Source organism: Pelecanus crispus, chromosome 14, assembly GCF_030463565.1.
Source record: "Pelecanus crispus isolate bPelCri1 chromosome 14, bPelCri1.pri, whole genome shotgun sequence".
Classification (NCBI taxonomy): Eukaryota; Metazoa; Chordata; class Aves; order Pelecaniformes; family Pelecanidae; genus Pelecanus; species Pelecanus crispus.
Genome location: NC_134656.1, coordinates 11920635 through 12059255, shown reverse-complemented (window position 1 = coordinate 12059255; position 138621 = coordinate 11920635). Strand labels below are relative to the sequence as shown.

At 52.7% G+C, this 138621-nt stretch overlaps 7 protein-coding genes across 14 annotated transcripts in view; 4 read left to right on the top strand and 3 right to left on the bottom strand.

Annotated features, from left to right (window-relative positions):
- Positions 1–21547: 21547 nt before the first annotated feature.
- Positions 21548–37475, top strand: DBNDD2 (dysbindin domain containing 2). Its single transcript, XM_075721362.1, has 6 exons — positions 21548–21697; positions 23375–23465; positions 26876–27037; positions 35695–35838; positions 36308–36451; positions 37219–37475. The coding sequence occupies exons 1-6, from the start codon at positions 21548–21550 to the stop codon at positions 37425–37427; spliced, it is 900 nt and encodes a 299-aa protein (XP_075577477.1). The 3' UTR covers positions 37428–37475.
- A 1840-nt stretch (positions 37476–39315) lies between these two features.
- On the top strand, positions 39316–44829 carry PIGT (phosphatidylinositol glycan anchor biosynthesis class T). 4 transcript variants are annotated; one of them, XM_075720985.1, is made up of 12 exons: positions 39316–39484; positions 39924–40101; positions 40958–41085; positions 41593–41693; positions 41851–41937; positions 42190–42277; positions 42366–42463; positions 42765–42930; positions 43038–43238; positions 43771–43936; positions 44072–44155; positions 44280–44829. In XM_075720985.1, the coding sequence occupies exons 1-12, from the start codon at positions 39316–39318 to the stop codon at positions 44530–44532; spliced, it is 1719 nt and encodes a 572-aa protein (XP_075577100.1). In that variant the 3' UTR covers positions 44533–44829. The 4 variants fall into 4 exon arrangements, with proteins under 4 accessions (XP_075577100.1, XP_075577101.1, XP_075577102.1 ...); XM_075720986.1 differs by lacking the exon at positions 40958–41085 and having other exon boundaries at positions 39924–40061; XM_075720987.1 differs by lacking the exon at positions 43038–43238.
- A 6654-nt stretch (positions 44830–51483) lies between these two features.
- Positions 51484–59450, top strand: BLCAP (BLCAP apoptosis inducing factor). Of its 5 annotated transcripts, none has more exons than XM_075721181.1 (2): positions 51484–51494; positions 57766–59450. In XM_075721181.1, the coding sequence occupies exon 2, from the start codon at positions 57862–57864 to the stop codon at positions 58123–58125; it is 264 nt and encodes an 87-aa protein (XP_075577296.1). In that variant the 5' UTR covers positions 51484–51494; positions 57766–57861; the 3' UTR covers positions 58126–59450. The 5 variants fall into 5 exon arrangements, 4 of the variants coding, with proteins under 4 accessions (XP_075577296.1, XP_075577295.1, XP_075577292.1 ...); XM_075721180.1 differs by lacking the exon at positions 51484–51494 and adding an exon at positions 51586–51669; XR_012831632.1 differs by lacking the exons at positions 51484–51494; positions 57766–59450 and adding exons at positions 51761–52639; positions 53699–53802.
- Positions 59451–67422: 7972 nt separating this feature from the next.
- Positions 67423–77459, bottom strand: SRC (SRC proto-oncogene, non-receptor tyrosine kinase). The gene is made up of 11 exons (XM_075721382.1): positions 77189–77459; positions 76815–76914; positions 72688–72786; positions 71829–71932; positions 69884–70033; positions 69484–69639; positions 69143–69322; positions 68986–69062; positions 68442–68595; positions 68102–68233; positions 67423–67641 (listed from the first exon to the last, which is right to left on the bottom strand). Exons 1-11 carry the CDS (start codon positions 77457–77459, stop codon positions 67433–67435), a joined length of 1632 nt encoding a protein of 543 aa, XP_075577497.1. The 3' UTR covers positions 67423–67432.
- A 28227-nt stretch (positions 77460–105686) lies between these two features.
- On the bottom strand, positions 105687–110981 carry MANBAL (mannosidase beta like). The gene is made up of 3 exons (XM_009489034.2): positions 110943–110981; positions 108970–109164; positions 105687–106375 (listed from the first exon to the last, which is right to left on the bottom strand). The coding sequence occupies exons 2-3, from the start codon at positions 109117–109119 to the stop codon at positions 106268–106270; spliced, it is 258 nt and encodes an 85-aa protein (XP_009487309.1). The 5' UTR covers positions 109120–109164; positions 110943–110981; the 3' UTR covers positions 105687–106267.
- Positions 110982–120601: 9620 nt separating this feature from the next.
- On the top strand, positions 120602–127174 carry GHRH (growth hormone releasing hormone). Its single transcript, XM_009482718.2, has 6 exons — positions 120602–120676; positions 123961–124060; positions 124882–125016; positions 125910–126014; positions 126632–126769; positions 127111–127174. Exons 2-6 carry the CDS (start codon positions 123981–123983, stop codon positions 127172–127174), a joined length of 522 nt encoding a protein of 173 aa, XP_009480993.1. The 5' UTR covers positions 120602–120676; positions 123961–123980.
- A 6660-nt stretch (positions 127175–133834) lies between these two features.
- The window catches only part of RPN2 (ribophorin II), an 18191-nt gene continuing 13404 nt past the window's right edge, over positions 133835–138621 (bottom strand). The window contains exons 14-17 of the mRNA XM_075720967.1: positions 137981–138076; positions 136733–136808; positions 135716–135845; positions 133835–133886 (exon numbers count right to left, since the gene is read on the bottom strand). Coding sequence (XP_075577082.1) covers positions 133835–133886; positions 135716–135845; positions 136733–136808; positions 137981–138076 — 354 coding nt within the window. The remainder of the gene's footprint in view (positions 133887–135715; positions 135846–136732; positions 136809–137980; positions 138077–138621) is intronic.

The following is a 138621-nucleotide window of genomic DNA, read 5'->3' as shown; positions in this document are numbered from 1 at the left end:
GCAGCGTAGCGCACAGTGGTGAACCGCACTCGCCTTTCCTCCAGGCCCTTCGAATACGCGTTCTCGAGCTCCCTCTCACTCTCGGCAGAGAGCAGCTCCCGAAGCGCAAGAGGCCAGCGATTTCTCCGCACAATAGGTCTAAGGGCTTAGTGCTGTTGCTGGGCCTCACCTTCGCTTTGCCAGCGCTTTCACAGCTAAACACGCACCGAGGATCTGCCCTTGTCTTGCCTCCCGGCACTTGCCAATACACTTTCTCAAGCTCCCCCTCACTCTCGGCAGAGACCAGCTCCCAAAGTGCACACGTCCGGCAATTTCTCCCAGCCCGTAATTCTAAGGCCTTGGTGCTGCGAAAGCGCTGGCACGGGAAGGCGAGGAGCAGCATGAGCTTTCAGTGCTGGCCCCTTGGGTGTGGGAGAAAGCGCCGGATGTTTGCAGTGTTGGAGCAGGGCTCTGCCGATCGTGAGACAGAGGGTGGGCAGTATTAGGAGCCGGGCAAGCCCGGAGCCCCGTGTGCGCTTGGCTGTGAAAGCGCTCGCAAGGGAAGGTGAGGAGCAGCCACAGCTCTAAGCCCTGAGAGCTACCGTGTGGGAGAAATCGCCTGACGTTTGTGCTTGGGGAGCTCCTCCGTGCCCAGAGCGAGCCCGAGACTGTGTGTATTCAGAGTGCGCGGAGGGAAGGCAAGCGCAGGTCACCGTTGTGCGCTACGCTGCGAAAGCGCTGGCAAGGGAAGGTGAGGAGGAGCGAGAGCTTTCCGCGCTGGTACCTTTGCCGTGGGAGAAATCGCCGGACGTTTGCAGTGTCGGAGGCGGGCTCTGCCGATGGTGAGAGCGAGAGCGAGCGTCGGCAGGGTTCAGAGTCAAGCAAGGACGGAGCGCCGCTGTGCGCGATCGGCAGAGCCCTGCTCCGACACTGCGAACGTCCGGCGATTTCTCCCACGGCAACAGCGCCAGCACTGAAAGTTCCTGCCGCTCCCCACCTTGCCTTGCCAGCGCTTTCGCAGCGTAGCGCACAGTGGTGAACCGCACTCGCCTTTCCTCCAGGCCCTTCGAATACGCGTTCTCGAGCGCCCTCTCACTCTCGGCAGAGAGCAGCTCCCGAAGCGCAAGAGGCCAGCGATTTCTCCGCACAATAGGTCTAAGGGCTTAGTGCTGTTGCTGGCCCTCACCTTCGCTTTGCCAGCGCTTTCACAGCTAAACACGCACCGAGGATCTGCCCTTGTCTTGCCTCCCGGCACTTGCCAATACACTTTCTCAAGCTCCCCCTCACTCTCGGCAGAGACCAGCTCCCAAAGTGCACACGTCCGGCAATTTCTCCCAGCCCGTAATTCTAAGGCCTTGGTGCTGCGAAAGCGCTGGCACGGGAAGGCGAGGAGCAGCATGAGCTTTCAGTGCTGGCCCCTTGGGTGCGGGAGAAAGCGCCGGATGTTTGCAGTGCTGGAGCAGGGCTCTGCCGATCGTGAGACAGAGGGTGGGCAGTATTAGGAGCCGGGCAAGCCCGGAGCCCCGTGTGCGCTTGGCTGTGAAAGCGCTCGCAAGGGAAGGTGAGGAGCAGCCACAGCTCTAAGCCCTGAGAGCGACAGTGTGGGAGAAATCGCCTGACGTTTGCGCTTGGGGAGCTCCTCCGTGCCCAGAGCGAGCCCGAGACTGTGTGTATTCAGAGTGCGCGGAGGGAAGGCAAGCGCAGGTCACCGTTGTGCGCTACGCTGCGAAAGCGCTGGCAAGGGAAGGTGAGGAGGAGCGAGAGCTTTCCGCGCTGGTACCTTTGCCGTGGGAGAAATCGCTGGACGTTTGCAGTGTCGGAGGCGGGCTCTGCCGATGGTGAGAGCGAGAGCGAGCGTCGGCAGGGTTCAGAGTCAAGCAAGGACGGAGCGCCGCTGTGCGCGATCGGCAGAGCCCTGCTCCGACACTGCGAACGTCCGGCGATTTCTCCCACGGCAACAGCGCCAGCACTGAAAGTTCCTGCCGCTCCCCACCTTGCCTTGCCAGCGCTTTCGCAGCGTAGCGCACAGTGGTGAACCGCACTCGCCTTTCCTCCAGGCCCTTCGAATACGCGTTCTCGAGCTCCCTCTCACTCTCGGCAGAGAGCAGCTCCCGAAGCGCAAGAGGCCAGCGATTTCTCCGCACAATAGGTCTAAGGGCTTAGTGCTGTTGCTGGGCCTCACCTTCGCTTTGCCAGCGCTTTCACAGCTAAACACGCACCGAGGATCTGCCCTTGTCTTGCCTCCCGGCACTTGCCAATACACTTTCTCAAGCTCCCCCTCACTCTCGGCAGAGACCAGCTCCCAAAGTGCACACGTCCGGCAATTTCTCCCAGCCCGTAATTCTAAGGCCTTGGTGCTGCGAAAGCGCTGGCACGGGAAGGCGAGGAGCAGCATGAGCTTTCAGTGCTGGCCCCTTGGGTGTGGGAGAAAGCGCCGGATGTTTGCAGTGTTGGAGCAGGGCTCTGCCGATCGTGAGACAGAGGGTGGGCAGTATTAGGAGCCGGGCAAGCCCGGAGCCCCGTGTGCGCTTGGCTGTGAAAGCGCTCGCAAGGGAAGGTGAGGAGCAGCCACAGCTCTAAGCCCTGAGAGCTACCGTGTGGGAGAAATCGCCTGACGTTTGTGCTTGGGGAGCTCCTCCGTGCCCAGAGCGAGCCCGAGACTGTGTGTATTCAGAGTGCGCGGAGGGAAGGCAAGCGCAGGTCACCGTTGTGCGCTACGCTGCGAAAGCGCTGGCAAGGGAAGGTGAGGAGGAGCGAGAGCTTTCCGCGCTGGTACCTTTGCCGTGGGAGAAATCGCCGGACGTTTGCAGTGTCGGAGGCGGGCTCTGCCGATGGTGAGAGCGAGAGCGAGCGTCGGCAGGGTTCAGAGTCAAGCAAGGACGGAGCGCCGCTGTGCGCGATCGGCAGAGCCCTGCTCCGACACTGCGAACGTCCGGCGATTTCTCCCACGGCAACAGCGCCAGCACTGAAAGTTCCTGCCGCTCCCCACCTTGCCTTGCCAGCGCTTTCGCAGCGTAGCGCACAGTGGTGAACCGCACTCGCCTTGCCTCCAGGCCCTTCGAATACGCGTTCTCGAGCGCCCTCTCACTCTCGGCAGAGAGCAGCTCCCGAAGCGCAAGAGGCCAGCGATTTCTCCGCACAATAGGTCTAAGGGCTTAGTGCTGTTGCTGGGCCTCACCTTCGCTTTGCCAGCGCTTTCACAGCTAAACACGCACCGAGGATCTGCCCTTGTCTTGCCTCCCGGCACTTGCCAATACACTTTCTCAAGCTCCCCCTCACTCTCGGCAGAGACCAGCTCCCAAAGTGCACACGTCCGGCAATTTCTCCCAGCCCGTAATTCTAAGGCCTTGGTGCTGCGAAAGCGCTGGCACGGGAAGGCGAGGAGCAGCATGAGCTTTCAGTGCTGGCCCCTTGGGTGCGGGAGAAAGCGCCGGATGTTTGCAGTGCTGGAGCAGGGCTCTGCCGATCGTGAGACAGAGGGTGGGCAGTATTAGGAGCCGGGCAAGCCCGGAGCCCCGTGTGCGCTTGGCTGTGAAAGCGCTCGCAAGGGAAGGTGAGGAGCAGCCACAGCTCTAAGCCCTGAGAGCTACCGTGTGGGAGAAATCGCCTGACGTTTGCGCTTGGGGAGCTCCTCCGTGCCCAGAGCGAGCCCGAGACTGTGTGTATTCAGAGTGCGCGGAGGGAAGGCAAGCGCAGGTCACCGTTGTGCGCTACGCTGCGAAAGCGCTGGCAAGGGAAGGTGAGGAGGAGCGAGAGCTTTCCGCGCTGGTACCTTTGCCGTGGGAGAAATCGCTGGACGTTTGCAGTGTCGGAGGCGGGCTCTGCCGATGGTGAGAGCGAGAGCGAGCGTCGGCAGGGTTCAGAGTCAAGCAAGGACGGAGCGCCGCTGTGCGCGATCGGCAGAGCCCTGCTCCGACACTGCGAACGTCCGGCGATTTCTCCCACGGCAACAGCGCCAGCACTGAAAGTTCCTGCCGCTCCCCACCTTGCCTTGCCAGCGCTTTCGCAGCGTAGCGCACAGTGGTGAACCGCACTCGCCTTTCCTCCAGGCCCTTCGAATACGCGTTCTCGAGCTCCCTCTCACTCTCGGCAGAGAGCAGCTCCCGAAGCGCAAGAGGCCAGCGATTTCTCCGCACAATAGGTCTAAGGGCTTAGTGCTGTTGCTGGCCCTCACCTTCGCTTTGCCAGCGCTTTCACAGCTAAACACGCACCGAGGATCTGCCCTTGTCTTGCCTCCCGGCACTTGCCAATACACTTTCTCAAGCTCCCCCTCACTCTCGGCAGAGACCAGCTCCCAAAGTGCACACGTCCGGCAATTTCTCCCAGCCCGTAATTCTAAGGCCTTGGTGCTGCGAAAGCGCTGGCACGGGAAGGCGAGGAGCAGCATGAGCTTTCAGTGCTGGCCCCTTGGGTGCGGGAGAAAGCGCCGGATGTTTGCAGTGCTGGAGCAGGGCTCTGCCGATCGTGAGACAGAGGGTGGGCAGTATTAGGAGCCGGGCAAGCCCGGAGCCCCGTGTGCGCTTGGCTGTGAAAGCGCTCGCAAGGGAAGGTGAGGAGCAGCCACAGCTCTAAGCCCTGAGAGCTACCGTGTGGGAGAAATCGCCTGACGTTTGCGCTTGGGGAGCTCCTCCGTGCCCAGAGCGAGCCCGAGACTGTGTGTATTCAGAGTGCGCGGAGGGAAGGCAAGCGCAGGTCACCGTTGTGCGCTACGCTGCGAAAGCGCTGGCAAGGGAAGGTGAGGAGGAGCGAGAGCTTTCCGCGCTGGTACCTTTGCCGTGGGAGAAATCGCCGGACGTTTGCAGTGTCGGAGGCGGGCTCTGCAGATGGTGAGAGCGAGAGCGAGTGTCGGCAGGGTTCAGAGTCAAGCAAGGACGGAGCGCCGCTGTGCGCGATCGGCAGAGCCCTGCTCCGACACTGCGAACGTCCGGCGATTTCTCCCACGGCAACAGCGCCAGCACTGAAAGTTCCTGCCGCTCCCCACCTTGCCTTGCCAGCGCTTTCGCAGCGTAGCGCACAGTGGTGAACCGCACTCGCCTTTCCTCCAGGCCCTTCGAATACGCGTTCTCGAGCTCCCTCTCACTCTCGGCAGAGAGCAGCTCCCGAAGCGCAAGAGGCCAGCGATTTCTCCGCACAATAGGTCTAAGGGCTTAGTGCTGTTGCTGGCCCTCACCTTCGCTTTGCCAGCGCTTTCACAGCTAAACACGCACCGAGGATCTGCCCTTGTCTTGCCTCCCGGCACTTGCCAATACACTTTCTCAAGCTCCCCCTCACTCTCGGCAGAGACCAGCTCCCAAAGTGCACACGTCCGGCAATTTCTCCCAGCCCGTAATTCTAAGGCCTTGGTGCTGCGAAAGCGCTGGCACGGGAAGGCGAGGAGCAGCATGAGCTTTCAGTGCTGGCCCCTTGGGTGCGGGAGAAAGCGCCGGATGTTTGCAGTGCTGGAGCAGGGCTCTGCCGATCGTGAGACAGAGGGTGGGCAGTATTAGGAGCCGGGCAAGCCCGGAGCCCCGTGTGCGCTTGGCTGTGAAAGCGCTCGCAAGGGAAGGTGAGGAGCAGCCACAGCTCTAAGCCCTGAGAGCTACCGTGTGGGAGAAATCGCCTGACGTTTGCGCTTGGGGAGCTCCTCCGTGCCCAGAGCGAGCCCGAGACTGTGTGTATTCAGAGTGCGCGGAGGGAAGGCAAGCGCAGGTCACCGTTGTGCGCTACGCTGCGAAAGCGCTGGCAAGGGAAGGTGAGGAGGAGCGAGAGCTTTCCGCGCTGGTACCTTTGCCGTGGGAGAAATCGCTGGACGATTGCAGTGTTGGAGCAGTACTGTGCCGATCGTGGGAGTGAGTCAGAGTGTTGGTAGTTTTAGGCGCTGGGCAAGCTTGGAGCCCCAGTGTGTATTTGGCTCTCAATGAAGTGGCAAGCAATTCTGACGATCAGCAAGAGCTCTTAGGGTTTTCGCCTTTGCTTTGGGAGAGCTTCCTGGACGTTTGCATTGTCGGAGCAGGGCTATGCCGATCTTGAGAGTGAACAGAGTGTGGGTAGTGTTAGGAGGTGGGCATGCACGCAGCTTCAGTGTGCCCTTGGCTGTGAAAGTGGCGACTCGGGAAGGTGAGGAGCATCAGCAGCTCTTCGTTCCGTCCCCTTTGCTGTGGTCGAAACGGCTGGACTTTTGCACTTTGGGAGCTGGTCTGTGCCGAGAGTTAGAGTGAGCTTCAGAATATGTATTTAGCGTGCTGGGAGGCAAGGCAAGTGCAGTTCACCATTGCGTTTGGCTGTGAAAGCGCTTGCAGGGGATGAGGAGGAATGAGACCATTTCGTGCTGCCACCACAGCGAGACAGATTTTGGTTACTGTTAGGAAATAAGCAAGCACGGAGGGCCACTGTGTTGTTTGGCTGTGAAACAATACGCAAGAGAAATCGAGGAGCAGCAAGTGCTTTCTGTGCCGGCACCTTTGCTGTGGGACAAATGGCTGGACTTTTGCAGTGCCGGAGCAGGGCTCCGCCGATTGCACACAGTGGCGCTCCGTCCTTGTTTAACTCCGAACACTGACAGCACTCTCTCTCACTGTCGCAATCAGCAGAGACCATCTCCGACACTGCAAACGTCCAGCGATTTCTCCCACACCAATAGCTCCAGCACTGAGCGATAGGCTCCCCTATCGGTCTCTATCTCTCTCCCCTGCTGTCGCTTCGAGCAGCAGTTACTTATTATAGAAATGTTGCAAACGTTGAGGGAGTTCTCCCACAGCACAGCTTTAAGGGCTTAATGCTGTTGCAGGTCCACACCTTCCTTTGGCTAAGCTTTCACATCCCCAGAAACACTGGCGCTACAGCCATTGCATTACCTCATATAGGGTCACAACACTTCCATCTGTATTTCTCTCAGGATCAGCACAGGCCTTTTGAAATATTGCAAAGGTTGAGGGATTCCTCAATGCTTGTGGGAGAAAGCGCTGGATGTTTGCAACTTCAAAACATGGCTGTGCCGAGTGTGAGCTTGAGAGCCAGAATATGAGGAGGCTTAGGAGCGTAGGCAAGTGCAGAGCTGCTGTGTTTTTGGGGCTGTGAAAGCACAGCGAAGGGTATGTGAGGAGCAGTGAGTACTTTAAGAACTAAGACCTGCGGTGTGGGAGAAATGGCTGGACGTTTGCAGTTTTGTCACAGGGCTGTGCCAACTGTGAGAGACACTGTTCCACTCCGCGCAGCGAAGCGCAGAGCAGTAATTTGTGCTGTGAAAGCACAAGTAAGGACCGCTGCAGACTGGCAAGAACAATAAGCGCTAGCAGCTACATTTTGGGAGAAATGGGTGGATGTTTGCAATTTTCTGGCAGGGCTCTGCCAAGTGTGATCCCAAGGTATCACTGCAGCAGAGAGAGGCAAGGCAATAGGAGAGAGCCCGTGTTGGCGGGGCAATGAATGTGCAGCGAAGGCAATGTGAGGAGCAGCGAGAGCATGAAGCCCTCACAGCTATGGTGTGGGAGAAAGCGCTGGACATTTGCAATTTGGAAGCAGGGCTGTGCCGAGTGTGAGCTCGAGAGAGGCGGTATAAGGAGGCTTAGGAGCACAGGCAAGTGCAGAGCTGCAGTGTTTTGGAGGCTGTGAAGCGCAGGAAGGGAATGTGAGGATTTTGTGGTTTAGCCCCATCCAGCAAGTAAGCACCATGCAGCCACCTGCTCCCTCCCCCTGCCCCGGTGCAATGGGGGAGAGAATCGGAGGAATAAGAGTAAGAAACACTCCTGGGTTGAGATAAGAACAGTTTAAGAGTTGAAATGAAGTAAAATAGTGATGATGATAATAACAATATAATAATAATAATATACAAAGCAAGTGATGCACAATGCACTTGCTCACCACACGCTGACCGATACCCAGACAGTTCCCAAGCAATGATCACTGCTCCCTGGCCAACCTCTCCCAGTGTATCTACTGAGCATGACGCCATAAGTTATGGAATAACCCTTTGGTCACTTTGGATCAACTATTCTGGCTGTGCCCCCTCCCAGTTTCTTGTGCATCTGGCAGAGCATGGGAAGCTGAAAAGTGCTTGACTAGCATAAGCAGTACTTAGCAACAACTAAAAACGTCAGTGTGTTATCAACATTGTTCTCATACTACATCCAAAACACAGCATAATGCCCGCTACTAGGAAGAAAATTAACTCTATCCAGCCGAAACCAAGACTGATGGGAGATGTGGTGGTTGGAGGCCATGTTGGGCTTAACGACCATTTCAGGGGATCCTGCATCACCATCCCACATGGGTACCCCACATACCAGCCTGGGGAGTGGCCTATCTGCAGCCCAGATACCCCAAACTCCTGCTGGCCACCCCAAATGCCATCCCAGGCACCCAAACCCCAGCCTAGGCAGCATCCCACAGCCATGCTCAGACATGCAGGGGGTCCTGGTGCAGGGCCATACTCACCCACAAACTCAGTGCAACCCTGCAGTTCGATGCCATCTGCCTCCTCCTACGTGGCCATGTTTTCCCCCAGCTTGAGGATGCAGTCCGAGAAGCCTGTGAAAGGATCATTATTATTATGGGCATGGTGGTGTTGGATTGATGGTTGGACTTACGATCTTAGAGATCCTTTCCAACCTTAATGATTCCTAGTTTTTACTTTCATTAAAAAATAATCCAGCCACCAGGCCAGGAAACATGAAATTATTACTCTACCCTAAACTGGTTTAGTGGTGGACTTGGTAGTGTTAGGTTAATGGTTGGACTGGATGATCTTAAAGAGCTTTTCCAAAGCAAACAATTCTATGATTCTAAGCATTGAGTCCTTACATGTATAGTGTGGGAGAAATTGCTGGATGGTTGCAATCCAGAGCATGGCTCTGCTGAGAGTGAGCATGAAGAGACAGTGTTGGGACTGTTAGGAGGCAAGGCAATGGCATATCCCCAGTGCTTGTGGGGCTGTGAAGGCTCAGCCAAGGTAAGCTGAGGACCAGCAAGAGCATTAAGCCCTTACACCTCTGGTGTGGTAGAAATCGCTGGAAATTTGCAATATTGGACCAGGGCTCTTCTGAGATTGAGGGCAGGGGTGGGGGGGAAGTGTTGATACTGTTAGGAGGCATAGCAAGAGCAGAGCCCCAGTGTTTGTGGGGCTGTGAAGGCACAGCCAAGGGAAGGTGAGGAGCATCAACAGCAGCCCTTACACCTATGGTGTGGGAGAATCGTAGAATCATGGAATGCTTTGGCTTGGAAGGGACCTTTAGAGATCATCCAGCCCAACCCCCCTGCAGTGAGCAGGGACAGCTTTAACCAGATCAGGTTGCTCAGAGCCCCATCCAACCTGACCTTGAATGTTTCTAGGGATGGGGCCTCCACTACCTCTCTGGGCAACCTGTTCCAGTGCTTCACCACCCTCACTGTAAAAAATTTCTTCCTTATGTCCAGTTGAAATCTATCCTCCTTTAGTTTAAAACCACTACTCCTTGTCCTGTCACAACAGGCTTTACTAAAAAGATAGCCCCCATTCTTCCTATAAGGCCCCCTTTAAGTACTGAAAGGCCACAATAAGGTCTCCCTGCAGCCTTCTTTTCTCCAGGCTGAACAACCCCAACTCTCTCAGCCTGTCCTCGTAGGAGAGGTGCTCCAGCCCTCGGATCATTTTGGTGGCCCTCCTCTGGACCCGCTCCAACAGCTCCATGTCCTTCTTGTGCTGAGGGCTCCAGAGCTGGACGCAGTACTCCAGGTTAGGTCTCACCAGAGCAGAGTAGAGAGGCAGAATCATAGAATCATAGAATCATAGAATCATCTAGGTTGGAAAAGACCTTTAAGATCATCCAGTCCAACCATTAACCTACACTACCAAGCCCACTCTAGACTAATCAAGGGTAGACCAGACTAAACCATATCCCGAAGTGCCACATCTACCCGTTTTTTAAACGCCTCCAGGGATGGTGACTCCACCACCTCTCTGGGCAGCCTGTTCCAATGCCTGACCACCCTTTCCGTAAAGAAATTTTTCCTAATTTCCAGTCTAAACCTCCCCTGGCGCAGCTTAAGCCCATTTCCTCTTGTCCTATCGCTAGCTACTTGGGAGAAGAGACCAACACCCACCTCACCACAACCTCCTTTCAGGTAGTTGTAGAGAGCGATAAGGTCTCCCCTCAGCCTCCTCTTTTCCACACTAAACAACCCCAGTTCCCTCAGCCGCTCCTCATAAGACTTGTTCTCCAGACCCTTCACCAGCTTCGTTGCCCTTCTCTGAACACGCTCCAGCACCTCAATGTCTTTCTTGTAGTGAGGGGCCCAAAACTGGACACAGTATTCCAGGTGCGGCCTCACCAGCGCCGAGTACAGGGGGACAATCACCTCCCTGCTCCTGCTGGCCACAGCATTCCTGATACAAGCCAGGATGCTGTTGGCCTTCTTGGCCACCTGGGCACACTGCTGGCTCATGTTCAGCCGGCTATCTACTAACACCCCCAGGTCCTTTTCGGCCAGGCAGCTTTCCAGCCACTCCTCCCCAAGCCTGTAGCGTTGCATGGGGTTGTTGTGACCGAAGTGCAGGACCCGGCACTTGGCCTTGTTGAACCTCATACAGTTGGCCACGGCCCATCGATCCAGTCTGTCCAGGTCCCTCTGCAGGGCCATCCTACCCTCGAGCAGATCGACACTCCCACCCAATTTGGTGTCGTCTGCAAACTTACTGAGGGTGCACTCGATCCCCTCATCCAGATCATTGATAAAGATATTGAACAAGACTGGCCCTAAAACAGAGCCCTGGGGAACACCGCTCGTGACCGGCCGCCAACTGGACTTAACACCATTTATCACTACTCTCTGGGCTCGGCCACCCAACCAGTTCTTTACCCAGCGAAGAGTATGCCTGTCTAAGCCGTGAGCTGCCAGCTTCCCGAGGAGGATATTATGCGAGACGGTGTCAAAAGCTTTGCTAAAGTCGAGGTAGATGACATCCACAGCCTTTCCATCATCTACCAGGCGGGTCACCAGGTCATAGAAGGAGATCAGGTTGGTCAAGCAGGACCTGCCTTTTGTGAACCCATGCTGGCTGGGCCTGATCCCCTGGTTGACCTGTACTTGCCTGTGGAGTTCGCTCAAGATGAACCTCTCCATAATCTTCCCCGGCACTGAGGTCAGGCTGACAGGCCTGTAGTTCCCCGGGTCCTCCTTCCGGCCCTTCTTGTAGATGGGCGTCACATTGGCAAGCCTCCAGTCATCAGGGACCTCCCCTGTTAACCAGCACTGTTGATAGATGATGGAAAGTGGCTTGGCAAGCTCCTCTGCCAGCTCCCTCAGTACTCTTGGGTGGATCCCATCCGGCCCCATAGACTTGTGAGCGTCCAGGTGGCATAGCAGGTCATTAACTGCTTCCTCCTGGACTATGAGGGCTCCATTCTGGTCCCTATCCCTATCCTCTAGCTCAGGGGCCTGAGTACCCTGGGGATGACCGGTCTGGCTGTTGAACACAGAGGCAAAGAAGGCGTTAAGTACTTCAGCCTTTTCCTTGTCCTCGGTGACAATGTTCCCCCCCACATCCAGCAAAGAATGGAGATCCTCCTTGGCTCTCCTTTTATTGCTGATGTACTTATAAAAGCATTTTTTATTGTCTTTTACAGCACTGGCCAGATTGAGTTCTAGCTGGGCTTTTGCCTTTCTAATTTCCTCCCTGCAGGACCTAACAAGATCCCTGTACTCCTCCTGAGCTGCCCGCCCCTTCTGCCAAAGGCGGTAGACTCTCCTTTTTTCCCTGAGTCCCCGCAAAAGCTCCCTATTTAGCCAGGCCGGTCGATTTCCCCTCCGGTTGGTCTTACGACACATGGGGACAGCCCGCTCCTGCGCCCTTAAGACTTCCTTCTTGAAGAGGGCCCAGCCTTCCTGGACCCCTTTGCCCTTCAGGACCGCCTCCCAAGGGACTTTCCCAACCAGGGTCCTGAAGAGGGCAAAGTCTGCCCTCCGGAAGTCCATGGTAATAGTTTTGGTGCCCCTCCGCTTAGCATCACCCAAAATTGAGAACTTTATCATGTCGTGGTCGCTAAGCCCGAGACAGCCTCCGACCTCGACATTTCCCACAAGCCCTTCTCTGTTGGTAAACAGCAGGTCAAGCGGGGCACCTCCCCTGGTAGGCTCGCTTACCAGCTGCATTAGAAAGTTATCCCCCACATGCTCTAGGAACTTCCAAGACTGCTGCCTCTCTGCTGTGTGGTATTTCCAGCAGATGTCTGGCAAGTTGAAGTCCCCCATGAGAACAAGGGCTAGCGATTGCGACACTTCTGCCAGCCGCTTATAGAATGCCTCATCTACCTCTACCTCCTGGTTGGGTGGTCTATAGCAGACTCCCAACAGGACATCCGCCTTTCCAGCCTTCCCCCTCATCCTTACCCATAAGCATTCCACCTTGTCATCACCACTGTCAAGCTCTATGCAGTCGAAACACTCCCTAACATACAGAGCCACCCCACCGCCTTTCCTACCCTGCCTATCCCTTCTGAAGAGCTTATAGCCCTCCAGTGCAGCACTCCAGTCATGAGAGTCGTCCCACCACGTTTCCGTGATGGCGACTATGTCATAGCCATCCTGCTGCACAAGGGCCTCCAGCTCCTCCTGTTTGTTGCCCATGCTACGTGCATTGCTGTACATGCACTTAAGCTGGGCTGTCGATTTTGCCCCCAATGTTGCCATGCCGCCCCTGGGCTCCTTACTAGCGGGCCCGTTTATATCCCCTTCCCCCTTCAAACCTAGTTTAAAGCCCTCTCAATGAGTCCCGCCAACTCTTGGGCGAGAATCCTTTTCCCCCTTGGAGACAGCCAATCTCCATCAGCCGCCAGCAGGCCCAGTGCCGTGTAGACCTCCCTGTGATCGAAGAACCCAAAATTCCAGCGATGGCACCAGCCTCTGAGCCACCTGTTAATCAGGTGAGTTTTCCCATTCCTTTCAGTGTTCCTTGCTGCCACTGACGGGATAGAGGAAAACACAACCTGTGCTCCCGATCCTGCGAGCAATCGCCCCAGTGCCCTGAAGTCCCTCTTCATTGGCCTAGGACTTCTCTCTGCAATCTCGTCACTGCCCACCTGTATAACCAGCAGTGGGTAATAATCGGAGGGCCTCACGAGGTCAGGCAGTTTCCTCGTAATGTCCCTAACCCGGGCCCCAGGGAGGCAGCAGACTTCCCTGTGGGATGGGTCCGGGCGGCAGATCGGGCCCTCAGTTCCCCGCAGGAGGGAATCCCCCACCACAATCACCCTCCTTTTTTTCTTAACAGGGGCAGTCGTAATCCGTGGGGGTGACTGACTGACCCTCGGCAACCCCCTGGCTGGACCTTCCCCTTCACCTCCCTCCCCGCTTGCCTGGCCCTCAACCTCCAGAGCCCCGTATCTGTTGTGTAGGGGCAGCTGGGGAGGTGAGGGAGGCCGGGAGGGGATTCGCCTGCCTCCCCGGGCAGGGACCTGTTTCCATTCCCCCCCGTCTCCTGGATCCCCTCCTTCTGCTTGCCGGCAAGAGGGTAGGGGATCCTCTGCTCCTTGTGGGGCCTCCACCTGCTGCCCTGGCCCCAGGGACGGCAGGGTGCGGCTCCACCAGTCTATCTCCTGCTCGCACTCCCTGATGCTCCTCAGCCTTTCCACCTCCTCCTTCAGCTCTGCCACCAGGCTGAGCAGATCATCCACCTGCTCACACCGAAGACATTTGCCGTCCCCGCTGCCGTCTGGCACAAGCGACAGGCCCAGGCACTCCCTGCAGCCAGTGACCTGGACGGCCGCGTGTCTGTGCGGGAGCTCCGTCTGGGTCGCCGCATTCCTTTTGGCGGCGGCTTTCGGGCGGGTGGTGACCATGGCTGCCAGGTGTTCTCCTGGGAGGACGGTGACCACTGCCTGGGTTCCCCTTTGGAACTTGGAGGGGGGGACACTCAGCCTTTCCTGCGCGCCCTGACTGCGCGAACTGACGCGCAAACTGACGCGCCACGCCCTCCTGACGCGCCACGCCCTGTTTGCCCGTCCTGGTCGCCGCGCTCCTGGTCGCTCGCGCTCCCTGGGGGCTGCTTTTATAGGTGGGGGGGGTTTGCCCGCCGTCACTCCTGGCCCCGCCCACGCCGCGTCAGAGCTGCCGCACGTCAGCAGCTCGCCCTTTCCCGCTCTTTCCCGCTCTGGGAGGGGGGTGGGCTGCCCGCTCCTGCCCTTCGCGCTTTGTTTTTGCCGCCTCAGCAAGGGTGCCCCGGCACGAGCATCCGCTCCGGAGCCCTTCGCCTCGGTGACTGCGCCCAAGTGGCAGTTACACCGGGTTTTAAACTGCCGCCGTCACTCCTGGCCCCGCCCACGCCGCGTCAGAGCTGCCGCACGTCAGCAGCTTGCCCTTTCCCGCTCTTTCCCGCTCTGGGAGGGGGGCTGGGCTGCCCGCTCCTGCCCTTCGCGCTTTGTTTTTGCCGCCTCAGCAAGGGTGCCCCGGCACGAGCGTCCACTCCGGAGCCCTTCGCCTCGGTGACTGCGCCCAAGTGGCAGTTACACCGGGTTTTAAACTGCCGCCGTCACTCCTGGCCCCGCCCACGCCGCGTCAGAGCTGCCGCACGTCAGCAGCTTGCCCTTTCCCGCTCTTTCCCGCTCTGGGAGGGGGGTGGGCTGCCCGCTCCTGCCCTTCGCGCTTTGTTTTTGCCGCCTCAGCAAGGGTGCCCCGGCACGAGCGTCCGCTCCGGAGCCCTTCGCCTCGGTGACTGCGCCCAAGTGGCAGTTACACCGGGTTTTAAACTGCCGCCGTCACTCCTGGCCCCGCCCACGCCGCGTCAGAGCTGCCGCACGTCAGCAGCTTGCCCTTTCCCGCTCTTTCCCGCTCTGGGAGGGGGGCTGGGCTGCCCGCTCCTGCCCTTCGCGCTTTGTTTTTGCCGCCTCAGCAAGGGTGCCCCGGCACGAGCGTCCGCTCCGGAGCCCTTCGCCTCGGTCACCTCCCTTGACCTGCTGGCCATGCTTCTTTTGATCCAGCCCAGGATTTGGTTGGCTTTCTGGGCTGCAAGCACACATTGTTGGCTCATGTCCAGCTTTTCATGCACCAGTACCCCCAAGTCCTTCTCTACAGGGCTGCTCTCAATCCTTTCATCCCCCCCAGCCTGTACTGATATCGGGGGTTGCCCTGTCCCAGGTGCAGGACCTTGCACTTGGCCTTGTTGAACCTCATGAGGTTCACAGAGGCCCACCTCTCCAGCTTGTCCAGGTCCCTTTGGATGACATCTCATCCTTCTGGCGTGTCAACAGCACCACTTAGCTTGGTGTCATCTGCAAACTTGCTGAGGGCACACTCAATCCCACTGTCCATGTCATTGATGAAGATATTAAACAGCACTGGTCCCAGCATGGACCCCTGAGGGACACCACTTGTCACTGGTCTCCATGTGGACATTGAGCTGTTGACCACGACCCTCTGGATGCGACCATCCAACCAACTCCTTATCCAGCAAACAGTCCACCCATCAAACCCGTAGCTCCCCAATTTAGAGTGAAGGATGTTGTGGGGAACTGTGTCAAACGCTTTATAGAATTCCAAATAGATGACATCCATTGCTTTTCCATTGTCCACTGATGCAGTCACTCCTTCATAGAAAGCCACTAGGTTAGTGTCACGACCCGAGCTGGACTGTCCAGAGAGGATCGTGGAGGTTCTATGATTCCCTTGGGCTAAATTAATGTGAAATGACACCAAGTGACCAATTAAACACTTTATTGACAGTAAACAACCTGAACTTGGAAAGCACCATGCTATGCAGGGGATAAGGGAGACCCTCCTGTTGAGTTATGAGGTTCAGAATAGACCCCCTTGCTTTCTAAACTCCTTTCCAGAGAGGAGTCTAGGTGCAGCTAGGTCTAACCTTAGTCTCAGACTTATTCAATTATTTATGTGAATAACGAGGCAACCTGAACCAGGAAAGCACCACAATAAGCTATGTGGGTTCTAATCCAAATACTTAGGAAAGGAAAGGAAAAGGAAGAAAGAGGAGAGAGAGAGAGATATCACCACCCTTGGATCCCGTGATGTCAATGATAAATGCAGCAGTCGTCCAGTGGCGGGCGCACTGCTCCCAGGGTGCAGGGCCTCTGGCTGCGCCCGCAGCAGGTGGGGGAGGCTGGTCTGGAGCAGGGGTGGCAGCAGCGTGGGGTCCTCCAGTGGTGGAGGTGCGCCACATGGTTCCTTGAAGTTGTGTCTTTTATAAGCCAGTTCCTGCCTCTAGTTTCACCCTCCTTGAGACTTATTCCAGAATTTTCTCCATCTTCTGTGCAGGCACCACTGTGCGGGGGGTCGTCGTGAGGGGTCTCTCAGGTGGGCGTGAGCCCCTTCCTCAAATGAACTCTGTATAACCTTTGGCCATCAGACGGTGCAACTGCGAGTCCTCCAACATGCCTTACAGCTCCCTGCCAACTCCTCACCAAGTGGCTTCTCACCTGTGGTGCTATGCAGACTCCAATTTATCACTATGGAGACCTTAGCTTGTCTCTTTGCAGACCTTAACTTGCCTCACCACAATGTTTGAGGCATTAACTCTTTCAGTCCCTGACAGTCAGGCAGGACTTGCCCTCGGTGAATCTGTGCTGGCTGTCTCGAATCACCTCCCTGTCTTCCATGTGCTTGAGCATAGCTTCTAGGAGGATCTGTTCCATGACCTTCCCAGGCACAGAGGTGAGGCTGACAGGTTGGTAGTTCCCAGGGTCCTCCTTTCTTCTCTTTTTAAAAATGGGCACAACATTCCCCTTCTTCCAGTCACCAGGGACTTCACCTGACTGCCATGACTTTTCAAATATCATGGAGAGTGGCTTGGCAACTACATCAGCCAATTCCTTCAGGACTCTGGGATGCATCTCATCAGGTCACATAGACTTATGTACATTCAGGTTCCTCAGGTGGTCTCGAACCTGATCTTCCCTTACAGTGGAAAGGGCTTTATCCGCCTGGTCCCCATCTTGCAGTCCATTGACTCGGGAGGGGTGAGGAGAGAGGCTGCTGGTGAAGACTGAGGCAAAAAAGTTGTTGAATACCTCAGCCTTCTCCTCGTCTGTTGATACTAGGTCAGCATTTTTGTTCTTTGGGGCGGGGGGGGGTATGCTTTCCTTAACCTTCCTTTTGTGGTTGACATACCTGTAGAAGCCCTTCTTGTTATTCTTTACATCCCTTGCCAAATTCAGCTCCAGCTGTGCCTTGGCCTTCCTCACCCCATCCCTCCACAAATGGGCAGCTTCCCAGGATACCTGTCCCTGCTTCCACTGCCTGTGCAGTTCCATCTTGGTCTTTAGTTTGACCAGCATGTCTTGACTCAGCCATGCTGGTCTCTTCCCTTCCTTGCCTGATTTCTTACACCTGGGGACTGAGAGGTCTTGCGCTCTCTGGAAGGTGTCCTTAAAAGATCTGCCAGCTCTGTTCTGTTCCCCTGCCCCTGAGGACTGTTTCCCAGGGGGTCTTTCTGACTAACTCCTTGAAGAGCTGGAAGTTTACTTTTCTAAAATTTCAGGTCCTGACTATACTCCTCACTTTTCCCATATCCCTCAGGGGTGTGAACTCCACCAATGCATGATCACTGCAGCCCAGGCTGTCTCCAGTGTTGACATCACAGATGAGCTCACTTGCACTGGTGACCATCAGGTCCAGCATTGCATCCCTTCGGGTAGGGGTGTCTATTACCTGGCTTAGGAAGTTATCTTCAATGCATTCTAGGAATCTCCTGGATTGCCTACAGCTTGCCGTGCTGCTTTTCCAGCAAATGTCAGGGTGGTTGAAGTCCGCCAGTAGGGTAAGAGTCTGCAAGCACGAAGCCTCCCAGAGCTGGAGGAAGAAGGCTTTGTCAGTAGGCTCCCCTTGATCATGCAGCCTGTAGTAAACACCAACCACAAGGCTCCCTTTGTTGCCTCTGTCTCTGATTCTTACCCATAAGCTTTCGACCTGCTCGTGGCTATTCTTCAGGAACAGCTCTTCACACTGTATCGATTTCTTTATGTAGAGGGCAACGCCTCTGCCCCTCCTTCCTTGCCTGTCCCTTCTGAACAGCGTGTAGCCATCGATAGCCACATTCCAGTCATGGGATTCATCCCACCAAGTTTCAGTTATGGCAATGAGGTCATAGCTTTCTAGTAGCACAGTAGCTTCTAACTCCTCCTGTTTGTTCCCCATCTTGTGTGCATTCATGTAGAGGCATTTCATCTGGGCTGTTGGCTGTTGGAAGGTGAGGACCAGCAACAGCTTTCAGTGCTGGCACTTTTGGTGTGGGAGAAATAGCTGGACATTTGCAATTTCAGAGGTGGGTGAGAGTGAAAATGAAGGAGTGTGTTGGGAGCGATAGGAGGCAAGGGAAGAACAGAGCCCCAGTGTTTTGTGGCTGTGAAAGGGTTGCCAAGGCAAAGTGAGGACCATCAACATGTTTTGGCCCTGGCAGCTTTGGTGTAGTAGAAATCGCTGGACATTTTAAATTCATCGATAGGCTCTGGCGATAGGGAGAGAGAGTGCCGGCAGCATTAGGAGGCAAGGGAAGTGCAGACCCCCATTGTTTGTGGGACTGTGAAAATACTGTCAAGAGAAGTCTAAAACCCGCACCATCTATTGGTCCTAGTGCCCTCAGTGTTGCAGAAATCACTGTTTGTTTTTGAATTTTGGATCTGGGCTCTGGCTAGATTGTGAGAAACTTTTGGCACTGCTGGATTATTTCATAAAGCAACCACAAAAATTACTCCATTTTTTAGTTTGCCCCTTTTTCTTGTTCTTTTAAACCAGTGATACCAATCTTGAATTATTCAGAAAATATGTTAGGCTTGTGAATGCATATTTTAAATATATGAAACATAATACATGTGGTTAATCCACGTTATTGTGAGGGTAAATTGCTAGCGATTTATTAAAAATTCATTTACTATATTTATTAGCCAGCAACAATCTGAACACTTCTTAAAAGTTTTGGGGGACGAAACAGAAATTAATAAATTTCTCTTACAGATGCTGTAAAAAACCCACTGACTTGCTTTGCCTCATATTAATATTGTATTATAGACAATCATTTACTGAGGCAAAAACTGTGTGTGTTTGCTTTCATAGACTAAATAATGTATTTTAGCGGATCTTGCCGCAAAAGCTCACAGTGAACACAAACACTGGCAATCAGACTGGCTGACCCTGGGCTGTCCTGTCCAGCCACCTCTGTTTTACAAGCAGGATGGTGTGTGCTTGTGCAGGGAGAGTTGCATTTCCACCAGGACCGTTATCAGCAGGGTTCAGTGATGTTGGTTCCCCTATTATTCACCCATTTCCCCTGTAACAACACTCGGTGCCACTACTGGGCTCCGTCAGGCTTAAATCTCTGTAAGATGAGGCTGTTCCTTTGCAACTGTGTATTTCCCTTTTCTACCTGATTCTGCAGAAATTTGGATCCTCTCGGGCCCCCTCCCCCTTTCAGCAAATATCATTATCCATTCCGTAGGTGGAAGGGCTTGTTACTTACAGGAGCTCTCCTATCTCCTTTGGTGAACCTCTCTTCTCGTCTCCCAAACTATAAACCCCAGTCCCCAGACCTGCAGTCTGAGCCATTCTCACCTCCTGGTGACCTCCTAATGCTCTGGAAGCATCTTGTAGATCCAACTGATCATGCCTCCAACCACGGGAACACACAGCAAGTGGAAACCACAACTCTGCAAATGCCACATATGACCAAAGCAAACACAACACTAAGACAGAGAGCTCAGGTCTGAACAAAGCATAAACAAATGTATTTACCGACAAAAAACCAACTCAATATAACATCCTAAAAATCTTCCCCTCACAAGGTCCCCTGAAGCTCCACCAAGCCCCGCACCTCTGTCAGCCCTGGAAGAAAAGCAAGCGGCACGGCCCTTTGGCTAACGAGCAGTGCCTCTGCCAAGCAGAGCTGGGGGGTCCCGAGCTGGCTCAGTGGCAGCAGCTACTTCGGGCTGGGGTTTGTCCTGATGGGCATTAGATTTGCCACAGCCCCAGCACATGCTGGGGAGAGCGGGACGCTGCTGCCAGCTCTAAGCCCTGGCTGGGCTTAGGCTTAGGCTTGGGTTGCCTGGCCCTAAGAAATCCCTCCCTTGCCAAAGTGGACAGGTGCTCAGGGCAGCGTGGTGGTGGTGGTTGTGCTGCCAGGACAAGGGGACCAGGTGCCGTGTCCCTGCAGCGGGGCCCACCTGCTCCAGCCCAGCCGTGGCCCCAGCCTCGGCCCCAGCCTGGTGGCCGGCGACCTGGGGGCACGTGCCTGTCCTGCTGTTGGTAGGTCCGTCTCCATTTTAATCTCCAACTCCACGTCCACCTCTATCTCCTGCTCCATCTCCAGATCCAGGTCCACCCCCATCTCCTCCTCCATCTCCCCCTCCATCTCTGCCTCCATTCCCACTTCCACGCTGCTGGCAGACACCTCTGCAGCCTCCAGCACGAGGTAGCACATCCTAAGCCAAAAGCCAAGGAGAAAAGTGCATTGGTCCTGCCTCGGCCAGCCGAGCAGAGCTGTGGGAGGCGGGTCTCAGTACCCCTGCCCCCTCTCGCTGCCCGGGGAGAGCCGTGGGGATGGAGACCCTGGGCACATCCCCAGCGGGAGCAGGCTGGAGGCCAGGCGGCTCCTTCTCCACCAGCACCTGCTAGCCCAATGGGAATTCAACTGCACATTTCTTTTTTCTACCCAATTGTGCAGAAATTTGGAAATTCAATTTGCAGAGAGTTCAGTTGTCGCATGATTCTCCCTGGTTCCCCCCTGCTTTACAGCCAATACCAGTGCTGATTTGGTAGCTGGAAGGGCTTTGTTACTTACAGGAGCTCTCTTACATGCTTTCGTGAACCTCTCTTCTCATCTCCCAAGGTATTAACCCCAGTCCCCAGCCCTACAGTCTGAACCATTCAAACCTCTAGTGACCTCCTAATGCTCTGGAAACACTTCAGATCCAACTGTCTCCATTAACATAAGGATTTACTGGCACAGTTTCCCTGTGTCTCTATTTATTTTCTTCAAGGCAATGGCGAATAGAAGTTCATTTGTCCAGGTCAAAGGCTCCCTTGTGGAAATTGCCATTCTGGTGGCACAAGGACAGTCCTGCCACTGCTGGGCAAGATGGACCGACCGCCTGCCCCCATTTTCCCCAGTTGTGCACCATAACTGTGGCACATGGAGCCCAACAGGCTTTTGGGGTCCAGAGAGGAGGCACTGTGACCCATTTCCCATCAGTTTTTGACTTTTCTCAGTGAGGGAGCACTGAGGCTAAGGCCTTTGCACAGCAAAGGGACAGGAAGGGAGGTTTGGGCGTCCCCCAGAAGACAGAGCTTTGACTTTATCCCCCTAAAACCTGGGCCCACACACGAGGTGCCTCATCATCACCCTGACCTGCATTGCTGAAGGAGCCAGCAGATGTTTGGGCAAGACTCCTCTCATCACCCACCTTGGCAGTCTTGAGAGGGAGGTCCTGCTGATGGGAAGCTGACCAGCATTATCCCAACCCACAAGAAGGGGCTGAGGAAACCACAGACATTAGTCTGACCTCAGCACCTGGAGAAGATCACACTGGGTGCTGTTTAAAGGCATTTAATGAGCAATGGAATGATCAGACACAGTCAGCACAGGTTCGCAAAAGGAAAGTCTTGTCTAACTAATTTGATGATCTTCTACAAGGTCTGTCTCATGGATGAAGTGAAGGTGGTGGATGTCAGTTTTCTGGAATTTAGTCAGGCTTTTGATACTGGCCCCCACAGCATCTTCCTGGGCAAGGTGTCCAACCGTGGGATGAGCCAGTTCACAGTGCACTGGGTGAGAAACGAGCTGGATGGCAGGGCTCAAAGAGTTGTAGGCAAGGGGGCTACATCTGGCTGGGAACTGGTCACCAGCGGTGCTCCTCAGGGCTCAATCCTAGGACAAGCTCTGTTCAATATGTTTATCAATGACCTGGATGTAGGTGTTGAAGGCACCATTAGCAAGTTTGCTGACAATACCAAACTGGGAGGTGCTGTTGACTCTCTTGAGGGATGATAGGCCTTGCAGAGGGATCTGGATAGATTGGAGCACTGGGTAATGATTAATGGGATGACACTGAACAAGACCAAATACCAGATTCTGCACCTGGGAAGGGGTAAGGCTGGGCACAAGTCTAAATGGGGAGAGGAGTGCCTGGAGAGCAGTATTGCAGAAAGGGATCTGGGGTTGCTGGGTGGCAGCAGGCTCAATAGGAGTCAGCTGTGTTCCCTGGCAGCCAAGAGGGTAAACCACACCCCGGGGGGGGGGGGGGGTGGGGAGGAGCATCAAACACAGCACGATGGTCAAGAGAGGGTATTATGCCACTGGGTATTATGCCCTAGGTTGGTGTGGCCTCACCTTGAGTACTGCGTGCAGTTCTGGGCCCCCAACATTTAAGAAGGATGTGAGAGTCCTTGAATGCATCCAGAGAGCAACAAAGCTGGTGAAGGGGCTGGAAGGCATGGTAACTTTAGGTCAGGCCTGAAACGGTCAGGCAGTTGGACTAGGTGATCACGTAGGTCTCTTCGAACTGAACTATTCTATTCTGCTCACCCACGGAGATGTCTCCAGAGCATTATCCCAACTTTCAGAAGTCTCCAACTCAGCCTACTCTCATTGGGCTAAACACAGACCTTTTAGATCTGATTCTCCTTAATTTTCCCCTTAATTTTCCCCTTTTTAATAGTCTAAACCAAAACTAAAATAACACAGGGTTTGCTTACCACTGATGTGACGGCCAGCCAGGAGACACAGTAGGGGAGAAGACCACTGTCATCGTCCGTTTGGATCTCTCAAATTTATAGGACAACCTACTCTGTGATTCAGATTTTATTTCAGGAACTCATTAAGAAGTACAACAAACAAACATGACAAACAGAGGCTCAATCCCCTTTTGCCCAGACTAGTCTATCATGTGAATTCACTTTTTCACTATTCAAGTCATAAGGTTTCATAACTTGTAACTCATAATTCTTAATTCGTGCACCTATGAGCAAAAATTAAAAACCAATTTACCTAGCCAATGGTGAGAGTGCTCATGCTTCCTCCTCCATCACGGTGTGGGTGTCCCCCATATTGGACTGGAAAGCACGAAAGCCTCAGCAGTCCAGCTGCTGCTGGATCTGCTTCAAAAGCTTTTTAGGTAAGCTGATGTTTTAGGCTTTCCAGCTGGGAGGTTTGGTCTATACCATTTCCATAAGTTAGCAGATTTTGATGAAACTGCCAAAGCTGCTGGCTGCAGGAGGCAGCAATTTGCAGGTGATAATGGCTGCATCATGGCCTGCTGGCTCTTTCAGCACCTGGCAGAGCTCTACATCAGCCTGGACCTCCCTGTGACACCACTGCTCCATCCCCCTCCCATGGCTGTGGGGACCAGCCATGGTCTCACCTCTCCTCTCTGTGGTCCCCCCCCCCTCGCTGGACCCCTGTACATGGGGGTTTGACCACTTGTCCCTGTGTCTGTTTTGCCTCCAGGTGCTCCTGCTTGACCTGGCCATGGGTCACATCTACCACAACCCGGCTGAAGGCTTGGTTTCAGGGGATCCTGCATCACCATCCCACATGGGTACCCCACATACCAGCCTGGGGAGTGGCCTATCTGCAGCCCAGATACCCCAAACTCCTGCTGGCCACCCCAAATGCCATCCCAGGCACCCAAACCCCAGCCTAGGCAGCATCCCACAGCCATGCTCAGACATGCAGGGGGTCCTGGTGCAGGGCCATACTCACCCACAAACTCAGTGCAACCCTGCAGTTCGATGCCATCTGCCTCCTCCTACGTGGCCATGTTTTCCCCCAGCTTGAGGATGCAGTCCGAGAAGCCTGTGAAAGGATCATTATTATTATGGGCATGGTGGTGTTGGATTGATGGTTGGACTTACGATCTTAGAGATCCTTTCCAACCTTAATGATTCCTAGTTTTTACTTTCATTAAAAAATAATCCAGCCACCAGGCCAGGAAACATGAAATTATTACTCTACCCTAAACTGGTTTAGTGGTGGACTTGGTAGTGTTAGATTAATGGTTGGACTTGATGATCTTAAAGGTCTTTTTCAACCTAAACAATTCTATGATTCTAAGGCTTGGTAAATGATGGCACAGGTGGTGCCCAATGCCAGCAGCCCAGTCAGCTGCCCTTTCAGCCACCAAGGGGGTCAGACCTTCAGGGATGGAGCCCACCTCCCTCCTGGGGTGGCCTGGGCAGCCCTGGGCTGCCACAGTGCAGGTGCCACCCAAGCACTGCGAGCTTCCCCTTCCACACAGGACGCGCACAAACCTCGTCTCATCCCTCGACCATGCCCAGCCCTGCTTGCATTTGCAGAGAGCTCAAAAGAGCTGCTCTGCCAGGGCAAGGAGGCCATGAGGGGGGCAGTTGGGATGCCTCACTCCCAGCCTGCCCTGGCTGTTCATCTGCAGCCAGCACCAGCACCCCTGGCCCAGGACAGAGGGCAAGGACAGGCGGCGGGGCACAGCCAGCTCAGCACAGGCAGCTAGGACCCACTGGGGAGAGATGCATGGCACTGACCCAGGGAGGAGGGAGGGGACCCCGCATTGCCCCTGCCTGGATACCCCAGAGGCCACCTGGGAAGTGGCCTCTCCCCAGCCCGGGGTCCCCAAACCCCAGCCCCGGGACCCCCACTCCGACCCCCTCCTGAGCAGCCTTACCCAGGGTGAGAAGCAGCACAGTCATGCCCTGCTGCTGCCCCAATCCCACCACCAGCCCCTGCATCCCAAACCCCTTGGCCCCATTGCATCCCACGACTCCCTGGACCCTGCACCCCGGACTTCACAGCACTGCATCCCCTCAGGACTCTCTGTGAGCACCCATGGCTCCCCACACCCTGCACCCACATCCTGGGACCCTGCACCCACAGGCCCCATGGCACCCCTTCACCAGCACCCTCTCCCAAAAGACCCCTGTAACCTCAGCTCCACAGGCTGAGCTGCCCACTCCACATGTCACCCCAAGTGGGGAACAGCGCCCAGTGCTGCTGCCAGCAGCAAGAACCCAGACAGGGCAAGGCTTTGGGTTTAGTCTCTTGTAATGGCACAGAGTAAAGCAATGCAGGATGTGAAGCAAAGCCCTGGGTGTGTGTAGGTTCAAGTGTGTGTGTGCATGCACTTGCTGCACACAGCAGCACCCCTCTACCCCCACTGGCTTTTTCTATTGAAAGGTCCCTCTCCCTCCCCACCTGCCCCAGCTACCCCAGCCACCTCTCACCCTGGGAGGTGGTCTCAGTGACTCATGCCATCAGCCGATGGCTCTTGGGGTGGTGGGAGGAAAGGCCAGCAAGTGTGTTCACTGCAGAGGCAGAGTGGGGAAATGCTGCCAGCTGCCTCCCTGGGGAACCAATCCTAGGAGCCAGCCACCTCACTCCCACCACCAGGGTCCCCAGGGAAGGGGAGTGAAGGGTGCTCCGGATGGCAGCACCTTCCTGCTGCTCTTGGAGAGGACGAAAACCAAGCTGGCCCTGCTGCAGGGCTAACAGCCTGGCAAGAAGCAGTGTGGCAGAAGCCAGCGGTTGTCCCTACCTTGCATGGTGGGTCAGCACCTCCTCTCCTCCTCCATGGTGCTTCTGGCCCTGGGCATCTCTCACAGCCCTGTCTTGTCCTCAGCACTGTGTTGCGCATCTCTTGGTGCCTTCAGGCTGGGGCTGTAGGACCTCACCAGGGTGCTCACTGCCAGCCACACTTTCCCCCAGTCCGGCAGCCTGTCCCACATCACTGTCTCCATGTACTTTCCCAACACCAGCAGTGTTTAACCACAACACAGAGGCAGAGCAGGTGCCTTAAATGTCAGGGGCTGGAGGAGGTGGTTTCAGCTCTGTTCCTCCTCCCACCTCCCCTGCAGGTGAGCAGGGCCCAGGGGGGTCTCTGAACACTAGGCTGCTGAGACAGTCATGGGGCTGAGGCCATGCCAGGATGCCCAGTGCTTGTGCGGCACTGGCTCCATGGGCAACTTCCCAGGGCCACCCTCTGTCCCACTGGATCCCCACATGGCGGTGCTGGTGGGGCCACCTTGGCGAGGGCTGCAGCCCACCAGTCCATGTCCCCAGCCACCTCTGCCCCAGACCCTATCCCCATGCCACAGGCTCGGTTTCCCAGGGCATGGGGCTGCAGTATGTACCTGGGTGGGCTCCTCCCTCCTCTCCTGCGGCTGCTTTGAAGGGCAGCAGCGAGAGCGGGAGCCCATGTGCAAGCACTATCCCATGCTGTCCCATGGGGTGACCTTCTCTGCCAGTGCTCAGTGTCTGCAGTGCAGCGCGAGAGATGGGGTAAGCTCCTGCACCCTCCAGTTCAGCCCGGCAGAGGAGGTAAGGGCTGCACCATCCCCTTGCCCAGGTGGGAAGGGTCTGGCCATGCTGGCAAGCGGCCCCAGGTGTGGGGTAGGGTGTAGGGAGCACACAGCTCAGCTCCTTGCTCACCAAGTTGGGAGGCGATGGGGTGCCCATCCTGCAGGAGGGAATAATGCACGTTTGGGGAAAGCTTGGCAGGACCACATCAGGGGTGAGTGGGAGGGATAGGCAATGCCCCAGCCTCTGTAGCAGGCTTGGGCATGTGGCTTTGCACTGATTTGAGTGCACAGGGTGGCCCCAGCTTGGCAGTGGGTACAAAGGAGCTGGGCAGGGAGGGGGCCAGCCTGCAGCATGCTGGGGCTGCCCCTGCCACACTGCCTGGGCCCTGTTTGGCAGCCAGGGATCCCCCCTTCAGCTCCTCGGAGTCCCCCAGCCCCTCATCTCTGTCTTTAGCCAGTGCTACCCCTCTGCAGCCACCTCTTGAGGCTGCTTCTCCACATAGGAAGGGCAAGGAAAAGCCATCTGCCGACACAAGACACATCCCCACGATGCCCACACCTGTCTGTCTCCACCTACCTTTCTCCCTCTGTCATGCTGTCTCCCACAGGATCTCCCACAGGACCATCCTATGTGTTGGCCTATTCCCAGATGCTCTGCCCCACGGTCGTGTACTGGCAGCACCGAGCTCCATCTTGCGCTCTGTCTGGTCCCTGCTGCCGCTGATGGTGAGCATGGCCTTCGCACTGCCCTACTTCCAGCAGGGCTCCCTGACAGCGCTGCCTGGGGGCCAGCAGAAGAGGGTGGAGGAGCTGCAGGCAGATTTCCTGAGGTTCATGGCAAGTGCGGAGCTGTACCTCAGCCTGTCTGGTGCAGGGCATCTGGAGGAGCCCATGTGCCAGCTTTGCCTGCCTGCAGGTCTACCTTGGGGACCAGGACAGGCAGGTGTGTAAGGTACCATCCTATGGAGAAAAGGGAACATCAGGGGAGCTGGGGACCCCCTGACCAAACATGCAGGGTATGTGGCAGTCACCAACACAAGCAACCGTCCTTTGCACTCCCACAGCTCTTGTTACCCAAAGCAACTCCATGGGCCCTGGAAATGTTCGTGCAGAACAGGGCCAGCTAGCCCTGAGCGGATCCTGGCCTCCTGATGGCTGGATTGGTGCTGTTTCTCAAGGCCAGAGTGGCCCAGTCCCTTCAGTGGAGGGTCTCAGTGGCCAGAGAGGGCTGGAGTGGGCGAACCCCAGCTCTGCCACTGATGTGCTGCACAGCCTCAGTCATCTTTCTTGATGTGGGAGGATAAAAAGGAGCTGCAGGGTCTGGTGGGGCTGGTGGGTTTACCAAAGGCAAACACACCATGGCTGAGCATGGCTGCTGGCATGGCTTGGAAGGAGCCAACCTGCCCAAATTGCTGGGCAAGCAGGCAAAAGCGGACAGCTGGCGCACTGCCCCCACCCCAGCCTGATGCAGGACCTCTCCTCGCTCTGCCCAGGTGCCGGCTGAGATGCTCCAGGAATACCCCTTCTTTGCCTGGGGCCAGGGCTGGGTGCTGCCTGCACACAACCTCCCAGCTCTACCAGCTCCCATGCCAGCAGCTGGCCATCAGGGACATCTGCATGCTGTGGACCCTGAGGGCGTGGGGACACGACACCCCCAGGGCTTGGCAGGAGCCTCCACCAGCACCGTGCAGGGACTGCTAGTGCTGGGACCAGGCTCCCCTCCCGCAGGACAGGACATGGCCAAGGAGCTCGCCAGCTCCTGGCATGGAGCAGTGCTGTGAACCCTGGCCAGGCGGCACCTCGGCACAGCCTGGCTCCCCCCACCTCGCCTTGCCTCACCTTGCCTTGCTGGCTCTGCAGAGATACTCATTTCTCAGCAACCACATTCCTTCAGCGGTGTTTATGACTCTTCTGTCTCCCCGCTGTCCCAAGCTAAAGTCACCCCTTTTAAGGGAGCTGCAGGACCACCGGTCACTGGAGCTTTGCTGGCAAAGGCTGCTCCCTTGCAATGTGTTGCCTTGTTTACTGGGAAAGCAGCCTTGCATTGTTTTTCTCTTGACTCCACAATTTACTGATCAAGCCAATCTGCAGCTCACTCACAGCCCTGTCCACGCGCGCCTCCTAGAGAATAAAATCTATTTTCACCAGCGAATGATTCACCTGCCTGGCACTGGTTCACCTTTCCCTTAGCAGCTGACTCCTCCCCAGCTCCATCCACGGCCGCTGCTCCCTGACTCACCTCCCAGACCACTAATAGATAGGAAAAACTTGAGCGGGAAGGGCAGGAGGAACAAGTCACTTTACATTTTCTCCTGATGACGGGTGCACTTTGATGCTGGGTCCCCTGGGGACTTTTGGCAGGAGCTAAGCTCTGTGTCATGGAGAAGAGAAGAGGCATCATTCCTACCTGAGCTTGTGACCCGGATCTCCAGGGGACACCTCCCAAGGACCTGGGCATTTGCAGTTAGGGTGAAGGCTGTTGACACAAGACAGTGCTGTCAGCCTGCGCTGGAGGCACAAGGGAGGCAGTGGATGCTGCAGCAGCTGAGGCAGACCCTTCAGGTATCTGACAAGACTTATTCTTATGGCTCCCTACCAGAAGTGGAGACTCTCCACCGACTTCAGTGTCACCTCTGTCTCCTCTCACCTTTTGGCCAGGGGCAGGCACACTCGGCCATAAGCAAAAAAACCCCATTATGTGGAGCTGGCTTGCCTGCATTTTTTTAATTGGAATAAAATGGGTGCCCCGCTGAGCGGCATGGCTTGTGCTGAAGAGCCGGGATGAGTCAGGCTCCATGCAGATGATATCACTGCTTTTCCAATCCCCTCCCAGCAAGGCAGGATGGAGGGACCGCAGCAGCAGGAGGTCTGGGTGCATGTCACTCTGCATAAGCAGCACCCACACATGCCATCCCTGCAGTAGGGACTTGGGCTGCAGTGAGCCCTAGGGAACCCAGGGCGCTCTGGGGGACTCATGCACAGAAACAGTCTCCATGCCTTGCAGTAGTAACTGGTGTCGATTGACACAGATGTGTCACATAGCAGAGACCTGAGCTAATTTCCCGGCCCTGCCTCCTCGCCTCCCGGCTGGCAGAGCAAGGCAGGGCAGAAGGTCGGCAGGGATGGTGGTGAATGGCTAATGCTGCCCAGAGGCCATGCCAGACCACACGGAGCCATGAGCAAGCCAGAGCTGGCTTGTACTCAGCAGAGATTTGCTCCCACAGCTCCTGAGAAGCCATGAGCCCCCACTCCTGCTAGACCAGCCTGGCCCCCCAGCCCTCCAGGGACAAGCTACACTGCTGGCATCCTACGCTCAGGTGGAAACTGTCAGGCAGGACTGAGGGTGCTTTTTTGATAAGGATAAACATTCACATGGGCAAAGCTCATCCCTCAGAACCACTGTGTGTGAGCGGAAGCCAGCAGCTACGGGCAAGTGCACAGTGTACAGGCACCAGGTCCCCAGCACAAAGCCAGTTTTGGCAGCAGGAGCTCCCAGGAGACAAGGAGGGGACAGCAAAGCATTAGTAGCCAAACCAGAGCTGGGACACAAACAATACCCATGTATCTTTAGTCATCCAGACAGTGAGAGAAACACACTGAGAACAGGGCAGGCGGGACATGCCACAGACACTGGAAACTCCCTTTCAGACAGAGAAAAGCGCAAAGTGGATGCTCCCCCCCTCCCGGCTCGGCAGTGACCAGGCTGCAGGCAGAGCTGGCACTGGGCACAGCGAGTCACTGACTCACCCTGCTGAGATACAGGAAGGGGCAGGTGGCCAAGTCCACTTTCTCTGCCAAGGAGCAGCTCTGATGTGCAGGGCTGAATGTGGGAGAAAACACACCCGAGTGGGATCTGCTGGAGGATGAGGGTCTCAGAAGGCCAGGGGTGAGCTGGGGAGGGAGCCCACGGCCCATCCCCGCAGCGTGCTGTCATCTCTCCCACGTGATCACGTGAGCTGGTCATTTAGAGAAGAAAAGCCAAAAAAAAAACCCAAACCCCACCAAAAAAACAAAACCCAACAAAAGCAAGCATGAATGGTAACTGCTGTGCTCCCTGCCCAGGCACAGAGACCCCTGCCTCCAGCCCTGCCCACCCCCTGCCACGCGTGGCAGAGCTCCTGCCGGAGCAGAGCACCTGCAGCCAGGCACTGCGGGGCACAGAGCTCTGCCCGGGGCAGCTGTGGATGGGGGGGGGACCCTCTGCAGGGAATCTCCTTGGGGACCAGGGACCCCGCATGGGGACTCTGTGGGTCCCGGGAACGCAGAGACCCTCCGTGAGGACGGGGAACCGTGCCCGGGGACCCTGCTCTCCCTGGGAACCAGGGACTCTGCGCGGGGACCCTCTGCCATGACCCTCCCTGTGGACCAGGCACCCTGCGCGGGGACCACCTCCCCGCGCCCATCCCCGCCGCAGGACTCCCGCAGCCCGGCCCGCCGCCCGGCGACCCCAGTAGCGGCGGGCAGCCGTGGGCCGGGACCCCGGCAGGGCAGCAGCCGGTAAGCGCCGCCGCGATGCCGCGGGGCTGAACGCGCTGGCACCGCCCCGCGCAGCGCCGAGCACCGCCCCGCAGCGCGCAGCATGGGCGAGCGGCGGCCGGCGGCGGGGGGGGGCGCCCGCCCCGCGCTGAGCCCAGCCGCCCCGGCCCGGCCCGACCCCATCCCGACCCGGTCGCAGCAGCCGCCCGCCGCATGTCGGGGCCCGGGGCGCAGAGCCGCAGCCGGCGGCTGCCCGGTAAGTGCCGGCCGCGGGGTGTGCTTGGCGGGAGGGGAGCGGGCCCTGCAACACTCGCCCGATGCCCATTGCCAAGCAGCCATGCCCCCCGCTTCGACCCCCGGGCCCCCAGTCCCAGGAGCCCTCGAGTCCCCGCTGCACCAACCTGCTGCGCCGGCACCGCTCCCCGGGCTGCTTTGGGCAGGGGCTGCCCAGGAAGCTCTGTACCTGGGATGGGGATGTTCGGCGGGTGGGGGGCACCTGCCTGGGAAGCGTCTCAGCTCGGGGACCTGTTGGGCCACGGGCTTGTTGCAGAGTGACATCAGCATCCCTCGGAGCCCCGAGGCCCCCGGGAGGAGTGGATCCCCTGGCACCCACGGGCTTTAGGGGACCAGGAGACTGAGCAGAGCAAACGCATCGGCGAGCATGGCAGGGTGAGCCAGGGTGACAGGGGTCTTGCAGGGGGACAGCCTGCCACGGATCTGTGCCCAGGGCTTGCACGCTGTGCCTCAGGCATTGCACTGCCCTCCTGGCTTTCTTGTCCTCATGCTTCTTTCTGCATGAATCGAAGCAGGGCCCCGTAAATAGCAGGGTCTTATGACACAGCCTCTGCTGGGGAAGGAGCTCTGGGCGTCAGGGATATTTTTAGTGCTGAGAGGCAGGGGATTTGGAGAACGCTTGGAGGAGTGCAGGCGATGAAACCACAGCACAGACAGGTTACAAGGTGCCATGTCCTCTTTCTCTAGTGTCATTCCCCCCCCCCCGCCCCCGGCTTTTCCCAGCAAGCAGCTCTGCCAAAACCACCGCCACCTTGCTTTTCCTCTCACCAGGTCTATGGTTATTTTTTGCCATGCTGCAACACAAGGTCAGACATGCCGGTTGAGAAAAGACTGTGCAGGGAATTCACGCTTAGGTGGCTGGCATGTCCAGGCATCCCATCTCTGCATGGCCTGACCCTGCACGATTCTCTGGGGCATTCCTAGCTCTCCACACCAGCTGCTTCTCCCAAGGCTAAAGGAGCCGAAAGCCCTTGGGATTTACCCTTGTCCCGCAGCAGTTTTGCTGGGGCAGGGTGATAGGGAAAGCCTTGCAACCTCTGCAAGGACTTCCTGGAAGATGCTGTGGCAGCTGAGGACCTGCATCTTCTGCCCACCCGATCTCCTCGCAGCACTGGACACAGGGACTGGGAGCACAAGGCACAGTCCAGGAAGCCAGGCAGTGGTGGGGTGCCCCAGGCCTCTCTAGAGGAGCAGGTCAGGGGACTGGGCTCTGGGAAAGTACAGGGAGAAGGGCAAAAGCTGGCTGGGCCAGCCTGCCCCAGCTCTTTCATTCACCAGGGAACCGGCCCATGCTTGGAGTGACCCTTTGCTTAACCTCTGCTCACCTCCCCATCACCTCCTGTCCCTTTCCACAGCCCAGATCATTCTTCAGGACCTTTAAAATCCCTCAAAATCTCTGCAAGGTATTGCACAGCTGTGGACTCAAGAAAAGGCCAGGCCCATCCTCTCTTGGCCTTGTGCCTCCACTAACAAGCCTTCTCCCACCCCCAAATACACTTCTCCTATTCACCGGTGCAGAGAGGGGGTTGTACCGGGATCCCATGGGCCAAGGAGGGATGAAAAACGCATCCCCTCCCAGCAGAAATGCAGCCAGACAATTGAACCATGCTCTGCTCCCAGCCCAGATGCTGGGTCGGAGAGCACCCTAGTCTGGTGCTGCCAGCACCCTCAAGCCCCATCTGGCCCTCACCCCATGCTAACTGCACCCCAGGAATTGCTCCTCTCCCAGCCTGCTTCGGCAAGGCTGTGGATGGGAGAACTCGCAGTGGTTTGCTTCGCAGCCAGCCCTCCTGTGCCTTTCCCCACCATGGCAGTGGCCATGAGCCTACACCATGCGAGGGCTGGCTCCTCGGCATTCCCTGGCAGGGCAGAAGGACCAGTGGGGCCAGCATCCTTGCCCACAGCCCACCCTGTGGGCACTTGCCTGGGAGCAGGCCAGAAGGAACTCCCTGCCTGCACCTCCTGGGGGGATCCTGCCCTGCCCTGCCTGCCCAACCTCCGCATCAGCGTTTGGCTCCATTTCCTCTCTGAGCTGTGCTGGCTAATAAACCGTGAGAGCCGGAAGAATTTGAAGGCAGCAGGGTGCTCGGTGCGGTCACAGCCACGCTGGGCAGTTCAGCCAGTGGGGAAGAGCCTAGCTCTGAATGCAGATAAGCCTCCTGCCCCTTGGCTGAGCAGGCTATGGTAATAACCATGACAATAGTAATAAAAGCCAGGCCACCAGCAGGTACCGACAGATCCCCCATGGTGCACAGGGGCCGCATTGTGTGTGCAAATGTGTCCTGCGGTGGGAACATTCCAGCCTGGATGAGACAATCCCCACGACTGACAGCTGGGGAGTGTGACCGGCTGTCACATAGGGAAGGGCCGCAGTAGGGAATGCCGCTCTCCTTTATTTCCCCAGTGAGGGTTGCTGAGGAGCAGCTACACTAGCAGGCCTGTTCGCTCCCCCTGGGCCCGGAAGAGCCCTGGGAGGCGGGGAAGGCTCCATCCCTGACTCCCACTGCGGTCATGGGTCAGGCAGGGCCAAGCACAGCCCAGCTGCTGTCTCCTGCTGCTGGCATTCTGTACATAATGGGATCTCAGTGCTCGTGCCCAACTTCCTGTTGAGAGCTCAAAAACAAGTTCATAAACAGGTCCTGCTAATTTCTCCTGCAAGAGAAATCCTGGCGCCCACAGGAATGCTGCCACCAGTACCTGTCCTGACGCTCCCCAAGCACCCTTACCCACATACCTGGCACGTGCTGGGGCAGAGTTGGGCAGTGAGAACATTAATGACGTGGATCAGCTATGCTCAACAGCACTCAAGGCAGCGCCCACTAGCATTTTGGTTTATTTTGTGTTTGCACTGCAGGAGGATTTAGAGACCCTCCTCCTTACCTCCACACTGCGATCCCTTTGGCAAGATGCCACACAGAGAGCTGGTCTGTTGCCCTGAATCTGGGAGCTAGCACAGCCTCTGCCTTGAGCCCAGCTTCCCTATGGCTGGAGCCTGATGGGTTCTCCTCAGTGTGGTGAACCATGGCAGTTTGCCATGGATTTGGCACAGCTGGGCTGAGGGGCAGAGCTGTGCCTGGGACAGACAGGACAGGGCTGGCTCCAGCTGCTGAAGGGAGCCAGCTCCATAATTAGTGCCCCAGTCACCCCCTCCTTGTCCCTGGCTCCATTCTTTTTTGCAAATAGCACAGGGGAAGCAGGAGGTTTTTGCCTTACCCCAGCAGCACTGGGCTGCAGCTGCCGGTCAGCCTCATGAGGAAACCTTCACCAATACGGTGCATATGCCACTGCAGCTGTTAGCCCGGGCACTGCACAGCACACCAAGCCTCTGCACCAGAGCAGGCGCCCCATGCTTAGGTCAGACATACCAAGGCAAAGGCCCTTTCAGGCAGACAGGATTGCTGCCCTGGGCACCACAGGAAGGCACTGAGCAGCTGGAAGAGGACCAGAGCCTCTTCCAGAAAGTGCATGGTGACTGGCCCTGTGGCATGTTGCGTACCTGCACTATGCTGCAGGCAGAACCCAGGCTCCCTGGGCAGGCACCTGCAGATGATGGGGTTTAGCTGAAGGATGCCCCAGAAATGGGGTGCAGAGGAGCCCTGGAAGGGCTCTCAGGAAGGTACGACATTTTTCTCCAGGACATCTCACCAGGCCCACTGCCTCTCTCCCATTTGGGTCCTATGCTGCTCTGTGTTGCTGACAGCCAGCCCCCGTGCTGTCCTCGCCCCCACTCCTGCCAGACAGGGTGGGGATGCTGCTTGCTCTGTTCCCTCCTCCCCAGCCCAGAGGACTGGAGGGTTTGGGCCTGCTCAGGCAGAGAAGAGGATGTTTGTTTGGTTTCCTTGGTTACTGCACTGCCTGCTCCAGTAATCACATTTTCCTTGTGCTGGCTGGGCCAAGAGCAGCAGAGAGGAAATCTGGAATGGCTGAGGTCAAACAACCAGCCTGGGAACAATCCGGGACCACCAGCCACAGCCCCTCTATGCCATTTGGGTCCTTGCCATTGCGGGTACCCAACCTGAAAGGGAGGTACCAGGCCCAGGGATGAAGCAACAAGCTCCTTCAGCAACAGCCTGAAGGCTCCCATTACTCCCTCCCGTGCAAGTCAGGGACACAGGCACCAGCATTGAACTGGGAGAGGAATTACAGGAATGAAAATGTTTGTGCAGGCGGAAGCCAAGCTGGCTGTGCAAGCTGGGGATGTGAACCCCCAAGCCTGCGAGCGTGGGTGCGACTGTATTTATTATAGCGATGGTGATGGCAAGGGTGCGCGTGTGCAGGGGTGACAGGGTTGCTGATGCCTTTTATTCCTTATGCATCCCTCAGCCCAGAAAGCCTGGAGCACTAATGCCAGTTCTTGTTCCTGGGAGTTTCCCCTGCTTGTTAGTGTTCACAGGCAACCCTCTGTTTTGTAGCAAGGAAACTGAAACTTGAACATGTGCAAACCATGGCTGATCTCATAGCACCACCCTTTTACCCCTTGATAATTCACTTCAGCAGCCATGAACATAGCATATAAGCTCCCAACTCCTGGCTGCCCTGCATCTCAGAAGCGAGATCTGAGGCTCCAACACAGCAAGTGCTGGTGACGCTGCCATTCCGGCGTGTAACATCTATTCACAATGACTAAATCAATGTGCACTGGTAAAGCACGGCCGTACTACGAGCTGGGACAGGCAGAAGGAGTCAAACAGCCCTGCCTGGTCTGACCCTCCTCACCTTTCTCCCCAGCTGACATGGAGCAGTCACAGCGGAGCCTGGATACAGAGCAGCAGCTGAAAGTACGGGACCGGCAGAAGTTCTTTGAGGAGGTTTTCCAGCATGACGTGGATTTCTTCTTTCCTATGTCTCACCTGCAGATAGAGCATCGGAGACGTAAGTGCTGCAGGCACCGGCACAGGGCTGGAGGTGTTTTAGGGAATAACGACATGGGCATTAGATCAGTGGGACATCCCCAGTCTAAAGGCGGCTGGGGACACACATATCCTGCACTGAGACAGGACCACACAGGCTGCGTGTGGGTGTGCTGTGGATTATTCACACCACTTAACTGAAGTCACTGCACATGGGTACCCAGGCTGGCACCCTGCATAGTCACTGGCTTCAGACAGGCTCCTCCAGACAGCAGTTTGGAGCAGGAACAAGGACTGCAGTGAGGCAGCAGGGGCTTCCAGAGGCACGTTTTAAGGAAACATGATTTTCCTGGGGGACTCTTACCAGCAAGTGGAATTCAGTTCCCCACAGCAAGGCTGGCCCCCTCCTCAGAGTCCTGCCTGCGCAGGGCTCATTTACGCCCTTTGCCTGGCACTAGCATTCACCTTTTCAGTGGCCTCTGTCTCTGCAGCCCCCTTAGGCAGTATTTCCTCCATGGAGGTGAATGTGGACATGCTGGAGCAGATGGACATGATGGACCTGTCAGACCAGGACACCGTGGATGTGTTTCTGGGCTGTGGGACAGAGGAGAGCAGCATTACTGGGCCCCTGCCAGGTACGTGCAGTCCAAGCCTTTTGTGGGCCAGGCTGGGAGCCCTTCCTGGCCCCAGTGCCCACACTGCCTTGTTCCTCAGCCCTGGCCACCCTGCCGGCAGATCCACACACACCCATACAAAGACAGACACTTGGTGCTGGGGTGTGTGAGGTTGGAGGGACCACGCCAGTATCCACCTCCACAGCCCAGAGGTACAGGCCCTTTATATACACTGCAGAAGACAGGAGAGCCCAGGCACTTTCCAGAGTCTGTGGGGCAAATTCTCTTATCCTGAAGCCCCTCTGGAGCAGCCAGAGTCTTGTCACAATTTCCCAGGTCCCCACCGCACTGCAGAGCTGACTGCACTGAGTGGGAAGGCTGCAGGACCCCTCCACCTCCCAGCCAGACCCCAGGGAGCTGGGCTTGGGTCCTGCAGGGGCACTGCCAGCACCTTCTTCCCCACACACATGTGCTGCGGTGGTTCACCGAGGCCAAGCTGAACATCTTGCCTGCTTCAGCCAATGGCCTCATGCAGCATGGCTCTGAGCCGTGTTTCACACAAGAGAAGAGGTTCCACTGCCAAAAATGGGGAAGGAATGAGCGGTGTTGCCCAGAGCCAAGCTGGGGGTATGAGGTGGGGAACAGCCATGGCAGCCGCATGGGGAGCAGCCAGGAAAGCATAGCCTGCTGAGGAGTAAGACACGTATGTTGGAGGGGCTATCCATGAAGCTTAGGGAGCAATAAACCTGCAGAAGCCTTTTTCTTTCTCTTACTGCTCTCTCCTCCAGGGGCAGATGCTGGCCAGTGCACAGAGGAAATCACCCTGCAAGTGCCCAACACAGCTGAGAGCAAATCACGCATTTCCTCCACGTCCTCTGTCTCCACGGATCTGAACAGCCTGGACACCAGCGAGGAGGGGGCCGAGACCCCTGTGGTGCAGTCGGATGAGGAGGACCTGCAGGAGGACAGTCCCAAAGAGCAGGAGGCAAGAAGCTAGCAGCCAGCTTTGCCCCACTCCCAGCCTCCTCTATATGGACCTGCCAGCCCAGAGGAAGGAAAGCTGCTGGTACTCGGTAAACCCCATCCTGGACTGCTGCCTTGCAGGAGGGGAGAGAAGATTTTTCCCTCCTGTCCCTCTGCAGGTTCTCCTGGCACCCAGGGGAGAAGGAAAGGGGTATTGTAGGCTCCCAAAATTAACTCTTCAGGCTTTGCCGCTAACACTCCCTGCTTCTCTCCCCTGAAATGCTCAACATCCCACAGCCCCACCGTTCCCAGAAAGCCATCCCTTGGGATCCCAGCTCCCCCCATCCTACTGACAAGGGTCCTCTCCAGACAAGCGTTTAACGGTGTCATACAAAGAAATAACACTCCAATCTAAACCGGCAGTGGGTGTGTGTGTTATTGGGAGAAAACAGCACTGGGGATCAGGGCTCAGTGGGGATTTCAGGAGGGAGAGTGGTGTAAAGCCAGTATGCTAAGGGTGCCACACAGGAGCAAATGAAGCCTCCTGTTGCACAGCCCAGCTCCAGCACAGGGGCAGTTCCTGTGCTCAGGGTGGGAGCAGACAGCATGGACCTCGGCAGAAAAGGGTAGCTCTTAGTGGAGCAGGCCACCATACTGAACAGCTCAGGTGCTGCCTCCAGGAGGGAGAGAGACAGCAGCTGCAGTGTGGACACAGTTAATCACAGCGGACCTAAGCAGTGCTGCTGGTGACCTGTAACTACCCACCATAGGTACACTGGGGGATTTCCCATGCAAATGGGCTGAGTGGAGAACCTCAGCACATACAGCACCAGCAGCCACTGCTCCCCCAGCACAGCGTGATGGCAGCAACCCTGGCGGAAGGCTGTTTTAGAAGCGCAAAGGAAGAGCCATCCAAATGAAGCCACTCTGCAGCCCACTACACTTGCTGCCTGCAGAACAGGTCAAGAGGAGTCAAGCACAAAGCTGGCCAGAGCTCTGCTGCCTCTATCAGTGTCTGCGGGCCAGGAAAGCGCTGTCCCTGCTCACGCTGCATCAGCACAACCACAGTCACTCCCACAAGGAAAGGAGCCTGGGAGATAAGCAACAGGAGCCAGGGAATGCTCTGCATCCCAGCTGCTTCCCAGGGGGTATTCAGACTTTGCTACATTCCCTCCTGCGTCAGCCAGCCCTTCATGAGACTGGCTGGATGGCCCCAGTTATCCAAGAATGACTGGCCAGAGTGGGAGGCACTGTGGGCCCCATCAGACTCCCACTCCCAGCACTGCCTTGGTGTGGTGGCAGTTTGCTTTCTCCTGGGGTGGCCCCAGGCTGGCCAGGGCTGGCAGCCGGTGGAAGCAGGATGCTTCCAGATGGCTCTGTGCCTGGAGATAGATGCTGCCTTCCGGAAAGGAGATGTCAAGGAGCGAGGGAGAGCAGACAACAGCAGAAAAGCTGAGAAGAGGAAGTCACCCCGGGGATGGGCACAGTCCTTGCAGAGTCCTCATGCACGGCAAAGCCTTGCAGCGAACCACCCAAGCTCAGGCCGCACAAGAGCTTCCCCAATTTTAAAAGCCGGGGGAGAGAGCCCGCGGGGAGCACCCCACAAAATGGACGCCCTCGCTCCTAGGCTGGGAGCAGCCGCTGCCGGGCGCCCTCCCTCGGCCCGGTGCAGGCACAGCGACGCAGGCGCTGCCCCCGCCCCGGGCCGGGGCAGGCTCCAGGCTTGCTCCTTGCGGCAGCTCCCCGGCCAGCTCCAGGGCCCATGGGCCCCGGGCCGGCTCTCTCCGCGAGGGAGGGGAGGAGAGGAGGCGAGGCGAGGCCAGGCCGGGACAGCAGCGCCGCGTCTCCATGGCGACCCCGGAAGTGGCTGCCATTGGCCGGCGGGGCCGGAAGCGGAAGTCGGCGGAGGGCGGGGCGGCGGGATGCTGGCGGCGGCGGCGCTGCTGCTGCTGCTGCTGGCGGCGGGGCCTGGGCGGGCGCGACGGGACGCGCTGAGGGAAGAGCTGCTGCTGAGCCCGCTGCCCGCCGGCGAAGTGGCCGCCACCTTCCAGTTCCGCACGCGATGGGACGCCGACCTGCAGCGGGGCGCAGGTAGGGCGGGGCGGAGCCGGGGGCAGGATGGGCCGCTATTGGCTGGGGCGCGGCGCAGGGGGCGGGGAAGGGGGTGGAGCTATTTCGTGGACTGACGACGCGACGTGACGGATTGCATTGGGGTGATGACGTTGCCGCGTTAGGGCATGACGTCAGCGGGCGCAAGTGACATCAGAGGCGGGGTAGGGTTGCTGCATTGGGGGTTGCTGAGCTGAGCAGGAACAGGGCAGAGCGAGGCTACAGGGGCTGCAGTGACATCAGCACAAGGGGGCTCGATGTGGTGATGCAAGCGGGCTGCATGTGATGACATGAGCAGGGGTAGCACCAGGGGAGTGACATCATGTTTGGCCAGGCCCTGGTGTGATGTCAGGGGAAGGGGCCAGCAGGATGAGATGGGCAGGGCAGGGCAGGGCAGGGCAGGGGCTAATGCTGCCCACAGTCTCTCACTACAGGCTCTTCCCGAAGGCACTGGGGCGGCTGGTGGCAGCACTGGGCGTGCGGGAGCTCCACCTCGCCCTCACCCAGGGCTTCTGGCGTACCCAGGCCTGGGGGCAGCCACCCCTCCAGGCACCTGCTGGCGCTGAGCTCTGGGTCTGGTTCCAGCCCACTGTCACCAAGTAGGTACCCCGGCTGCGGGTCTGTCCCTCCAGGTCCCCTCCACAGCCACTGCTCCCAGGAGCTGTCACCCTTCTCACATGAAGCAGCCATGGTGTGTGCGGGGGCCTCCTGGGTTGGAAAATGTCCACTGGAATAAAGAGCCTGCAACCTCAGCAGCAGCTCTAACGAAAAGCAGAATGTAGCCCCGCTCAGTGTGCGTGGCAGGTCATGGTGCTGAGGGCAAACCCTTGTTTACTAAAGGAACAAGTAATTCCCTTATGGGCTCTGTGATGACAAACCCCTCACTGCACTAATATGATGGGCTTATATCTTGATCTCTCATCTGTGACTCACTTCCTTTGACTCCCATCCAATACCTGTCACCATCTCCATTAGCACACAGCCCCTGTTCAAGCCGCAGCAGCTCTGCGTGGGCTCACAGAGCTCTCTCTCTTCCCTACAAGTGGCCCATTCCAGATCTGCTGGTTGGGTCAGCCTTCAGAGCTGCACCAAGGTGTTGCTTTAGGTCTCACAGCCCCTTCCCCATGCACTGCATGTCACCTCCCACATGCTCCCTGCTCCCCCAGCCTCTCTCCTCACATACCAGCTGCACCCACCACCAGGTTCCTGGCTGTGTGAAGCCCTGCCAGCCCAGGGGCTGCCTCTGCAGTGAATGTCCCCCAGATCTCATGTGTTAGAATAAAATACCAAGAGAGCTAGAGAGTGCATGACTAGCAGCCTCTGCCTGCACGCTCCTTGCAGCTTCTGAAAGCCAGCATGGTCATCCCGGTGTATTTATTGAATGTTATTGATTTAACACTTGTTGTTCCGAGGATTCGAGCTGCTGAGTAATCTCTGGTATCTGTTCTCACACAGCGTTGACAAAGCCTGGAAAGAACTGAGTAACGTCCTCTCAGGAATATTCTGTGCTTCTCTCAACTTCATTGACTCGACCAACACAGTCACCCCAACGGCATCCTTCAAACCCCTGGGCTTAGCCAATGGTGAGACCAGCCTGTGCTTGGCTGCCCAGCTCTGCCCTCTCACTCTTGCCTCTAGCTTTATTTCTGCCCCATGCCACTGCAGGGAGTCTGGGCACAGGTCCTGCAACGACTCTGGGTCTGGGTGTGTACAACAGGGTCTGTTAACCTCCTCTGGAAGCATTTCCTCTCCCTACGAATGAGGCTTGGATTTGAACAGAGGAAGCCCACAAGCAGTATGTGGCAGATACTCCCAGGCCCTCGTCCGTCTCTCTGAAAAGTATTTTACAAAACTGTGAGGACTAGAGGATTTAAGGCACTCATGAAAAAAATCTGCTAGAATATACCCTTACCTATTCTTTCCAAATCACTCTGAACAGAGTAGGATCTATTCCTTGATTGAGCTTGTGGCATTTTGAGCATATTGAGAGGGTGGTGGGCTGTGGGGTACACTGCGGGGTGGAACAGGTCTGCTTCTGCTCTCATGCCTGTAGCAGTACCGACCTGTTGACCCTCCACCTCCCTGCCCAGGGACAGATCACCATCTCCTGCGATATGCTGTCCTGCCCCGGGAGGTTGTCTGCACAGAGAACCTCACGCCTTGGAAGAAGCTGCTCCCATGCGGCTCCAAGGTAATGGCAAGTCCTGCTGCCTTGTTGGGCCCCTCCCAATGGAGCTGGGTTCCCGACAGCAATCCAGGAGCATGCACTGGGAAATCTCATCAGGGCCTTTCTCTCAGTGGGAGCAGAGAACAGACCTGGGGCTGAGTTTCTCCTTTTCTCCCTGCAGGCTGGGCTTGCTGTGCTGCTCAAGGCCGAGCGCTTGTTCCATAGCAGCTACCACTCACAGGCAGTGCACATCCGCCCTGTCTGCAGGGTAAGCATGAGGCTCAGGGCTCCCTCCTTTAACACCCCCAAGACAAAATCAGAAGCCTTCTTGTGACATTGCAAGGTGACAGACTAGCCCCTGTGGTGGGTTCACTGTGTCTAACAAAGCTGCCATCCTGCTTCTCTGGTCTCACCTGCATCCCAATGGGATTCTTGCAGTCCTGGTGGAGTTCCAGCTCTGTCCTGGTGTAGTGCCACTCCAGAAAGTGTGATCAGAGCCACCTGTCTCTCTCTTGTCCAGGATGCCTCCTGCCTGGCTGTGTCCTGGGAGCTCAGGCAGACCCTCACTGTGGTCTTTGACACCTTTTCCAGCGGCCAAGGAAAAAAAGGTAAGCTCAGTGGCCATGCACTGTGGTCCTTGAGTGCCCCCAGCCTGTAGCACTTCACTCTGCCTGCCACTGACTTTGCTTCCCACAGACTGGTCCCTCTTTAAGATGTTCTCTCGCACACTTACTGACACGTGTCCTTTGGCATCGCAGAGCAAAGTCTACGTTGATATCTCCCCTAAGAACAAGGTAATGCTCACGGACCAGAAAGCACCCCCTGCTCCCTCAGTTCATCCACTTCGTGTGGCTCTGAAACATCCTCGCTTCCATCCCCTGCATGGCCAGGGCCCCCAAGAGCCCTCTGAGGCTAACAAAGGGAGGTGGTTTCCTTCCTCTGAGCAGGGCCACAGAGATGAGCGTGGTGGTGCTAGTAAGAGGCCCAAGCTGGTCACTGGGTGGAAAGCTTAGGGCCAGCCAGAGGGGCTTTGCCCAGCACCGCCAGTTACTTCAAGGGGCACTTTTTCCTTTCACGGTCCCTTCCCTTTTTCAGGAAAAGGAGTTACTGGAAGTGACTCCCACTCCAGCATCTGTACACGAAGCTATTGTCCAGGGAGACAAGAGAACCTATGCTGTCTACGACCTGCTGAGCCCCTCACTCTTCAATACCTCTCGCAGCCTCAACGTACAGCTGAAGTGGAAGCGGCCCCAAGACAGCTGTGAGTGACCAGAACCATTTCCTTCCACCTGCACCACTGGTCAGGGCTCCATGCCTAAAAATCACCTGGCATTGCCCCCCATTCCTGTGTCCTTTTCTCTTTTGCAGCGGAACTGCCGACACCCGTGCTCCATGCTCAGCGCTACGTGAGTGGATACGGGCTACAGACCGGAGAGATCAGCACTCTCATCTACAACACTCACCCATATCGGGCCTTCCCCGTGATCCTGCTGGAGACTGTGCCGTGGTATCTGCGACTTTATGTGCACACGCTGACTATCATCACGAAGGGGAAAGAAAACAAGCCAAGTAAGTAAAGCCAGGAGCACATGCCACCTGGTTCCCTTGGCACAAGCAGCTCATTCCAGAGATGGTTTAGTCCCTCCCTTGGGCCCCAGTGATCACTGGGAAACTGGACTGGGAAACAAAACAGGCTAGGATGTTTTCCTAGCCTTCAGTTCAGCACTCACAGCAGATGAGACTTTATTAAGTCTGTTTTATAAGAGGCACATGGACAGTGTTTCATAATCCAATAAGGGTCTCAACTGAAGTTAATTGATTTTTGTGGTAAAGGAAGCTCGATTTAAAACTGATGACTGGGTCTTATTTTGCATTTGTACCTTTTCTTATGAACAGCTGACTTTCATGGGTCATCAGCTCTAAAGACCAGCCAGATTTAGCTTTAACACATGCTTTTTGCTTACCTGTGCATCTTCACTTGCCCAGAAAACCTCTCCCAGGACAGTGGAAGCAGGACCACCCACCCCATGAGAGATGTCCAGGCAATGTGAGATTGGACAAGGTCCCCCCCGGTGCCACTGACACGTCTCTTTGATGTTAGGTTATATCCACTACCAGCCAGCCCAGGACCGGAGACGGCCTCACCTCTTGGAAATGCTGATCCAGCTGCCAGCCAACTCTGTCACCAAGATCACAATCCAGTTTGAGAGGGCCTTATTGAAGTGGACAGAGTACCCGCCTGACCCCAATCATGGCTTTTATGTCAGGTAATGACATACCTCAGCTCCTCATCCCCTTCTGGGCCCTTGTAGGACTTGCTGTCCAGGTCTCTGGGGACAGGAAAAACTCTTGCCATCTCTTTGCTGGCAGGACCAACACTAGCATGTCCTTTGTCTCCTTAGTTCATCTGTGCTTAGTGCCCTGGTGCCCAGCATCTCTGCAATGAAGAACATGGATGTGGAGCAGAGCCCTCTCTTTACCTCGCTGTGAGTGTGCCTGTGCTGGGGAGTGGGGCCGTACCACAGTGCCTGCAGGCTGCCGGCTGTTGTCATCCCATCTGGTAAGTACGAAACAGCAGCTGACACTCCCTTTCTTGCCTCTACTCTCCAGGTTTCCTTCCTCTGATGGCTCCAGCTATTTTGTACGCCTGTACACGGAGCCGCTGCTGGTGAACTTGCCGACACCAGACTTCAGCATGCCCTATAATGTCATCTGCCTGACTTGCACCGTGGTGGCAGTGTGCTACGGTTCCTTCTACAACCTGCTGACCAGAACATTTCACGTGGAAGAGCCAAGCCGGGGCGGGCTAGCCAAGAGGCTGGCTAACGTCATCCGCAAATTCAGGGGGGTGCCCCCCCTCTGAGAGAAACCAGGGCAGCCAGTGCTGGCTGCAGGGCTCCGTGGGGGGACCCAGGGAGCAGAGTGCTGCTGCCTCTTGTCTTTGCTGGAAGCAGCCTGCTCCATTTTGCTGCCTTGGTCTCTCTTTGAGGTCCAACAAGCTGTGAGATTGCTTCCATCATTAGGATGTGAAATGGCTGTAAGCCCATTGACTACTGAACTGCACTGCTATGGGATTGGGAAAGGTGTAAGACTTCTGTTTGGGAGAGGGGTAACTTATGTGCTGGGAACGATGCTGGAAGTAAACTTGAGCTGTTTTGTACATTTGTGCTGCTCCTGGTTGGTTTCACTTTCTCAACCCCACAGGCAGAATTGACCCTGTAAGACTCTGTGAGCTGCTAAGTCTTTAGCATGCTACCTGAGTCAGCCGGAAGGAGATGCAGACATGGTAAGGAGAAGGGGTGTGATCTGCAGTGAAGAGATGGGTTCATCTGCTTTACCATCTCACCTTCCACAACTGCCACATTTCACAGCTCCCTCCTGCCACACTTCACCACATTTGAGCCAGTTTGCAAATTAACTGTTGGCCATGGTGTATGTCTGTCTGTCCCCTCAGCCAGGGCAAGGGTTTATTTTCTTTCTCAGAAAAAAGGTTTTCTTGCTCCCAGCTTCTATTTGCAGCATTTTGAAACCCCTCTACCTGCTCACCCCTCTGCTGCAGCTCAAGATCCTCCTCTGCCTCCTCAGTATCATTTCTGCACGTCTGCCTGACGGCTCCCCTGCATCCATGGCGTCCCCAAAGCTTCGGGGAGCCTCTGGGGTCAGCAGACCCCAAGTGCTGAGCTGCACCCAGCTGGGCTCTGCTGGTGGGTGGCAGCCTCAGCCCTCCCAGAGCCCTGGGCTGGGAACAAAGGAACACCAGCACCACTGCGTTCTTCAGTTATTTTCATAAAATACAAGGTGCCACCTTGCTGCGGTTCACACAGATCAGTGAAAGGACACTGGTGGTGCTGCTCGGCCTCCAATGGTGCTATTTTCAGGGGTATATCCTTTGCATCTCAGATGTGGCTTTTGTGATGGGAACAGACAACTGCCTACAAGCAGCTAAACAAAGCACAAGGAAATCATTAGAAGAAATATTCCCCAGAATCAAAGCAAAGCACAGCCAGAAGTTTTTTAAAAGCTTCTGCTTGAACAGAAAGACCATAAAAATCCCATTGCCTCCTGTCCTGCACAGCACAGTATGTTCCCGCTGGCCTGGGATTACCTTTCCCTTCCCTACTGGAGCTGCCCTTTGCAGCTCCTTATGGATCCACTCCACTGGATGGCTCCATGCAGCCTGCAGAGCTTCTGAAATACATGAGTTTGGGATGATCCCTCTCTGTCCCTGCTTGCTGAGAAGGATGCTGTGGGGCTGGGAGCTCATGCTGCTTCCAGCCACAGGACTGCTGCTGCAGCTCTGCCAGCCAGGCTTCAAGTACAAAACTGAGTTTCTTTACAGAAAACTAGAACTACAACCAAATAAAACCTGAGCAAGCGCACAGCTCCCACAGCAGCGCAGGGGTTGGGGGGACATGGTAAGGAGTCTTGGGCATGAGGGTCCACATTGCAATTTGCGAAAGGTTTTGGAGACTTCAAGTTGTTTCAGGTTGGGTCCAGGATAAATCCTGCAAACTGCAACCATCAGCATGTGCCAGAGCAGCTCAGAGTGCCCAAGGTCCCCCCAGCTCAGCTCCCTGGGCAAAGCCTGCATGCTGCAGGTATTAGGTGGGATCCCATACAGCCCCATGAGCGCCGAGACCAGCACCCATGGGTGCAGCTGGCACCACAAGCCAAACCAGCCAAAAAAAGTGCAAGAAACATGGCACTTCTGCAAACACGGCCATCGCTTCTGCAGGAAAAAACGTCCCTCGGCTGAGGATCATGAAGTCAGCCTGGGCCAGGGCCAGCCAGGAGCCGCCACAGGCAAAGGGTGCCGGAGCTGGCATCAGCCAAAGGCTTCAGGGCCATTCCCATGCGGTGGCATAAACCAGGAATTTAAACAGCCCATAAAGAGGTTAGCCTGGAACATTGGCAGTGCAGGAGGGACACCATCCCAGGCTGGATTACAGAATCATAGAATCATTTAGGTTGGAAAAGACCTTTAAGATCATCCAGTCCAACCATTAACCTAACACTACCAAGTCCACCACTAAACCAATTGAGGGTAGAGTAGTAATTTTAGGGTAGAGTAGTAATAATCCAGTAGTAGCTGGATTATTTTTTAATGAAAGCAAAAACTAGGAATCATTAAGGTTGGAAAGGATCTCTAAGATCATCAGTCCAACCATCAACCCAACACCACCGTGCCCACTAAACCATGTCCCAAAGTGCCACTTATACCCACTTTTTAAACACTTCCAGGGATGGTGACTCCACCACCTCTCTGGGCAGCCTGTTCCAATGCTTGACTACTCTTTCAGTAAAGAAATTTTTCGTAATATCCAATATAAATCTCCCCAGCTTGAGGCCATTTCCTCTTGTCCTATCGCTAACTACTTGGGAGACCGAGACCCACCTCACTACACCTTCCTTTCAGGTAGTTGTAGAGAGCGATAAAGTCTCCCCTCAGCCTCCTCTTCTCTAGGCTAAACAATCCCAGTTCCCTCAGCTGCTCCTCATAAGGCCTGTGCTCCAGACCCTTCACCAGCTTCGTTGCCCTTCTCTGAACATGCTCCAGCACCTCAAAATCTTTCTTGGACTGAGGGGCCCAAAACTGGACACAGTATTCCAGGTGCAGCCTCACCAGTGCTGAGTACAGGGGGACGATCACTGCCCTGCTCCGGCTGGCCACACTATTCCTGATACAAGCCAGGATGCTGTTGGCCTTCTTGGCCACCTGGGCACACTGATGGCTCATGTTCAGCCGGCTGTCGACCAACAGCCCCAGGTCCTTTTCCACCAGGCAGCTTTCCAGCCACTCTACCCCAAGCCTGTAGCATTGCATGGGATTGTTGTGACCAAAGTGCAGGACCCGGCACTTGGCCTTACTGAGCCTCATACAGTTGGCCTCGGCCCACCAGTCCAGCCTGTCCAGATCCTTATGCAGGGCCATCCTACCCTCCAGCAGATCAACACTCCCACCAAATTTGGTGTCATCTGCAAACTTACTGAGGGTGCACTCAATCCCCTCATCCAGATCGCTGACAAAGATATTAAACAAGACTGGCCCCAAAACTGAGCCCTGGGGAACACTGCTTGTGACCCCTCGCCAACTGGATTTAACTCTATTCACCACAACTCCTTGGGCTCGGCCGCCCAGCCAGTATTTTATCCAGCGAAGAGTACACCCATCCAAGCCATGACCTGCCAGCTTCTTTAGGAGAATGCTGTGTGAGACAGTGTCAAAGGCTTTACTGAAGTCCAGGTAGATGACATCCACAGCCTTTCCTTCATCCACCAGGCAGGTCACCAGGTCATAGAAGGAGATCAGGTTGGTCAAGCAGGACCTGCCTTTCATGCTGGTTGGGCCCGATCCCTTGGTTGACCTGCACGTGCCTGTTGAGTGCACTCAAGATGAACCGCTCCATAATCTTCCCCAGCACCAAGGTCAGGCTGACAGGCCTGTAGTTCCCTGGATCCTCTTTCCGGCCCTTCTTGTAGATGGGCGTCACATTGTCAAGCCTCCAGTCATCAGGGACCTCCCCTGTTAGCGAGGACTGCTGATAGATGATGGAAAGTGGCTTCATAAGCTCCTCTGCCAGCTCCCTCAGTACTCTCGGGTGGATCCCATCTGGCCCCATAGACTTGTGAGCGTCCAAGTGGCGTAGCAGGTCATTAACTGCTTCCTCCTGCATTATGGGGGCTTCATTCTGCTCCCCGTCCCTGTCTTCCAGCTCAGGGGGCTGAATAGAATCACCCTGGGGATAACTGGCCTGGCTATTAAAGACAGAGGCAAAGAAGGCATTAAGTACCTCAGCCTTTTCCGGATCCTTGATGACAATGTTCCCCCCCCGCATCCAACAAAGGATGGAGATTCTCCTTAGCTTTTTGTTGTGAATGTATTTGTAAAAACATTGAACTCTATACAATCAAAACACTCCCTAACATACAGAGCCACCCCACCGCTTCTCCTTCCTTGCCTATCCCTTCTGAAGAGCTTATAGCCATCCAGTGCAGCACTCCAGTCATGAGAGCTATCCCACCATGTTTCTGTGATGGCAACTAAGTTGTAGCTAACTTGCTGCACAATGGCTTCCAGCTCCTCCTGTTTGTTGCCCATGCTACGTGCATTGGTGTAGATGCACTTGAGCCAGGCTATCGATTTCACACCCAATGTTGCCATGCCACCCTCGGGTTCCTCTCTAGTGAGCCTGGTTATATCCCCTTCCCCCTTTGAACCTAGTTTAAAGCCCTCTCGATGAGTCCCGTCAACTCATGAGCGAGAATCCTTTTCCCCTTTGGAGACAGCAGAACTCTGTCTGCAGCCAGCAGGCCTGGTGCCATGTAAACCTCCCCATGATCAAAAAAACCAAAATTCCACCAATGCCACCAGCCTCTGAGCCACTTGTTAATCAGGTGAGCTTTCCTGTTCCTTTCAGCATGCTTCCCTGCCACTGACAGGATAGAGGAAAACACTACCTGTGCTTCCAATCCTGCAACCAATCGTCCCAGTGCTCTGAAGTACCTTTGGATCGCTTTAGGACTTCTCTCTGCAACCTCATCACTGCCAACCTGCATAACCAGCAGTGGGTAATAATCAGAGGGCTGTACCAGATTGGGGAGTTTCTTACTAACATCCCTAACCCGGGCCCCAGGGAGACAGCAGACTTCCCTGTGGGATGGGTCTGGACGGCATATTGGGCCCTCTGTTCCCCACAGGAGGGAATCACCTACAACAGTTACCCTCCTTTTTTTCTTAACAGGGGCAGTCGTAATGCGTGGGGCTGACTGACTTGCCCTCAGCAACCCCCTAGCTGGACCTTCATCTACCTCTTCATTTGCCTGGCCCTCAAGTTCCAGAGCCCTGTATCTGTTGTGTAGGGGCAACTGGGAAGATGAGGGAGGCCGGGAGGGGATTCGCCTGCTGCCCTGCGCAGGGACCTGTTTCCATTCCCCGCCGCCTCTTAGATCCCCTCCTTCTGCTTGCTGGCAAGAGGGTAGGGGATCCTCTGCTCCTTGTGGGGCCTCCATCTGCTGCCTTGGCCCCAGGGATGGTAGGGTGTTGCTCCACCAATCTACCTCCCTCTCACACTCCCTGATACTCCTTAGCCTTTCCACTTCCTCCTTCAGCTCTGCCACCAGGCTGAGCAGATTCACCTGGTCACAGCCCTGTTGGGTCATGGAGGGAGGTGGTCTTCTCACATCTATCAAATGCATGGGCCAGCAAATCAGAAAACCCTGCAGGAAATGCAGGCAGCCCTGCAACCACGGCTGGTGGGTTTTAAACAGCTGGGAAAACCCCAAATCTTAAGTGTTTGGGTTTTTTTCCCTGGGCTGTTTCTCTCCCTTCCCTGCATAGCCTCCTTGGGAATCCAGTCAGAGCTAGGCATAGCTCAGCTGTGCTTGGTAACCTGCTGCTGGGTGTCTGCAGAGAGAAGGGCTGGAGCTGGAGTGCTCGCAGCAGCCTGGGCTTTGCTGCCAGCCCAGTGACACTCAGCTGGAGGGCTGCCAGCAAGTGACACCAAAAATAAGTGAGTTTAGCGGAGAGGCCATGGAGCCATCTCTGCTCTATGTCTGAGAGGTAGTGCCAGGAAGGGACAGGGCAATGGGTGGTGCACAGGGCTGCAGATGCCCACCCTACTGGAAAACTGAGGCCCCTTGCACCTCGATAGGGCTAAGTCAGCAACAAAAGTGCACTGCAATGTGTGACAAGGAAGCAGAATGCAAGCAAGCCTAAAAATAGTATGGAACGGAACACAAGAAAGCATGGACTCGGCGTGCCACACAGTGCAAACACTGTGTGTGAATAGTGTGCAATGGTGTGCAAGGACACATGCTAACTACATGTAAAGAAAAGCCTGCAAACGCACAAGAAAACATACAAAAAGCAGTCACTCTGCAGAGAATCATGCAAGCTGCACGCAAAAATGCAGTGCCCTGCAACATGCAAGAAAGCTGGCAAACAGCATGCCACACAGTGCAAAGCAGCACGCAAACAGCATGCAAAAATCTATGTGAACAGCGTGCCACGTAGCAAAGCGTGCCAGAGGCACACCGCACCGCAGAATCAGCCCGCAACGGCATGCAAGCAAGCGCGCCGCAAAACGTGCTAGCTGCATGCAAGCCCCGTGCAATGCCACGCAAAATAAGCCTGCAAGAAGCATGCCACGCAGTGCTAACAAGCGTGCAAACAGTACTTGAAATTAAAAAAACCCACATAAATACATGTAATTTCTTAAAAAGCAAGGAAGCACTCAAAAATCACCAGGAGAGGTCCGCAGCGCCTGACACCACGCCCCCCGCGCAGGCGCGCTGCCCCCCGTCCCCCCTCCCCCCGCGCGCAGGCGCGCTGCCCCCTCCGTTCCGTTCCCCCTCCCCGCGCAGGCGCGCTGCCCCCTCCGCCCCCCCGCGCAGGTGCACTGCCCCCTCCGCCCCACCGCGCAGGCGCGCTGCCCCCTCCGTCCCCGTCCCCGTCGCCCCCCCCACCCCCCCCGCGCAGGCGCGCTGCCCGTGCCCCGGGGCTGCCTGCGGCGCTGCCTGACGGAGCGGCGCCCCCCGCCCCACCCCCGGCCGCCTCCGGAGAGCGGGCCCACGGCGGAGCTGCTGCGCGCCGGGGCCGGGCCGGGCCGGGCCGGGCCGGGCCGGGCCGGGCCGGGCCTGGGACAGGCGGGCGGCGGGCAGCCGCGGCAGGGTCCTGGTGGGACGGCGGCGCCCTGCGGGCCGCGTCCCCCGGGCGGCGCGGCCGGCTCCGAGGGCGGCCTTTCCCTTCTCTCCTCAGGGCGCAGCGCGGACGGGCCCGCGGCGGAGGCGGCCTGGGCTGGCGGCGTGAGGCGGCGGCACCGCGCCGTGAGTACGGGCCGCGGGCGGGGAGGGGAGCGGGCCGGGCAGCCGCCGGGGCCCAGGCTGCCTCCGGGGCCCAGGCTGCCTCCGGGTCCGCGGCGCGGGGAAGAGGAGTCCTCTTAAAGTCAGCCGCATCCCTCTCGGCCTCAGCGCGGCAAGCGGAAGTCTGCCGGAGCTGGAGGTGACAATTCGCTCACTTTGGGGACCGGGAGGAAGCGCTCGGGGGGCTTTCGCATTGCGGTGACGGCGGGAGAGCCGTGCTCTCATAGCCAAGCGTGCGTGGGTTACAGTAGAGTTGGGTTCAGCCTGCCGCGAGCATGCTTAGATTATTGCCAAGCTACCGTGGAAATAACAACGCTGTAACTCCTGTACTGAAACATTACAGTTGATCTCTCAAATTCTGTCATAGTGGAGCAACTTTTGCCTTTCTAATCTCTATGTTATAACTCCCCAGAACCCCTTACTGATACTGCATTTTTATCTCTCTTTACCCGAGACACAGAAAACTGGCCTTTATCAGGCTGTATTCAGACTTCAGAAGCCTGCGGAAGGCACAAAAGGTAGAGAAGAGATCCAAATTAAAACTAAAAATAATTATGTTTTTCAGGGAACTTGGAATGGGCCTGGAATTCATGATCTTTGGCAGTTAAAGGCAGAAAGCAGGAATGAGGACCACTGAGAATTAATAAATTAGTACAAATGAAAGTAGCGATACTTCAGATGACAACTGTCGATGCTGCCATCTCTTCCCACCACAGAGCTGACTGACTAGGTTCTGCTCATGTAATTTACTGTGCAGAGAAACACAGATCATACTGCTGCCTTCCTGCTCACAGGTGGAGGTTTATTGTCCCTGGTGCTGTGAGTGCACTGCACTATCTCTGGATACAGCCTAATCAATTCCCCAGTCAGTAACGAAGCTCACAGAGCAGCTATGGAAATGGTGAAAAGAGTGGCTCAACAGAGAGCCTCCGCTTTTCATGAAATGAGTTGCTTTGGCTTGTTTCTACCTTGAGAATTCAGAACACATCGTAATTCTGAGGCTTGGTCAGTCAAGGATTTGCTGCTCTTTTGGAAACTGTTTCCAATTACATTGCAGCATTTCTGAGTCTACATCAAGTATTCAAAGCATGAACTTATCAAAGACTGAGGTAAGGCCTTTGCCAAAAATTGAAGACTCACTTTTTCCAGCTGAGTCATACCAGCAGACAAAGCTTTAAAAAAAAAAAAAAAAAAAAAAATAGCAGCAAGGCCAAAAAAAAAACCCCAAAGAAGTTAAATCCCTGATACTGCAAATAGGTCTTAAAGTTTGAACAGTTATGGGTTTTGGTTTTTTTAAGAGAGAGGGTTGGCATCTAGAAAGCTGGTTTGCTGTTGCTCGTCCCTTGATAGCTGTTTCACCTCTTCCCCCCCCCCCCCCCCCCCAATGCTTTGGATATTGTGTATTTTTAGCAGCCGTTTTGGGTGCTACGTAGTATTTTGAGAGTTGGTTTTGAACACATGCTGGCAGCATGAAGTGCTGCCCACACACATCAGTTCAAGTTACATGGCTGTGACAGGGTTTTTGATTTAAACAGTTTTAAGCAAACTGTACTACAGGTGAGCCTTATAGGTAAGAAACTCAGTGCAAGTCCCTGAGGCTTACTCTAACTTTATGTGCACTGTGTAACTTGAGAGCCTTTTATGTGGACAATGTGGCTTTTCATTCCCAAGCAGAAACTTTGGCTTCTGGGAAGGGGGGAGATTGCCCCTCCCCCCCCCCCCCAATAAAAAGGTTACTCAGTCTTTTATTGCAGACCTTTCGGCTGCCAGCCTGGGTGACTGTTTCTGTAGCATCTGCTGGCAAAGTTCCTTGTGGACAGTACTGGCTTGATAGCTGCCTTAGTAAGGTCTGAACAAGCTTAGCTTTTAAGTGCTTAGTGAAAGCCAGATAATTATTCTCCCCTGTCAGGGTAAATGGATTGTTAAGAATTAAGACATTATTGAGAAAGGTACAGACTTGGTGTTAGTATACTGATGCATAAAACCTATGGTGTAGGAACACCTCTCGGCCTCTTAATTGCTGAATTAGCTTATAGAATATCAAGGAACAGCTTCATAGCTCTTCAAATGGATTTGTTCTAAAATGTGACTGATCAATTGCAGAGCACTACAGACTTGCACTGTGCTACTCACTTTTGACTTATAATTAAAGTTTTGTTTCTGGCCAGGAAAGGTATGCCGCTACCCTTGCACTGGAATCAAAATCCTCCCCACAGACGTGTGCTAGTCAGACCTGCTGGTTTTGAATGGTCTTGGGAGGGAAGATGGCAGAGGGAAGATGGCAGAGGGAAGGGCTGTGAACATGATGGAAGGTGATTAATAAGCATGTGGAAAAGTATTGGTGTTTGTTTACTAATGAGGTGTGCAGGGAACCTCCCCAGGCTGCTCCCCTGCCTGCAGGAACTGGCAGGGAGGAGGCTCTGGCAGCACATGGAGATCAGAATTGCCAAGCCCTGACTGTGGGGAGAGCAGTGGGAGCACTGCCTGCTTGCTGCTGCTGAGGTGTCTGAAGCAAGTTCAAGTGGCTCTAAGAGCTGCGGAGGAGCAAGAGGAGGCAGTGGTGGTGCTTTGAAAACGAGCCGTCTGGTAAACATGAGTGGCCGCCAGGTCAGCTGACTTGACCAGGAGCACGAGAGCAGTCTTGAGGATAGCAGGACATCAGGCTGGCTAAGGAAAGAGATGAATCAGGCAGGGGAGAACAAGAGCAACTAATTGAGGAAAAGCAGGATGCGGTTGTGAAACAAGCAGCTGGTAGAAATACCATTGGGTGAGAGGTTCTTATTTGCTCAGGGACATGGTAATCTTTAGCTTGGATCACGAGGAAGGGACAAAGACAATGAGATAGGAATTTTTCATTTGCAAGTTTCACCCTGCTTGAGAATCTAGGCAAAACTGAATATTGTTATGGCTTCAAGAAAGGACTGCCTATCCTGGGCACCAAGGAGAGTGATAGTTCCCTGCTCAGTAAAGAGTTGATAGCAGGAGATGCTGTTTCTCTTTGATCAATAGTGTGGAAAGAGAACTGAGTCTCATTGTCAGCTGTATAAGGGAATGTCCAGTGAAGAGCTAGGAAGAGATCTATCTTACTAGTGGAAAGTCCCTTGAGGAAGATAGAGCTGCAGAAGTCTCTAGTAGTAGGTACCTTATCTAGGATCAGCTGTGGGATACAGCAAAGGGTCTTCCACCTTTAACTGGTGGATAGCGAAGAGGCACATGAAAATACAATCAAGCTGACTACAGACACAAGACTAAGTGTTCAAACGTCTGCATTTTTTAGAAGTCCAGGAGGCTTGCAGATTGAAGGGCATTGGCATTGAAACTTCATAGTAAAAATAACCACTATTAAATGGTTCTTTATTCTGCAGAATGGTTGCATTGATTACTACAGGCAACTGGCTCTTCCAGGAAATACCAATATTTAAAAACAGGTAGCTTGTTCCGAGATGGATTTGTGTTTGTAGGAGGTGTTTAAGTAATGCTTACATGCTCAGAATCAACTCACTGTTCGAGCATTATCACTTAAGTCTTGGCCATGGTGAGGAGGCCAGACCATGGAGTTAAATGCAGCTATGTCACTATACTCTTAATCTGTAGTCAGTTGTAAAGTTTGGGGGCTAAAGGCTCAATAGCAACATGTGGCCTTGAAAGATTTATGACATCAGTCCTGAAAGATTCTAGAGCTTTGTTCCAGCCTTGTGCTCTTCTGACAGATACATTGTCTTAGGTTGGTTTTTATCCATTTCTTTACTCTAGTGACAGAAAGCCCAAAGCAGTTGTCTGTAGGTGCTTGAAAGCTGCAAGAAGGGGTGACCCAAAGACTGCAGCATGTGTCCAGCTGCAGAAGTCAAACTGATGTGATTTCAGGGCTGGATCTAGCAAAAGTGTGACATGATGTTTATGCAGTGATTTGTACTGCTCAGTGTTGGGAGCATTTGGTAGCGAAAGACTATAGGAAGCTTCAAGGAAGGAACATTGCAGGAGGATTAAAGTGGCTGCAGATCATTGATTTAGTAAAACTTTGTTATATTAAATGCAATCTGAACTAAAAAGTTGGGTGGTGGGATTAATAACCTTTCTGTTCAAGTAGTTGTTAAATCTTTTCTTTCCAGTCTTCCCCTTGGAAGAAAGTCATCAAATACTTCTGCAGTACTTTTACTCCAGAAGCATCTAAGCAATTCACAAAGGCTAGCAGACAGCATGTTTTGTTATGAAATAAATAATCCTTAGTTCCAGTTTATAGATGGGGGAAACAGGCTTGGGACTAGATTTGCCTTTAAAGATAAGAGTGAGTGACTTGCATAAAACAGGACTAACACCGGGAGTGTTATTCCTTTCACTTGACTTTATCCATTTTGCAATGTAAAATAACTTCTTCCTTATGCTTTGGCTGCCTAACTGCAGCTTAGTTTTACTAACTGAATACTCTTAACCTGTTTGCCCTCATGGAGATTTTGGCCTGCATTCTCTCTCACCAACACTAAAATAGATCCTGCTACTAAGAACAGTGAATGGCAGCATGCTTCTTGCTTCTGACAACAGAGCTGGTTGGTACCTATGAGCTTACAGAGCTGTAAGACAAGTCTGACCTCAGTCTGGGGTTTGGTTGGTTGGTTTTTTTTTTTTTTTTTTTTTTGAAGAGAACCACGTGTGGTTTTCTCTTTGCCTTTCTGTGCAATCCCTCATTCTCCCTCCCTTCACCAGGAAATCCCTTCTCCTGCCAACAGGAGCCAGAGGAATGTGCTGTTTGTTTATCTTCTCACTCCTTCATCCTACTAACCTTCCCACCCCCCAGTTGTAATCTTAACAGGCTTGGCTCAGCCTTTCATCCTTCTGACAGAGCACTACTCAGTTGAGTATTTTCAGATAAAAGGATTGCTGCAAGAAGCTGTTCTTACCAGGGTCTGCTTAGTGGGGGTGAGGCCATGGCATTCTGCAAGGCTGTCCTCTCACCTGTCTTTCTGTGCCCTGGCTGGCAGCTTCTTTGTTCAATGTCACTGCGTGTCATCATGATGTGCTACAGGATAGCAGGGAAGAGCATGCTTCCCAAGCTCTTCCCTTTTCCATCATTCTCCTGCATGGTTTTGCCTGTTGGGATAATAAATTAGGAGCCTTGATGTACCCCCTTCTCATAGTTTCCCTACTGCATGAACTGAAGGAAATGTTGCAGTTACTCCCTCCCAACAGTATTGATACCTTCTAACCTGACCTGCTATTGCTATCCCAGACTGCTAAACTCCATTATTCTGTCCCCTTTCAATAGTTCCAGCTCTGTAAAAACACCTGTAAGGCATTTATTATTTTTAAAGCCATGTGGAATTCTTGGATGAAGATATTTGAACTGCTTAGAAAGAAAAAAAAACAACCCCCACACACTTAGTGTAGATGATGTGGTTGCTAAAGGTAGAAGCTTGTTTTGTGGACTTGTAGCGTGCTGCCGTCCCTGGTTAGAGAAGCCCTTAAAGGTCACTGTTTCCACAGGGTTTTGTAATAATCCTGTAAAGAAGAAATCCTGCGTTTACAGCACTTATGAAAATTGCCATTTTGAGACTGTCCCCTCTTTGATCTATTCACATACTTTGTCTTATCTGACTTTAGCTGATTGGCAAGGATTATAAATCCCTTAAGCAGGGACCGTCCTCCCCTTTGTTTTGTAGCCTGGACACTGTCAGGGCTTTCCTGTGTAGCTACACACATAGCTTGAATTTTACGTTGTCCTGTTGTAAGACTTTATAATGGGTCTGTGCCTGTGGAGGAAGCAGTTTGTGCGCTTAAGGCTTCCTAGACACTTCTTGCACTAACAGTTCCTTAAGACTTCTTCGTAGCACCTAAGTTTACCCCTCAGTTGCATTTCTTTATACCATCACTCAAGTCTTTGGATAGTCTTGGATGTAGGGAAGGCTGCGGCAGCTTGTTTTCCTTTCTGTTTTCTGCTCTCCCTTTCCATTCCTGCACTGTGCTAAAGAAAAGGGTCTCGCAAATGTTAGCCTGGTAAAAGCCTGAGAAAAAGAGCACACAAGGGATATGCTTCTACACCAGCAACAGATAAATCACGTCCTCAGCTAAGTGGTTCAGAAAGCAGGAGTTTCCACCAGCTCTGAGACGCACCACAATTTAGTATTAGGAGTTCTAGCATCAGCATACAATGCTTGGGAGTAAATGAAGTTCTATGGGAGGAATGTCTGTTATCTTTTTGCTGTGTTTCTCTGACAGTCTGACATTTTACCCCTCCCTGCAGAACAGCCTGACCACCTGCCTGCCAGAAGAGTTCCTGGAGACTGTTCTGGAACACATCTGACTGCTTGCTGCCACAAGGCCCAGCCAGCCAGCCACAATGTACTGCCTTCAGTGGTTGCTACCTGTCCTGCTCATACCCAAGCCCCTCAACCCAGCATTGTGGTTCAGTCACTCAATGTTCATGGGCTTCTACCTGCTCAGTTTCCTCCTGGAACGGAAACCTTGCACAATTTGTGCCTTGGTCTTCCTGGCAGCTCTATTCCTCATCTGCTACAGCTGCTGGGGGAACTGCTTCTTGTATCACTGCACAGGATCTCAGTTGCCGGAATCAGCTCACGATCCCAGCGTAGTGGGCACCTAGAAAACAATAATCTTCCAGCCTGCTGAGGGCTCTTTTTTTGCTTTTAAAAAGGGGGTGGGCTAGGGAGGAGGGAGGGGGTGTTAGGCATGTGACTCAAGTAAAAACAGCCTGTTTCCTGTAACTTTGTGTGGACTAGAGTGGTTAAGTTCCTGCCACTCTGCCTGTGAAATTTGACTTGTTTACTGTGTGAACTCTGGCAGCGCCACCTGCTTTTTTAGAAGCAGAAATCTTTTTTTTTTTTTCCTTCCCGTATCACCGGGAAGGGACACCAGCCCTCCTAAATGAGGACCGAGCTGCTGGCCTCTGCCCAGCTGTTGCGCGGTGGTGGAGTTGTGTGTCACTCACTTGTCTGCGTTAGCCTTGGGGCTCTCGGCCCACTGATTCTGCTTGAGTAGCTTGAAGATCCTCTCCATCTTTCTCTTTGTGGGGAGCCACCCTTCCCGCCTTGCTGATCAAAGGCAAGCTCAACAGCTCGGATGCAGTTGGCCAAAAGCAGCTGGAGCCAGAGGCAGTTGAGTCATCTCCTCCTGCTCAGCCTGCCAAAGAGATGCGTGCACTGCTGAAGTGCTTTCTGAACGATTTATGCTCTGAGATAATAGCCTGAAAGCCTCAGTTATGCTGCTGCTTTTATAAAGCCTCACGGGTAGTAGCGACTGTCTCTTCCCTTCCTCCTAGATTTCCAGGGTTTACCAAGGTATTGACTGTTGGGATAAAGAACTGGTATGCTGCAAGATGTGGGGTTTTGAAAGCCACTGTGAACCTCACCCTATAAAACTCATGCTAGCCCAAAAAGCCAGGTGTGGGCAGGGCAGGAGAGGATCCCGAGGTGGAGGCATGGCTTGAAGCAGTAGATGCTTCAGCCATTTTCAGTGACAGTGTTTTTGAGCCAGGGGTGACAGAAGGTGCTGATGCTACTGACTGAAGAAGAGAGGAGGCTAGAGGAGCTCCTGGTGTTTCCATCTGCCCTGGCAGAAGGATGTCAGGAAGCCTAGGTGGTGGTGGGTCAGTCCTACAGCCACAGCTTTGCAGAGCTCCACACTGCATATATTACTCTGTACAGCTGTGGCTCTTGGGCAGCCCAACCTGAGGCAGAGGTTGGTTTGCAAGACACCTTAGAGGTTAACAGAAAACACCGTCTCTAAACTTTAAAGGGTTCCCTCCCTTTTGCCATTTGTTTGTCTTTACTTCAGTCTCATGGTGGAGAGTAGCAGAAGTGGCTGTTGCTGTCCCAAGGAAGTTCAAGCTATGAGGTTGTGAAACTTCCAGAGTATTGTTTGTTCATTGCACAGCTGTTCAAAGTGTTTAATAAAGCTTTATAAACTTTGGTCTATGGCTTCCTGCCCAGCATGATACACCGGCTGTTCATTGCAGATGCCTTAGCCCAGCAGTCATGTGTCTCTGTATTGTTCTGTTCCCAGCACAGTAACCACAGTGACTCTCCAGCAAGAGGCAGAGCCTGTTTGCCCTGCAGCTCTCAGTACTGACTTTTCTCATTAACCTGACCGTGGGCAGACTGAGAACCATATTGGCAATTCCTAAACAGACTGATTTTACACACAACACAGGAGGTGGCTTCTGGTTGTCTGCACTTATATGACAGATTCCCCCTTTCCCTGCTGCTTACAAAATTAAACCAGAGCCATGCCCTGAAAGCCACTAATCCCCAGCGCCGGGCAGTAAAAGTGTTACCTGCCCAGCGCCTAGGCGGTGTAAGCCCATCCTACAACACCACGCCTTCCTGACCTGTCCCCACTGCTGTGGGCAGAGACCAGGCTGCAACCCAACTGCCATGAGCCATCCAGGGGGAGATTTGGTTGTGTCAGACCTTCCCCAGCTTTGGCCATTACCCCGTGTAGTACTGGGAAGAGAAGGGGGACGCATGCTGCAGCCAGACAGGACTATTGGATCCAAAGGCACCCAGGAGCACCTCAGGGAGTTAAAGGACATAGGAGCTGTGCTGCTGGAGCTGAAACCAGCTTCCTCTACCCTGTTCTGAAGCCCTGAAGACCAAGTTCAAGCTGGAAAGTGTTCAGCGCATATCAGTGTTTACATGTTTTAAAAAAAAAAAGTGTGTGTCACATCGCCAAGAATAGATATGACATCTCTGTCACCTGTCAGGCTGAGGGAAATCCCAGTAGCTGTCATATCAGCTACAGCATAAAAAACAAATAGGAGAGAGGAAGGCCTCTTCTTTGCAAGCTATAGCAAGACTGTTGTCTGCACTGAGCAACTTTTAAGTTTAAATTTATTTAAGCTAATGCAGTCAGTTCTTTTAAGTGTACATTTTTGTTGCTAAGTAGCCAAGTTGCACTCTACAGCAATTTAAATAAATCCTAGCCATGAAGCCAGACAGTCCTTTGGATGAGAGCAAGCCCTGGCTTTGTACATGGGGTTCAAGACAAGACACAGCTGCAGGCTTTCCCTTCTATGAGACCCAACTTGGAGAAAAAAGCACTTCAAAAGAGGGAGGCTGATGCAGTAACAGGAGAGATCTTGGCAAACCGATGTGTAGAAACCTACTTTTCACAGCCTTCCCACCCTAACCGTAGTTAAAGAGCACTCTTTGATATGCATGCAGCCCTCACCAGCACACTGTCTTACCCTCTTTAGGGCACTGAGATACCATCTTCATTTTAAAGATAGAAAATTAAAGCAACTTCATCATGGTCAGACAGAAAGCCTCAGGCAGAGCGGGAAACCCAACCAGGTCTCGCATTCCGTGCTAACGCACTGCTTGTCCTTCTCTTTATAGAGACCATGAAAAAAACCAGACTGTGATTGCAGAACAGATCTCAAACCCGATGGCTTTTGAAAAGTGTCATCACAGCTTCCCTGCTTGTGCACCGCAAATTGGACTGAGCCCGTACAGACACAGCACCTATGCTCTTGGGCAGGCGCTTGCTGGCTATGTGGAAGAAAAATCAGAGATGTTTTGCCCTGGTCTCAAAGAGCTGCTCTGCCAGAAGAGCAGTGGGGTGGCTCTGTCCCCTGGTATCCTGGAGGCACTAAGGGGTCTCTGTGTGGGGACTGCACCAGTGGGCAGGCACTCCAGGGGGTAGCTACACTAGTGACTCTGAAAGCAGTGGGGTTTAAAACACAATTGCTGTGTTGTGCCAGGTCTCACTGAGCCTGGATACTGCCTGCAAGTCCTTTGGCACAGAGCGCGTCTCACCACCTTGGTGTATTACACAGTGTCCATCTGCCTGGTGCTCCCTAGATAGAGGGAGCAGGAGCCTTAAGCTGTTCCTTTGTCTTTCCATTTGAAGGAGATAATTTTATTTTCTAGGTCACATAACAGATCATTGATGCAGCAGGGTCAAGAAAAGAAAAAAGCCACAAAACCACCCCAAAACCAGGCTCAGATCCCTAGAACAGAGATGCAGCATAGCTCTGGTAGACCTTGGGCTCCTCACTGCAGCCTTGGGGTCTGGAGGTTTCTCACTCCCCTCCTCACCACTTGTCAGGGAAAAAGGCAGTATCTCCAAGATGAGCAACTGGGACACCACAAGACTTCCTGTGAAGAAAGTTTGGCCATGACTGCCAGGCTGGTATGGCTTTTTAAACCCTAGATCTGCTGGACATCAATGTTGGTGCATCTCATCGTAGGGGATGATGTTTGGCAGTTGAGCAACCTGGCACTGCTTGGGGTGCAGGTAGGGAACCAGCCGTCTGGGGCCACCACAGCCACTAGCCTGCTCTCCCAGCATCTGCCCGCCCATCCCCAGATCTTGCTGGGCAATTAGTGCCTCCTGCCTGGATGCTCTCCCTGCTTACCCTGAAACAAGCCCAAAACATGGCCTTGTTAACTTAGCAGCAGACAGAGGAGAGAGGTTGATCCCACTGAGGACTGGGCTAGAAACACCCACCAGCCAGCTTAGAGGCAGCTACATCCAGAGGTGCAGCCCTGCTGCCAATAGCACTGGGCTCCCATGGCCCCCAACCTTGTCCCCTCGTGCTGTTACCCTGGGGCTGGTCAAGCCAAACCCCTTCAAGCCAGGGAAGACGCAAACATCACTCTGGGCCACCAGGAGCCCTGCCTTGCCAGTGCCCTTTGGTCTTGCCTATCTCTTGCTCCTTGCACTAGAGCTGTTTCCTAGCCCTCAGCCACCGTGGGAGGTAAGCTACACGTCAGGTAAGGACTTTAGCCATTCCCTTAGGAGTTTGGAGATTAACCCTTGGCAAGAGGCTTTTGCTACTCCTCCAAGCAAAGGCAAATCCTCTGGTAGCAGGGCAAAGGAGGACAGATGGCTCCTGTGCCACCCTGACCTGCTGCTGGAGGGGGGGAGATCGGAGTGGCACAGTCTGCAGGGGACAGAGACAAGCTTTGTCCTCTGAGACGACATGTGCCAGCAGCCTCCTGCTGACCCCTTGCTACCAGTGAGCACAGCAGGGGCTGGAGCGGCATGGCCAGTGAGACCTGGCACTGGCACTGGGACACAGCGCTGCTGTGAGCCAGCCCTTTAATGAATGCCAACCAGCTCCTGCCCCAAGAGCCCTTCTGCTGAGTCTGAGCTGTGGGAGACACCAGACCCACAGCACCACCCAGGATTTTTTCCAGGGGATCCTCAGCACACGGAGCAGTTCAGGGCCGCCCCCCCCCCCCCCGCCCCCCATACTCACAAGCATTTTCCCCCTTTGTCCCCCTGGGAGCCTGGGTCAAGAGCCAGGACCCAATGCGCTTTGGGGGTGCTACCACTGAGCTTTGGGGAAAGGAAAGGTGATGTTCAGGCCAAACAACAACTCATCCTTGCCATTTTAGAAACCCACGGCCAGCACAAACTGCCCAGTGCAGGACCTCCACCTCCTCACCAGACCTGCCACAGCTGCAGCCCCCACCCTAACACCCAAATCCTCTCCCAGGCTTACAGGGTGCAACACGAGTGTGAAGCAAACAGCAAGATTAAGTCCATTAAAGGAGGCACGTGGTGTAATCCCCAGGCACATCTGCCTGGGTGAGGCTGGGGATGCCTGGCAAGAGTGGACCCCGGTGGTAATTCCCATCTCACACCTCCCAGCCCAGCAAGCCTCTGCCCCCTCCAGGCTAACATCACCCTCTTCCCACCCCATTTCACAGGGCTGGCCTCTACAAAGGACTTGGGAGTCGAGAGGGGTGTCACTGAGGGGGGTGACTCCATGGCAGAACAGCCACTGAGCATGGCCAGGTGGGCTGCAGGTCCTGCCAACTGCCCCAACCATGTTTTTAAGATGCTTCAGCTGCCACCAATACTGACGACAGGACACAGAGCAAAGGGGACAGAGAGAGGAGGAAGCGAGCAGTGCCACAGGCAGGACTTGGAAGTATCAGATCAGTATCACCACCAAGATCAGTATCAGGTGGTGGTGGTGGTGGTGGTGGTGGTGGTGGTGGTGGTGGTGGTGGTGGTGGTGGTGGTGGTGGAGCAGCAGCAGCAGCAGCCCTGCTTTTAGAGGGCCTGCTCCCTGCAACACCATGCTGTATATCAATTACTTAATCACTGAGTGAGGGATCCCAGTCAGCACCCACTAATTATCCTAACAAAGCAGGCCTGCTTCTTGTAGTTGCTGATGAATCAGATTCTGCTGAAGGGAGGGCTGCCCCCTATCCTGTCCCCCCCAGCCCAGCTGATGGGGGCTGGCAGTCAGGTCTCCTGCCTGCTGGGCTTGGGGCACCTCCGCTGGCCCTGGCTTTGGTCAGATCAATGTGCACACCAGGGTCACTGTGTCACTCACAGCCCCACAGGGGCCAGTGCAACCTGTGTGTGGGCAGGGACCCGGGTGTCCCACCATGGAGAGGCTGGGAAGCAGCAACACACGGGAGGAGCCTGTGTGCTAACGCCATGTGCCAGCAGCATGTGCCACAGTCCCCTGCCTGGCCTTGATGGCTGCAGCTGGGATCCTACCAGCGATGCAGGCTGCATCCCAGCTCAGCTCAGAGCATGTTGGCCTGATTCTGCGCCCACCATGGCAGTGCTTCCCTGTCAGAGTGGTCCAGGCATGGGGAGCTCGCCCACCACTGCCAGCTAGCTGCCCCTGGCCCTCGGAGCAGGACGTACATGACAGATGAAGCTCCTCTTGCAGGAGCAGGCGCTGGGGCTGCGCTGGACCACAAGCCCACGGGAATGGCTCCAGCAGCGCAAAAGTGGTAGCAGATCCCACAAACATCAGGCAGAAAATGCCCCTGAAGCACCAGGAGCCACACATGGGCGTTGCACGTGCTCCAGAAACCACCAACTGCTATAATAGGGATGCTAAGAAGTCTTCTCATAGATGAGCTACACTTTTTTTTTTGTGAGGTCTGTTTGTATTTAATTATCAAATTGCAAAGTATTTACATCAACGTTAGAGTTTCAAAGCATCTCCATGCCCCACCACCCAAAAGCTGGACCTGTTCAGGTTTTTTTCCAAAGTTTTATTATTATCCAAAAAAAAAAAAAGCTGAATATTTTACTTTGACACTGAAAAAGGCAGGTGGGGGGAGAAGGGAACTGGGGGGAGAGACACAGAGCCACATGTTCTCTGCCGTCGGTTGGAGATCTTACAAAACACTGTTTAAAAAAATGGTAACAGCAAAGGAGCGTAATTTGTAGGGCATTACTGGCCCTGGGAAGCCAAAGAGCATCCTTAAGTGGGGGTTCCCCTCTAGAGTTTATTGGCTTGAAAAATAAATTGGCAGATGACAATGGTGATAGAGGAGAGGCTCTCAAGCCGTGGGGCCTCTGGGTTGTGCCGGCTGCAGTGGCAAGTCTGGAGATGCTGGGTCCCACTGAAACTGCTGCATGGACACACGGACGTGTGTGTGCAGGGGAGCTCCTTCAGTATTGCTTTACTGTCTTTGTCAGAGCTTGCCATTCTCTTTGTCAGACAATTAAGCCAGCTCAGGGTGTTCCTTGTACCAAGGGTGTGTTCCTGCTCTGCCACTTGCTGGAAAGAGCCAGAAAATAAAACCGCCGGGTTAAGCCTGTTCCTCTCCCGCTGTGCTCGTGCAAGACCTTGTGCATGCTGCAGACAACCAAAGGCCAAACCTTAACATGTGCTCCTGCCTTCTCTCTCCCCAGCTTTCAGATCAAATCTGGCTTCTGCACATTACAGTTTTAAGAGGTTTCTCCTGGGGATGGGGATTTTGTATAATTTAGGCAGAGCTATGGCACAGGCCACCCCTTGGACTGGCTGCCATGGGACGGGGCTTCTCTGGCAGCACTAATAGGGACTGCAAACATGGAAAGACCCATAACACAGAGGTTTGAAGGATGCCTGCCCAAACTTAGCAATGCAGTCACAGCAAATCTGCTAGGAAGGGGGGGAGAAAAGGCTCAGAGTCCCAAAACCATTTAAAAAAAATCCATTAAACCAGTCACTGTTCTCCAAACCAGCAGGATCTCTCCATACTGCTGAAGAGCCTGTTCAAGCCGATTTTGAATGTTTTGCTCATTAAAAAGGAACCACTAACCAACCAAGCAAGCACTTGGTTCATAAGTAAGTGGCTGGGGAGCCGTGGGAGGCAGCAGCATGCCCAGGCCCTGTTCCAGCAGAAATTTGGGGAAGGGGTTTTTGCCACTCCCCTGCCCACGCTCGGCTCCCACGCAGCTTTCATGGGACACCAGCACCACAGCAGGGGCTGGTGAGAGGCAGTTTGGGTCTGCTGCCTGCAAGGAGGCTGTGCTAGAGGGAAATCCCATCCCACAAGCAACAGGGAAGCAAAGAAAGCCCAAGGACCGAGAGGTGGGTGAAGCTGCTGGCTCCCCTCTCCAGGTCTTTCCCACTGATGCATGCCAGCACCCACAGCACCCTCTCGAGCCCCCATCCCACCCCTGGTCCAGGAGAGCACCCAAAGGGCCCCAGGTCTTTCTGAGCGAGGGTGCCCGGGTCCTGAGAGGTGAGGGAACGAAGCCTTGCAAGCTACCATGGCAAAGGGTTTCCAGCTGGGTACAGCCACAGGAGGGGGAAAAAACCAACACATGCGACTAGGTCAATGTTTGGGAGGGCGCGGGGACTGCTTGAGGGCTATGTACAAGCAGGGGCTGGGTGCTACCCCATGAGCCCCGGGGTTCAGCCCCACAGGATGTGTGCAGGGGCAAAACGGGGCATGGATCGCCACCCACTGCTGAAACACAGCTGAGGCCTTTGGAAGCGAGCAGCAGGGAGATGAGGATGGAAATGTCTCCCATGCAGCACAGTGCTTCCCAGGACTCTCCTCCAGGATGGTGGCCCATGGCTGGGGATGCTCCCACTGCATGAGGACTGGAGCTTGGCAGTTGAGATGTGAGGGATGGGGGAAAGGCAGGTAAAAACATACCGGGTGGACAAAACCATCTGTGAAAGATTAGTATTTCCCCCCAAACACTCCCATACCCTGAACAGCCACATGTGCCATGCACCCAAGCCCTGCAGTGGCACTGGATTTGGTAGCAGGGCTATCCTGGGGGACTGTGCTGGTGGGAGAGCTGGTGGCAGAGCTGGGGCGGGTGGCTGGGGTGGGGCTGTGGTGCACTTCCCAGGGGGCTGGCTGGAAGACCAAGAGTGCTCAGTGGGAGAAAGGGCAGCCAGGGTGGTGGGGCTGGCTGCGGGCAGGGCCAGGGCTCTCCCAGGACAGACAAGACGGGTCCCTTGGGGGACAGATGCAACTGGAAGACTTGAATGTGCACCCCAGTGCTCCCACGGGATGCTGTCGGTCACCAGAGCCATAAGCAGCCACATTTCATGCTCCTGGCGCCCACTAGCCACTGAGGCCAGAGGGAGGCCTGAGGAAGGGGGAGCACCAGCGTTCCACTGCCACCCCATGTCGGCACCATTGCCTTGACACATCGCCCCATCCGAACCAGACAGGGACTGTGCCTTCCCCATGGAGAAACATCTCTGCCAGCACCCTTGGGAGAACTGGAGCCAAGGTGGGGATCGCAGGGAGGGTGAAGGGGCAGGGAAATTTGTGCTGATTTAGAAAGGGGGCGCAGGAGACTGGGGGCTGTGTGTCCGAGGTGGAGTGATGCTGTCCCTCAATTCCTCCAGGCTCACGCCAGAGCTGCTGGGGGGCAAAGGTCTCCCAAAAGCCAAGTCTCTCCGTGGGAGATGCTCCGCCTGCCCTCCTGAGCTGGCTCCGCGGGCGCTCAGAGGCTCCTCTTGCCAGTAGGATGGCGCCACTTCATTAAACACGGGCCAGAAGTCTTAATGAGCGACAGGGGAACCCAGCACTTCCCCTGGCTGCATCCGGGGACAATGCCCCATCCAGCTCTGGGGCTGCTCCACAAAAAAAAGGCCCCTCTGCGGGGAGGCCAGCCCTTGGTGCCCCGCGATGAGGATGGCAGTGTCCCTGGTGCCAGGAGGAGCTCCAGGTCTATAGGTTCTCGCCAGGCTGGTACTGGGGCTCTGTCGAGGTGAAGTAGTCCTCCAGGAAAGCCTGCAGGTACTCGAAGGTGGGTCGCTCTTCCGGGTCCTTCCGCCAGCACTGGCACATGAGGTCATGCAGGGACTCGGGGCACTCGGGGGGGCAGGGCATGCGGTACCCCCGCTCCACCTGGTCCAGCACCTCCCGGTTCACCATCCCTGCATGCGGCCAGAGATACGGCACTGAGTGATGGGTCAGATCCTGCACCACACCTTTCCCAGAGGGGACACCAAGAGCATCATGCTCGGACAAGCCTTACAGGCAGCTGCAGTGACTTGACCCAGGGAAAGAGGGACCCCTGGCCCAACAGTGCTCATGACCGCCAGCCTGGCACCTTGCTCAGAGACCAGAGCAGGACGGGGCAGCTGTGACCCTGCATCCTGGCTGGGCTCTGCTCACCCTGCCCCAGCAGGGCAGGGTCCAACCTGGGCAGAGACAGCTCACCCCCAAGCCCAACCTCCCTGCCCAAATCACAGGAGAAACTTTGCATCAGTTTGCTCCTCCACAAAGATGGCTCTGGGGGCCACGGAGTGCCAGGGGCGAGCGCTGGGCAAGGGTGGCTGGCATCAGGGCACCACGATGGGAATGGGGTTTCTGCCAGCGTGTGCCAGCCCTCACCTGGGTATGGCACTCTGCCCTTGGTGGTAAGCTCGGTCAAGAGGATGCCGAAGGACCAGACATCCGACTTGATGGTAAACCTTCCGTACAGAGCAGCTTCAGGGGCCGTCCACTTGATGGGGAACTTTGCGCCTGGATGGAGAGGCAGGGTGAGGGGCTGTTCCTGGCCCCATGGTGCCCGAGGGCACATGGGCTGTGAGTACTTCCAGGACCCCTGTGCAGCCAGAGCCATGTGTTGGCTCAAGATGCAACGTATACCCCTGGGGACTGGGAACCATGGAGCGGCCACTGCTATAGTGCCACCTGCCTGGGCACGGTGCCAGCAGCCCCAGGCACACACCTTGCCGAGCGGTGTACTCGTTGTCCTCGATGAGGCGCGCCAAGCCAAAGTCAGCCACTTTGCACACCAGGTTCTCCCCCACGAGGATATTGGCTGCCCGGAGGTCCCGGTGGACGTAGTTCATCCTCTCCACATAGGCCATGCCAGATGCTATCTGCGGGGACCAGGACATTGGGGCACTGAGGCTGGTGGGGTGACATGAGGGTCCCCAAGGAGCGCCTGGCACCACCGAGAAGAACGGCTCCACAGTGGGACCCAACCCACGGTGCGGGAGCTGCCAGTTGCTCAAGAAAACCCACAAAGACACAGGTTTGCTGGCCAGGGAGAGCTGGCAGCAATGAGAACGGGCAAAATGATGATCCCTGACTGCAACCCAGCTCTGGCCTGAGCACCCAGTGGGGATGGCGGCACCCAACGCAAGCTGAGCGAGGCTGTGGAGCACTCCACCACCCGACAGGCAACAGCCACAACAGCCCAGCAAGGTGCTTGGGCAGCCACTGCCCTTGGAGGGAGATGCAGGAGGCCTGGGGAGGAATAAACCCACCTGAGCCGCCATATCCACGAGCTGGGGCAGCCGCAGGTACTTGCCCATCTCACCCTTCAGGAAGTCCAGGAGGCTCCCTGCGAGGAAGACCACAGTCATGGCAACCTGGAGGAGCAGAGCCCCTTGGCCGCCCCGCTGGCATCCCTCCCACACTCACCCTTGCTCATGTACTCAGTGACGATGTAAATGGGCTCCTCTGAAACCACAGCGTAGAGCTGAACCAGCTTCTCATGACGGAGCTTCTTCATGACCTGGGCTTCCTGCAGGAAGGCCTCCGGGGACATGGTGCCAGGCTTCAGTGTCTTGATCGCCACCCGGGTGGTGCCATTCCAGGTCCCTGCAGCACAGGACACACTGCTCAGGACACATTTACAGGGCAGGGGGCCGTGTCCCTTGCCTGCTCCCCCACCCCACTGCAGGCTCTGGGCACCTGCAGATGGCTGGGGAGTGGATGCAGGTGGTGACACGGGGGGACAGCTGGTCAGGAGTGGTCCTTACCCATCCACACCTCTCCAAAGCAGCCCTGCCCCAGCTTCACCTCCAGCCGCAGCGATTCCCGGGGGATTTCCCAGGCATCTTTGGCAAGGCCTTGGGTCTGGGGCTTGGAAGTGGGGCAGACATTCGTGAGACGGTGGCACAAGCCGTCAGCGTGTTCTAGCAGAGGAGGGCACAACACCAGGGTGACACTTGGGCATTTAGGCACATGATGTCTTTACCGCACATCTTCCCCGCAAAACACCTCAGGGACCTGTAGCCCTCACCCTCTTCCCTAAAACCCAAGCAGCTTTTCACCAGGGCCCCCCCCCGCAACTGGTCTGGGGTACCCCAGCCCCATGAGGACAGGCACAGCACCCAGGGTGTCACCCAGACCCCAAGGGGACCCCAAGTGGCTACCCACTGGAGTAATAGGCCACCAACTGCTGCAGGCTGTTGAACTGTGTACGGGAGGTGATGTAGAAGCCGCCACTGTCCAGCTTGCGGATCTTGTAGTGCTTCACGTTGAGTCCCTTGGCGTTGTCGAAGTCAGAGACAGAGAGGCAGTAGGCACCTGTGGGCAGGACCACAGGGCTGGGGGGGAGATGCACCGCAAAGTGGTGCTCCCCATGGGGTCTTGCTGGGGGGGTGGGTGTGGAGCAGAAGGATTGGGCATGCAGGCTGCTGCTTTCACCCAAAAGCAGAGGATGGGGAGCAGCTCCTGGCTGCATGAGCTGGCACTTTGTGCCAGGGAGGGATGGCCTGTACCCCCAGCTACAGCCATGCCACGTAATCATAACATCCAGCTGCCCCCACTTGCATGGCAGCTCTGCCAAGCCTTGTCACCAGCTGGGCCAGCATGGAGGTGGAGGGTCTCTGGGAGACCCCCTACTGAGGAAGGAGGCAGCTGTCAGGTCAGTCATCTGGGCACAGGTGATCCCCACTGCTCCTCCAGCCCCAGCAGCCGAGAGCCAGCTCAGCATCCCCACGGGATGTGCTAACAAGGGGCATCATCCCCTCCAGCCCCACACAGACCTGCCAGGTCCTTCTCTCTGGCAACACATGGTGCACAGCACCACTACTGCTTCCTCCACAACGAACTGCTGCTCTTGGCCGGGACACACAGGGGCCACCATGTCTCAGAGGAGCCAGCACCACAGGGATGGACTGTGCACCCCAGGCTGGCACTGAGGAATAGACCCCACTGGGTTTGGGGGGGTCCAGTGGGTGGGAGGGTGAGCAGTCCCCAGGGCACAGGGATGAGCATGGTTCTGATGGCAAAGAGGGGACACCAAAGCAGGGGAGAGGACCAGACAGGAGGCAGGCTGCAGGGAGCTGCTAACCCACAACCCCAACATCTCGGCATCTCAGAGGGGAGCCAAGGGGCTGGTGGGCCCGATTCCCTCCTCCACAAATCTCACTGTGGGCATCACTTTGGGAGCTTGTCTCTGCTCTGCCCACACAAGAGCAACACCGTGCTGCTGGGGCCACAAATAACAGAAAGGATGATTTATGCCACTGCTTGAATGAGCTGTTTCTACCAGAATAAAATAAATAGTGGCAAGTTCAAGGCATCACAACAGAAAGGAACACAAGGATCTTTTCCCAAAGGTATATTTGAAGCCAAACTAAACCACATTTCCAGGTAGGAAACAGCATCCTCAGGCAGCCAAACCGTGAAGATCACAACTTGCACTTTCGGGAGATAAAAAACAAGTATAAGGAGCACTTTTGGGAGGTAAAAAACAAGTATAAGGAGTTGCTAGACTTGGAAGAAGGACCTAAAGATTCATCACTACCTCTGCCTGGTTGCCCAGGAAGCATATGTTCTAGACTTTGCCACCATATAGGGACCAGGAAAAAACAAAAACCACCTACTTGGGAGTGTAAGGAAAAAAACCCAAAACCCAGGGAGAAAGAGCATCCTGCCTGATGGTCCTGCCAGAGCTGGTGGGACACCTGACTCCCAACCTGCCATGAGCTGAACCGTCTCTTTGAACGGCGACCACTGGGCAGGCAGCACCGGAGAGAAGTGGCCACATCCCTCCACAGGGTGGGGAGGCTTGTTGTTGTAACGGTGTGTTCAGCATAGAGATGTCACTGGTGATTTAATGGGTGCGTCAGCACCTGCTCCCTGGGGACCAGCGAGACCCCAGGAGACTTCCCATGCTGAGGAGCATCACTCAGTGACCCTGAACATTGGCTCCTGTCTACAAGGTACGACTCTTTTCTCCTTCTCCCTCCCCATGCACCTAAGCTGGGGGAACCAGGACTGTGCAGTGACCAAGGGGACCAGGGTTCCCGTGCGGATGCCTGCCCACTCCCTGGAGTGGGGCTCCCCCAGGCTGTCCCCCCCCCAGCCCCCTCACCTTTTGTGGTCTCGCTCTCCCGGACCAGGAAGGTCCCTCGGGGGTTTTCGGGGTTGAGCAGCAGCCGCTCGGACTCCCGGCGAGTGATCTTCCCAAAATACCACCTGCAAGAGCAAGGCAGCAGCTCAGCACCCAGCACTCGCCCACCCCCTCCATTGCCTGTTCAAGCAGCAGGCTCAGCCCTGGCCCCCCACGCTGCAGGTTTCAGAGACCATGGGCTGTGCCTCCAGGCTTGGGCACCCTGGGGCGTGGGTGTGCCATGCCCCCATACAGCCCAGGCTGGGCATCAGCTGAGGAGCAACCCTGCACCACAGACTGTGAAATGCCTTTGCTCCAAAAGCCTCCTCAAATGAGGGGCTCCAGGGACCCCTGAAGCCCCCTGACCTCTTGCTGGGGGGGATGCTGTGCCACTGGCTGGGGACGGGCTGCAGGGACGTAGCTGTGACCTCCTGCTCTGGGACTTACAGCCGGCTTTGCCTCTGCCTGCTCTCCCTATGTGACAGTCAACTCTGAGCTCAGCCTGATCCACACAGGTGGTGCCAGAAGCATCCTCGCACATGGATGCATGTCCATGCGGAAGAGTAAAAACCAGATCAAAAGCATCAGGTCCACCATGGCCCCTGCTATGCCACTGCTCATCCCTCCACCACGCAAGCATGCCACACCTCCACACTTTATGGGCCTTAAAGAAGGCTGGAAAACATTTAAGGGGTGTATGAATTCAAAGGGGAAAAATAACAAAAAGGAAAAACCCAGAGGCCTTGCAGGCTTTGCCCAGGAGACGGGCAGGAGGAGGGAGGAGTGCTCAGGGTGCATTTGCTGTCGCTCGTCTTTAAATTGTCTAAAAGATGGCAATTACTCTTCAGCCTGGATGGAGTCTGAGGGCGCAACATAGTTACTGGGGATGTAGCCCGTCTGTCCTGTAGTGAGGGAATGAGCCAGCCACCAGTCACCTTCCCTGCAAGAGAACCAAAACACACTCAGTGTGAAGCCAGGAACCCCCCCCCAGCTGGCCCCTCTCCTGCCTGCAGATGCTGGGGTTGGGGGGAAGGTGAGCCAGCACAGAGCCCCACCGGGAAGAGGTGCAGCCCCCACAGCCCCCAGCCCTGCAGCTGGACCCGAGCCAGGAGGGCTCCTGCTACCAGCCCCTGCCTGTGGCTCCATTTGGGCAAGCTCTTGGTATTGGGGCCACCCATCCACATACTAGATGCTTTAAACTTAAATCGGGCAGGGCAGCCAGCAAGCCAAAATAACTTCAGAGCCACCTGAATGCAAACAGGGTCTGGCTGGAGGTTGAGGGGCATTGGGGATCAAAGGCAGCAGGGAGTGACAGGCAAGGGGGAAGAAGGGCATATGGGAAAAAAGTGACAGAATGATGGCAGTGATTAAAAAAGCACCAGGAAAAACCAAGAGAGTCTGTTAAACACAGGCTGCAGAAAAGCAACAGGGTGGGGCTGAAGTTTGGGCGGTGGGGGTGAGGCCTGCCCCGCACTGATGCCCAGCCTGGATGCAGTGGGCTCTGTCCAGCTCGGGTGCCCCACTTGCAGCCCCAGGATGGGCAGGCTGCATGGCTGCAGCCCCCAACCACGAGCTTCCCCACAGCCCCACCAAGGGCTGCGCCTGCATGACCATGAGTGCGGCTTGCACAGAGCCACGCACACCCACTGTGCTGGCCCCGTGACCTGAGCATGGCTCTGCCCTGTGGGAGTCCCTGTGCCATCCCCAAAAACCCAGGGCTGACCCATCATCCCTCCTGCCCTGGGCATGGCAACCCCAAGCACGTTCCCAGGAGCTGGCAAGGGTGTGGGAGCCTTCTCAATGCTCTGCCCTCCTCCCTGCAGGCTTCTGCATGGGACAGGGCAGGAAAGCACAATAAATAGAGAAGAACAGGATGGCAGGAGGCAGCTTCCCCTTCCCCACAGACAGCAGGGCTTCCTCCCACCACCTGCATCTTCTCACCCATCAAAGATGGAGTCACCTAATTTATCCTGACCACAAGGGAGACGAGGCTACGGGAAAACTGCAGATTTGTGGGAACAGCACCACAAGGATGCAAGAACTTGGCAGGACAACCTCCACAAACACTTTACAGAAAAACCATAATAACCTCAATCACCACTAAAAGACCCTTCAGACCACATCCAGACCCATCCCTGACCCCTGCAGACATGTAAACCTCCATCCTTGCTCCAGACACACCAGCAGCTTGTGACTTTTGCTTGTCCTAGCTAAACCAGCAATGCTTCAAAGCGGCTGGGAGAAGCCAGACATGGCCCCTGGCTCCCCGTGCTGGTGCAAGCAGGGCCGGGGAAAGCGGGGACACTCAGGGCATCTCCTCCCAACCACACAGCCAGGCTCTGCTGCCCACCTGGAGCCCTTCCCCAGCCTCCCAGCAGCCCCGGCCGGTATTTTAACTTCTCCCAGTCCCAGCGCATCTTGTGGAAGGTAGCTTGGGATCCCCAGCCAGAGCTGCTGCCCCAGTCACCTTTACTGGGAGGACTCCGAAGGGGACAGGAGGCTGGTTAGACTCCTCTCCCACAGGACCGGAGAAAACATCTGCTTGAGAAATGCCCAGCTTTTGACTTGTGGCTTTATTCCAGCTTGGGCTGCAAGGCTGTAAGCTGGGAATTTGGCAAAAACAAGCTATTCCAAAAATGTCTCAGTGGGGAAAAAATAATAATCATCATCATCATCAAATCAAAGCATTTCAACAATTCCCTGCACAATCTTACCCAAAATACCCCACCAGATCCCTGCTGGCTGCCCGCTCGCTGTGAGGAGACCTCCTCCTGCTGGAAATGGTACCACAAGAGCGTTTCCACACTGGAATGGATGGATTTGGCCCATCCAGGAGGCCAAGGGTCACCGCAGACAGCCTGGGCTTTGCTGGGATGCAGGAGCAGGGAGGTGAGCGATGTGGAGGCTTCTTCTCTTGCCCTACACAACCCCAGCCTGCTAGAGCAGCAAAAACCCGCAGCCACCCTGCAAAGCTGCTGGTGGCCGGTTGGCACCATGGCCATGGGCTCCCACTGCACCCAGGACCTGCCAGCCCTTCCCGGGCTGACCCCAAACACCCTCCCCAAAGCCCTAGGGCACCGACTGTGCCCTCCCAGGGAGCCCAGAGGAAGGGGACATCATATGCCTGCCTTTTGCTGTCCCCAAAATGCAGCAGCCCAAGCTTCTCCCGGACCATCCAAGCATCTCTGGGCACTCAGCAAGAAGAGAGATTTACCGCCCTGCCCAAGCAGTGCACAAACTGCACAGCTTTCTCCACTGCCTCTCTCCCTGTGGACATCCCACCCATGCAGCCACTGCAGACACTGAGAAGGTCGGCAGCTAGATCCTGCACCCTGCACTGATGGGCTGCATCCTTTGGTCCCCAGGATGCTGCAGAGCCCATCACCATGGACCCTTCCCTCTGACCAAGCCTTTGACAAACAGCAGCAGAGGGAAAAAAGTATGGAAACCCCAGAAGTGATCTAAGACACAAAGAAAAAAAACGCCACATATGGGCCCGATCTGGACACCCAACAGGCAGAGCTCACTTCATAACAGCCCAAACCAGAAGCCAAGCCTGGGGCTAATATGCTGCTGAGGCTGTGAAAGCAAGAAGCACCAAACTGCACAAATTCAGGCTTTTCCTGCAGCATTGAAGCCCTGCACATCCTGCACTTCATGGATTAAATGAATCACCATTACTAAACAGCATCGGAACAAGGAGAACAAGGATCAGATTGAAAATGCGTTTGTGCAAGTCTGCCTGACCACTGCAGGAGAAATATTGGCCCTGGGACGTTCCCTCGTCTTTCCACCCTTTGACTTTGCAAAGCTGTTTTGGGTGCCCAGGTTGGAAAGCAGAAGTGGAGGGGCCAGCAGGAGCTGCAGACCCCAGGGACCCCATGGCAGTGCTAGGGACAGCAGCTCTGCCAGCCAGGCCTCCAGCAGTGCAGCCGAAGGATGCTGCAGACCATGCATGCTGTGTGTTAGGACAGACCAGATGTGGGTTTAATACAGGATCATGTTTAGGAGCATCTTCCAGCTTGTCACGCTGCCCTGCTCCATGTGGCAAGCAATGGGTGCGCTGCTATGACCAGGATGGAGAGCAAACAAGTAGGAGCCGGACCTCTAAGGAACTGCTTGAGTCCCCTGAGCCACACACAAAAAATAAAATTACAAAATGCAAGTACAATGCAAAAAAGGCCAGGAGGGAGCAAGAGAGCCAACTGAAAAGGGACTGCAGAGGGGTGCCAGGCGCAGACAAGGAAAACAGGCCAGATTCAGAGCTCCTGGGTGCAGACACATCTCTGGATGGAGCCGTTCCTTGGCATGGAACGGCCTCCCTGCTCTGCCCCAGTTGCTCAGGGAGGACAAACCCAGCCAACTGCAAAACCATTGGGCAACCCTCTCCTCCCAGCCCTGCTCTACCCAACCTTGCCCTAACATGGGCAGCAGACAGGCTTTTATCTTTTAAGATAATTAATAGTAATAATAGTAATAATCTGCAATACACACCTGATGTCCACTTTTCTCCTAAATGACAGCATGGCACAGAGGAGATAAAAAAGAGTCAAGAGAGAAGTTGAGATCAGAGGCACCATGCAAGCACAGGGAGAGCACCCATAAAGGTGAGGAGATATGTCCAGGCAAACGAGAGGGAGCTGAGCGCTGATGGGGACAGGGGACCAGTGGGGGATGCGGCCCCATGTTGGAGGGCACAGACTGGCCACCAAGCAGAGGAAGTGGCTTGGTGACAAGGCTGCAAGGCAATGGTGACCAGCAACAGGGCTGGGAGGATGTGGGAGCAGGCAAATGATTGCCTCCAGTGCTGGTGTCCTCAGACAAGTCACCACATCTATGAGTGTCTTGGCAGAGTGGCTTCAAGGGCGGCACTGCTGGCAATCGGGCAGTGATCACCAGGAGCAAAGGCGTGGGACAAAGGTGGCAGATCACCCATGTGGGCTTGACTGCAGGGACAGGGACACTCACGTATTGTTGATGATTTGCAGGCGCTCTCCTTTCTTGAAGGACAAGTCCGTTTCGGTCCGGGACTCATAGTCATAGAGGGCCACAAAGGTGGTGACTCCACCTGCAACAGAGACCGCTCAGGATGGGCACAGCCACCGGCACTGCTGCAGCTTGGTGCTGGGAAACCCTCACCAAGGACCCTCCTCTCCCACCATCCTCCCACTGGCTGATAAGTCACAGATCTGCTCCCCCTCCAGCTGAAAGACACGAGACTCTCAAAAGCAGGAGGCCCCATCATCACAAGAAGAAGCTGGAACCAAACCTGCAAAGACCCAACTGATAAACACCCCCCCCACAGGATAACCCCACCCTGCCGAGCCCCAGCCCACACTGACCAGCCAGTGCCCCGGCACGCTGAGGCGAGGTGACCATGTCGGAGGTGTTGAAGCCTCCAAAGAGCTTGGACTCGGCAGCCATGGTCCCAAAGGAGCGGCTGGGGGTGCGATGAGCGTCAGAAGCGGCTGCCTTGCTGGGCGTCTGCGAAGCCGGGTAGCCGCTATGGTGGGCATTGTCGGTGGGCTCCAGGCTGCGCCGGCGCTGGCTGGGATCTTTGGGTTTGCTCTTGCTGCTCCCCATGGTCCCAGGCTGGAGGAGACAGACACACATGCAGAGGGCTTCTTTTATTATTATTATAACTATAATTATTATTATTAAGCTGCTTCCCAGGGCTTGCACGACAGATGTGTGCCCACTAGGAAAGGAGACAACCTCCGGAGTCTTTTCAAGCATCAGCTGCCAGAAAGTCTGGCCATCCTGCCCTTGCCGTGGGATGGCATTGCCCCTCATTAATGCCAAGCCACCTCCTGCCTTGCCAAGAGTGGCCAGCGAAATGTCAGGAGCAGAGCTGCCAGGGCACACTTTGGGAGCAGAGGGAAGCATGCTTAGCTGCGGGATTGTGGAGCGAGGATGCCAAGCACGGAGCCTGGACCAGTGCTCAGGAGGGTGACTGGGGATGCACAGGGGCCAGGCGCCTGCCATGGGGTGTAGCTCAGCACTCCACACAGCCACATTTCCTCCTACATGAGGATTTCTACCAGGGCATGGACAGGAGAAGACAAGACCCAGACAAATATTCATGAGTTTGGATTACTCCGACAGCAGAAATTTGGAGAACCCATAGCTGCATTACTCTCCTTGCTCAGGATGGGGATTTAAATGCTGAGGATGTTCCTGTGAAGTCCAAAATGTGCAGCAAATGGGAGAAAAGTTTAAACTGGGAGCAGTTCCAGGCAGTTAGCAGGTAAAGACCAAGGGATCTCAGCTTTATATATAGTCATGCCTTCCTTTCCACTCAAGATCATGCTCTATAAATACCTTCAAGGTAATGATATAAATGGAGGAAGGGAATTATTTGCAGTCTCCAAAGATGGCAGGATATCCAGCAGTGTCATGAAGCTATGGAAGGAAACATTTAGGCTAGATCATGCATGGCAGGAGGGAAAAGGGAGGTGGAGACAACTGGGAAGGAGAACATCTCAAATAATAAACAAGCAGGGAATGAGCAGAGGAGGCAGCCGCTGCCTGCGGGGTGCAGACCGGAGGGGAACCTGGACGCAGCTGCCTGTGAGGCTTTGCCAAGAGCTCAGCCTCACCCAACAGACTGTTTTTTCTTACCCAGCTTTCAACAGAAGCTTGGGCCAAACCTCCATAAACAGGACAAGAGCCATAGGGCAGCTCCAGCAGCCTTCACAACCCTAGCATCGGTGGGGCAGAGCCCCCTGGCTCCTGCTGCAGGGAAGTTCAGGGGTGCCTGGCACAAGCTCTGCTCCTCTCCCAGCCTCCCTCCCCATGGTGAGGGCTTTGCTTGACAATCAGGGCTTATTTCCCAAAAGACCCAACTTCTATCTACTGTTTTCCAGCTCCCAAATTGCACAGATGACTGGCAGCATCCCCTGTCCCACTTCCACGCAGGTTTGCTTCAGCTGCAACCCTGCCAGTGGGATCAGACCCTGCCAGGGTTTGGGAATCAGAATAAATTGATTTTTTGGGTTGGGTACGGCTACAGCAGCCACTCCAGCAGGGAGTGGAGCTGTCCTTCCTCCTACATGTGCAGGCAATGAGGAAGGACCGATGCCTCTACGTGCCAGGGGACTCTGTCCACGCATATCTGTGCTGGGCTTTGGGGGCCTCAGAGCATAGGAAGGTCAAATATAAGCTTTGCGCTTGCAAATTGTCACCGACAGCAATCCAGAAGCAGAGCCTGTGGTGAAGAGGAGGGGTCTGTCACATAAATAAATGCGCTTTTAAAAGCCTGGTGCAGAAGATGCTAAAGCAGAACTTGGGGGAAAGCAGGACCTTAGAAATGACAAGGAAAAGCCCCCACCGGTAAGGAAATCAAACCTCCCCGTCCCCCCGGTCAGCCCTTTGCTCACCTCCACCCGGGGCTCCGGCACCCACTGGTGCTCCCGGGATGGCAGCGGCAGTGCGGGGAGGAAAGCGAGGGCACGGCGGTGCTGTGACCACACGGCTTGTGACTGCCCACGCGACTGTGAGCAAGGGGCACAGCTGCTCAGAGTTTCCCCTGGAAGCAGCACTTCCCCAGGCAGGAAAACACCCCGGCCAGGGCGGCGGATTTAGCAGCACTTTGGGAATACAAGCGTCCCCTGAGCGCACCCCGCGGGGCTGCCAGCCTGGGTTGGCAACTGATTTATCAGTGCGCTGAGAAAAATCAGAGTAGAAAATAGTTAATATGCCTAGAGATTAGCCAGGAGCAGAGCACAAGAAGGGGAGAGTGTATCCCCCAGGCACTTCCCCAATGTCCCCAAAGCACCGGGGGTCCTCGCCTTCACATCCATTAGCCCACGGGCACAGGACATGCATCTTCCAGGTGGGTCCCGGCCTGGGACCACAAGTTCATCCCTCCTTGTGCAGTGGTTTTGGGGAGGGAGGGCTCTCCAACACGCATCACAAGCTCCCAGCTTGCAACTGGGTGCTAACCCTCCTTGGCAAGGGCTGTGCTGGGACTGTGCTGCTCACCAGGATGTGCTGTTCTGATGGGGCACAATCCAGCCACTGGGGCTTTGGCTGCAGGAGCCAAAGATGGGAGTGGAGGATGAGGAGGAGGCACAAGCCTGCTGTCATCTGGGGAAGGGGCTGCAGAGCAGCAAGCCCCACTCCAAACTCTCCTGTTGCAAAAACCTTTGCACCTAAACACCTGCACACACTAATTTCAATTTAGCTAGTGCAAAACATAAGATGACAACCCCAAAACATACCCAGAGGGACTGGCAGCCTCGTACCATCCCCACTCAGAGACCCAGGTAACTCAGCTAACGTGACCGTGCGGCTTTAGCCCTGCAGCCACCCCAGGGGGGACGTTCCCCACCCGCCCCCAGTGAGGAGAGGGTGGTCTGAGAAATCCCCTGCAGCCCCCACATCACTGCCTTGGCAGCTGGTGAGGAAAGGGTGCAAATTCCCCTAGGAGGATGAAGGGGGTTGTGCAAGAGCCTGGCAGAGGAGTTATTAATGATGGCAGGAATGTGCTGTGCACTCAGGTCCCCGGGGAAAGAGGGACCACGCACCAGCCCTGCTGGCAGGGAGAGACCCACCTGCCTCCAGCAGAGCTGGCAGTGACAAAGCCCCACCAGAGCTAAGGGGCAGAGAAGGAAGTGGGTGAACCCACCACCCCGCCACGGTGGCTCCCAGCACACCCCAGCAGCATCACTGGGAGCTGTGGGACAGCATCACAGTGGCCAGATTGCAAAATATACCCACCGCCAGCAGCTATGCTGTATTTATGTCTAATGTACGGTATTTCTACATGTAACAGGCTGCAGGCACACACAGAGCTGCCAGCGTCCAGCCAGGGCAGCCCAGCTGATGCCCAGCGGGATATTTCCCTGCTCCCATGCTTTTTGCAGCCAACAGTGCTGGGATGGGGGGGCTCAGCACCACTCCCCATCCTGGCCAGTGCCTCAGCTTTCGGCAGGGCTTCCCCTCCCAAGGCTTGTGCAGCGGTGGCGGGCTGGACCGCGGCCAACATTCCTGGCACTCGTCTCTGACTGATGCGAGGCAGTGTACAGAGGCAGCTTTCCTGCAGCGGCGATTAGCACCCCGGGCACGTTGCAGCCTGCAGGAACTCCCCTGGTTTCCACTCTGGGGGGTCAGTGCCAGTGGCAAATCGCAAGCCACCATGGTGCTGAGTTGTGAGGCCTCAGCTCTGCCCCCACAGGCTGGCCACACCACAGGGAGCATCAAGGGATGGGAAGGACAAATGGAGGGTTCTGCCTTTTGCTCTTACACCCAGCACCCTACCCACCCATGGATGCTCAAGGGCCAAATCCGGCTGTTGCAGAGCACCCGGTACCCCAGATCTGAGCCCCCCCAGGGGGTCAAGAGGGTTTCCTGTTTCCCACGTGGGTTAATTCAGCAAAGCAGCCTGGTGCCCCCTCCCCAGGGCCGTTGGAGATGCCTTACCGGTGCTTTCTGGCTACAGCCTTGCCGCGGGGTGGGGAGGGGCCACCAGCAAAGTCAGCTCAGCTCCCGCCACAGCCTGCGAGACAGAGGGGATATCAGCACCCACAGCAGCCACCGCCACCATCTCCCCTTGCGCCATGGTCTGGCACCCAGGGCTGCCACTGCCTTCCTCCTCCTCCTTGCCATCCCTCCAGCGCAGGGCCAGCAGCTCACACCCATTCGCTCTGATCTCTCATGTGTGAAGAGGGGACGGACGATTCTCTGCTCCACTTCATCAAACCCACCCGGGGACAGGAGAGGAAGCAGCTGGAGCTGCCCTGAGCGATGCGCCGGTGCGAGAGGGGAGTGCAGGCACCCCCAGCCCGCTGAGGATTTTTTGGGAGAGAAGCAAAGCTGGTTCCTCCGGACACACCAGCATTCCCAGCCCCACTTGCTCCATCTCCAGGCAGCTAGGACCAGTGGCAGGGAGGGTCAGCCACCAACTGAGGACCTTGTCCCCAGGGATGAGAGTCACCTCCTCCATCCCCAACAGCACAGACAGATGCTATGGCATGAACCAAGCACAAGCTCTGGGAGCACCTCATGCTGCTCAAGCCCTAACTCAGCCAGAAAAACACATTTTGGCCAAATTTTTCAAAAGGGACAGTTTCCTGCTGCAAGTGTGTGTGATGGGGGGGACACTTGTCAGCAGCAGTGGCTCAGGGCAGAGCTCTGGGCTGAAAGCAGAGCAAGGCAGGGCCCTGCAGAGCCAGGGTAGTCACCTTGTCTGGCTCTGCCATCCCCTTCCAGCCCCCACATCCTGCAGGAATTGCCCCTTTTCCCCCTCTCATACTGAAAAAGAAATCCCTCTCCAGCCAGCCCTGCTCACCCAGTGCCAGACAGAGGCTTCAGCTGCCCCTGAGGGGCTCCAGCTTGCCTGGCATGGAGGGGATTCGGCCCCCGCAGCACCCCCAGCTTCACAGCCCTGAGCAGCATCACAACAGGCTCCTGTCCCAGCTGGAGCCCAGGTCTCATCCAGGGGGAACATCCCAGGTGGATGGGGATGGGGCGCAAGCAGGTTTTTGCTGCACAGTCTTCTCACCCTGCTGAGAGCAAGCCTGGAAGGGTGCCCAGCCACAGCCTCTTGCCTTTATGCCCTCGGCCACCAAGGCATAGCAAAGGGAGGGCTTGCACTGAGATGGCAGCAAAGGAGGAGTTGCTGCTCCCCCAGCTCTACCAGCTGCCATCACTGCCTCCTCTGCCCCCGCTGCCGCAACCCACTCAGCCTGTGAATTACCCAGATCACAGCATGCTGCCCCACAGCACACACACCGGGCTTGTTATGTTGCAAACACCACAGCATAATGGTGGTGGAAACCACCAAGCAAACCTCAGCGGGATCAGTATAACACTGGACAGCTGCCTGCATCCCTCTCGCTGGTTAGGTGCCTGGGGCAGCGCTGCCAGGCAGAGGATGTACCACACTGCAGGTTTATTTTGATGGCCTCCTCTTCCCCCTGCTAATAAGTTTTGTCACTATTTTTAGTGCATTTGATTAGGATAATAAGCAGCAGCTGATTGACAGATCTTTAAGACTTTGAATGGTTTGTAATTTGTACTTGACTAATATTTGCTGGCAATAATTGCACAGCGGGATGGAAGGTGGGGGAAGGTGCAGTTTCAACTCCAGGCTGCAGCACATACAAATAACGCTGTGCTGCGTAAGCATGTGGTGCCCCTGTCCCTGCTGCCTGTGCATGCTGTGCCACTTGGGCTCCCGGGCACACACTGTGAGGCCATGGCTGTGTTTAGACAAAACAGGACCAAAAAAGCCACCAGGGAAACCCAAGTACACCTCAGCCTGGGGTCAGCCATGCACTGGGGCGGTGAGGTGCAAGGTCCTCTGAAGTGGAAGGGACAGGTCCCCATGCAGCTGCCAGGCAGATGGATGCACTTACATCCCTCATGTTCCCAGGTTTGGGTATTTGGTGGCTGAAAGTGGCTGCTCCAGCAGCAGCCTGGCACAGCCCTGCTGTTGGCTCCATAGCAGGGCTGCAATCCCAGCCAGTACATCACTGACATGCCCATGACTGGGCTCAGGCACCCACCAGCAGTGCCATCCTCATGTGCTGCTGGGTTCTGCATTTGGGATCTGCCCGGTTCCCCAGTCCCCCCCGAGGCTGCGGCTGGGCTGAGCTGCAGCCAGAGGGGAGGGTGCCAGGGCTGAGCCCAGCTGCACACCCTGCCTGGGGCAGAGGCTGCAGCAAGGAGAGCACCACAGCAAGAGGCCACCCCTGCCCTCCCCTCTCCAAAAGCAATTAAAAATGAAGCAAACTCAGCTGCACAACTCAGCTCGGATTGGATCACGGCACGCAAGACAGCGGCGTCCCCGTCCTCCCCCACCGGCACTGGAAATGCTGCCTGACCTGCCCAGCATCCCTGCTCCTCTGACACCCGCATCCCCAGGGATTCTCCCTGCCCCCCAGATTAACTGGCAAGTTGGGATGCAGGAAAAGGCTGGATCCTCTACCCTACCTCCCCATGGCAGAGATGCTCTTGGAAAGAAAACAGCGAGGGGAACCGCTTCTCTGGCAGGTCCTGCTCTGGCTGTTTTCTGCTGCACCCGGATCGCTCAATGGCCGTGGTAACGCTAGGCTGATAGCAGGGCTGGTGGCAGAGGGGGAAGCGATCTTATCTTCTTTTGAAAGACACTAACAAAAGACACTGATTGGGAGCAGACAAAACACAGCAGTACGGCTTTTGCAAGGCAGAAGCAGAAACCTTGGGAAATGCCGCGACAGGCTGGGGCCCAACAGCAGACACGGAGCCTTGGGGAGGGAGACGTCTCCGGCAAAACAGGGTCTGTCCTTGGGGCTGCTAAGGAGCCGGGTGGGTGGCGAGCGGCACCGCCGGCAGATGGGATGGGGCGGGTGCTGGGGAGACAGGTGCGAGGGGCCAGAGCTCACCCGCTGCCGGAGGGAGCTGAGCCACGTCCCCGGCTTGCAAAGCCGCGGCGAGATTAATAACAGCACCTGCCTCACGCCAGACTGAAAAATGAAGCATGCGGCATGGCAGGCGAGACAAAGCAGCCTTGCAGCCCACGGCAGCAGGCACTGGGGACTGAAGCAGAGAGCAGCGATCCCAAACCCACCCTGACCCGCTCCACCCCCCTTTGCACACAACTGACCCCCTCCCTGCAGGACCGGGGTCCAGCCGGGGCGGATTCATGCAGGACAAACAGAAGCCTCCTATGAGGTGTGCCATTAAAAACAGAGATCCCCAGCTGGAGGCAGGCAGGCAGGCAAGCAAGAGCCAAAGTGCACCTCGGCGTCCCCTGTGCCCCCCTGCAGCACAGGGAGGCGGCAGCGCTGCCCCGTGACCGCGGTGCCCAGGCAGCGGGGTCAGCGCCGCAGGGAACCGGAGGCCTCCCTGCCAGGGGCCATGAATTGCTGCTCAGCCGGCGCTGCCGTAACCACTGCGAGGGTGGTACCCAAACAGCCCAACACCCTGTCCCCCTCCCTGAATCATCCCCTGCTCCCTCCCTGGATTTTGGTAGGAAACGCAGTCCTAGACATGCACGCGCAGCAGTTTCCCCCTTGGTCCCAGGGGATGCTACTGAAGTCTTGCCTTTTCCCAGGGCTGGGGGCCACTGAACAGCAGCACAGCCCCTGGTGCTTTGGGGAAAGCCTCGCTGCCCGGCTCAGCCCACCAGCCCCTCCTGCCACCTGAATACGGCAGGTCAACAAGTCCCCCACAGAGAAAGCGATTCCTGGACCCTGTCCAGTGCCATCGGGTTTTGCTCGGTACAAGAAGGGGAACACAGAGGCACATCTCTGCCAGCCTGGGACCAGCCCCGCTGCAGTGAGTCCCAAGGGCTGATGAAAAAGGGGGAGCTGCTCCCCCAGCCCCATAAACCAGGATTTCATGCTGCAGATCCTCTCCCCATGTGGCTGACCCCATGTGGCTGACCCCACGAAGACACACCTGGGTCACGCCTCCAGCCCTTCTCCTCTGCAAGGACACTCGTTTCTCACCTGCACTGATTCCTAAAACAAAAGGAGAGATGCTCACTTCATCTCCCAGCTCCAATTTGGGGACCAGGGGAGCCACTTCCATGGGTAGGTGCCCCCAATGCCCATCCTGGACTCCCGCTTTGCCCAGCAACTGCATGTCAAAGGCACCTGAGTTAAGGCACCCCAGCCCTCCCCTGGCTCCCCCTAGCTGATGGAAAACTCTCCCAGATGAAAGGAATCACTGGTGGAGGAGAGGGGAGGGCAGCTGCATAAGCTGCTACATGGGGGCCCGGCTACACACTCCCCACATACATAAGTCCCAGCCCCTCCCATCCAACCCTGTCAACTCCTGTTAAATTTAAAACCATCTTAATTAAAGCTCCACAGCCCATGCTAGCAGAGGCTAGTGGGTCACAACAGGGGAAAGGATAATTAAATCAACCATCCAAATTGACCCTCCCAAGCACGGGGCAGAGTCACTGTCGGGAGCGATGCAAAATGCCTCTGAAAAGACCTGTCAAAACAGGGAGTTTAAAAGACGAAAACAAACCCCAGAAGAAGCACAAAAGCAGGTTCTGGATGTTTATCTGGTCAAGAAACTGGGAAGCACCGAGCACACACACAGGGAACCGTGCAGGGAGCTTGAGCTCTCCACAACGTTGCGGGGCTGGCCCCTTGACAGGCAGTTTTTGGCTTGCCAGGGCGATGGGTAGCGGCTCTGCCAACACCAGCAGCTACACACAGCTGCTGTGCCCCCTTCTATCCCCACAGCACCCTGCAGCTGGGTGAAGCTGGGTGAGGGCAGGGGAAGCCCAGCAGTGGGCCCCCCATAAGCATTGTTTTGCATAAGGCTGGCAAGAAAAAGTTGTCGGCCTTATCTCCCCAAAATAATGCAAGCGGCTGCCCGGAGCAAGTGGGATGTGTGGCAAGTTGCGCTTGTGGACGCCAAACCACCAAGCAGTCTGTTTTAAGCCTTTTTGTGCCCCATGGGATGGGAGAAGGGAAGGTGGCCATTGCCACACCATGTCACATCCCCATCACCACACTGCAGCAGACCTGGGTACTGACAGGGCCACGCCTTCAGATTCCCCGGCATGCAGATGCAGGCAGCCTGGACTAACCCACTGCAGCGCTCATCCACAGCCCCACGCACCAGATTGCCGGGAGCTGGGAAGGCTTTGCACACTCAAAACTTCCTCCGAGGCAGCGAGTACGTTTAACGTACACTGCCGAACAGCGTGGAGGGCTCTGGAGGGAGCTGGCAGCCACTTTTCCTGACCAGCATGCTACCAAGCGAAGCTTGCAGGAGCTCCTGGCACACCACTCCCCGGCATCATACACAGAGCCATGCTGTGTGGTGGGTGCTGGGAGCTGCAGCCCCTTGCAAAGGCCTGCATGGGGAGCCACTGCTGCACCGACAGAGCATGTGTGCCCTATGACCCCTTTCCACCCCTGTGCAGCAACAAAGCCACCCCCAAAATCAGGGCTCCCACAGCTCTGCCAGCCCCGTGCCCTGGTCCAAAGGAGACCCCCTGGGTTCAGCGCGCTGCTAGAAAGTGTTTCGGGTCAGGGAGGAAACGCAAGTCAATCGAAGGCTCCTGGAGCCCCAGCTGTCCCCCCTGCATGAGTGCTTCAGGAGAACTTTGGGACAGAGAACAAGCACACGGATCCTGCAACCCCAGCTCAAGTCTGTTGCTTGCACATACAGAGGATAGGGGAGCCGCAGGGGAGAGAGGAGCACCTCGCTTCCCAGACAGCATGCATTCCCCATCCCTTTCTGCACTGCAAGGGCATCCTGGCAATTAGAGATGGAAAAATAAGCTTTTTCACCATGAGGTGAACACAGCACAGGAACAGGGGCTGAGAGGTGTTGGGATCTCCAGCAGGAGATGCTCAAAGCTGGCTGGGTGCTGTGCAGCCTGACCTCACTGGCACTGCTCTGGGTTGGAGCAGGGATGCCTACCGGTGCCTTCCAGCCCGACTCAGCCTGTTCTTCCAGCATGCCCACTGAGACACCAGCCAAAGCCAGGAATTGCCCAACCAATTCCAGCAAACGCTTTCCAAAGGCACACAAAGCCTCTGCCCTGTGTTAACCTGAAGCTGGCTTCTCCCAGACAGGTGATGAGGGCAATGCTCTTCTCCTGCCAAGTCCAGGAGAAGGAAACAGAAAGGAAATGCTTCCAAGGGCGGGAGCACCTGCAGGGCCGGGAAGCGCCGATGTCAATTCAGGCCGGCACTAGGAGCCAGAGCTCCTGGCCATCAGGACTGCCTGGAGCCACAGGGCAATGCTTCGCCAAAACAGCCCTCTAGCTCAGCACAGGGGGTTCAGTGCCCCCCAAAATGTACATTTTTAATATTAGCCCCCAGGCATGCTGGCATCCACAGGCTCCCAGCACCCACCACCTAATTCCCCAGTTTCCCATGGCCCCACCAAATCAACCCTGTTCCCATCCTCCTCCAGGCAAAGCATCGGGATGAGGGACCAGCCCTGGCTGGAGGGGGTGACAGGAGCTGGCTTCTCAAGGAGGAGGGAGGATTTCTGTTCCTCATTTTTGCAGCATATCTCCCAGTGCAGCCAGCCTTGGGCTCCAGGAAACGGAGTTTGCTTCTGCTTTCTGGAAGAGGACATCTACCCCAGGCGCTCCCCAGGAATGGCTGTGGCACAGCACCTAGCCTGCCCCATGCCTGGCTCCTGGGGAAGGGGCAGGCAGCAGCAAGAGGCTAATGTGACTCATGGGTGGCTCAGATCCGGCCAAAACAGTGCTGCCACCTGCGCGTGCCCCATCTCGAGGGCTGCCACACCTGACAGCACCCCAGCAATTCCACCTCCAGGTGAGGACGGCAGTGCAGGCAGGCAGCAAATCTCTGGGGCAGGAGGAGGAAGGGGGCAAGGAACACACAGGAGGCAGAAAAGCTCCAGATCTGAGCAAGTTACAACCACCCCCTGGTCACACTGGCGTCACTGCTAAAACATTTCCACTTTCAGAGAAACCAGCCCATCCAGTCCAGCAAGAAGAGGAGCTCCCTAGGGCTCCACTGGCCCTCCAGGGCTAGAGCTGCAGCCCCACCAGCCCTGCAAAGGGGTCCTGCAGGACCCCCATGGCAGGAAACCTCCCAGCAACCCTCCTGACACGGAACAGGAACTCAAAACACTTGCTGGTAAAGATGTGAAAATGCAGGGAGGGTATTTACATCCTCAACACAAAACCTGTGGGGCCAGGCATCACCCCACTGCCAGCTGGGAGCCACAGGAACTTGGCAGGACACGTGCCAGGTTTCACTGCAACAGTAGGGTATGAAGAAGCAGCCAAGCAAAGGCCAAGAGTCTTCCATCACTGATTTCCAACACTTCCCGCTTTGCAGACCCCTGAACAGTTTCAAATGAATAAGCAGGATCTCATGCAGCAAATTTATGCTGATTATCGGCTTATTTTCCTGGGTTACTTTGGGACTCTGGGGCATCTGCCTGACACAAGCCACATGCTCCGGGGAACCATGGGGCCACCAGCCCTAACACACACATGGTATGGGGGCAGAGGGTAGCTGCAGGTCAAGGCTGGGTGATCAGGACCAGCCTCCAGCAATGCACACTCAACTCCCGCTTTCACCTCCACAGGCATGGACGGGACCGGGAGCAGGTCCTGCAGCAGTGGGCACTGCCCAGGCCCGTGGCTCTGGTCTCGGCACTGTCAGACCCCACGTCAAGGCATGCCCAGGAAGCCTGGACTTTGCTGGTGGCAGAGCCCCTGAGAGATGCTGGTCACCACAGCCACTCCCATCTGCACCACCAAAACAAAGCAACTCACTCAGGATTCATCAGAGGAAGCAACCAGGGAGGGTCTTGAGGGGCAAACGGAGAAGATGAGCCAGTCCCGGACAGCATTTCCATACCCAAAAAGCTGCATCAGATTCCCCAGCTGCTTCTGGCGTGAGCAGGATGCTCAGCAGCTCCGCCAGAGCCGCCAGGAGACGAGCCAGCCAGGAGGTGCAGCCCTAGACAGTGCTCCCTATAAACAGCCCGAGCAGATGAAAAACAAAGAAAAACGCTGAGCTGGTGTCTTTTATCCCTGCCGCTGCTGGAGGGGAGAGCCAGGCTCTGCTCACCTGTGGGCCCTGCACTGCTTGCTGCAGCGATGATGGGGAGCGGAGACAGGCTATGGGTGAGGTGGATGGGACCAGCCCTGAACTGCCAACATCAGCCAGTGGCAAGGGAAGAGCTGCACGTGGACCTTGCACACTCCCATGGCACCTCTCCAGCCCTCATTCGTGCTGCTCTTCCTACCCAAAATAACCACCCCAAGCTGGAGCTGCCCCCCTCCCCACCCTCAGGCAGAGCCTGCAGAGATGGCATGAAGGGACAGAAGGACGAACGGCACCTCCTCTGCTTTCCATCACCTGTGGCTCATGACAGCTTCAGCACAGCCCAGCCAGACCACAGCGTAAGAGCTATCCCCATCTCCAAAGCAAAAAGAAGGGCTCAGATTAGTGTATGTACACACACGTGCATGCACATCCACACACAGCTGTGCACGTGTGCAGGCAGCCAGGGTGGGCAGGCAGCTTCCTGCAGCTGCCCCCAAATGGTGCTCTCCTTGCCCAGCCCCAGCCGCACACACTGGTCCCAGCACCCTAGGCCTTTCCACCCCACACACTTCCAAACTCAGCTGTCAGTGATGTTGGAGCATGAAACTCATCCTGGTAGCAGTGACTTGCAGCGACATATGCACCCTAACTCATCCCATGACACCCTCCCTGTCCAGCGCAGCAGGGTGCTCACCGGCAGCTCCCCCCTCAGCCGTGCCAAGGCTTTCTGATCCCTTCCTTGGCACAGCAGGGTCCCACCAATGCTTGCCCAATGGGCAGGGGAAGGAAAGGGCCCAGCTGAGCAGAGTGCGACTCTGACAGCCTTTTCATATTTTTTTTTTTTTGCAGAAGTCACCAAGTGCACACTTCTGCCCCAGGAGCATCCTGAGCCCAGGCTGGCACCGCCTGGCCCTGCTGCTGCTGGCATCGGCAGCAACCCAGGGGCACCGCAAAACCCACCAAGACACGAGGGCTGGTTTCAGCTGGGGAAGTCAATGCGCAGACAGGCCATGGTCTGGGGAGGAAGCCCTCGAAAACACCGTCTGAGAGGCTGCAGCAGGTGAGGAAAGTGGTGGTGGTTCACGGAGATCAGATTATATTCGCCCTGCCTAATGAAGAGCCTTGCCCGTGGTGTGTGCATGGTGTAGGGCAGTGCAGCTGGGGCTGGTGAAGGAGGGACAGGAGAGGGGGAAACTGAGGCATGCACTCAGTGTAAAGCCTCACCAATCTCTGATGGCAGCTTCCCAGGCACTCCTGGCAGAAACTGAGGTATGCAATGCTCCTTACCAGGTGGGGGAACAAGGTGGAGCAGTGAAACCCAGACACAGTGCTGCACCTCCAACCCCAAATTCCTGATAAAGGGTGCCCCAAGGTGAGACATTTTTAGGATCGATTTAGCACCGACCCAACCCTGTCACACTGCCCCCAAACTGGGGTATGGTGTGGGAAGGGGGATGCTGCATGGGAAGGGGGCATGTGGCTCTGGACAGGCTGGACTTGTTAACCTCACCCATGGTGGAGGGGGCAATGCAGCAGTGAGCTTTTACCCTCATTGCCCCGGTTTTTGCTGGCCAAGATTGCCAAACACGGTCAGGAAGGATGGGAGCAGCCACACCAGGTGGAAGCTTTTTTTGCAGCACACAGTCAGGTTTTCTCCACCCATCCAGCCCATCCAGCTCAGGGCCGGCCAAAACCTCATGGTCACAAGAGTGAGAAGCATGGGATGGGGCTGGGAACTTGGGTCCGGCCTCCAAGACTTGCAGCGTGGGGAAGGAAGTGCAGCACAGCCCCAGTCACAAGGGTCCCTGCATCATGTGTGGGCAGAGGCGCTGACCCAGCAAAGCCCACTTGCCCTTCGCTGCAGACCCCAAAGTCATCCCAGTGCCCTCCTGGTGTGGGGGCCCACATGTGCCAGGCTGCACACCTTGCCCAAACCTCTGCTGGTTCCCCAGCTGCGAGGCAAGGGCAGGCTCACTACGCACGTGCCCCATTTCTTATATTTTTGCCTTAAATGCCCGGGTGGTTCTGTTCCCCAAATTCTTCCAGACAAGGCCACCAATCCCGCATGCCAGCCTACAGGTATTTCAGATGCTGCATCTCCACCAAGACCACCTGGAGCCAAGGGGCATGGGCAGATTTCTTTAAGGTTGAACTAAAATCAATGACAGTGGCTGATGCCCCATGGCAGCCCTGCCAGCCCCCAGCACTCCCAAACACCTCCCCGCTCTGCAGCGAGGGCAGCCAGGAGATCCATAGCCTGAAGGGAAGTCGGTGCAAGACGCAGATTTGCAGGTCCTGGTTCCTGGCCCAGGTTCAAACCACATTTGTTCCTGAAATCTGTTTCAGGGGTTTATTTTCAAAGCATGTGTGTGCAGAGGCATGTGCAAAGCAGCACCGGTTCCTGCTGCAGCCAGCACTGAGGTCGCCTGTGCCAACATGGGGCCAAGTCGGGGGCCTGGGTATACCTGAGCACCAACTGCAGCCCACACTGATGTATCCATGCTCAGCCAATTAATTATATTATTTTTTTCCCCTCCTAAGCACACAATATACTGGACTATCTCACAGCTTGCTGCCCATTTCAAGATGAAGGACCAAAGGCATTACTATTTTTCTGAGGCCCGCTTTAAAATAGCCCCACAACACACTGTGCATTTTTTGCTGATGGGCGGAAACTACAGCAAGACGTGAGCCCTGGGGAGGTAGTTCACACCACCCGCATCTACAGGCGCTTGAAAAGAGGAGTTTGGACTGGAAACAGCAACAATCCACACTCCTGTCCCAGAACAGCCATGCAAGGATGGTTATTTCCATCCAGAGGTCCGAGCTGCTCTCTGAGCACCAGATTAAAGGTCTTTTCCAACCTAAACGATTCTATGATTCTATGATTAAAGGGATCTCTCCTGCACAGAGCAGCACAGGGACATGCCACTGTCTGCCAAGGCCATTTCCCATGGCCGATGGGATATGCACTGAATGTGTCTCCAGGCGGGCTCTGGGGCGAAATGTGGAGTGCTGTGGAAGTGAGCTCAGATGGGAAATTGTTCCGAGAGATAAAGGAACAAGTTGGAAACCAAGCTGCAAAATAGACAGTACAGGAAACAATAGTGCTTCAGATAGGCTTTCGAATTTCCCCCAGCGATGCCGAGAGCACAGCGCTCTGTCCCAGTGATGCTTGGGGGTTTTCCCCCTGCTTAGACATGCTGGGAGGAGGCACAGACTGTTTGCTCGCTCCTACCTTGACTCTTTCAAGATATTTGCTGGTTGTTAAAACGAGACATTATGGCCCAAGTCCTTTAGGTCTCATTAGATAGGAGTTTTAGATTTGTGATGATCCTGGCACCAGCAGCAGGGAGAGGCGGATGGGATTTTGGAGGCACGGGAGCCCCACGGTCCATCTCCTCCTGTGGCACAAAGTCATTAAAGGACAGAGCTATCACTAGGGCATCTCCATCACACAGGGAGCACTGCAAGGCCACTAACGATCGAGACAGGGAACACTGGACTTCCCTTAGCTGCTGCTGAGCCAGCCCATAAATAAGCCATCTCCAAAAAAAATAATCATGCTGCATTCGGGCAGAGCCACGGAGGTGAGGTGTTTGGAGAAGCCTCTGCCCTGCTGCTCCCAGGTCAAAGCTTGGAACCGGGAACCAACCCTCGATCTTTCAAGCAAAGGTGCCCTTCTCTGACAAATGAGCACTAACTGGCTAATGATTACAGAAATGCGGCTCCCCAGGGAGCCAGCACATGAGCCTCACCTCGGAGACACTGAATGACCAAGGTTTTCTCGGAGATGCTGAATGACCAAGGTTTTACTATGGGCCAGATCCTGAGCCAGCATGAAGTGGCACAGAACAGCTGGCTTAGCACCAGGCAGCCCAGGATCAGCCTCTCCAGCTGCAAAAGCATCAGGAGCAGCCCCACAGTGGAAATAACAAAAAGGATACTACTTTAAAGTGCAAGATTGCTGATGTTCCCCTGCACATCCCCATCCTCATGCCTCCCCAGAGAGCCCTGCCAGCCCCTCACCTTGTTTGACCAACACATGCTGCATGGGGGGCCTGAGCGCATGTTGAGCCGCTGGGTGCTGGGGGCAGGGGGTGTCTCTGTGCCTGGCAGGGGATGAATGGCTTCCCACCATTAACGGCTGGACCTTGGGAGAGGTTTGTCATGACTTGGTTCTCCCACCCATGCACCAGTCACTGCTGGCAGTGGGTATCTCCTCAGCTGAGAGGAGAGCGACAAAGCCCTCCAGCTCCCTCCTGCTGGACACCTCCTCCTCTGGGCAGCACCAGCTGGGCAGGAGGAAGAAAAATCAAGTCTTTTGTTGCCACCTTCCTACAGCTCAATTTGCATACGGCACTACTGGGTACATGCTGTCCTGTCCCTCTCCCCACTGCACAGGCAGTGCCAGCCCCAGGCAGGAGCTTGTCCCCAGGCTCTGCACCCTCCACTGCCCCCAGCTCCTAATGCCACAGGGCGGTGGGACCTGTCTTGGGGGACACCCCAGTTGCACCGAGCAGCCATATCATGTCCCTTCCTTTGCATCGCTCCTGGGGAGCCAGGAGGACAGGCGAGCCGCTGGCGCACACAGGGTAGCACAACCCACTCCCTGCCACCTACAACCTTTACTGCTGCTTGACGGCATTGGGACCAGGACCAGGACCAGAGTCACTTCCCGGTCCCAAGTCCAGGGGGCTGAGCCCTGGCACACCACAGCAGCCGCTGAGGCGAGGAAGGGCCAGGGGAGGAGTGTGCTGTGCAGGGCCAGCAAAACACAGGGAGATGTGGCAGAGCCCTACTCATTTCAGAGGCTGTGTAGCTCCCTGAGATGATTCTCGACACCAGACAGGACGGCGCCAGGGTCAGCACCACAAGACATCACCCCCGCTCCAGCCCCTGTCCCCAGCGCACACAGCCTTGTGCAGTGGGCCCAATCCCTGCAGGATGCCCCCCATGCCTGTCCCAAACAGCACCAGGACGCAGCACAGCCTGCCCGAGCTCCTGCATGGCCCCCCAGGCAGCGAGCAGGGATAAAAGCCCATCCCAACCCCAGTGTGGCTTGGCAAAACCCATGATGCTCTTCCATGGCACCAGGGGCTGTGACAGGGACCGTGGAGACATGGCAGTGCCACCACTCACAGCCACACATGGGGGTTGGATCGCCCAGGCTGCGATGGGGGAACTTCCAGCCTGGATAAAGCCTTTAATCAGGCAACCCAGGGCTCTGCAGCCCCCCAGCAGGCTGGTGCCAGCCAGCCCCGGTGAGGGGCACAGCGAGGAGCTTGGCCAAACACAGGTCTCCAGGCCCACTGGGCTGGACACAAGCCCCAGAATTACTGGTGAGCAAACACGACAAGGGAAGCGGATCAGGAGACATCAAAGCAGGGGGGCGATGAATATTTCATACTCTGGCCTACATACAGCCCGGCTCTCCCCGCCCTGTGCTCCCGGGGGTATCCCACAGCCCCTGATCACAACAAAGGGGAGTTGCAGGCAGGCGGTGCTGCCCTGCTGGACCCCACAGCTGCCCTGCTGGATAGACCCTCAGCATACCCGGCTGGGCCCGTATCTGCCCTGCTAGACAGCAGCATCCCCAGCCAGACCCACAGCTGACCCACCAGACCATGTGCATCCGCTGCTGGACCCATAGCTGCCCCACCGAAACCCATAGCCAGACCGTGAGCATATCTGTCAGGGCCCATAGCCAGCTCACTGGACTGCAGGCATCCCCGGCTGCCGGACCCACAGCTGCCCCACCGGAACCTGGGCAGGCTCGGCTGGACCCATAGCCACCTTACCAAACTGCCAGCATCCCCGGCCGGACCCACAACCGGCTCACCCGACTGTGGGCATCCCCCTGCCGCCCCGCCGGACCCCACGGGCGGACCCCAGGCATCCCCCGCCGGACCCCACGGGCGGACCCCAGGCATCCCCCGCCGGACCCCACGGGCGGACCCCAGGCTTCCCCCGCCGGACCCATAGTGGGGCATCCCCCGCCCGCCCCAGAGCTGCGCCCCGCTCACCTCCCGCCTGTGCGCGCAGCGGGGCCGGCCCCGCCGCTCGCCTCCAGCGCTCGGCCCCGGCTTTGTCTCCGCGCCGGGGGCGCGGCCACCGCCGCCGTCCCCCGCCGCCGCGCTGGGTGTCCGCAGCGGGCCGGGCCGGGCCGAGCGGGGCGCTCAGGGCTGCGCCGCCGGCAGCGGCGGCGGCAGCAGCGGCAGCGGCGGCGGCAGCAGCGGCAGCATCGCGCAGCGCCGCGGATCCGGCGCGCTGCTGCCTCGCCCGCCCCCGCTCACCCCTTCTGCGGGGCGGGGGGGACGCAACCCACGGGGAGGGAAAAAGAGGAATATGGCAGCCGGAAACGGCGGATGGGGGAAAAAGGAGCAGGCCCTCCCCTCCGTGGGTTGTTTTTTTTTTTTAAGGGAGAAGGCTCCGGGCAGCCGAGCTCGGCGGGGCGCGCAGCGGCAGGGGGGCCGCCACCGCCGCGGGCTCTGCCGACGCACCCCGGCCCGCAGCGGAGGGAACAGCCCGGTCGCGCCGGGGACCCGTGTGGGAGCGGCGGCCCTGGTCCGTTGTGCGCTTCGCCCCGCGCGGCCCCGTGGGTGAGGGGCCGGGGGGGCTCTGGGCTCCCTGAGGCGGTGGGGTTCTCCCACCCGAGCCCAGCACTCCTCACCCGGCCTGGCTGTGGTGTTGTGTTTGCCTGGAAGCTAGAGCTGGTAACAGAAGTGACTTTCAGGAGGTTAGGAGGTTAAAACCTGGCTGTTTTGGGGGTTGCTTTATTAAACAGTTCTAACATACAGGGAGTAGCGGGGAGGAACACTGTTTTGTCAGACTTTGCACTGGAATCTGTGTATCTTCATCCCCAGGACAGACACCTTGCCATGCCAGGGGGCTGCAAACCATGTTCCCCTGTCTCTGAAGTCAGAAGGAGGCAAAACTTAAGCGTAGCAGAAAAGCAGGGAAAGATAAACCATGTCCTGGGCCGCCCTGGGGAGCCCCGGGTAGCTGTGAGGCCTTTTGGAGGCAGTGCTAGCGGGCAGCAGTGGCCGTGCCCCGCTGGGGCATCTGCCCCATCTTTGCTGTGTCCCTTGCTCATCTGTGACAAACACCTGGGGGTATTAATACACTCCCAGGTCATCCCTGCAGCCGGTGCCAGCCTCCAGAATGAGGCAGAACGGCGGAGTGTGTGTTCCTGGGGTGCCTGGTCCACAGCTGGCAGCATCACCCCGTGCAGGGCTGGGTGAGGTGGAGGTCCCCCTGAGTCCCACTTGGGCAGGTGGGCACACAGGGACAGTTCCAGCTGTCCCTCCCCTTGATCCTCAGGACCTTCCTCTTCCAGCACCAGGAGGAGGTGGAAAATGCCCAGCTTTCCCCCAGTGCAGAGCAGTGCCAGGACAAACACACGGGCTGCGGGCTCGGCCGGGCACCCCGATGCCTGCACCGAGCCTGTCAGGGCTGCCCGACCAGCTCCCCCATTAGCGATCCACTAGGGTGTTCCCTGTCACTTTATCCTCCAGGAAGAAATGGGGTGGAGCAGTCTGCTCCTCAAACCCTCATTTAGCTGGTTTATGAGGCACACTTGGCTGCCAGCCTGCTCCAGTGACCCGTGGGTTGTATTTCCACAGCCAGCACCGCCTCCGGCATCCCCTGCCCACCCCTCTGACCAACCCTTACAAGCCCCTCAGTGGGGATTTCTGAAAACCCCATTAGTCTGAGCAAGACCTGACACTTCATAAACAATCTGGGAAGTTAAGTTTCAGAGAACTATGTGGCAGAGTTTTTCTTTCTGTTTCCCACCCCCCACTGCCTTGTTCTTTTGAGTTATTTTTTTAAAAAAATATTTCCCATGAGACTGGCGAAGGACAGCAAATCCATGAGTCACCAGGAACAAGGAGTCACGCACACGCCGATCCATCACCCCTGGCCAGCACATCGCAGAGGGGCCCTTCCCTGGGAGGAGTCACCCACTGATAAGGTCCCTACAGCCCGGCTGCCTCTCCACTCCCTCCCAGGGCTGGGAGAGGGCAGCTGGGCTCCCCGCACGCCCGTGGGGCAGCTGGTGCTGGAGAGCGGCTGGGTTGGGGTAGCAGCCCTGCTTGCTCCTTGCCAGAGCATCAAACCACAGACGCTTTGTACTGAGGCTTTTTGGGGGTGTTAATTCATGGCCACCCCGTCTGCTATCTGGCTGGTGTGGGGATGCGTAGGGAGTGATTCCTTGACCTAATGTCCGATGTGGGATTAAGGAATTAACTGCATGGTGTAGGACAGCCCCGGGGTACCTCTCTGCTCACTCATACGTTAATACTTGTGTCAAAACATGGGGCAAAGAGGAGAGCACGTCGATGCCTGGGGTCCCCCATGCCTTCTCCCTGCTGTGCCTGCACAGGGAAATGGCGATGTTCCCTTCTCCCTCCTGATCCCAGGAGCACCCGCTCCACAGTCCTGCAGCAGGCGTGAGGTGCAGCTGCCGGAGGGGAGAGCACCCCAGGGGAGCGGGGACCCAGCCCTGGCCCCGGGTGAGCTGGTTAGGATGACTCAGCCTCTACTGGATCCAGACCCAAATCTAAGATGCAATTATGACTTATAAATATTTGAATTTTATTTTCCTCTTTTGCAATCAACTCCTTTTCTACAGGCTGTCCTACAATCATAGTTTTCATCTCCAGCAACGCTGGCCTGTTGCTGGAAGGCAAACAGCAAAGGCACTGTGCCTTTTAACATGCCAGACCAAGTCCATGACATAATCTCTTCTTCGAAGAAGATGCCAACATGCAAATTTAAAATGGCAAATAGATACTCTCTAAAACCAGCCCCTTATCTTTTGGGCTCAGATTCAGGAATGTGCCCTCACAGGACTCTGACATTAAACATGCAGTGCTGGCGATAATGTGATTTAAGACCATTTAAGCTTAAGCAACCCAGCACACCTCAGTGCGTCCCTGGCTCAGCCATGAGGTCCTGAGCCTGATGGACACCCCCCAGCTTCCCGCTTTTCTTTCCCTCCTGCCCCACTCCAAGTATTTATCTTCAAACAGTCTAATCCACCTTTTTTTTACCCAACTAGGGATTTCAGTCTCTTTCCTGAAACTTATTTTCTTGAGATGATTCCTTCTCTTCACTTTTAAATAGCACTGATAAAACCCACCATGGGGAGAGGAAGAGAGTTACAGAAACTGAAAACCAGGTATTTTCAAATTAAAAAAAAAGCAGCACTGCATATTTCTGGTGGCTCAGTTATTACAGCATGTCTTGAAATGATACTCTGACAAGAAATCAAGATGTACTTAGGTATCTCTCTGCTTTCTTGCTGACATTTATACAAGTTTCATCAGGAAAAAGAAGAATGACAGTTACTACAGGCAAAGCGCTGTCATGCTCATGAGTAAGTACATGGTTCCTTCCCTTTCCAGGTGTGCAGATCAAACTGCTCCATGGGGCTCCTGAAATCTTCCTGCGAGTAAGAGGGTGTTTTTTGGGTCCAGTAATTGATCTGAGTCCTGACCTCTCCAACGTAGCTGTAGATTTACAACAAAACATCTATTAATCTCCAGCCAGATTTATTTTTAAGCATCCCCTTGGCAAGCATAAGTTTCGTCTAATGGATTCTGTTCCTGAGGCTAGCTGCATTTTGTTCACTGCAAATTCCAAATATATTTGCACGAATTATTACTATTAATAATATAATGGTTGTGTTTGAGGTGCTGGACAGACACAGAAGCAGCCATGGCTCTTGCCCTGAGATTTTTACGATCATTGAGCTTTACAGCTCTGCAAATAGCAAGTGTGTGATGGCCAACGATCGGGACCACCAGCCCCTTTAGGGAAGCTGCAGTTACAAACTCAGGAGCTGATTTACTAGGGGGGAATTGACCAGAATAACTCCTGCAGTATGAGCCATTTGGCTGTATTTCATGGTAGAAATACTGATTCTGGCCATTCTCTCCCACACTGAGCATCAGGGCTACAGGAGCCGAGTGGCCAATGACGATGTCCTGCAGGTTGTAGGATAAAAAAGTGTGGCTGAGAAGAAGTCACCAGGAGTGCTCAGGACAGCTCAGGACCCACCGTGCCCCTCAGTGCGGTGACAATCTGCTATGCAAAAGGGGCCCTTAACCACGCACCAAGGCAGCCCCAGCTGGGAAGTGTCACTGCAAAATTCCCTGGGGGAAAGGACTGCAGGGAAATTACTGACTTGGTAATGTACAAATGTTTGATAAGGAGGCACCGAGTTGTTTCCCCCACAGCTGTGGGGGAAAATTATCTGCATGTTCAATAGAGGCACAACGTTTCCCGTCAGGTTTCTGACTGATAAAATATGATGTTTCAATACAATCTGAATTAGGTATCTTGCTCATTTGAGCAAAAATCCGACAATTTCCGCATCTTGCCTCAGCTCAGCAGAAAAGCTGCATGCAAAATGTTAGCATTTCACAGCAGTGGAAATTCTGCTTTTTGCCCAGTCTTAGTATCAATAGAAAAGAGCGGTTCAGAAAAGCTCACAGAAACTTGTCCAGATGACATTTATAGCCCTCGTTCCAGCTTGCTTTGCTAACAGAGCAGCAGAGGGATGGCTGGCTACTGCAGAGCTCTGGTAGCCACATCCAGGCGACCCTGCCCTGGGGGCTGTGGCATTCCCTGGACAGCAGGAGTCCCACGCAGCCTCCCTGCCAGTACCTGGCTGCTCACTGGCCCGCAAGCAGCTGCAGCCTGCACCAAGCAGAGCCAGAGCAGACACAACGGTGTTTCCCCTTTATCATACAGTCTTGGTCCTCTGAGCGAGGGATGGGCTAAGGAGGCCAAAGTCTGAATCTGAAAAATTTAAACCGTATGATGCTTTGGATCCATGCTCAATTTAAAGTGAGCTAAATAAGGGGGGAGGTAGGGAGCAGAAATGGTTGCAGCTTCTTCCCTTCTCTCAAAAAGAGCTACCCTTGCAATTCCCTTCACCACAGAGCCCTGACACCTGGGGACATCTGCTTCAGCCACCCAATGGAGTCTTCGCAGCATTGCAAGTAGCCGCTCTGTGACCACAGCCATGAGGACCCTCTCCCGCACAGACCCCAGCAGCTGTAGTCCAGCCGTTCGACTACAGTGTGGGCCCACCTAGCACGCGCCGATGTGCAAAAGCTGCCCTTGGGGAGCAGGAGGGACGCGACCCCACAAGCCCCACATTGGCAGCACAGCTCCTGCCTGCACTGCTGGAGCAGAGGCGCAAATAACGGCAGGAAGCGTCTGGAGCTGGTTCCCTGAGCAGAGGGAGTGGCTTTGCCCTGCGAGAGCTCGCTGGTGCCTGTTGTACTCTGGACTTTGGCTTTCGGCAAGGTGAATTTGCTAGCTTGGGATGGCTTTTGCAGAAGTAGCAGCCAAAGGGAAGGCAGTAGGAACTTGCCTTGGCGACAGGGACACCTAGGTTGTACCCTCAGCTTGCGCGAAACATGAGATGTCTCAGGCCAGCGCTGATACTTTCCGTGGCCCCAGTCCATGAACTGGGACTGGCTGAACTTGACTCTTAGAGGGGTGGCACCTCAGAGGTTCAGACAGCCTTCTGCAAGAAACAAGGGGACGGTCCAGAGTGCAGGTTTTGCAAATAAGGTATGCTGCATTTACCATGTAAATAGGACTTCCAGTAGAGCATGGTACTAGGGACATAGCTCCTTGCCTAGAACTGAAGATAGGAAGAAGTGAGAGCCCTTCAACCCCCTCCACCCACAGCATCTCCCATTTGGGAGCTGAGCTCTTCAAGCACGACGAGAGACAACAGGCAACAGATGGTCTTAAAAAGCAATGCAGATGTAATCCAAAGCAGGTTTACCTTGTACCTACCAGCCAAAAAGGCTGGGCTTGAACCACGGAGGAACCTGTCAGCCTCTCTGCTCTAATTACCTGCTCTGTGTCGCTGCAGTCCTCAGTGGGACTACAGTTTCCCGATGCGTGGCTGCTCACGCCTCCAGCAAGCAGAGTGCAAGGAGCATCAAAGCCACACCAGGGCCTCCAGGCACTAAATGAAACCAGGGAAGCTGGGAGGAGGGAAGCGAGCACTGTGAGAGGTTGGGGATTGCACAAGACAAATCTGCATATGCTAGCGAGGAGCAGGATCTGAACAGGTGGCGTGAAGCATGCACAGCACCATTGCGCTCACTTATTGCAAGAGCTTGGAAGTGTAATATTTAATCATTTTAACTCCTCATGGCTCAGGGGTAGGCTGATGTGCATGGCACAGCTTCCCAGGTATACCTGGGGCTCCCAAGGCGGAGAGCTGTTCTTCCCCAGCAGTTACATCTGCTGGTTGAAAAAATCATCAGGGAAGAGAAACATGCTGACAGGGCTGATTACAAGGGGACACCTTTCTCCATCCTGGATGCTTTTCCATGTGTTCTTTCTTTGTATCAGTCCTTGTATTAGCAAGTGATACCCACTGGCAGGTAAAATTTGGCTGCAAGGACAGAAGAATTGCAATGGACATAAGTCTACAGGGTGGAAACAACAAGATGGGGCATGGGGGTGAATTATGGTGACAGAAAAGCCACAAATTGGGAAGAATCAACATGAAACGGGAAAATCGGCTGAATTTTAAGGGAGAGGCTGGAAGCCAAGTTCATCACCCTGCAATTGCCAGCCCCAAGCAAGAGACATTTAGACCAGCACACTGGCCTGGGTACCAAAAGCCAGAAAACACCCCGACAAACAACTGCTCAAAAGCCACAAACTACCAGAGGAGAGAGCAGGACCTTGGACCTGCAGTCACTGCCAATTTAAGAAGAAATGCAAGCATTGATTACAGCCATGTCTCTTGCCAGAGAGAAAGGGAGTGCTCCCCAACTGAATCATCCCTTCTGGTTGGCTGAGGAAGAGGAGGAGTGTTAGATCCCTTCCCAGTGCCAAAGCTGGCAATCAACCTAATCACCAAACAAGCAGCCATGCTCTGTACTTCAGCACTCTCCATTCATCATCCCATTTTCTCGCTGCAGTCAGTCTCTGATACCTCATGAGATTAATAAACAAACAACTAAATCAATACACTCAGCTCGATCCCTACAGGCCACAGGCTGTGAACAACATAACTGAAAGAAGTATCAGTGTGTAAGAGAGGCTCCCAAGAGAGAAGTCCAGCACCCCAGCTCTCAGCTGTCCAAAAATTAACACATGCATACAGGGGAACAGTTTAGCAGTGCCCTGGGAAACTGAGATACTAAGCAGGTCCTCCCCTCCTACAGCTTCCTTATTTTCTCCTCGAGCATCATCAGATCCAGCCTTGACCCTCCCTGAAATCCAGGCACTGAAGGAATATTTTCACATTCTTCATGACAGGCTGGGAAATATCTTAGCTTATTGACTCTACAAGGGGGCTGCTTTGCAAACATCAGTCCTCTTCAAAGATGGCCTTGGGCTCTTCAGTTCCTGTCAGTAGGGAACCTCACCAGAATCTCTCTGAAGCAAAGAAGCGTGTGTACGAGAATCAAAGTAAATTAGGTCTGAACAAGATTAACAGGGATTTAATTGAACTATGTGAACTGGAACTCCAGTCACGAGCAACTTATTATCCGTCTCAAGGGATTGTGCTGCTTGCACTGGAGGAGCACAAGGATGCACTGAGAGCTTGGAACAGCTCAAAGGGGACAGTGATAGCCACAGCTCACGAGATGAGCGTGGCCAGAGAGGCAGAGCTGCTTGAATATGATCAAAATGAAGCAAGGAATTCTCAACTCCCAACCACGTTTCTTCAGAGCTGAGGCTTGGCCTATTGTGGGAAAGGAACTTTGTAACATACATTAGCAGAGGAAACCCAGCTCTCAGCCCAGCTTCTGGGCTTTGTGTGTCAGAGCAAGGTGCTGTTCACCGAGGTGCTGCCTACTGACTGGTATCTGGAGGCAGACTTTTGAAAACCTCCCCTTCAATAAAAGTGACTTAATGAGGTCTTCACCTCCCTTTGGGATGTTAATTACAAAACAGCCTGGAGAAAAGTGCTTGGGAATTAAAGGAGTCACCGCACTAGTCTTTCTCTCGTTTTGGTTTTCTGGTGAGGGAACCAACAGATGCTTGCCAAAGCTTGGCTACCATGCCGGTCTTACTGCAGCCAAGAGCCACCACACAGCTCTGCGCTCCAGCCACGTAAACCTGAGCTACAATCACACACTGAGGGGCTACTGAAAATCCCTATCATCAGTCTACTGAATCCCCATCTAATCCCTTGCTTGTATTATTAACAAACGATGCCTTCATGGGGGCTCTTGGAGCCAAAAACTCTCATGAGAGGCAAATTAATTTAGTCATCATACCATTTCCTCCTTCCTTCCAGGAAACTGAAGCTGTTCTGGAAGACAGTTTGCTACTTCCAAGTCAAACACAGATACACACATGCCTGACAGTATTAACTAACCAATTTCTCACAGATTAAAGGATCTAAAAGGCTTTCCCTTAATGGATCCTGTTTATGAATAGGTTATTTATGTCCCTGTGTTCCTATAGTCTGAGAGTTCTGCCAGCTTTCACAATGAATGCATGGAAAGAGGCAGCACAACTTTAAAAAGAGATTTCTTTTTAAACAAAGAGATTCTGATTGTATTTATTACACATTTCAAGAGAAACTAAGATACATGGGATATTGGTAATCTCTAAAAATATACTATAACTTCAGCTAACAAGAGCATTCAAATAGGTAGCAAGCTGTCAGGAAGAGACTGGGAAATTTCACTTAATCCCTCTTCCCCCCAACAAAAACAAACACAAATATCCATGATTTCTACTTAGTAATGAGTAAGGCAGCCTGCAAATAGCTAGATGTAGATGTTGATGTAGTAGCCTGCTATTTCAGGTAACAAACACACAGTGCTCATCGCTAACTGGCTCTTAGCTGTAGAAGCACTTCTATATTTTGGCTAATGTGTGTGCTACTCTTAGTAGTAGCAATAGTTGCAATTCTGTTAAAGCATTAAACCCCCTCTGCAGAAAGCCAGAGTTGTTAGATAAAACAACCACCATCCTGATTTACTAAAATGGAAGAAGTGATCTGCAATACCTACCCAAGGCAGTGGCAACACTTATCTTTCCCCTGCAGATCACAGACAGGAACACAGGTCCATAATGGAAACTCATAGCACAATATTAGTCTTTGTTATTTGTGTGGGAAATTTTTGTAATGTTTCTTTGTACTAAGAACTCAAAGCAACTTTAGAGTGCTTGTATCTCCCATGCTTTGTTCTATCCTCCTATATTGCCTTTAAGTAGCTGAAAAAAAAGAAAAAGAAAACACTGAATTTAAAGCAGAACTCTAAGCTGGATTTTAAGCAGTGCAACTTGGTGTCATTCTGGTTAAAAAAAGCAGAGAGCCTGGCGCAGGGAAGCAGTGAGAGGTTAGAATCAAACTAGTACTGGGATCCATCTGTCGCACCCACCAAAAGCAAGAGCAAGCAGAGAACGTGGCCATTCTCAACACTGACAGTTCCTGCAAATGTGCTGTTCAACTCCTGTTAGAGAACACGCAGCACAATAGCGCTACTATATCTGGGCTCACAAGGCATTTGTGAATTGAGTATGGGAGTCTGTGTATGCAGACTTGCAGCCCTGCCAGAGAACCCTTTCCTTCAAAGCTGCTCTGAACGCTGGGTGCGCCTAAAAGAGCGGTTTCTCCTCCCATTGACTCATTCGTGATCAAACAAACCAAGATGTGAGCTGGCATCAGGAAGCTTGAGCTGTGCTACAGAGAAACTCTGTGGCTACGTCATCACCTATATCTTTCCAGTCCTGTCTAGCCATATTTAAATCTAATACTAGATTGTCCCTGGGCCTGAAGAGCCAGAGCCTGAAGGAACATAGTGTGTATATCTCTTGCCATATAGTCATGCTACACAGCCAGCTTGCCACCCCTTGGATCTTAAAATACCACATCTCCTCAGGCTGAGATTGTATTTAACTTCAGGAAGAATTCAGCAAGAGGAGAAGCAGGGGACTACAGTAGGTAAGGCTGGGAGGGAGTTTGCAAATGCAACAAACCCCAGCTGTTCTGAAATGGAGCACATGGTTAGGACTCAGCTAGCTGACAGGAGGGTTTATTAACAGTATAGCCAGGCAGTGCTGTTTGATACATGACCAATGCAGCACTCCGAGACTCCCACCTCAGAGCAGCTTTTCTCCAACATGCAGTACCTGGTCTTCCCAAGTTTCCAAGAACACCCCATTAGCACACGCATTACATTCTGCACCTTCCAGAATCAAATTGTTCCCCGATCCTTGTAGTCATTGCAGTCCCCACCACAGCCTCAATTCCCTGAAATGTATCTGCTTTCAAGAGTGGGAATAGAAAATAAAAGTGTATGGGTGGGGAATAAGAAAGAGGTAGCGACGCTGAGGAAATGAAAGCTTCCATCTACAGCAGTCTGGAATCTAATGAGTTATTAGCTAAAGAATTAAAGAATATGACAAAGACATTATTATTAAGCCATAAAATGCAGCTATGTATTTCAGACTAGATGACAACAGAGATGAATACAAAGCTGTGTAGTGTGGTATCCTTGATTCATTTGATCCCTCTGCCTTCAAAAAATACAACACAAACTGGTATCCAAAGTAGCAAACCCATGCTCCACCTTCCACAGGGACTTCACTACAAATCCTAGCCAGCATGGTGGAGCTAGGACAACAGCCCTCTCTACCCATCAGAAATGACAGAAGTCACTTTAATGGTGTTTGACACATTAATCATGTCAAATGAAGTCCTGGTTATGTGAAGTCCTCTTTGCTTGTAAGAAATCTACGGCAGAACCCTGCCTCTTCCACTCTTATAAGTTCCTTCTCCCTTGTCCCTGAAAGGTAAAGCATGGCAATGCCAGAAAACCATTTAATATAGTTAGTTGCCTTTGATGTCATCTCCGAGGAAGCATGATTATAGCTGATTATTTTGTCTTTTGAGGCTCATCAGTCATGGCTTTATCGTTTCTTTTTGGTTTCCTTCTTGGGCTTCTTGCTTATCTGTGGAGCAGTTGCCTTTGGCTTCTTCACTGTCTCTGAACTCTTAGGCTCAAAACTGTCAGAATCCTACAAGAATCAATGAAGAAATAGTCAGTAACTTTTTTTTACAATTTGCTGACAGCTCACTTTGGGAATTTGAGTATAAGCCAAAGGAAGCAAATGCTGGGTATCTCTGTTAGAACACATCTATATCAAACTGAGTCCACAAGTCCACAGACTTGAGCAGAACCATCTCTGCTGCTTCTGCATCTGCTTGTTGATGAGTGTGAGTTTATGCACAGAAACAGCTTGTTACCAGAGAAGCTGTTAAAAGCTTAAGTGTCTAAAACAGGCTTTGGAGAAGAAAAACAAACCAACTTTAAAGGCAAGAAGAAAATCAACACTAAATGAAGACTATTCAAATTAAGAAAAGGAGAAGATACCATATAATTACCACCGTGCATGGAAACATTCAGCAGGTATTTCTGCCAAATGTTAATCATTATCACGTGCAAGACAAAAAAATATTCCCCAAAACAGTAGTAAGAATGTAAAGTTCAGAGCCTCTAAACCAAGCCCAAAATCCAGGGAGGGAACTGCAAGCAATGCTTTCTTCACCTGGAATAACAAGGAATGCTTCGATATCCCTGCTTGTTTCCTTCAGGGGAGATGACAGATAATATTTCAGCCATGGGAAATAAAGTCTAGTTATCTTGTAAAAACACAAGGGAACAGCGCCAGTCTCATCTGAGAAAGCGCACACATGCAGATTGCCTCCTTTCATTAAATGCATTTGAGTATAAATATTGCTTTAGCATCTTGGTTTCTATCAGTCAGAGCGTGCCAACTGGAAAAGGACACACAAAAAATGGCTGAGCAAGACGTGCTAGTTTCAAGCTTGCAAGACAGCGCTCCAGATAATGGAGGGGAGGCGAGCATCTGACAGTATCCTTTTAATCAAGGAGTTTGGTTCAAACACCTCACAAGTTACTGGGCTATTACAGTTCACATCTGTGTGGCTTTCCAAGGAAGGAGACTTGGCTGGCTTTCCAAAGGCTGTAATCAGTGCATGGGGAGCTGGCAAGCTCTGGAGAAATGGAGCAACATGCAGTTATTACTCAGGGATGCAGTGTGCTGCTGCCATAAAGTGAACACTGCTGCCTTCTAATGTTCAAACCAAGGTAGACTTCAAAGCCTGAAGCCTCCAAGACAGAGAAGCTCCTTAATATCCTACCCAGACTCAAGCACCATTCCCAAGATCTGGAGGGGTAGTCTCTGGTGTTTACGGTCTTGTAAATTAGTCATATGGACAGTAAATCAAGAGGACAGTATACATATGGAGAAAATAAAAAGTAGAGCATGCAAACATCAAAGCATGCTTGCAAACTTAAACAGTAACAGGTCCTTGAGCTTTATCATTTTAATTGGGGGCCTGGTCTTCAGTTTCCCACTGCAAACTAAAGCTCTCGCTCTTTTCAGCTTTCAAGAATCAGGCCACTCAGTATTTCTCAAAAATTTATCAGGGGTAACCATGGACTCTGACAGACGGTGCTGATGGCTGCAGAATAATGGTGCAAGACTTGCAATGCCACTGCATTGTGACTGGCAGCCACCTGCTTCATGTCCCTGCTGGGAGCCTACAGCTCCTGCGGCAGGCCTAGCAGGAGGGAGCATGCACCTGTGCCAGGGCAGCGTCACTAATCCAGTACATCAGTGTAACTTCATACCACATCAACAGTTAAAGGTGAAAGAGTTGGCTCATGAACTGTACCTCACCCTCAGGCATTCCCTTCCCCAGACAGGCTGAAAATTTCCATGCTTCCTCTGTACAAGAGGGAGCAAACATGGCAATAAACATAGCCTGAAAACAAAATTTCTCATGCTGAGTTGTTACTGAAAATATACTGTACACATTTAGACAAAATCTGTATCAAACCACCGAACTGCACCAAACCACTGCAGCCTGATCGCCAACACTGAAGTATCTGTCCCCAGCACCACAGGCATTACCAAGCATGTGGAGCTCTTTTATCAGAAAAGCCAGGCAGATGCAGGTCATCCCACTGTGGCACAGTCTGGAGGAATCAGAGACCTGTAGCTCACCTCAACCTTTCACTTTAACCTTCTCCTGTACTAACTGCATCAAAGGATCCTCCACTTGGCAGCACAGGATTGAGTGTCAGTACTGAAAACCACCTTCCTCATCTTAGAATATACTAGAAAATTCACCTGTATCTTGTTTCCAAAAATTGCACACAAACTAGAGCCCAAAGTAATTTCCTGAGAGGCAGGTCCTGCAAAGGGGACACACTGCCTGGCAATTAATATTGCAAATCAGCAGTAGGATGACAATATGAGGTTGGGACTAAAGCCTTCTTGTGTGCAGTCAGGAACAGCATGTACGTTTAGGACACCTGGCCAGCGCTTCAGGTCACTTTTTTCACTGATATTCAGAGAGACCCTGGCTCAGGTATTTGTTCCTGACTTTCTAATCTGGGGGTAAATCACAAGACAAAAATTGGAGGTGGGAAAGCTAGAAGGAAGGAAAAAGAATGAACAATGAAACTGTCATCAATCCCAGGGGCAGACCACTGTGTCTCCATTAAGCTACTCAGAGTTCCCTCCCATCCTATTTTCTCTGACTCTGCCTATCTATATCAATATTAAAGAGCACCACTTACTGTCTTATGGGACTTTGAAACTGGCAGGATTATGGCTAGCACACAGATAAGCTGGAAAATGGCTCCAAAGAAGAGTCCGTAGCGTAGCACATTCTCTATGAATGTGGGCTCAGGGATTTCAGGTGGGGAGAAATCCAACTCGGCAGCCATCGTGAGTGCACCCTTCTTCTCTACTGGTCTCAAGACGACTGGTTACTATAAAGGGGAGGGGGGAGAAAGCAATTATTTGCATCACACTTTCTGGTATTCACTTTCCATTATCAAAAAATGACAGACTACCTCATGCAGATTTTTTGAAGACACCCTTGATTTACAGACCCAATAACAAAGAGGGAAATGAAACTTGCATTTTATTTGGATGCTTTTCTTTTACCACCTGCCTAAGAAAATAGTCCTCAAATGCTAGTATTAGTCCATTTGCAGGTGAGGGGAAGACAAACAAAATATGAACAATATTCATGAAACAATGCGGGAAAAACTTAATAAGCAAGAATCTACTTCTCCCTGAAGCTGATCATGCATGCAAGATGACTATTATTCATTTTCACTTACATGGTATATGTGGTCACAGCCTTGTTGTTTCAGATGGTGTACAAAACAAACTACTACTTAAATAAACTACACAAGGCAGATGTGTTGAAGACAGAGAATGAGTTATGTGTTTAAAGTTAAGTATGGCTTTAGTGGCTGATTACATTAAGCCCTATATACCTTGCGATGGTCACACAGGTAGTTTGTGGCAGAGTTAAATATTGACCTCCTGGGTCCAAAGCTAGTTTCTCAGCCACAAGACCATCCTTTCTTCCTTCCTTTACTTTTGCTAATGGAGTTGTCAATTCATTCTGTGAATGACTAATGGCTTTCTACAATAACGGAGAAATCTCCTGCCAGAATTGCTGGAATATGCCACAGAAAGTCCCAAAAGGGAAATTCAATTAGTCTGAGATGCCATGAGAACTCAGTTGTGATTACTGTCTTACTCAGTTTTCCTGACCTGTATGATTCTGGTGTGTACTTATTGAATCAGCACTAATTATTGATATTTGCAATTCTCTACACTACTAAAGCTTGGGTGTGAGATTGTGCTGCATGCACGTTTCAGTTGAATGGTAGTAACCTGCCTCCTAGAAATTATCTCCAAAGCAGGCTCTGTATTTCTCAGGCTAGGAGGAGATTTCTACAATCTGCAGATGTGACCCAGTTCAGAAAGATGGTAAAATTAAGAGTATAATTTGAGTAAAGTTATAGTTGATAAATTTGAGAATCAATCACCAACTCAATACCATTGCATAAGAGGCAAATGTCATTTGGGGACATACTAAAAGGAGTGCTATACAAATTACAAGAAATAATTCTTTTGTTTTAATTCAGCTGAAGTATGGGATATCATTTTGAATTTTAAAAGACAGGAAAAAGTTCCTAACTGCACGGACTGCCAGCCACTGGAATACAGAGACTGTGGAATCCCTGTTACCAGTGATTCAGAAGAGCAGATCAGATATGCATTCGCTTGGGATGGGGTGTGAGTATACATAACCCTGCCCTTGAATCAGGAGATAAGAATAGGTGACTTCTCACAGTCCCTTCCAGGTCTGTACTTCAGTGAAAGAAATTTTTTCAAATTCTGTTTAAAATTCAATAAGCAAGGGACCTGTATATGAAGCCAGAATAGATGCTGGGCCACTCAGGCTCAGCAAGTTCCAATGCAGACCCAAAGACTGCACCGGACATACGATGGTGTCAACAAAGCATGCATAAAAGTGGCTCATCCCTAACTGTTTTTACCTTTTAAAATGCCCTCTCCTCCAATCCACTAAGGCAGCAGTTCCCAAGCAAGAAACAGAATCATGGGAAACTTCACTCCTGAGTTACATTTTATCTCAACTTTATTTACTGGGTATCTTTTGAAAATGTTATTTTTGCCCACTCCCTTTCTCAAACAGAGCAGGAAGGGATGTTGCTTCATTCCTCACCCAGAGTTTTCTCAGGACAAACTCCTACTGATAATCCTGATTCATACACCTGAAACAGAACACACAAAAATAGACCAGAGAAGGAAACCAATACAATGAAAACCAAAAACTCTCCACACTCCTCTTCTGCAAGTCTCCCCTCCTTTCCCCTTTCCTATTTCACCTCCCTTGAGGGTGTTAGTAATTTTCCAACAAATCCCAGATGACATGACCAGCATCAAGAGCTCTCACGCAGGCTGGTAGCAGCTGCCACTACCATTTTAAGCACTACCCCATGAAATATGCTCAGAGAAGACCTGACATCATGCTCCAACTAGTCACGGTAGAGCGTCCTTGCTTGCACAGTAGCCACAGCAGACAACCCCCATTGGAACTATTAGTTTTCCTGCTATCAGTGGAGCTGAACTAATATTAGCAAAATTCTTCCCCGTTTTAAAAAACTTTCATGGTTAACTGTCATGGTTTAGCCCCAGCCAACAACTGAGCACCACGCAGCCGCTCTCTCACTCCCCCTACCCCGATGGGATGGGGGAGAGAATCGGAGGAGTAAGAGTGAGAAACACTCCTGGGTTGAGATAACAACAGTTTACTAGTTGAAATAAAGTAAAATAGTAATGATAATAATAACAATATAATAATAATATACAAAGCAAGTGATGCACAATGCAATTGCTCGCCACTCACCGACCGACACCCAGACAGTTCCCGAGCAGCGATCGCTGCTCCCCGGCCAGCCTCCCCCAGTGTATCTACTGAGCATGACACCATATGTTATGGAATAACCCTTTGGTCACTTTGGATCAACTATTCTGGCTGTGCCCCCTCCCAGTTTCTTGTGTGCCTGGCAGAGCATGGGAAGCTTAAAAGTGCTTGACTAGCATAAGCAGTACTTAGCAACAACTAAAAACATCAGTGTGTTATCAACATTCTTCTCCTACTAAATCCAAAACACAGCACTATGCCTGCTACTAGGAAGAAAATTAACTCTATCCCAACCAAAACAAGGACATTAACACAATGCCCAAACCTGCACACACAAGGAGGCTAAACCTTACGCAAATGAGCGGGCCAAAGTTGAACACTGGGGAACCAGGGCTCAGTGTCAGGCATGCTGCCTTCCGCGCTGAAGGTGAAACTTGCAAAGTGAGTTTTCTCACTGAGAGCACTACCTCCTTACACTTTGCCTTGCAGCTAATCCAGCAGGTCCCTGGATGATAATGGAGTATTCCTCCCTGTTCCTGAGAAGCTAACAGTTTCACTACCTCTTCCTTGGCTAACATTTCTTTTCCTCAGGTATCAACCACCTTTTTCCTCAGACCACCTCAACTATTAACATGGCTACACTTAAAGTAATTGTTCTTAAATTGCATTTAAAGATTGGTACTCCTGTTTCACACCCTGAAAGGAAGCTTCCCCCCTCCAGCTTACTCATTTGGTCTAACAGCAGCTACCACCTCTCCCCACTAGCCTGGCCATCTCACTGGAACATAACAGCAGAAATAGGTCACAAACAGTTGCACTGCACTGCAGGAATTGATTTTGACTATCTGTTTAAAAATATTCAGTCTTGCCTCTATTAGGGTTTTACAGCAAGCTAGCTACCCCCACACAAAAGGACTTGGTCCTGTAGCAAAGTCAGAGCTGTACCACAGAACCAGCGAGGGGCTACTCAGGGCTGCAGGATCATGCTTTTGCTCAGTGACACCACTGGAAGATGATGCAGCTGTCCCCCTGGGCACAGGATCAGGCCCTATGATCAATAACCACATGTTTTCAGGATCAGGGCCATAAATTAGCCATCTCAAACAGAGCTAGGACAGACTTAAACCTTTCTTTTTACTGTCCTGAGTTTCCCAGCTAGCATCTTCAAGACCTAGCACTATATAAATAATTAGCGTAGGACAAAACCACAGGAGCACTTCAAGTAATATATATTAGCTTCCTCTTGGGGTGGAAATAAAGAGCAACAGTATCAGTGCAGAAGATGAAAGCTTCTGTCAAAGGATGAGGGGACAAAAAAAGCTCACACTGGATTTCTGAAATTAGTTAGCAGGTGTTGGAATGGGGACTGGCCAATTCATACTGGCTTCAGGGGGATTTGAGTGTGCTTAGCACCGCTGAAAACAAGACCATTAGTGAGGCCGAGGAGCCCATCTGTGGGCTTACGGGCCCGACGCCAGGCAGCTGGGATTGCCAGCCGTGCCCGAGGGCTATAAGGAGAAGCTGTGCAGCCTCAGACCAGGGGACACCCACAGTTCCTCCTCCAGTTCCTCCTCCCTTCTCGAGAGAGCAGCTCTATGCCGTTTCTTCCCGCAAGCAGCGGTGGCCAGCCCCGGCTGCAGCAGGAGAAGCGGGCCGTCACGGAGCCCGCGAAGCTCCCCTGCACCCGAGGGAGGGCCGGGGCGATGCTGAAACCACCGCTCCACCCTTCCCAACAGAGACCTTTCCAGCAGATCCCCGCGCCGCTCCAGACCCCTCCGAGAGCCCCCCCAGCCACCGAAGCTGACCCCTGGCCGCCCAGCCCGCTCACCTCCCCTCTCAGCCAGGCCTCACCGCCCCGGAAGTGATTCCCGCCCGGCAGGAAGTGCACTCCGCCCCGCCCCTAGCAACCGCCCGGGGCGCCGCGTTGCTAAGGGCGGCCCTGCGGCCGGCTGGGCCGGGCGCGCGGGAGGGCTCCGCCGCCGGGGTCCTCCCAAAGGCTTCTGAGGCCGCTGGGCTTCACGCTGCCGCGGGCCCCGCCCCGGCCATGGGCGTCTGTGAGTGCCGCCCCCCGGCGGGTCTCCACGGCCAGGCCTGGGTTGGCCACTCTGGAAGTGAAGCACTCTGAGCCTTTATGCCTCAAGGTTAATGTACTCGCCCCCTAAATCAGTGCGACCATTTTAATCCTCGCCATCAACAGCGTGGCCTTTCAGTCCTGGTGGGTTTCTCTTTATCCACAAGGTTTTGATCTGCTCTTTTGAAGTGCTCTGGCAGCAACAATTAAGATGCGTGCTTCTGTCTTTGCTCTTGCCGGGGATTTTTTATTTATTTTTAAATGTCCTGATGCAGTATCCAGCTCTGAAATGGAGATGTCTCGATAAGATGAACTACAAAGGGAAAAATGGCTTGTGCCATTTTTTATTTGCTCATTTGCTTGTTTGTGGTATTTAAAGAATCTGATTCGGTTTGCCCTTTTCCTAACCCTAAAATATCAGTAGTGCCAGGTTAGTTTTGCTACAGAGCTGTATTACTGGAGAGCCTAAAAACTGATTGGTTACTTATCTACTGAGGAAGCAAGGTATGGCATTTGTAATAAAAGAATTTTCTAGGCTGTTACCAAGCATATGAATTAAATGGGTATTAATGAAAACAATTGCCAAGGTTTTGAGCAATTGGATTAAAAACCTTTCATCTTGTTTAGTGGAGAAGACTTTACAGACAACTGGAGAATGTGCACAGCTGTGAGTTGCAGAGGCCAGAGACACTCGTACAAAACAATTCTTCTAGCATAAAAGTCCTAAGAAAAAATTACTCTTAAATAATTACCAGAGCTTTCCCTGCCCCTGGTGGGTGGCTGTACTGGCTCAGGGATAAACCCAGAGCTCAGGAAAGGAAATAGATTCTGCCCTTTCAGCTCCCAAACACTGACTATTTAGGACACAAAACAACTGAGGACAGAGGAATAATTCTTGTGAATGTCAGGAGAGATCCTATCAGAATTAAATGGCCAGAATAAATTCTTCCCAGTGCTACCAGTACACTGAATTTGGTGGGGCTGCTGTCCACACACCTTCCCACTGGCTCTGATCCTTGCAGTTTGAAGTTTGCAGGTGAAGGGGAAAATACACACTTAGATTGCAAGCAGTACTGTACATTTTCTTCCTTTCTCTTCCTCTTCCCCATCAGAAATGGCACGACTATTCTAAGTATAAATAGGCAGGTGGGGGACTGCTAGTCCCCCACCCCGAGACCATCACACACTTTTACAGCAAAGCCAGGCTCTGCACAGGAGACCCTCAGCCTTCGAACTGCAAGCAGGTGGTGCCATTAGCCCACTGACTGCATGCCTTTCACCAGCACCAGACCCATTCATTTCAGCTGATTGTGAAATGATAAAAAAGGAAGCTTTTTCTAAAAAAAAGATATTTTTCCAAAGCATACGAGAGTGGGTTTCAAAGCTAAAATTGGTTCAACAAGCGGAAATGGCAATTATGTCAGCACCCAATTCTAAGTAGAGACAGAGCTCAGGCACGAAGTCTTTCTCCAAATCCAAATCATCCTTAGCTTTTTTATTTCTTCCTACATTTCTTCTTTGGTTTGTGTTGCTGTATTTCCTGCACGTCTTTGCAGTGAGACCTATTTATTACCATTCATTGTACATGTACCGTATCCTTGTGCACCAAGCTCTTCTCATCCTCAGGTTGCGTATTATTATTCAGCCAGGAAAAAATTAGTAATAACTGCTTTCATTTTTCAGCCCTTACTGGAAACGTGGCCTTCCTCACTCCCTCTCCATGTGTGGTAACACATCTCACTCAAATTCTGGTTTTTATCAGAAGTTTTCAAAGCACTTTACCAATGTGAGCAGTAATAGCAGTGTTTGGATTCTGATGGGAAACCAAGTCACAGAAAATATGTAGACCAACACCCAGCCTGCTCTGATGGGAAGGGGTGTTGTTGGGGTAGTCACTAGAGCCCTTTGCGCAGAGGGTAGGCCTTCACAGACCCTTTCCTACACTGCCTCTCCATTCCAGAGTATGAAGGTCTCGGTGCTTCCAAAAATCAGGAGTAAGGTCCTGAAGTTGGGCACCAGCACCCAAGAATTGGCAGCTGAAGGACCTTTGTGAGCCTGGTTACTGCAAGTTGGTGGCAGGGTTAGGACTGAGGCCAGCGCTCCCTGTTCATTGATTCTGGCTGTAATGTGCTGTGTAACCTTCTAGCCAAGGCTCCTTTCCAAACTGAAATGAGAGTGGTAAGACCAAAGACAAACTCCTTAATTACTGAGATTCACTGCTGGCATCTGAGCTCTTGCTGCCAGGGTTGGAAGAGGAAGGAGGTGGTATTTAGAGAGGCAGAAATTCAGGAACCAGTAACTCTCCAGCCTACAGCTGAGTGTAACATGCTGACATCTGGCTGAAACTCTTGGCAGTTCACTCGGGCGATGCTGAAATGCTCCAGCAGCTCTGCTAGGAAATAAACAGAGCCAGACAGGTATGGGCTCTATAAATGGATCTCACCCACAGAGCTCATCAGGCCTCCTGACAGATACACAACTCACAGGCTGGTGCCATTTGTTCTGTTGTAGTCACCGTGACACGTTAATGTTTGAAGATTAAGTAGGCTTTTCAAACAGGTTTTTAACTCTATGAGACAGTCTTTTCTGATAGCACTTCCTTGCACATTTCAAATTACTGATTTGTCTATTTTTAATCTGATCCCTTGCTTCAGATTCATTCTCATAGTGCAAACTGTGCTCTCATCCAGAGGGACTCCTTGGGATTATTTTGAGAAATGTTTGTATTCAGCTTCCTACCAATCTGAATTCCTCAAGGGAAAATTGTCTCTGGGAAATCTATTCATGTTCAAAGGACTGAATCTGGAGGATCTGAAGATCCAAATCCCAGCATTTTATATCCTTCCAAGGTGGAGAAACCAAGTCTTGTATGATTTTCTAATGGCAAGTCTCACCACACCTGCTGGGTTTAAGTTTTGGGTCCTCTGTTTCTTCCTTAAAAGTAACTGGCAACACAGGCCAAATCTTGTCTTTCTCATCTCATTTTATTTGCTTGCCTTCCACAGAAATGATGGCATTTTTGCAAAGAACTTCGGAATGAAAGTTACTGTCTACGTACCAATAATGGACAATGTAATTAAATGATTGATGATCAACTTATTTATAATGCGCCTTAGTCCTGCCACTTGGTGTATGACATTTGAACCTAAATGTGTCCATCCTACCTCTAAGATGGCAAACCTAGGCAAAAAATATAACTTCTAATCTTAGGCAGTTCTGTTTAATTTAGCATTAGGGCATTTGTGATAAGCTAGTCACCACCACATCTCTCAAGTAAAAGAAAACCAGAGGGAACAAGTGTGTGGGACTCTCTCAGGAGTAGTGGAGATTGGAAGAAGCTGGGGACCAATACCCACCATCTGTGCCATTCTGGAGAAGTGCAGAAAAGCTTTGGTAGCTGAGAATACAGGATGGGCTTTTTTGCCATTTGATGAGTTAGTTCTTACTGTCTTTAGTTTCAACCTCACAAGGTGAGCAGGACCATTTCACATGCTTGTCAGCTTATCTGAAGCTATATGTTGTGCACCTGGAATAGACAAGGGCAATTTTTTAAAGCATCACATGGAGACTGGAGGAGGTAAAGCTAAGAGGAAATCAATATCTGGGAAATTGCTGCAGGATCCTAACACTGTGTCCTTTGTCAGCAAAGGATTGGCACTAAAATAAAACTAGCTGGCATGTGCTTCACCCAAGGACCCTAGGGAGGTTAGGATGTGACTGAAATGTGGCAGTTCCTGCTGCAGAAGGTACCTGTGGCAGCTCGTACCTGGCCTAGACTCCCATCAGGCTTGCAGTGGTGTAGGCTTGGGTTTAGAGGGCAAATGGACAGTTACCACTGTGCGTTGATAACCTGAAGTGATGATCTGTTGGAGGTAATTTGAATGTTATGTTCCTCATGTTTTGGGAGCCTGTGGATGCTGACAACACTAGCTTTGGTAGGGAGGAGAGGTGCAGAGAAACTGGGAAGGTTCTAGGGACAAATCAAGAGATATTCTTAAGAAAAAAAAGGTGTTCATTTTGCAAAACAAGTTTGTCATCTGTTGTGCCAAATTATTATTGATACTACCCCTAAAATGAAGTTCCCATGAGGAATGCTGTCACACATCTAGTACATTTAGACCTTGAATGCCACTGATACGCACAGAGTGGCTTTCAGGCTGTGAGGAGTGCATAATTGCAGCCAGAGTCACACTCCTGCACATGCAGGGGGTTCCAGCCCTATCTGCATGACTGCCCTACTGAAAAAAATTCTGAGAACAAACACCATAGTTGCCAGCTCAAATATACACTGCAACATGGATGGATGCAAAACTGGCTCCAAACAACACTGGATCCTATCACAGTTTGTAGCATCTTCGTCCAGAGACATTAGCAGCCAGAGCACCCATCGTGGGTGTCAAGCCGAGGCTGAACTGCCAGCAGCAGTGGGGATCACAGCTGTTTCTGCTGCAGAGGAAGTAGCCTCGCTAGCCAGAGGGAGAGCTTAAGGTGTCTGGTGGAAGAGCTCCAGAAATGACCTTTCTGGGTCCTGGGAAGATACAAAGGTTTTGACTAAGGCTGGGACAGGAAATTCCAGGGACAGAAAAGCTGCTCTATTTATGCTATTTCAGAACTCCTAAGCTGTATACACCTGACAGAGTCTGGAGGGCTTTTAGAAATTTCTGCTGCCTCCCACAATTAATCTGAAGTCATAAAGAGAGCTTGTTGTTGTGTGAGCCTTGCTGGGTCCAGCTGTGCATGACAGGAACCCAAACCAGGGAGCACAAGGAAACTCCTAGGATGATGGAGCTTTATATAGCCTTCTTTGAAAGCAGCTCACTTGAGATATGAATGCAGATCACAGCCCTCCTAATCCAAGCTGAGCAGCAGGCAGCTATAAACAAGTCAATTACAGACTGATTCCCCTTGATCTGAGAGATATTGCCCGGTATCTTACAGCAGCTCTGTGTAAGGCAATGGGCCAGGTGGACAGAGAATTAGCTCAAAACCACACTGTAGGATAATACCTTGAAATAGCATTCACTCTCGACTAGTTTAACAGCATGGTCTGATTCATCTGTTCAGCCAGTGTAGCACCAAGACAGTGGAAGAAAAATAAGTCGCGCTGAAAAATTGGTGCCTCACACATGAGAGAACACGAACAGATTGTTTCAAAAAAGCAAACAAAAATCCGTTTCCAGTTTGCAGAGACTGTGTGCAGCTATGTGCACCAGTACAGGGATTTTGGAAAACCTGCTCTGTGCTACCCAGAAATCCCCTTCTCCGGTGTTCATGAGTAGATGATACAAATGATATACCTGCCCAATTTGCACAGCAGTTCCTCTCCCCATGAACAGGCTGGTGCCACTTCTTTTTACAACTGGAGGAAGGCAGTAGTTCTTCCTTCTCTTCATGTTATTGTTCTGTTTCTGGATTACACTAGAAGGCCCCTGGTCAGCTGCTCAGTTCAGGGTCAGCTTAAGGGTCCGTTCAATCCTTTTTCATGATTTCTCTGTGAAGTGTCCCGGGCCTGATTTGATACCAAAGGAAACGTGAGCCCTTGGAGCACTCAAAGCAGGGAGAGCCCAAAGGTGTCAGGTACACATCTGTCTACGTATAGACTGACTTTTATTTAACTCCACAGAGTCATTTGGCGTGCTGAGCTCACTCAAGCCTTTCCAACTGTTGGGTTACTGCTTACTTCCCATGGTTTGGAAGGAGGGTATTGCTTCACTAAGTGAGACATAATTGCAGTGCTGATTGCTCACCTTGGCAAGAAGCAAAGGGGCAACGGCAGAGAGTTAGACTAGCACTGAATGCTTTTGACCCCCTGCACACACAGGCACGCACACCAGATGCGCTGTCCTTCCCTGCAATCCATCTCTGCCATCGATAGCTGCAGCGAGTGCTCTGGTAACAAGGTGAAGATATTCTGCAGCAGGCAGATATGAGTCATCTCACCTGCTGAAACTTCTTCCCAGCATCGAGTCATGCAAGCCCTGAGACAGGAAGGTCTGGGTCCCCATCAATTCTGGGCTTTATAAAGTTAATACGAAAAATCTGACAGGTGGAGCTCATGCTGGCACCTCATTCTTAACTCCTCTGAACTGTCCTGGTCTTCTTGGCACCAAGGCTATGTGTTCTTTTTAATGGGGCTTTCATAAAACTTGTTCCAGGAATGAAAACCGCTGCCAGCGCATGCAGCACCCCAGGGAAGACCCTTGCCTTTTTCCAGAGTGCATGAATGGAGCAGGGCTCTCCAGCTGCTTTGTGTGCTTGATGTGAAGCTGTAATGTTTGTGAGGGACTGAAGCATGAACTGACCTGCTAATGCTAGCAGGTGTTAGTAACAAAGCAGAAGGAGGAAAAGGCTGATAATCAAAGAAAAAGAAAATAGGGAATAGATAAACCCTCCTGAGCAGGCAGTGTGAGAAAGTATTAATGGTTAACTCTCATTGTGGAGTAGGAGGAAAAAATGCAATTGCAAAGGGAAAGAGAAGTTTACCTTGCAAAGCAAATTTGTCATTCACTCTGCCAGATTATTGTTGTTATTATTTGCTCTTCACTCTTTGAATGATAAAGAGAAAGCATGCAAATGACCCTCAACTGCAGGCATAACCCTCTTCCTGCAATCTCCCTGCCTGCATCCTTGCACACACAAAAAAGAGGATGTTAAACACAGCCTTTGAAATTCAGGAGAATAATTGATTCTCTGACGCGTAGAAGCCCACAGGACTCCTGAGGGAGCACAGGTATAAAAAGAGGAGATGCACCTCCCTGGCAGCCAGAGGAAAGCTGGGGGGAGATCCGAGAGTGTCCTCCCTGCTCAGCACGCGTCCCGGATCCTGCCCAGGCAGCGCACGGAGGGGACAGACCCCGCAGGGCTCACAGAAGCAGATCTAGAGAAGAAGTTGTATACGCAACAGGGGAAGGAACACCTGAGCAGGAGCCGATCTACGAAGAGCTTGTTTTCCAGGGGAACAGTAAGTGTGAGTCTCTGTATGTGCATTTAACAAGATAACGTCTATTTGGAAATTGGAGACAATTAAGGTACACTGAAATGCAAACAAAGCTGGCATCAGTAATTAGCTTTACCAGGTACAATATCCTTTGTACCATACAAGATATTTTGTACCAAGTTACAGAATGAAACAATACTTGAACTACACGATAAGTGCAAATCAATAGAATAATACTATAGATGAGCCTTGTAAAAACATGTTAGATGTTTACTAGCTGTAGCACAGTTTTCCTCTTTTGCTATACTGATGCGAGTTCCTTCCTGGAAAATGAGTGCTGTTTTACTCACCCATCAATAAAACTGTGTTTGAGCCAAACCAAAGTGCGAGGAGAAATGCAATGGTGTGTTACGGGTAACGTGAAGCCAGCTACAGTGAGGCAGAGTAAGGCACTTAAAAGGATTTCTGCTTTTCTAATGTAGTGTTTCACAGTATAAAAGTGTGAACTTTATAAAACCACAGACACAGTAAAAGCTTCGTTTCATCTACACAGTGGTATTTTTAAGACTGATCAGGTTAAGGTTTCAGAAACAGTAAGAGATAGTTACCCCATCTCTCCAACATCATCTCATTGTCACAATGCTGCTGTTAGCGTTGCACAGGATGGAATGAAGCTATTACGCTTTATCTTCTGGAATAGCGCTAAAAGCTCTTCATCTTAAGGGGAATTTACTTACTAATTATTTTTTCACATGCTGACAGAATGGAAAGTAAGGTGTCCCTCATGTCAGGAGAATTTCAAAGGTGACAAGGTTTTGCAGAGCTGTCAAGCTGCCTGTATGCAGGGTGACACTTAAATTCTCTGGTTTCTCCTCTGAAATAGCAGACACTTTGGGGAAGGGGTTTAAGACTTTCATTTCAGGCTCCTTCCCAAGGGAAAAAAGGAGACAGAAATACCAAAGAAGCAGACTGTAATGAAGGGAGAGAAGACAAAGCAAGACAGGGGAAGAAAGGCAAAATGAGAAACTGAAGGAAAAAAAAATATCATGAAGAAATTAACAGCAGAGAAGAGAAAAAAAATCTTGAAGGGACAAAAAGTGATTCTGGAGGAAAACCCAGCATTCAAAGAAGAGAAACCAGGTACAGAAAGAAAGTGGTAATCAGGGCTGTATCCTAGGAAGAAAAAAAGGAAGCAGACAACATTGGACTAGGATTTCTTTTAATTTACATTGATATTTCACTTCTCAGCTCACATAGCAGCTTTCCTGGTACTCATTAAATCTCCTGGTTGGCACTGTCTACAGATGCTGGTGCCACAGTCTCCTGGTATCTCCTGGCAGATGCTTTAGATCATTTCTATCTAGAAAGAGATCTGATTTGGGATTTGTCTTGGAGATATTTAGGGGAGAGAGGCACAAAGGAGGCATGCTTTTTCAAGTTCAAATGAAAAAGAAGAAGGAAAAAAAAAAAAAAGGCAGAAAATTTGCCCTAAAACCAGGAGCCTTGTAAGTCTCTCTCAAAGTCACTGTTTTGCTTCTTCTGAGCATTCCTTGGCTCTCTGAGGGGCCAGAGTGGTGCCATAAGAGACCAGGTATCGGAGGTAGGGGATGCTACTCATGTGTTTGCAAGAAGCTCTGCTGGAGCCAGGAGCAACAGTGCTGCTCCCAGGGGAACAGATGGGGAAGCTGCTGGTCCCCCAGCTGGGAGCATGAGCAGCTGGAAACAGGGACCAAGCTGAGAATGAGTTTGTGATAAGAAACCCCATTTCTTAGTGCACCACCTTGCCCCTGTCTGTCCATGCACTTCTGACACTGCCACTAATTCTGTTATTAACTTGCACAGTTTCAAGATCGGACCCATGTGCATAAGCACCAGTCCTTAATTAGCCTTCCCACCCTTTCAGAAGAGCAGACAGCTATGTTGGAGCAGAAAAACAGAGCTCACTGCTGATGTTTCCCATCAGAACGGGCCCCCTCCTGCCACCACCGTCAGTATAACCCACTGCCTGGAAAGTTCGCTTGGGAAATTAGAAGCCCCACCAAACCCCTTCCATTTGGAAACTGCTCTTTTTGCAACAAAGTATTGTTATAAATTTGAAAGGTTTTAAAAAAAATATTCTAAAGTGTTTTTTTCTCTTACGGAGATCAAACATCTTTCTGCTCTTTTCTTGTGTAAAATAAGACAGGGAACTGGGAAACTCGATATTAAAGATTTCTAGCTACATTCTTAAAGAATCTTTTTTGAGCAAAAGATCAATCACTTTCAATCAAAACTCCAGAAGATCGTTCAGTGAAATACCTTCTTACTGCCCCTTGCTTCCAATGACAAAGGCATCACATTTAGCTCCCGAGGGTGTGCGACCTCAGATGACTCTGTCCTGAGTCATTCACAGCACGTCAGCCAGCCCCAGGATGCGAAGCACTGCAGCTGTCTGTCGGACAGCAGACATGCGCGGCTCAAGCCCACCTCACCTTCCACTGAAGCGGGTGCTCAGAGCTGTGTAGGCACCTCGCTGAGTGGCGGGGGGGCAACTCTTGAAACAGCAGCAGTTCAGCTCTCCCAAAGGGACTTATTTCGGTCCAGTCCCCCCTCTCCCCAAGCACACTGACTAAAGGAGCAGCCTGCTTTTTGTTTAGGCTGATCAAACTCAGCACTGTTGCCTCCAGGGAGTGGATTTGCCAGGGTTACCTCCGGGCTGATATTACTCCTCTGCCCAGGAATTTTATTTGGATTTCCCTGTTTTTCCCCGATCTCTGGACAGCCAGCAAGGCAGCCCAGTTGGCTGCATGGACCCATGCTGTACAGCCATGTGAGCAGACACACGTCCCCAGGAGACCAGAGGGCAGGAGAGGTCTCAGGGGCTGGTCACAGATGGTCCCGTGCAGGCTGTGCCATTGCTTTTGGCAGCCCCTGCTAACTGCTGCCCTCCAGCTTCCAGGTACTCTTACACTGGTATTTACAGCCTGTGCAGTGGTCCTTGGGGCTTGCCCCAGCCTGAGAGCTCTCCTTCAACCTCAGCAGGGGGACAGGTCAATAAGGGGGTCCCACAGCATGAAAGGGAAGTGCCAGCTCCCTGAGGGTTCACACACAGTCACTGCCTCCAGGAACTGCATGCCCTAGCAAAGACTTCTCCACGTCAAGACATCTCTGCATTGGGAAACACCATAACCACAAACACAAAGGCATGTTTCCAGTCCCTTGGTGCTGGTAAGTGAGCAGGGGGACTGAGAACACAAAGGTGGCACTTGGCCTCCCCTCCGGGCCCTGAGCATCTCACGACCACTGACTTAGAATGCTCTGCATTTCAGGTGACCCCAAAAGGTGGAAGATGCTGGATAAGACCACCCTGCTCCTGTTCCTGCATTTAGTTGCATGCTCCATCTCCTCTCCTCTCTACCCAGCTCTCAGGTATGCTGCTGAGTGTTTTATCCACGCTGTCACTCCCTGCCTCATCTCTGACCTTGCGCAAAATAAGCACGTGCCAGAATAAGGTTCCCACCACTTCTGAAAGCCAGCTGAACTGTATGTGCGTTGGTAAACCTATTTCTTTACCCTGGATTAATTTTTTGGGAACGCTGCTAGCCTAGGGGCAGTTTCCAAAGAAGGCAGGCACCTGACATGGAATATTTCAGCTTGAGTAGTTGATTTTGGAATTGAATGCTAGGTCCTATAAAGGGAAATCTGGCAATCTCCAGAGCAGCCAGAACCTCCAGCTCCATTGCTGATTAAAATTTGTGCCTGCAGGCCACCTGCATTGAAATCAGAACTGCAGATATTCTAGTACATGAACTCAAGAGCTGCCTATTAATATTTCAGGTATTTCCTTTTCGACTGTTAGAAGTTGTAATATTACTTCCTACCACTACAAATCAATGGAAGCACAAAATTGAGCATTGGGTTCTACAGTGTGGATTTGCAATGTCCCACAGAAAATGCTTTAGCCTTGTGCCAAAGCCATGGCATAATGATACCAGAATCACTGGAATTTTACTCAAGGATGTTGGGAGCTCAGCAAGGGGAATTGTGTTTGGGGCAGCTCTATCAACCATCTTTTCACTGCTGAAATAGCTTCAGGGCAGTTTGTGACAGACAACACTTGTGTTACTGATGAGATGAGGATGGCAAAAGGAGAAAGGAAAAGCAGGAGAACAGGGAGTAATTGTCAAGAAGACTGATCCCCAACTGGCACTTGAGCATGTCTCGCAGTATGCCTTGCGTTTGTCTTGCAGGTACAGTCCAGAGCCGGTTGCTGGCAAGGCCGTGAACTTCCAGCTACAGCACAGCAGCCTATTGCAGAGCCATAACCCCACGGCGGAGGAACAGGAGGAGGTGGAGGGTGTGTCAGCAGACCCCACTGAGAAAAGGTTTGTACCTCACCTCTCAGCCCCGCTGCAGCAAGAGTACACTGATTATGATCTTCCCCCAGCTTGGGAACAGACCAGCAGTCCCTTAGCCCCACCAGCACCACAAAGTCCAGGCTCCAGGGGGAGAATCCAGCTGAGCCCTGCAACCAGAGCAGGGACCATGGCAGCTCTCACCATCACCCATGTCCAGAGCCACGTCCAGCTGGCTCTCAGCAGCAGAGACGTACTGACAAGGGCAGGGTCACAGGCCCAGCACTCCTGCAGAAAACAATTTTTCTCTGGGGATCTGTCTGTATGGTTGTTAGAGCCTCTCCTTTCCACCCCTGCCAGGAGATGGAGATGTTTATTTCTGTCTGAAGCACAGAAGACTCATCCTTACAACACTGAGGACCAGCCAAAGGGCTTGTGCTTCCCTCGCCCATGGATTTTCAGGATCCTGGGTCTAACCACAGGCTAGAGACCTGCTGGAGGCTCCTGCCACCCTATCCCAGACAAAGCCCTCCCAAGATGTGATGGTGCTGCTGTAGAGCACAGGAATGTCCCAGCCCCAGCTCTACCCTCTCCCAGCCTCTGGTTCTCCTCCTCCTTTCCACTGGTTCTCTCACCTTACCTTTGGTTTGCAGGCACTTCTCCTTACTTGTTTTAGTGTGGGTACTGATTAACAGACATTTTATTTTGCCTGCTGCCTCCCTGTCAGGACTGAGCTCTCTCAAGTCCTTTTACCCTCCAACACTAACACAGTCCAATACCAAAAAGCGTTTGCTATGGTTACCCACCACTCATCCCAGCAGTGCTACATCTGGTGTATTTTGACATCTGAAACACCCATTTCTCACGTAGAAGGTTCATTGCTAGCTCAGAGAGCACACCTTGTGCTTGTCTTTCATCCCTAGGATGCAACGCCATGCTGATGCCATATTCACTGACAACTACCGGAAATTCCTGGGGCAGATTTCTGCCCGCAAATTCTTACAGACCATCATTGGCAAGCGGCTTGGGTAAGCCACAGCACTTTGCTGTCTTAGGGCTAATGTTTTGCTTACTACACTGGGCAGTTTCTTTCATGCATGTAGCAGAAATAGCTGCCTTCCACTGCAACAGAAGCAACCTCTCCTGCTGTTCCACATCCCGAAGGGCATCCTGCATCCCTATGTCTCGGATCCCGCTAATCACAGCTATCACTAAGCAGCCTAATTAATCCTTTCCTCCAAGGCTATAAGTGTCAGATCAGCTGAGAGCTCTACCATAATATCAAGAAGCAATAATATTTGCAAATAATAGTTGCAATGATCATTCACTGGTAGGAAACAGTTATCCCTGGCCTGGTTTGAACACAGAAAACAGCCTCTCTACTACCACTCAGGTAGCTGTGGCTAGATAGATCAGTGGCTGCCACTAAATAAGACCAACTAGTCAGATATGAGCCAGTTCTGATCCCTCTCCTAACACAGGATCAAATACAGCTGACCAATTTCTTACTGAAATGATGCAGAACAGCCCCAGGCTCAGACCCAGCAGGTTCCCTTGGCTGTGCTGCTCAGCCTGGACCAAGCTTTGAGTAAGGAACTAAAAAAGCATCTCTGAGAAAAAGATGTTTCTCATCTTTGCATAACAGAAGCAGTGAGAACAGCCCAGGAGAAGGGGTGCACCAATTTCTGACAAGGCGCCAGTCTGACAGCATCCTGATGGACAGCCGCTACCACCAACAGATGGTACTAAGGGACTTCCTGGGAGCCATTCTGCAGAATCAAAGGTAGGTGGGAATCAGTTCATTATCTGCTCACTGCAGGAATAAGACAAGGTCCTTAGTGCTGCCTGGCTTCCAGATATGAAGTTACTGGATTGAGTATCATCTTTCAGATACACTCAGAGAAAGAATAAAGCTCTTACCTGACCCCATAACCCAGCCCTTCCCTTATGTGTGTGAGTAGGGTGCAGATAAGGAACAGCCTGTCCTGAGCCAGCCCGCACCACACACTCTAGCACATCACTGTGCTGTCTTCTCACCCTCATGATTTAGTAAAATAGAGTGGAAAAAAGATTTCTCTCTCAATCCCAATTATGCCATCACTGCCCTGTCCTCTTCTTTCACAGGCCTCAGGACATCAACAGCAGTGGGTTAGAAGGCTTTCCCAGCACCTTGGCTAAATTCATGTAAATATTTCTCCCTTTTTCATCTCCCCATGTTCTGGTGAGTACCGTTCCCTGGCTCAATTGTGTACATAACACACTGCTGCTGCACTGCTCAAGCAGTTTGAAGGCTCTCCTTTAGCAAAGCTAACGCTCCCTGCTGTCCATGAAAAAGGGTGCTTGCTGCAATTTAAAGGGAAAAAACTCCCAGTCAATTTTTTCAAGTACCTAAAGTCCTGTTAGTCTGAACAGACAGACCACAAGTGTTGTGAAACCACATGTGGATGTCTGGGAAGAGGCTTTCAGCAACCAAGAGCAGCCTTGTAAAACTATCTGAGACTGTGTGCCTGAGTGTCTAAGCTAGGCTAAAAGCAAAGTCTTCCCTCAGGAGCAGAACCTGCCTCTAGATCCCTGGGACATTTCAGGTTTTTCCTGCACTGATTGGGAGAGGAAGTCTTACTGGTTTCTGTACCCCTCACTCCTGAAAGTAGTCACCTGGAACTTGAATTACACTCTAAATCTTGCCAGCCCTGGGGGACTGAGAGGCAGCAGACAGTCCATTCTTGGGAATACCTTCACTCGTACAAATGTCAGTTGTCCTGTTTGAAGCAACCTCATCTTACTCCTCTGTCCCATAGAAATTAAGCCTGTCCAACCCTCACTAGCACAACATAAAGAGGTGTGGAGAGACCTGTGTACATGCTAAACAAAAAGAGGGCTGGGAAGGGGGGGAATATCAGAACTTTACGTAAATCATGCCTATGGATTCAGCTGGGAGAGCATGGCATTTCAGCATCTCTCTTGCCACGCTTGACTTGGTTACCTTTCCACAAACAAGGTCAGCCAGGAAAAGCCACCAAAGAATGAAAAAACTTCTGTATGTGCTCACAAATTTTTATCATAATTCTTTTCTCCTGCTTCTGTCTAGAATAATTCAGAGCTCCTGGATCTAACTGTACAGTAAGCCCTTCACAGCAATGAAGACATTCCCAGATGTGACCAGCTGGAAACTGATGCATACATTCCTCAGATCTGTTCAAAGGAATGCAGCTCTGATGCACTACTTAATTTACTTCAGTCTTTACAATTTAACTCCCCTCTCTAAATACTGGTCTGTGTACTGAATCAGAAAAAAAGATATTTCCGTGGTTTAACCTCAGGCTGCTTTACACACAAAGATTAAAACAACCAGTACACTTTTAATCCTGGGGACACACTGTCTACTAATTAAGGCTTCCAAATCACAAAGCATAGCAAAATTTCTTCCAAGTCATCATTCTGTTTGAGGGCCTGATTAATAAACATGAGGCCACCGAAAGGCACCTTTAGGCAACTTCATAAATTGATTACAGGTTCCTCTAAATAGATGCTGATGGCACAACCACACATGCACCTCAGATCAGGGTGAGGTAAGACATGAATCCACACATCTATTACCCATTAGAAACGCTGCTGTGGGCTGCTGCTGTCTAGCTCCTTGATATAGAGCCCTGTCAGCAAACCTGAACTCTAAAAAGCTCAGCTACCGTTACTGCTCAGCCTCAAAGTGCTCAAGCTGAAGCTACAGCTCTGCTCTGCAAGAGTTAAAGGAGATCCCTGTGCATCAGATTGAGCTGTCACTATGTTTTAATTCAATGTGCCATCCAGTGGCTCTGAACTCCACTGTGGCTAGGTTACAACTGTAAATGTTTTCAAAAACACTATTAACCCAGTGATCTCACACAGCTACTTCTTTCCTTGTCACTCCAATTCTCCTATTGTTTGTGTAATAATTATGTCTTCAGAAATGTAAATAACAGCAGGATGGAGTCTGCTTTCCCATCATTAGCAGGAAATAAAAGTTATTCTAAATAAACCTGTCCAACAGCAGGTCAAGATGGCTCTTTGTCTGTTGAGATGTTAGTTTCTTGATTCTGGGCCCAGAATGGAAGGTGTCACTCAAAGACAGCAGTCAAGTGCACCGAGGATGACTTGGAGCAGTGCTAACAAAAGCATCAGGTCTGGTGTCAGTAACTCAAGATCAGACTGAAAATACAGTAGCATGCAAACATATATGAAGGCCTCTGAAATCATTCCTCCTTGATAGTCTGCAGTAGATACCATCTCATTTTTCCACAGGTGACCATGTTTTAGGACAGCAGGCTCCAGCATGCACGGAAATGAGTTCATACTTGCATCAAATCCCTATAGATTACATTCTCCCTGATCAGGTTTTACAATTCTAGCACTACGAAAATATTACTAACTGCCCAGCAGGATGGGAAGCAACGAGGGGATGTTGAGGGAGATCAGTGAGGCTGTGACAGCAGCAAGTGCACTAATAGGTAACCTGTTACCCTTCCGCAGGCAGGCAGCTGGTGCAGTGAGACATAAGCCATCCTTCTGCTTCACAGTACAGCCAGACAGAGAACCCACAAAAAAAAAAACCCAAAACCCAAACCACCTCAGTAGGCCTGGTTCAAAATGTGTTTGTAAACCTGTTCTGTAACAACTAACACACTTGAAGCCATTAGGACTTACTTGCTCCAAGGAAAGGAATTACAAAAACGAATCGGCTTCCTAAAGTAAACTTTGTGGCAAAAAAATTAAAATTCTGTTAAGTGGCATAAAAGCTATATGCAAACACTAGATTGGATACTCCAAATAAAATCAAGACCTATCAAAAACACTTTGGAAAGACCTAAGTCTGTATGATTAAACAGCTGGGTGAGTGCAGCTATTTGGAATGAAAGGGACTCCTTTGAAAGTTGTTTGTATCAAAATGAGGAAACAAGTGCTCAAACTCTGGGAGATAAACATGAAAACAAATAAAGCAAACCAGAAAATGTCTAAGGAATAAAAGACCAGAAGAATAAAAACAACCTTTCCTAACACACAGCCAAGGAGGTAGAAAATCAATAGCAACACGCAAAACTTAGAGAAGATGCATCACAGTAGCACTCCATGATTTTCTTTTTGCATCTGTGCTCTCCTTGGATGTGTCAGAACTCTACAGAAGCACGGGAGGATCTGTCCTAGCATGAAGCATCAGCAGAAAAATAAGTTATAAACCAAAGCTGATGAGTGAGCAGTAACAAAATGTGAGGCTCAAAAAATATTCACCAGGGTAAAAAGGAATTCCAGGGTATACTACAAATAGTAGCTTAACTATTTCTTGCTTAAAACTCCTTTAGTCCCAGAGTTTAATGCAGCATGAGATCAGGTTTTTGAAGCAATGCAGAGGGGGTTAAAGGAGTTCTTTAAACCTCTGTGGCATCCACTATAATGTTCACAATGAGCAAACAGGTAGGAACTATTACAAAGAACAGAAACAGTGAGTTAAGTGTGAACAACTGCAGCGGGGAAGAGGCTAGATGGCTTTTGTCTCAACACATGTGAAGTTCTTTGGAGGATTCAGCTCCAAACCCTTTATCCACAGGCTTGCTGGTTGATATAGTTTTCTTGGATCTCCAAAAGACAGTTCCTTTGCCAAAAGGCCTTTAAAGAAACTAGTCTGACATGGGACAAACAGGAGCCAACACACAGACGCAGGGGAGGGAACAACTGTTAAGTTTCCCATGTGGAAGTTGCTCATCAGGAGATTTTGGCCTTTGGTTATTGCTATCAGTGTGTCCTTTAATAAAGCCCAAGTCTGCTGCCTCAACACTGCAGTAATTAATTGAGAAGTTAGAGCTCAAGTAACTCAAATGTGGTCACATAGCAACCAGCAGATTCCTGGCTTTCAGTTTCATAGAACAACAGAAGCAATAAACCTCAATCACACTTGTATTTGGAGTGAAAAGGTTACTTCCAGAGGCTGGAAAGAAAGTGAACCCACTCAAGGGACCCACCAAACCTGCCAGGATCAGACACAGCCAGGCACACCAGCTGGCTCCCCGCAGGGGCCAGGCCCCAAGGACTCCTCCTACCTGAGGGCCCACAGCAACTCAGCATAGCCCAGCCTGGGGCCATCCTCAAATCAGAGAAATGCAGATGACAGTGTCACAGAGGGGACAGGCAGGAGTGGGAAGTCCCCCCAACAAACATGTCCCTCTGGGAAAGGACATGAAAGAACAGGAAAAGAAGCTCCACATGGCAATGACTCATACACAAAATCACCCACCAGAAAAAGCTCTTTTCATTCTCATGTGAGCCCAACTTCCAATCACAGACTCTGAGACAGCCAAAAAAACAAAATTCAGGACCATTCTTTCCTCTTTATTCACAAATCGTTTAGGATGAGCAGAGGACACCTGGGGAAAGGCAGAATTGTATTTTCTTCTTCCTCTTTTTCTAAAGGAAATTCAAACATCCTGGGAGAAAAATGGGGGGAGGATCCAGGGAAGAAAGGATTTTCCAGATTCATATGAAAAGCACTCAAGTAGCATGAACACAACAATGAAAATCAGATTTTTTTTTTTAAAAAGTGTAACTGGCACCCTTTTAACTTAATATATATATATAAAAAAAATCTGCTTCTGCCTTCATTCTTCTGGTCTTTCAGTTATTTATTCACTTCTGTTCTGAAGGCATTTGCTTTGTTTTTCCCCATTTCTTCCATTCTTCTGGTACTAATGTGTCCTGGAAAGAAAAATAAAAAAAATTAACTCTTCCAGGCAATAAAGCACTTCCTTGCACAGTAATAGTGTCCCCAGACCCCTCACCATTCTCTCTCAAAGGAAGTTTGTCAGATAAGCTTTTCAAAGGAAACTTATTGGAGTGGTAAAAACAGTACTGCAATGGAACAGAGGACTGAATTCAAGGAGGATAAAAATGGTCAGACAAAATGGAGGTTAATTGCTGGTGCAAAAGGGATGAATGAGCCTTGTAAAATACAGAACTGAACAAAAAAGCAGGGCTGAATGGAAAGCCTGTGCGTACCTTAACCACTCTTCTACTTTAAACAGGGCCAATGTATCCACTTGGAATCAACTGGTCCACGTAAACACAAAGAGAAGACCTTGGCCCCCAGATGAAGTAATCTAACATGGGCACAGCAGACCCATCTTTTTGGGGTCCATTTCCCTTCAAGATGCCAGACACATGCATAGCTATGGATGCTGAGCACTTGACAGTCCAGCCCTAGAAGTTGGTAACAACGCAGTCTTAACTGACATATCTGGGTCATCAGAAAACCCAGCAATAAGGAAAAATGCTTGTGACTGCACATGGCAGCAAAACCTAACTTATGGTTTATGGATAATAAGTTATTTGCAAGATTTTCCAGGATTACTCACAGCCCACAGGGAATTAAGGAGTTAAAATACCAGGCTGAGAAACAGAAAACACACAAGCTGTGGAGAACACAATTGTGAGGCATTTGTTAACAGGCCACTAAAAAACTTAAAACCACTGGCCCAAAGCTATGGTAAAAAGAAGCTCCAGGGACCAGAACAGCACCAGCAAACACAGCCAGGGTGAAGCCAGCATTCATCTACTAGAACAAGTGAGAGCCATCTCCAGTTCCTCTCCAGCTACTTGTCATAGCTTGTTCTGTTGTCATAGCCTGTTCTGTGCTCAAATACCTCAAAACACGTTAGGGAGGGAAGAGAGTGCTTTTCTATGGGACACGATGCCAAATTCTCCACAGGTAATTTTCATGAAACCATCCTCCATACTATCCAATCTGCAGACAGCTTATACCACAGTGCACATTGTTTTGGTGACACAGCCGCCCATGCTGGTTTTGTTTTGCACCACAAAACTGAGCTCTGTTCAACACACTCTGTGTGTGTGTGTGTCTGGAGCACTGACTATGAACATGAGAGAAAGTAGACGCTTATGAGGTGTAGCAGTGCAGCACATTATGATTTCAGTCCCATCACAGGACTTGTCCCAGATTGCTCTCTCCCTTCCCAAAAATGAAACAGTGCACTGACTGAAAATGAAACCACACACCCCCCTTCAGAATTGGGCAGCATGCAGACTGGCAGGCAGTCCTGCCTCCTATGCCACAGTGGATATAGCAAACTGGGACCTTACCTGCTCAGAATGAAAGGAAGTGAAGGGCTTTGCACTGGTAAATGATAGTGGAGACCTATCAGATGATTGTATTGAATGGAGGGGCTGGCTGCTGCCGCTGACTGAGCCATTGTGACCAGTTCAGTCTAATAGGAGGGTGAACCCTGGACTGGGTTGTGTTCTCAGCTGAATGAGGTGGTGCTGACCTGGCTCTGCTGCACACAGAGCTCTTGCCACCCCAAGCGAGGACGTAATTCAGCAGTCAGAGTGCCTGACAGCTGAATAACCAGAATACTGCAGATGGGGATAGGGACTACCAACAGCAGGATGGGAACAGCCCAGGTATCAGCCATTTTCATCATGTTCTCCTCCAGCCAGCATTACTAGTAATTTATTTACAGGAACAATACTGCTTAAACTAGGTTTATTTCACCACCTGAGAGCTGCTTGGTGCCCAAGACAGCATATGCATATGTGCACATACTACCATACAGACTTCAGGTGACTAAGGAAATCACACAAAAGCAGTTTAGTCTCAGAGGACACATACTGCTAATATGCAAATCCAGCTGTAGCCAAGGACTGATTTAAAGCCCAATAAGTGATGTTGGAAGGAAGTAGCTTCGGTTCAGATATCTTTTTGTACAAGGAGTGATGATGTGAAATGAAACAGCCAGCATGCCCAGGAAAGACAAATTCCAAAAAGGCCCTTACTTCTAGAAGAGTTGGTCACTAGCAAAACCCCCTTTTACCGCAGTGTTCTATACTTTGCCAACCTACTGCTCTGCTCTGCAGCGATCCTGCCAAAAGGAGAGAGGAAGAAAGGTTCAGAGAAGACAGGAAGGAGGAAAGAAGCCTTGCTCCAGGAACCAGAGCCAGCAACAGAAATGCAAAAAGCAAAACCAGGCCTTCTGGTAGCTTCTGTAAAAAGATGGTTCACAGAGTCCCCCTTCCCACCCCCACCAGCAGTCTCCATAGTGGAACAGCAGCTTTGCCTCAAAGTGCAATCTAGTTAATTATCACTGCACTTCAACATCTGAGACAGGCTAGCAGCATGTTAACAAAAAAATGTCTTTTTGAACTTTAAAGTCATGTACAAAGGGTTTAACTTTAGCCTAAGGTAGAAGTTTTACTTTCAAATTTGCCATTGTAGTTGCGGCTTCATGTCATTTACAGTGAAAAAGCATACAGACACCCCCTGCAGTGTTTTGAAGTAAGAACCAACCACCTGCATTTATGTGCTAACAGAAGCCCTGGTTGAGCAAAGACACTTAGAGGTAAGCTTCATTGTATTCTTTTTCCCCAAATCTGTATCCTAGGCAATCTGTAATTAATAATGATTTTATCATTACTCTTTAAATTAAAAAGGAAATACTATTAAATGACATAACATAGCCCCGTTGGCAACAAAATCCCAGTAGGAACTGTTATGCTAACAAGAGAAAGTGCCACAGTGGAGAGGGCTGGACATCCAAGGGAGCAAGGCTGAGAAAGCTGGGAGGATAGTGTGGAAAGGGTTGATTACAATAATCATCTTCCCTGCTACAGCCATGCCAAGAAGAGACGTTTTAAAAGACAACAAATCAATGCAAAACCCCTGAAAATAATATTCTTGTGGTTTTTTACAGCTCTTGTCCTGGTTTTAATACAGTGTAATCAAAACAGTGAGAACCAGGAATATCTATGCAAATAGTTATGCAAGGATAAAGAACTCTTAGTGGCTCAAAAAGGGGAAAGGAAGAAAAGCACGTTTGATGGCAAAGCAGGTCAATAAGATCATCTTCAAAGCCAAATGCTACGTTAGTACAAAAGGGCTAAAACTTAAGTCTCATATGGAAACCCCATGTGGCAGAAGTGAAGGAGGGAACTGTTCGACCTCTAATTAATGTACCATATTGGAAGCTTGGGTCAGAAAGTGCCTGCAGGCTGCCTAAACCATAGCACATTCACGAGACTGCATGACAGAAGACACAAATGTGACAAATCAGTCCAATGCCAGTACAGAAATGAATGTTCTACCCCTACCATTTACCAGAATTTTCCCTGGTTTTGCTTGTGTGTGTTGCACTTTGTCTGTTGCTGCTCACCTCCGATAAGCACCTGCTTCCCTTTTCTCTATAATACCCCTCAGGTAGGGGAAGACAGCAGCAAGATGCCCCTACCTTACCTTCCTCCTCTTAAAACTTATCTCACAAGCACAGCTACAGAAGACTTGGGCCTCTTCTGCATTTATAGTGGCTTTCATTATTTAACAATATTGTACAATGTTGATATATCATATAGTAAAAACAAATTTGCCAGTGAATGCGTCTCACCAAATGTGGGTTTCCCCATGTCAAAGTGCATATACTTCCACCCTTTGCTTTCTCTGTGTGCTTGATCACTTGAGCAAGTGGCCACATGGACCATTCTCTCTGAAGGAGCAGTTAGCTGTAGCTCAGTGAGAGCAGCTCATTGCCCTAGTCAGTGGGAAAGAAAGTGGGACCAAGCAGCCCATCTCCACACCCAAGATCAAAGAACCAAAAGCAGCGTTCATTACTGTATCAGTTACTGACACATGACAGCATCAATGTAATCTCCACACAGATTTTAAAAGTAGCTCCCACCAATGCATCCATCGCCGGCTTACCGTTTTACTGCTTTCTGAGCCAGCATCCTATTGCCTGCCAGGAATGTGACACCACCCAAAATGGCCAAGTACTTCAGAGTCTGGAACATGTTGAGTTGAGTCCAGTAGACATACATGAGTCCCAACATTGCTGTGAAAAAGACAGAGCCCATGGCTGAAATTGCATTTCAAAGACCAACCATTTGTTATCCTCAGAACAATTGCTACGTTGTACTGCCACATCTAAGCACTGGGTTTCTATTTCATCTCTGAAGCTCTGAAATGGCAGACTATACGTTATTGCCAGGGGAATAAGGACTCTGGGTCTCCACACCGGAGGAAAATGTGACACTGACAGCTTGCAACCAGCCCTCTTGTGGCAGAATTATGGACACATTATAGACATTAAGGGCTGTTAAAAGAAGGAGGATATTCTGGATTTCAATTATTAACATTTGCACATGTGTAGGAGCTTACAGCTTTATAAAGCTTCCAAGGAAACTGGCTTGGATTAAGCAGTCATTTGGGAAACAGTAGATCCAATGTTCTCCCAACCTGCTATGTTTCTGAAATTCTGTCAAGACAGTAAATAACTGTGCAACCAAGGGCACAATAAAATTGATGAAAAGAGTTGCTCCTGCTAAAGAACAAAAGCAGCTTTCACAGGAAGAGTTTCAAAGAAAAGATGTTAGATGGCAGTCCTGCAGGTTTCAATCCCCACAGAAACTCCCTGCTTACAAAGGATAAACATGCAATAAAGAAAGTGTGACCTCTGGAAATAAGAAGTTCTATTAAGTACAGATAAATGGTGTGTGAGAGGAGCCTGGATAATGACTGCTGTTATAAGCTGATGGCCAAACAGGTTTATCACCATATTAACAATCATGAAAAGCAGGAAGGCAGATGAAAACAAGAGAACAAATGTTATGCTATTATGTCATTATAGTTAATAGACCACAAGCCCATTACCCACCAGGGCTCTCATCTGTAACTTCCAGGTGAGAAGGTCAAACAAAGCAGAAAGCCACTGACACTTACCAGCATGTCCCATGTGAAAAACAATGGTGCTGGGAGCAAAGCTGAAGTTGGAGATGTTGGCACCTATTTTTATCCACTAAACGGAAAAGAAACAAAACCCAAGTTACAATGGCCTCGTAAACACAAGCTTTGATTTTAAACTTCAGTACCTTTCAAGCCTGTTTGCTTTAAATTCAATGAATACAGTGTACTCTCTAGAGAAGCACGTTTCCTACTACAAGAGAAAAGAGTAGTAATTTTGCTAAAGAGAGCACTGCTGAGCTCCTTTAGTGAAAATTTCTCCTGCTGCTTCTGACTGACCAAAGACAGTTGCCCAATTATCTTTCTTAAACTGATGAGAGTGTATTGCTCCAAATCTACATTTTCCAGAAAAATAAACATTGCTATTTCTATCCAGCTGAATTAATTTTAATTAAAAAGACAAAAAAGGTAACATTCTAGTTTTGGACTCAGCAAAAGAACAGCTATAGATACAAGATGTGTGCTCATAAAAACAGTTTCAGTTTTTAGAGCATAGAAGAGAAAGGCATGAATGATGGAAAACAGGAGCAGCAGCAATGAGATTTTTCATTAAAGTGTCATCAGCACGTATATTGTGAACTCCAGAGACCAGTGGACACAACTACCTGAATGCCAGCTTTCAGTGAGACTAGCTAATGGGAAATTACTGCCAACCAAGTAAAGGATCAATTTCATCCTCCAAATAAGGAGTAATTTAACTTGCTTAGTTGAGATTTTGTATTGTATTAAGTTTGAAACACTGATCTGATGATACAGTGAGTAGCAGTAGATGTTTCAACTACAGACACACAAACACCAATTATGTCCATAAATGGGAATCAGTCTGATAGGATTAAGTAACACAGATGTTGTGATGGATATATTAAATGCGAGGCAAAATCACTGCTTTTTTTTTCCTGTGGAAGTCTAATGTTAGTTATAACTTAATCTGCCCACTGTTATTCAACATCCCTAGCAGAAGCACACTGAAGAAACCCACCCCACCTACTTCTACCTGGCAACAGTGTTGTTCTGTTTTGACTATAAACTCAAAAAAACCCCACCCAACAGTTTAGGTAAGAGGCAATACCAGACCCACACTCTGCACTGACATTTGCTAGCTACAACTGCAGCACTGCTGTGATGATGATTAACCAAGAGTTTTAATAAGAAGTTTAGCTGTCCAACCTCCAAAGTGACCTTGGACTGGATGGGAAAAAATTTTCTTCTGTGGCCCAGTTCACTCACCAGAATGAGCAGCAAAAGCAGTGGGGAAAGAATCAATGCTGTGAAAGTGTTAGATACCACAGTGGGAGGCCTCTTCTCAGGTTCCCTGAAGAGGTGCTGCAAACAACAAAACCAACTCGTAAGTAGGAGTATTCCAACAGAACAGCTTCTTGGCTCCCCAGAGGACCAACTGCAGCCCTGGTGCTGCTGTTCCCAGATGTTCCTTTGGATGATAAGCATCCCTCTTAAGGCAAAGACTGGCTCTTTAGTGTCTATTCCAGTCTGCACATTTGATCTCTTGCACAGTTAACTTTTCCTTGCACTCACAGAAGCACTTTTTAGCTTGTTATCAGCACAGACGGCTAGAATGAAGCAAGAGAAATCTTCAGAAGCAGAGAGCTTTCTGTGGTGCTTACCTAGTCAAATTTTCATGTTTGAATCTTCTCAGTGACACCAGTTGCACTCTCACAGGTAGGACACACAGCTTATTTATTCATACTCCAGAGGACTGCAACAAGTTTCTTTCCATTAAGCAGTGACTCTGGTCTTCTTTTAATTACATTGCTTACACTGTATTTTTTTTTTAAATGAGAGATGACTTCTCAAAAATAAATTACAATGAGAACAAATACTACTAGTAGAACTAGCCCCCCATCTCTGCA

What these genes read in the sequence shown, in the direction of transcription:
- BLCAP (XM_075721181.1), top strand. Translation starts at nt 57,862, where the DNA reads ATGTACTGCCTTCAGTGGTTGCTACCTGTCCTGCTCATACCCAAGCCC.
- DBNDD2 (XM_075721362.1), top strand. Translation starts at nt 21,548, where the DNA reads ATGATCTTCTACAAGGTCTGTCTCATGGATGAAGTGAAGGTGGTGGAT. An exon ending in TGCATCACCATCCCACATGG is followed by an intron (nt 23,466 to 26,875) that starts GTACCCCACATA and finishes GTGTACTGGCAG; the next exon opens with CACCGAGCTCCATCTTGCGC. An exon ending in GCAGATAGAGCATCGGAGAC is followed by an intron (nt 35,839 to 36,307) that starts GTAAGTGCTGCA and finishes CTGTCTCTGCAG; the next exon opens with CCCCCTTAGGCAGTATTTCC.
- SRC (XM_075721382.1), bottom strand. Translation starts at nt 77,459, where the DNA reads ATGTGTGTCTGTCTCCTCCAGCCTGGGACCATGGGGAGCAGCAAGAGC. An exon ending in GGAGAGCGAGACCACAAAAG is followed by an intron (nt 70,034 to 71,828) that starts GTGAGGGGGCTG and finishes TCCTGCCCACAG; the next exon opens with GTGCCTACTGCCTCTCTGTC. An exon ending in CTTTGGAGAGGTGTGGATGG is followed by an intron (nt 69,323 to 69,483) that starts GTAAGGACCACT and finishes CCTGTGCTGCAG; the next exon opens with GGACCTGGAATGGCACCACC.
- GHRH (XM_009482718.2), top strand. Translation starts at nt 123,981, where the DNA reads ATGCTGGATAAGACCACCCTGCTCCTGTTCCTGCATTTAGTTGCATGC. An exon ending in CCTCTCTACCCAGCTCTCAG is followed by an intron (nt 124,061 to 124,881) that starts GTATGCTGCTGA and finishes TTTGTCTTGCAG; the next exon opens with GTACAGTCCAGAGCCGGTTG. An exon ending in GCCATTCTGCAGAATCAAAG is followed by an intron (nt 126,770 to 127,110) that starts GTAGGTGGGAAT and finishes CTTCTTTCACAG; the next exon opens with GCCTCAGGACATCAACAGCA.
- MANBAL (XM_009489034.2), bottom strand. Translation starts at nt 109,119, where the DNA reads ATGGCTGCCGAGTTGGATTTCTCCCCACCTGAAATCCCTGAGCCCACA. An exon ending in TTTCAAAGTCCCATAAGACA is followed by an intron (nt 106,376 to 108,969) that starts GTAAGTGGTGCT and finishes TGATTCTTGTAG; the next exon opens with GATTCTGACAGTTTTGAGCC.
- PIGT (XM_075720985.1), top strand. Translation starts at nt 39,316, where the DNA reads ATGCTGGCGGCGGCGGCGCTGCTGCTGCTGCTGCTGGCGGCGGGGCCT. An exon ending in TGCTCCCATGCGGCTCCAAG is followed by an intron (nt 41,694 to 41,850) that starts GTAATGGCAAGT and finishes TTCTCCCTGCAG; the next exon opens with GCTGGGCTTGCTGTGCTGCT. An exon ending in ATATCTCCCCTAAGAACAAG is followed by an intron (nt 42,464 to 42,764) that starts GTAATGCTCACG and finishes TCCCTTTTTCAG; the next exon opens with GAAAAGGAGTTACTGGAAGT.